Here is a 144,179-nt window from a genome sequence, read left to right as displayed (position 1 = left end):
AATGTTTGTATCTTGTGTCAAGCGCCGTGCATATAATTAGGATTTGAACTACGGACAGGCCCTCCCCACTGCTGCACCGGTGTCTTGAAGATGCAGTCAGCAGGTGGGAGTCCGTGGAATGAGTTTGGCCTATCCATAACCTAACCAAGGTCACTTCAGTGGGTCTGTTGCGTGTGTCAGTGGTGTATAGTCCCAGGTGGGGTTTTATTACATGTATGAGCTTCACCGCACAAAAACAGACCAGGAACAACCAAAAGAGGGACTACAAACAAGCGCTTCGTGTAGGGACCACATGTAGTTTGTTGTCTGTCTGTTCACTCCAGTGTGATTGCCAAGTTTTCAGAAGGTGTTGTCTGATGTGTGCTTTGAGGTCGGTGTTTGGTACAGTTATGTCTACTGTATTAGCGAGTGCGGCAGTAATGGCAATTCTATCCACCACCTCGTTGTCAGCGATCCCAACGTGGCGTAGAACCCATCACAGAAGTTCAGATTTTTGGGCACAATAATCATCACCATTATCACCATCAACAGCCTATCTACGCCCACTGCAGGGCAAAGGTCTCTCCCATCAATCTCCACTTATTCCGGTCCTGTGCTAACTGTGAAAAATTTATCACTGCAAACTTCTTGATCTCATCAGCCCATCTAACTTTCTGTCATCCCCTGCCCCGCTAGCCTTCTCTAGGGAACCACTCTGTTACCCTTAAGGACCAACGATTATCTTGCAATCGCATTACATGCCCTACCCAGGTCCATTTCTTTTTCTTAATTTCTACAAATATGTCCTTAACACACGTTTGTTCCCTAACCCACTCCGCTCTCTTCTTGTCCCTCAATCTTACATCTATCATCTTCCGTCCCATTGATCGCTCAGTCGCCCTCAATTTATGTTGAACCCTCTTAGTGAGCCTCCATGTTTCTGCCCCGTAGGCGCGTACCGGTAAGATGCAGCTGTCATACACTTTCTTCTTCAGGGACAATGATACACTGCCATTCATTATTTGAGAATGCCTGCCCAATGCACTCCAGGCCATTATAATTCTTCTATTTCTGCCTCATGGTAGGGATCGGTGGTCACAACCTCGAATAAGCAGATATATTAGATGCAAACGAATCTCATTCACTCGCCTTGTCCCTGCATCCATCCGGCGTTGTCGGCGTCCACCCCTCCCCTATTCTCCTCGGCGCACCAGCTGCGCTCTCCGCCGCTCACCCCTCTCCTCTCCGATAGCGAACACTCTATCGCGAGGGGCATTGGTTTGGATTCGATTGGATTTGCTTGGCTTGGCTTGGATTGGATTGGTTAGATTGGATTAGCTTGGCTTGGCTTGGTTTGGCTTGGCTTGGCTTGGATTGGATTTGTATTGGATTGAATTAAAGTGGATTGTGTTGGATTGTGTTGTGTCATAGCTGCGGCAGACGCACTGGCGCCGGCGCGTCCCCTCACCGTTATGCGCGCTATAAAACGCGGTGCCTGCACCGCTCCGCTCCATCATTCCAGCGCCGTTCCTCCGCTGTCCAACGCTGCAACGTGAACCCCCTATGCGCCTCATCTACACAGGGGTTCCCGCGAGGGGAGGTGGGAGTTTTTAAAGACGATAGTCTTTCTTGGGCTACTTAAACCCAGAAATTTTGGTCTGTCTGTCTGTCCGTCTGTCTGTCTGTGACTCGATTCAGCCACCCGGCCAAAGCAAAACAATGCCTGCGCAATAGTCTTATATAGTCAGAGCTAAAAATACCCGTCTATGTCCGGTGTAATGCTCATACTTGTCAAAATTGTTGAAGAAGAACAAGACATTACGCAAATATGAGACAACAAATCGATACAGAAGTGATATTTGCAGTGTTCTTTTATAAAAAATCAAACATGCTGGACTTTTGCGAAATTAAATACTTCATCAACTGCAAAAAAAGAATTCACTCCGCCGTCGCCTGCTGTCGCCCGCGCCACTACAGCTTCTGGCGCCATTTTAAGAAATCAACCGGCAACAGTTACGCAAGCTTCCACTAGATTGGTTTCACGTTCTGCTTGCAACGCACGTGGAGTAGGGAAACGCGGTTCTATAAACGTTGAAGTAGGGCGCCTCGATGAACGCTCGTCTTCACCGTACGGCAGCGTTCGCATCGAGACACCCGGTTTGGAGCAGTGGAACGCGGGAAATTTAAAATGATTTAAGCAAACATTTGGCGTATTTACCTTGGGAGGAGCGCGACACAAGAGGAACAACATGAGAGGTGAGCGGGAAAGCGAAGGGAGGCATTTACTTCGCAAAAGCCGATAAAGACTATCGTCTTTTGACGGCATTTGCAACAAAAGGAGCAGATACGCGGCCAATTTTTTCACTTCCCACTTCCACTGCCTCGCCACCCATCTCAGACCGCTGTGATCTCCCGAGGTTATCGATCATTACTTAAGTTTTCTGCATGTTACTTTTGAGGCCCACGTTCCTACTCCGTTTGTCCAGTGCAGTAAGCATGCTTTGTAATTCGTTTCCCCCAAGTAACTTAGCAAAGCAATGTCAACAGTAAATCTGAGCTTTTTGGGGTATTCTCAATTAACCCTTATTCCCACCTTCTCCAAATTCAATGTTCTGAATACTTCTTGTGAACGTGTATTGAAAAACATAGGAGAGATTGTATCTTCTTGTCGGACGTCCTTCCTTATAGGTATTTTACGACTCTCCTTATGGATGACGATGGTAGCTGTGGACCCATTGTAGATATCATATGATTATATAATGTAGATATCGTAGATATCAATTTAGAGAAATGAAAGCATAATGGTATTGACAGAAACATTGACAACATGGCTTTGGGGGCAAGACAGAAGGCAACGCCCTCACAACTCTCTGGGAGTCTTTATAGATTACGGATTGTGGCTTGTAGATTGGAGGATATGATTCGGTCTAGAACTGAGGGACGTATTAGGCCATTCGAGCGCTTTCATACGTGCCTCTCGCGCTGCAAAAGCCTTGTTGGCATACCTAAGAGACACAGGTCTTGATCAGACCTTGTAAATAGCTATAGGCATATGTGTACCTCTTCATCATCGTAATCACCCTCGTCGCCGCATTCATCTGGTGCAAAAATCCAGGCAGCGTAGCTCGTCTGACACCACCAGCATCATTAAAGATCATCCTCTCCGTAAGGCGGGAAGTGAGATGCCACCACGTAACATGCTTCGGCAGGCTTGCTGTCAGACTGTAATAATTGTAGTGTATTCGGAGCTAGTGCTAGCGACGAGGGCTGTGGCATTTTCGCCAGCACTGAGGGTTGATGGGGAGAGAGTAGAGGGGGAGGAGAGAAGTTTGCTTTACGGTTTGACAAGCACCAGAGCATGAGACTGGCGTGAGGGGAAGGGGGCGGCGTCAGTATACAGTAAAACCACGTTATAACGAAACTGGATATATCAAACTAATGGATATAACTATGTAAAAACTTACGCTTGATTTTCTCATAGGGCCCATGCATTTAGGACGCTGTTTTAATGAAGCTAACATTTCCTCACAACGGTTATAATGAACCTTTTTTTAACAACAAGCATTTACAGACCATTTTGGTACCCGTCAGGTAAATGTCTTATAGCGTGCGATGTTCTACGTCGCATCAGGGATGCGATAATTCAAAACTCGCGGAAGCTAGGGCCGCCAATTGCAGTGCGGGAAAATGGCTTCAAGCGCCTGGATACACGAGCGAGGGTGTGCGTCTCCCGGACTCCTGGTAGGATGCCTGGATGTCCCACTAGCACTCTACGGGGATGCGGCAGGCGTACTGCGCCACTTCTTTGGTGCTTACGATGACGGCGAGGACGGACTCGAAATCGCGGCTGCAGATGCAAAATCCATCATTCGCCCGGAGAACTCGGGGAAAAAATCTATCGAAGACAGTTTCTCTGCGTAGAGAGCCGCTAGCTCATGTGGTGTCGAGTGATTATGGATGAACCGTTTCGCGTGAATAAAGTAACAATTCTTTGTTGTTTTTTTTTTGCTTGCTTTCTTGTTTTCGCAGGGTGCTTTGAGCTTCGGGGGTGATTACATCTCTCTTTCATGTCTATTCTCGATAGAAGTAGAGATTGGCGATAACGAAGGAAATGCGATTTTTTTTTTCAAGTTTGTTATGACAAGCTTTTAGTGTAGCGAGTGTCGGGGTAAACGCGGAAATGGGAACGCACAGGATTAATCCGGGAGAGTCTTGTGGCTTGGTGGAATTCAGGGTATATATTGCTTGGAATTCTGGGTGCACATCTGTAATTTTACCATGCATTCAATGTGCGTCCCTTTCAAGGCCACATTCACGCGATGCATTCGGGTGGTGCAGTGAAGCAGTTGCTAAAGAAGACGTAAAAACATTGATTACTCAGCAAGCAGGGCATCGAGGAGAGCTCCCGGTAAAAGCGTAAGGAGAAACAAAGACAAAAAAAATTCTCGCACTCTCGCGGGCCATGCCAAACCCACAGAAATTCAAAGAAACCGACGTCAGCAACTGCTTTTGCCTTGTGTAATCTACAGCGATCCGGCCATTCGCGTGAGGAGAAAGCACAACACCGAGGGTTCAACTACAAGGGCAACGCACTATATAGTACTCCCTTATGGAGACTTTCATCCAATTTTTTCTCACCTTTAGCGCATGCGACTAGGAAGAACAAAATGTTCACAACTATTTTAAGCATACACGCGCAAAATATATATTGGAGGGGCCTGCGAAAACTATAACAAACTTAAAATTATTCATAACGTGATACCCTACTTGCTGCATGAAGGAAACGCTTCGAAATCCCAACTCTAATCGTTTGACACTTCGCCCGACATTTTGTGATTCAAGAAGAGACAAATCACGTGGCTTTCATTTATGATAAGCGTAAAAGCCAGAGGTCACCCCCCCCCCACCCCCCCCTCCCGTTTCAGTGTTTCAATCGCGTACCTATAATGGTAAGACCATGAGGAAAATAGCTTGACGGTTTCCAAGTCGTTGGTTAGCGGCATGAACATACATTCATAGGGTGCGAAGGTCACAAAAGTAGCGTAAAAACTTTTGAAGCCTAAAAATGTCTATATGCCTTTGGCTGCATACATGGGTCGCATTTGCACGTGCACAACGGCCGCCACTGCTGACAATCGCGCTGCTGTTCTTTTAGCATAATTCCAAATGTCGCCATTTTTTTGCGCGAAAAAACTTTTCGTACACAACCTTTATTTTCACGATGCCTCTTCTTTTACTAATTGTTTGGGCTGTTTCAACAGACTCAAGTTTACACCTGGCATAGGACGACCTCGCCGTGGAGCGGCCGACAATGTTAGAGTATGCGTCATATGGTATTTCTGCGGCCATGCTCTTTCTGAGGCCTACTCCGTACGTGACAAGAGTGAGCCTTTAAAAGTGAGGGCCCGCACTCTGAAGAGCAAGGTATGAAGCGAGAAAGACAGAACTCCCGTTGGCTATACAGGGGTCAATGTGCTGTACTCCTTGACTTCAGTGTGTCATTGAGCAGAAAGTGCATACACTCTTAGCTAAAAGAGACTAACGGGGCCCCCATTGGCCCTAGTCCTTTTGGGGACTAAATTTGTTGCGAATAGCATTAGACCTTTTTGGTACTAACGCCAAAGGTACCAACTGTTAGTCCCTCTACACTTAGTTCCTCGGCGGTTCAACTTTTGGTCTATTATAAACACTAACTGGCCGTCCCTTGCAGATCAGCTGTTAGTCTCCCCTGTTAGTCCACTGGAGACCAACCGTTTGTCCTCTGAGTATCAATCGTTAATCTTTCCCACTACTCCCCCTAGACCAGTTGATGCTTTGAAGACTAATGTTCATCTCTGCAAATGCTCCCCTCTGGGTTAACCGTGCATACCAAAAGACAATGTGTTGGCTCCTGCAAATAATGCATCGGGAGTGACTGTCCTTCCATTAGACCGACAATTCAGAAAGCAGGAGTAAGTACAAGGCACTAGAAACATTGTTTCTTGGCCATTTAATACATTCACGACAAGGAAAATGTCACTTTCAAGCTTTTATTGCAACAATCACTGTGTAAGCAACATACACAACACAAGAAAGCCGTACTCTACTCTGAATGTTGGAGTCTATATTGCGAAGGCCTGTTTGGCACTTCTTGCCAAAGTGATGCGCCCAGTGTTGGGCTATTCCGGGTATACATGGCTGCTGTCCTTGGCGCAAGCGTGCTCCACTTGCACGAGGTACTTGTCCGTTGAGAGGAGACAACTATCATCCGTGCCACTGCCGGCAAGGGGCGCATGTCGTCACGTTCCTGTAGGAAATAAATGGGGCAACAAGCTGGCGCCCAACGTTGCGGCTGCGGGGGTATTGGTGAGATCGAAAGAGAAAGCGCCAGTGTCAAAGTTTACAAGTGTTTATCGTGGTGGCCTAACTGAGCGTTTGGGATTTTTATCAGACAAAAGAGAGAGAGATGAGGGAGAAAGAGAGAGTTGTGTTTGTTAAGTAAGATTTGATGAAAGTTTGGGAAAGTGGGTTAAAGAGAATATAGACCGTATGGGATGAACAAGAATTTCAGGAACCGAGAATCAGCTGATGCTGATCTTGAGATTACAAGCCGGTCATGCAGTTTGTCATGGATCGATTTAAGTTGGATATGTAGTGTTTGAGATACTCACCCCTGAGCACATCCGTGGATATGACTAGGTTTCGCAGAAGGGAGTTAATGTAGGCCTGTATTTAGCACAATTTTAAGTTAGTCGGACATTCGCCACGAATCTTCGCTAATATGGATTTGCGGATACATGTGTTGGTTTGTACCCTGAGCACCCTTTGAGAATCCCTGAGCACCCTTCCAAGTCCTTGAGTAGCCTTTGAGTCGAGATCACCTTGTAGCGAGGGCAAGATGGTGTTCCCAGGTGCAGGATGAGATTTTTTTATTTTTTGGGGAAAGGGAGGGTGATAGTCATGGTCAACAGGGAGCACGGTATGCGAGTTCGACTGGGTCTTGGTCGACTGCGTCGCTCGGTTCCAGAACCCCGTGTCGATGTGTTAATGTATTGTGAACCTTTACTTTGTGGATTGGAGAATATTTCTCAAGCGTTTAGGTATTCTGCCTGTAGCCAGGAGGCTAATGGCCTGTTTAGCTTGTGTAGTGATGTTTAAGCACCTATTCTATACTTCCGTTGGGGTATCTGAAGGAGGATTTTATTCCCGTTTGTATGAAGACAATGCTATTACATGGATTTCCACGGCACATGTACGACACCGCGATGTGCTCGCCTCACTAATTAAAGTTGTTTCCGGGACTCGATCGATACCGCTGCGATATCTGATTTAAGTACCTGGAATTCGACAATTCTTGACGCCTCCCTACACCACACCAAGCTTATTGCTCTCTCCAACACACGTCCGGCAGTTGATGCACATCTCTTACGTCATGCGATCATGCGCCGATGAAAGCGGAATAATACGCTCAATCGCTCCCTCAAAGCACGCATCGATGCCCTCACTATGGAGGGTCTAGATTATGCGCGCAGTATTGAAACATCCAACTGGCTGTCTTTCTGCCCATGGCTTTACCGATGCGCAAACAAACGAGGACGAAGAAGGAACTAACTTTCTGGAACTAAGGAAACTAAGTCTTTCTGCGACTATCTGAGCGGAACACTGCATACAACTCGAATTTGGCAACTTATCCGTTCTATGTCTGGACAGGCACGACGATCCACGCACGTCACATCGTTGCGGCTGCAGACTGGTCTTACCTCGGCTGATTAGCTGGCAAACTTCAAGCGCCTTTTATTCCTTTTCCGTATTTGCCTCCTTCTTCACCTCCTGTCACTTGTCCCACTTAATAACCCATTGACGCAGAATTTACGTTTGCTGAACTGCGCGCAGCACTCAGCAATTGCAAACGACACACAACACCAGGACCGGACATGATTACATACTCCCACTTCAGGAACCTTCTAGACTCTGCTCTAGGAATCCTACATTTCACAATGAAGCATGACAAACAGCCTCTACCCCCCCCCCCCCCCCCTGAGTAGAATACTGCTAACATCCGCCCCATTCACAAACCAGGAATATCACTTGCTTTGAACAGTCTACGCCCAATTTCACTTACGTCCTGTGTTGGAAAACTCATGGAACGTATGGTCCTGCATTGTCTCACTTGTCTTCTCGAACATAGCCAATTCAGGGCTCCGCGCTCACAGGTCACCACAAGACACAATGCTGCGAATCCAACAAGAGGTGTACGCATATCCGAGTGCAGCCCAACTTAGAGCAATCGTGAGTCTAGACTTCAAAAGGCGTTTGATGCAGTTTCTCACTCTGCTATTCTTGAGCAAATCCGGATGCTAACGCCTAGCTCCCGACTGTAGAACTACATTCACAATTTTCTGACCACACGACTTCACCCTCTGGTATTAGAGGACTACAGCCAAACCCCCTGGACTCCTACCAGGGGCATTCTTCGGGAGTCTGTCCTTTCCCCTGCCCTTTATAATTTAGCACTTTGCCCCCTGCCTCGTCTGCTTCATTCCATTACTAATCTCCCCTTTGGTCTGTACGCTGACGATATAACCCAATGGTATTCTTCAGGCAGCCCAGCTGAACTATCCAACACACTTCAGGCTGGCATTGATGCTGTCCACTCTTTCGGGTGAAGCGTAGCTCTCACACTACCTCTGCGGAAATCTGAGGGCCTTGTGGTCACTGACAAGCGTTTGCAGGCTAACGCCAGCGACCAACGTTCTCAAATAGAACTCACGATTAATGCCACCCCTCTTCCACGTAAGGCCTGGCTGTGCGTCCTTGGCCTTGACCTGCAGGATAATGGGAAGGCCTCAAAGTGGCTCAATCGATGTAACGATGTAGGGTTCAAATTACCCAACTTACTGACATAATCGGCCGGCTTAACCAACGTCGCCAAAGCCTACGAGAACACGATATTACGCGAATTGTGAACTCTCTAATATACACTCGCATTCTTTACGCCCAGCCATACGTAAAATTAACGTCATCGCAGCGATTCCAGCTTGAGCGGCTCCTCAGGCCTGCCACCCGCCTGGCTCTAGGGGTACCTAGGCACGCCCCCTCGCTAGATTGGAGAATGCTCAGGCATTCGCGTCACTGTCAGATCAAGTTGACCTTCATTTCGGGGCCCAACACAATCGTCTCCAGCTTACTTTGCATGACCGTCTTCTTCTATCCTCACTTCATTACGAGGTATCGTCCTTACCCGACATTACATCGACATACCACCCTTGGTATCCGCTCCCTCGCATAACAGTTCCTAACATTCCAATCTACGTATCCGCAACCTCACATCCAGGACGTCGTAGAGCTCGAATATACACTCTTAGCTACTGAAACGGTGATCTAGCAGCAGTTCTCCACCAGACACACGCGGGGTCACAGCAGTTGATGGTCCTACCAATCCGCCCTTGCAGAAAAGATACTCAGGCGTTCCTTCCGTCCTGTCTCTCGAGGCTGAAGCAATTCCTGACGCCATTTATCCTTAGACACTCGCGGTAATTACGTTTTTCTCAGCGGCAGTCAGGATGCTCTCCGATTGTTCCAGGAGCAGTTGCTTCCCATCAATATCGTGCGTACACTCCGCACTCATTTGGCCAAACACACTGGTACTAGTTACGTGCTGGACTGGGTTCCTGGTCAGGCAGGCGTCCCGGGCAACGAGCTGGCGCATCAGCTCTCCCGTGCTCCGTCCCAACCGGGAGACTCGGAGACGCACTGGCCAACCCCTTTCCACCCCCCCCCCCCCATGCAGGCGCGACAAGCCCGTCTACATTGACGCCAGACTGTGCACGAGTTAGTGAGCAATAGGCAGACTCTATCGTCTCCACCTCACCTGTTACCCCGGGCACATGCTTGTCTTATACGGCAATCGCAAACGGACAGCCTTCCCACCCCACACATACTGCATCGATTAGAAGGCCATCGCAGCCCTGCACGGTGCTGTGAGTGTGCTGGCTTTCCCAATACGCCGCATGTTCTTTGGGAATGTTCTGCTTTGCAACCATCACTATCAGTACCTCTTCCCTCTTCTCTCCAAGACTGGCTCGCACCGCCGGAAGGACTGGACCGAGTGGCCTGGTGGTGAGCTCTGGTGGCTCACGTTCATCAGGTCCTGCCGTCTGTAAAAATAATTCTTTCCCTTTCAGAACCCGGGTCTTTAAGGGGTCTTTTTGTGTGTGTGTGAAAATAAAGTTTATCAACAACCACAACAACAACTGTTGCCTTCGTTTTTTCGAACATGTCAGCGTCGGCGTATACTGCTGTTTTCATGCTTGGGGTATAGTGCCTAGAATTTGGGACCTTTTCTACAAGTAATTTGATCCTGGCTTGTCGCCAGTCTTCTTGTAGTTTTGAATGTTTTTGTAGTAGAGGTAGGGTTTTTTTTGGCAAGTCGCTGTATCGGTGACATATCCATCATGGCATGAGGCCTTTTTTTCTGAAGGTGTTCCTATATTTATTGGATTTCCGGTCCCCATTTTGTTTTTCCGAGGTGCTTGTTTTGGGCTAGTAGAATGACCTCTTTCCCATTTTGTTTTTCCGAGGTGCTTGTTTTGGGCTAGTAGAATGACCTCTTTGATTTCTTCAAAGGCATTTCAAGACACAATCTCCTAGCGGTAATTGTGAACATAGGGAGGATACGTTCTTCCCTATATGCTGCCCTGATGATGGCGTTTACGGGACCTTTTTCAGTGCGGGTAAGTAGTTTGTGATACTGCAGGTTGTGTGGTATCTGGCTGATGATCAGGTCCTGCACAAGTTTAATCATTGTTTTCTGTCATTTGTGCAGTTCCGCTGTGCAGGCGTGTTACAATGTGGGCAAATGTTCAAAGATTTTCTGCATTTAGCGAGGCGATTTTGAGGCGGCTCTGCCGCTTTTCTGTAGCGCCATGCCAAGGATTGGATTCTTACGTGACTTGGGTGATTGGGCACGGCAGCACCGCTAGGAACATGTGGTGCTCAAACCATTTCGTCTTTCTGCTACAGGCCCTTCTTGGATGCCTGGTGCCCAGTTGCGGATCCCCTGAAGGCTCTCATCTTCGCAACGTTGGACTGTGGACAGCATCGATCGTGGAAACCGGGCGATGCTTTGACATCACTGGCAATGCGCCATGGTCTTGCCACCTGCGCAGCTTCAGCGATGTACTGCCCGACCGCGCACCATCCTCTGTGACGTCATGGACATCTCGCCCCTATAAATTGGACGACAACTTCAACAGCAGCATTGTTCACGGCGGCACCGCTAGGAACATGAGGTGCTCAAACCCTTTCGTCTTTCTGCTACAGGTGAGCAAGCGTTCTATTAAATGCTATCGTAGCAACGACCCATTCCTGTTAGTGCTGCCGTGAACAACGCATATTTTGTCTTCGTTGTGTGCTTATGTCGCCCCGTTCAATTATCTTTTGTTGTTGCTGGCAGGCGATGTAGAATCCTGGTCCGAACATGGCCGAATTGTTGGCAGAAATCGGCAAACTCTCTGTTGATATAAAGAGCATTTAGAGCGACAACACATCTACTAAGAAATCTTTGCTTGCCATCCATGGCAAGCAAGATAAATTACCCAACTAGAAGAAAGGATCGTAACTCTCGAGGACTGAATCTCGCACCTTGAAAGCAGCATAAACCACCTCTCACACCAAAATGACAATCTTAAAAACCAAATTCGACGCTTAAAGATAATTATCTGTGGTTTACCGGAACCCGACGACGAAACTGGGGCTAGCCTTTTGAATGAAGCATCGTGTAATGTTGTGCAAAAACACTTGGCGTTACGGTTTCCGGCATTGAAAGAATACATTGTCTAGAGACTAAGAAGAATGAAAAAACACGCCCAGTTGTCCTAAAACTGCTTGACTAGAGATAAAGACAAAATAATGAAAAACTGCCCCAAACAAAGGGTCGAATATATCGGTAAGCGAAGACTTTTCGGCAAGGATTCGCAACTTAAGGAAAAACCTTTGGGACAGTTGCAAGCCTAACCGTGACAGGTAAGAGAAGGTAAAGTTCATTTTTAACAAAATTTAGGGTAATGACCAACTTTTTATTTGGGATGATGAAATTGGAGACAAAGTTCCTCTAAGCAAACCACGCCAAAAAAACGCGATCGAGTAATTCAATGCACGACTTTATCTCACCTGGTGATAGGCAATATTAGTGCAAGCAGTCTTGTTAATAAGATATCTCATCTTGAAGCTTTCATTTTTTAACGTTACCCTCATGTTATCACAGTCACGGAAACATGGCTTTGTTCCGATACTCCTAATTCGACCATTTTTCCACCTGGCTACACAATATTACGCAACGACAGAGGCTCTAGAAGCGGTGGCGTAGCCATTTTGGTGAAAAACCATTTACTCACCCCCCCTCTCCCTGATGTAAGTGGCGCAGAAGCACTCTGGTGCAAAATTAAACTTAGTAATTCCCCACTGTATGTGGGCACTATGTACCGAACACCCAATTCGAGCATTAACTGTCTCAATAAAATGTCAGATTATATAATGCACCATATTCACCCATCGGATAAAATTATGCTTACTGGTGACTTTAATCTGGCTGGAATAACATGGCAGGCCACAAATTGTGAATCGTCAGATATTGCTCTTGGACAGGCTTTCTTAGACACGGCGTTTATTTTCAACTTAAAACAAGTTATTCTTGAACCAACGCGGGTAATGCCCCACTCGCAGAACATTCCCGATTTAACGTTTGTAAGCTATAACTTCACCAACACAGAAATAGGGTGAGAAATTATTGATGGCATATCAGACCACAACGCAGTGAAATGTTCTCTGGTCTCGAATGAGGCATTGCGCACAGAAAAAGAGATAGCACGGGTATACGATTGGGAGAATGCAGACGATGTCAGTATTATAGATGCTTTAGCCTTAGCTCATTCCACTTTCACCAGCTATTCTTGTGAACGTTCCGTATCACCGGATTAGCTTTCGAAATTCTTTCAAAGTACTGCTAAACGTTGCTTATCGACGTATGTCCCCCAAAAAGTAAAACGAGTCAGGAAAAATACTTCCTTGGCTTACACGAGATATCATCCATTTAAAGCGTAAAATCTGTCGAGTGCGCGAGTTGAAAAATAGAAGTGCTTTGCCCTTCCATGTGCCAAAAATAAAGGAACTTTCCATCAAATTAAAAACTGTCACCAGAGAAGCGAAGCACAAATATACTAATGTAACACTAAAAAACTTTAGAACGTCCTGCCCCCAGAAGTTATATCGTTACCTCAATGTTAAGAAAAATATTCAGAATAGGATACCCTCCACTGAAGCCCTAGATAAAGCTAACATGTTTAATAAATTCTTCCAGTCAGTATTTACCGTAGACGATAGAAACCGCCTGCAAATAGGACGGCCAGTTCAAGCTACAAGCCGCCAAATAGATAAAATTACCTAAACAGAGTCCGGAATATTTTCTTTATTACTTAACGCCAATCTTAAGAAATCTTGAGGCCCCGACAATATACTTAACTTCACTTAACTTTATTTCCTTTAAGACCCCACAGGGGGGGTGTTACATAAGGGGTGGGTTGTTCAACATAGATGCAAAAGCCACAGGTTAACATTGCAGATGCATAGACACACTTTGAGTAAAACGTGATGAACTGGTGATTGAAACTACATCGTGGGGAAGGTCATTCCATTCTTTGGCGGTGCGGCAGAGAAACTACATCGTGGGGAAAGTCATTCCATTCTTTGGCGGCGCGGCAGAGAAATGATGCAGAAAATGTTGAGGTGCCAGATCGGGGTCGGAAGACTTGAAGTGGATGGCCAGTTCGGGGGGAAATGCGTGCGGCGGGAGCGATGTAAGGTGGTTGGCGGGGTGAGCTGTGGTACAACTTGTGGTACAGTGACAAAGTAGCAATTCTGCGTCGAAGGGAATGAAGACTTGACAGACCGGAAAAGCATATACGTGATGCTTTTCTCGTAGGGTACGCGAAATGGGTTTCAAACTATTTGCTCTTAATATACAAAAGGTCACTACATTTGGGTATGGTTTCTAAGGATTAAAAAATAGCGAATGTTGCACCGGTACCGAACTCTGGCAAAAGCTCTCATCCATCGAACTACCGACCCATTTCTTTACCTTGTACAGCAGGAAAACTCTTACAGCACATAGTCCTCAAGCACATAATTGCCTACTCGGAAGAACATGGACTAATCAATTCAAATCAACATGGCTTTCGGAAAGGCTTATCCACGGTAACTCAATTCACAGAAACATTACAGGATCTAGCTTTGACTCTTGATAACGGAGGACAAACAGACATAATATTTCTTGACTTATCAAAAGCGTTCGATCTCGTATCTCATCCTAAGTTACTTTATAAATTACACAACTTCTTGGGGGACGGAATTGTTTTTAAATGGCTTGCTTCATACCTCTCAGATCGACAACCGTTTGTTTATTGTGGGAGACAATCATCAGACATCTTAGAAGTAACCTCAGTGGTGCCTCAAGGCTCGGTCCTTGCGCCTATTTTGTTTCTTCTGTATATCGGTGATATTGCCTACGATATTGATGTTACAGTCCGCATGCTCGCGGATGATTGCATTATTTATAAAGCAATTAACAACAAAGATGACTACATTGCACTTAACCAGGTCCTCTCCAAAATAGCATGCTGGTGCCAAGAATGGCAAATATCTTTGAATGCACAAAAACCGTTACCACGACAGTGAGTAGGAAAAAAGAACCACTAATCTTTCCTTATGAAATTCAGCAAACACAATTAGAAAGTGTTCAGGACTATAAATACCTCGGCATAATTATAACCGACGACTTAAACTGAAATAAACAAGTAGAATATGTAACTAACAAAGCCCTTGCTCCGCTATATTCTCTTAAGAGGTCAATTTGTATGGCCTCACCTGATACAAATTAATTGCTTACAAATCGCTTGTACGGCCGATCCTCGAATATAGCATAATCTGCTGGTTTCCTCATACAAAACACCTTATTGCTGAACTAGAAAATGTCCAGCGGAGGGCCATTCGTTTCATCTACAATAAATAGAAACCCTACGACCCCCCCCCCCCACCCCACGTAATTACTCAGACGAGCTTAGCTACCTGCAATAGGTCAATGCGCCAAAATTTTACGCCTAAAATTTTTCTTTCAACTAATCCATGGCGGCCTAAAAATACCTTGTAATAAATTCATTACTTCATCTGTTTCCAGGTCTACAAGAAAAAAACACGGCAAACGTCTATTAAGTACAGGTTCCACAATGAATCTTTGAAATACTCTTATTTTCCATGTGTAATAGGAGAATGGAATTGTCTTCCTTATGAAATTGTTCCAAGTTCATCCCTTGATAATTTGCTTCTAAATTGTCTTAGTTTTTGCTAAACAATCCTTCTTGATATGTGTTTTGTACTCTCTATTGCTGAACCTTTCATGTCTTTCTATATGTAACGCATAACTATTGTCATCCTTTGAATTGCCACTTGTTTATGTGTGTGATCTATTTGGCTGATATTGTAGTTTTCACATTGACCCTTGTTTCTGCTTTTGTGAATTCTTTAAAAAGAGCACACTTATTATTTATGTATCCCCCACTCCTGCAGCAGCGTCCAGAGTTGAGGCTAGCAGTATCAATAAATAAATAAATAAATAAAAATACAAACTTCATCGGGCATCACATGCTGGTCGCTTTATAGATTGTTTTTTTCTGCCGCGTGGCGCCATTCACCGTTTGTCGGACAGTGCTTGCGGCGGCGACACGACCACGAAATGTTTCAAGTTATATTAAAATTCTTGCAATTAGACGCCATATATATATACCCTGTTTTGTTTCACATTGGGACACATTTTATATCGTTCTGGTTACACTGTGGGCTTTATTTGGCTTTTCAAAGCGTGGTGTAGCCACTCTTGCCTCCTTTTTAAGCTAGGTGACACAATGTTGGCAGCGGAGACGCGCTTTGGGGGTGGCGTAAGTTGCAGGTCGCCATGTTTTTAGTACCGCCACCAAACACCAGGTGCTTGTCTGGCACTTCGATCGAATATCGCGTCCCATGCAAGGTATAGGAAGTTTCACTCCCCTGGTACGGCTGACGACCGTGTCTGCTCAGCAACTAACGTCAGTGCGCAGCTGCGCCGCCTGTTCAAATCGCGTCTCTTTTCTTTTGCCTCGGCCGTAGTATCATTGACCCCCTTTCCACAATCTGATTGCGCTGGTCGGCATTCTAGCATCGGGCGAGCACTCGCCACTGGTTGCCTCAGTTGTGTTTTTCTGTTAGAACCGATTACATACAGTCATGGACAATTCAAATACGAACTGCGCAGCGCATGGCGGAAGATACCGGTGCCGTCACCTGGCAGCGGCCGTCGAAAACGCACGGTCATGCGCAGTTGAGATGTCGGGTGCGAGGGTGCTTGCCCCACTGCGATATGTCGCCCTCTCCTCGCTGGCATGCTCGCTTTGTCGCCATGCCGCAAGAGCGCTGCAAGCGCTGCAAGTACTACCGCCGTTGCAGCTGGAGGTGTTGGTCGAGTTGAGAGCAATGCGGCGGGTAATTCCTTCCCGCGCCTTTGACGGAGTCATGGCTGAGGCAGTTCGCGGATTCGGTGCAGCAAACAATAGATATAACACCAGAATTAGTATTCAATGATATAAATTAACTGCAAGCATTGTGTCAGCCGGGCAAATTACTGGCAGAATTTTAATATTCACAGAAACTAGAAGATAGGCAGGTTCAACCATTCTATAAGCCAGTTGCCCTTGCACAACAATTTTTGGCAGCCTGATTTTCCTTTTCTTTTGCCAGGCACCTCAGTGCTTCTAGAAATCTGCGGAGCATGGTTTGGGCGCGACCCAGGTGTTGATCGTTATTTGCTCAAGTTCGTGCCTTCCATGTGCAAAGCTATGTCAGCAATGGGACGCAGGCACACACAGGGAGAAGGCGCTCGTGTGAGCCGAGCACGCAGTGTCCGCAGATACTATCTCGCGCCGCATCGCCAACAATTGTTTTCAGCGCTCTTGCGGCATGGCGACAAGGCAAGCATGCGAGCGAGCAGAGGGCAACATATCGCCGTGGGACACGCAGCCTCGCTCCCGACATCTCAACTGTGCACGTCCGTGCGTCTTCCCTGACCGCTGCCAGGTGACAGCACCGGCATTTCCGGCCGTGCTCTCCGTGGTTTGTATTTGAATTGTTCATGACTGTACTTCCACGGACGCTTGATGAGCATGGCTGATAGCGGACGGCTAGCATGCACGGCAACATCGAAAAAGGAGCGTAATAACACTAGGGCTGTAATAAATAAATAAATAAATAAATAAATAAATAAATAAATAAATAAATAAATAAAAACAATGTATACTGTATAGATGTATATACTCTATACAATGTCTATTCTGAATAATTTCTTTCACGTCGTTACAAAAAATAACTAGTAGTGGGCACTAGTAGATTTTCTTGAGGTAATGAGTAACTGGCGTAAAAAATACAATTGGAGCACAAGAAAAGAGAGTGAAATGACAGTCTATATCCTGACATCATTGAAAGAATGCAGAAGTGGCTCTTACAATCCACGTAGGAGCAATGCCATACATCACAACCCGTAGACGATGCTTCAAAAGCCCCCGATAGGGCCCCGGACCCCAATAATCCAGAATAAAATTTATCGTGCCAAATTTAGCGAAAATGATCTTTCTCCTGAATGCTGTCGAAGCACAGCCCCCAAATGTCCGAAATCATGTGGCCCATAGCCTGCACATTCCCCGACATGTGAAATATTTATATTTAAAAAATATTCCACATATTTACGTAAGAGTTAGTGAAATGAACTATTTGTTTTCCGCTGTCTCCGGCGCAAGGGTTACCTTTCAGGAGCGCAGTCATCTTTTCCTCCCTACAGGACACACCTAACCTTACTCTCGCGTCGTTGTGCCTACAATTTCCCAGAGCGACATCTACCCGCCTCTGTAACAGCTGCTGGGGATTTAGTGGGAATATTTGGTAGTGCCTCTCCTCTCTGGGCTCTCTTTGACAGCCCGAACTTTACCACACAGCTGCCGGAGCTCGCATTGGTTGTGGCGTCAACCGTCAGCAGTGGTGCCACTGATTCTGGAGCACATCCGTCGGCTCACCGAACTTCTCAGGGCGCGGAGAAGGTGTACACGCGGGACACCTCGCTCTGTCCCGCTTTCACCCTACCGCGGGCTCTACTCGTGAGGTTAGAGAATGGTTTAGTAGCCCGCCTCTGAACGTGTATCGCAAGTACTCGGGTACGTGGACTCCCGAACTACTTGCCGGTGGCATGGACGTCCCGCAACGACGGCCTCCACCACCGGCAACAAGTATACTGGGGCACTACTCGTGACCTCCGAAAAAAATGTCCTCTATGAGCATTGTTACCAGGTAGCTCAGGCACAAAACTGGCCTAACTCTGACAACCATTGCGAAAACCAATCATCGCTATGACACAGAAGGCAAGCAAACAAAAAACAGAAAAATACACAACAGTTCCTTGAAAAGTGGGCCGTGCGTCCACCGAAGAATATCGGGAGTACGGCCTGGGCGATGTCCTGTGGGCCCCATGTGTCGAGCTCGGGTTGATTGAAGCCCCGGGCACGTCCCTAGCAAGTGTTCCAATGTCGCCGCAGCAACAGGGACAGGGCAGTAGGGGCCGGTCGAGGAGGGATCTGCAAGACTTGAAGTCCACGTTGCTCGCCCAGCAGGCATCAGTGCGACACCCAGGTTGATCCTTCTAAGCACGACCTCTTCACGGCGGGTTAAGCCGCCAGGAAGGTCAGACCCACGCGGAGGGAGAAGAGCACGCGTGGGCCGTCGAAGAATATCTTTCTTGATGCATAGGGTGTCTTCCAGCCGAGCTCAGAAGCTAAAGCACACAGGCCATCACGACAGGCAACTAGCTCCGCCAACACACAAGGAAGTGGCGCCTCTGTGAAATAAGTGCATGTCTGGTTGATGGATGGCATAGCGGGGAAGACCGGACTTGTGTGGAGAATGCCGTCGGCAACCCCTGCGTCCACATGTGCTTGAAGGCCCTCTAGCGAGTGAAGAGGAAGCGGTTGGTTGGCTGCTTCTCTTGGAGGTGAATGCTTTTTATGCACCCTAGAGGCCGGTTGTCCGTAACTTGAGGTCGCTGCCATAGAGGGGGCTCCACTGAGCCAGGTAGCAGAGGCAAATTTAAATGACGAGCCGATCAACGCTGATGTACGATTTCACCCAGCGTGTTCAGTTGCGCCTCGGCTTGAACTGTCAGTATAGAGGTCATGGGAGGGAGTCCGGTGATAACTCGCATTGCTTCTCTATTTTCGGTTTCTAATACCCCTGTCACAAGGGCACTTTCAATCGCGATTGAAGTGAATCGTGATCGAGTTTTCGAGCGCGCTTGAAGTGCCGGTGCTGCTCCACGGCCAGTTTCAATCGCGATTGGAATAGTGTGGTCTGGTACGCTACATGGCGCCAACAACAAAAATTTGCGGCTAGAGTTGGGCAGCGCTGTGCAGCCGAAGCCGATAGCCGAGTTGACTCCGCAGCCGTTGCAACGAGCGCGTGGTGGTGTTCTGTGGCGTGGTGCAGCGCTTTACTGGTTCTACGGTGCGGCGTTTGTTCAGTGAAGTTTTTTGTATTTGTGGCCATGACTTACGAACAGAAACTGCAAATAGCGTGGATGATGTCGATGTCTATTTCTCTGGAAAATGAGGTAGAGATTGCGAAGGCAGAAGCAGACAACCTGAAGCGGCAGTTGCTGTTCACAAGCAGCCTGTGTGCTGCAACTGCAACTGCGGATTGCCCCGGTACGGTACAGCGGGAGCGATGGTGCTTCGACCGAAATGAAAGGTGGTTTGAGGACACGCTGCCGCACTTGGCTGAACGTTTTTTCCGCCAGTCATGTCGTGTCTCGCCGTCAACCTTCCGCTACATTGTGGAGTCGTGCCGACCCCTCCTCCAGCGCGAGGACACGGTCATGCGCCCAGTGATCTCGGTCGAAAAACGTGTGGCCGTCAGCTTGTACAAGCTATGCTCATCGACCGAGGACAGGTCAATTGCCAACCTTTTTGCCCTGGGCCGCTCAACGGTGAATACGTTGTACCGCGAATTTTGTGACGTGGTGGTGGAGCTGCTTGAAGATAAGTGGGTGACGATGCCTACTGCAGACCACCTGGCCGACCACATCACGGCTTTTAACGCCGTTTGTGACTTTCCTCAGGCGGTGGGGGCACTGGATGGGTGCCATTTTCCCGTGTCGCTGGCTAAGGAGTTTGCCGTCGACTATTATAATTACAAAGGATGGTAAGTTGAAAAGTGTAAGTGAGAAACCCTGTACGTACTGTCTGCCGTATCACCTTTGCACCGCCTAAATCAAGGCCCTACAAAATGCTGAATAGTTCTTTTTTCTTTTTTACAGGCATAGCATGGTACTGCTTGCGTTGGTGGACCATCGATACCGCTTTTTGTACACCAACGTTGGCAGTCCAGGCCGCTGCCACGACGCCTACATTTACCAAGGCTCGAAGCTGGAGGAGTATGCGGGCAGCCCGGCTTTCCAAGTTCCAGTTGCCACAATCAACGGGACTGCTGTCCCTCCCTTAATTCTCTGCGACCAGGCTTTCCCTTTGACAGCCTAACTCATTAAACTGTTCAGCCATAGGGCATGCCTGGATAATGACATGAAGCTGTACAATTACCATTTGTCGAAAGTAAGACGAGTTGTCGAAAACGCTTTCGGGAGGATGAAGGCTAGGTTTCGGTTTTGCATGAAGAGAATGGAATGCAAACTGGACACAGCACAGTGGGTCATACGCGCTTGCTGTGTGCTGAATAACATTTGCGAGGAAAACAGTGAGCACGTAATGCACGAGTGAACCACTGATGCCCACATCACTAATGCTCTCTATCAGCAGCCACAGCGCACTACAGATGAACAAAGCCCAACTGGTGCTGCAGTGCGAGCTGCAATGGTCCATTACTACAAGCAGCGAGCTGGGAACTCAGGTACAAGTTGCACTTCATACTTTATTCATTCTCGAGGGCCGAAAAAGTGGACCATACAATTAACCAACTTTTCTTGCAGCTTCAGGTGCCGTTCCCTAAGCTCCATTTCCCTGCTGTGGGCTGATTCGAAGGCCTCCCGAAGCAATCTCTGCTCCGTCAGCTGCGCCTGCCGGTAGTCGCCGACACCAGACGTCCTCTTCCTCTTCCTGGCAGTACGCTGCTAGTGAGGAGCTGATTGGCACGCAGCTGGCCCATTTTCGGAGCCGCCTCCTCCAGCTTCGGCGCTCCCTTGATGTTCCCACGTCTTCGGTGTCGTCCGAGGATGGTGCTGCAGGACTGTTGGATGTGCTGTCACTCGTACCATGTATCATTTCATCGATGATCTGTGTGTGTAAAAAAATTGCCATCATTAAACTTACAAAGGCCACCTACTTCCTTGCTCTCTCTTCACAAAACATATAGCCACCTCAACATAGAATAGGTACAATTATCCACGGTGAGATAAAAAGGGCTGGACAGGAACAAAATAACTTGGTTATATTAATAAAGTTTGTACAAATCACGTCAAAATTGTACAAGCCAGTACTAGTGCTGGTCTTCACTAACGTCATGCCTATTCGTACTGAAATCCGTCACATTCCCTCCTCAAGACTTATGTGTGGCGGGGCTCCAGGTAAGATACAATCCGAGCCGTCTCCAAACAGCTTTCTTTTTTTGGTGCTGATGGGCACTGCAGGAGGCCATGAAAGATTTCGACAAAAATGACACAACCAGCTTCTAAGGTTTACAACACCAACTTCTATGCTCGAAAGCTAACATTTGGTCAGCGTGGCTCCCAAAATTGGACTTGCCATTATGATGCTTCAGTCTGTGCTGAAAAATTGGTTAGGCGAATTTTTTATGTTAAATTGCAGAGCACATACCTCATCCACAGTGCACTGAAACTCCTGCACCACGGTTGGGTCATTGGAAGGCTGCGTTCCAATGAGCTCGCGGACCCTTTCAAAATGTGGACAATCTGACGGTCCCTTAACACAATCTCTGCAAAAGGTGAAAAGCAACAATAAGCAAAAGTACTGTTTGTAAGCAATCAACACTTTTAAAATTTAATACATAATTTATATAGAATGCATCATTTATATTTTTAAGCTCCCATCATTTGTGATCCATGGCAGCACTGCCACGTGAGTGCCCAAGAAAATACGCGAGCCATCGTTTTGGAGTTATTCGGGAAAACGAGAAAAGAAACTCGCAAAACCAGCGTGTCAGTTTCCAGAGGAAATTCGTACCCGCTGTAGTGACTGCTGGATATAATGCAACCACGTCTTCTCAAACGGTTATCGCATGCTAAGTGCTCAGTGATTAGTGATGTACTAGCGCAAAAAAAATACTGTACTCACCTGTACATCTGCGAGAGGTTTTTGATCTTGTAGCGGACTTCCGCAACCGTCCGCTCAATCCCGAGCTTGCGTAGAGCCTCCGTAATGTCGGCGTAAACACCGGCGTTGCACTTTTGCCCCCTCAGGTCATCCAGGCGGTCTTCACAACAGTCTATGAGGTCGAACGTGGCGTTGGTAGTCCACACGTGGCGCGCTGATGAAAGCTTGCATTTTTTTGTTCGCATTTGAACCATTGCGCCTGAAGCCATAGCTTCTCAACTGCACAGTGCCGGTATGGTGCCGGTTCGGTCAGGTCGCATGCACAAACATAGAGAACGCCATGGACGCCAGGTTCGTTTCCAAGGGCGGTAGGCAGTGGTTTTGAGAGTATCGGAATTTGAGTTTTTGAAATAAGTAAATTTAGCACAAGAAACGTTTTCGCTAGCATATTTACAAACTTAGTTGACAAAAGTAGTGGAGTTACATGAAGTTTCCTCTTTCTAAAAATTGGCTGAGTAAGGACAAGCTTACCGACGCCTGCCCCGATCGCGCTCGAAAGCTTAGATCGCGCTTGGGAAACGAGTATTCAGTTCGAGCGGGATCGAGCTCGATCGCAATTGAAAGTGACCGTGTAGGAGCTCTCGATCCGGATTGAACTCGATCCGGATCGACTCAATCGCGATCGAAAGTGCCCGTGTGACAGGGGTATAAGCGATCCCAGTCGCGCAAGGTAAGGTGTTGAAACTGGACTTGGTAAACGAGTCAATGCTGGAAGATAGCGTGCACTAGCGTACGCATGACTCGCGAGCAGGCACCCTGGGACTTCTGGCCGATTCGGCCGAACAAGTGTAACATGCTGGTGGGCTTTTGTCGGGTAGAGTGAACCTATGAGGCTGCCGACCCAGCTGCACTGATTTCGAGCCCCAGTATACGCATATGATCAGTGGCGGCAATGGGGTCACCATTCAATAACAGGGATATCGGTGTCTGCGACAGCCGTTGTTGACCCTCACGATTTGTGATGGACATGTAAGTTGTTTTTTGCGGAGACAGCTTCAGGCCAATAAGTGAACACCATTCTGAAGTAATGTCCACGGCAGCCTCAAGACATGCTTCTTGACGAGGCAACTTGTCGTGCACCGACCACGCAGTGATGTCGTCCGCATAGACGAGGAAAAACGTGCCCGGTATGCTATCCAGCTCACACGCCAAGGGTAGTAGGACCACGTTGAACAGCACAGGAGACAATACGCAGCCCTGAGGCACGCTTCACTCCGAAACAAAGTGTCCCACGCGTTCCCTGTCTACACGGATAGAGAACGGCCGGTTGTGGAAAAAGGACTTCACAATGTGGCATACCGCTGGCGGAAGGCGGACTCTCTGCAGTATACAGATTATAGCAGAGTGGCTGACGTTATTAAACGTTATTAACAATGGAGTACCAACGTGCCCAGGACGCTACCCTTATTAAGTTATTGTACGCCTTTTCAACGTCCATGGCCAAGATTGTATGGATCTTACGTGACCTGCCACCTAAAAGCACCATAGATGACACATGGCCCAGGCCATCTTCTGTTCCCAGGTGTGGACGAAACCCAATCTGAGCTGGGTGATACCATTCGTATCGTTCGAGCGACCAGGAAAGGCGCGTGGCCAGCATCCGTTCGAGCAGCTTGAAAAGGGTGGATGTCAGTGCGATAGTACGGAGTTTTCTCAACTGGTCTGGGGGGTTCCCACGTTTCGGGATGGGTAACACTTCGGCGTGTTCTAAGGTAACTGGAATGTCGCCGGAATCCGAGACAGTGTTGAGCCAGTGCAGTAACCAATTCAGACCGGGACCGTCCATGTTTCGATAGTTGGCTGTTCTTCCATCGGATCCGGCGCAGCAAGATGTCGAACGGCAGCAGTTTCAGACTCCATGCTGTGGCGTTACAGCATCCCGTCCATGCAGGTCGAGCGTAGCCCTGGGGTTGGCATAGCAACCGCGGCGCGGCTAGCTCTGAGGCCGGAGATGCTGACGGACGCTAGGTCTACTCGGCGACCATGATACAACGCTGGCCCGATGGCCGTATCAGGACCTCGGATGTCTTCAATGAGTGGTCGGGGAGGTTCTAGGAGTCTCTGGAAAGGATCACACAAGCTGGGTAGCAGTTCGAAGGCTTATACTCATGAAATCACCGAAAGCGAAGGAGCGAAGAACGACAACGTGTTGGTTTCATACCCCGGTTCTCTCCATTGTTTTCTAGTTACCTATGCATTGTTTTCTAGTTACCTATGCGTTGTTTTCTAGTTACCTATGTTCTAGTTACCCTGTGGCAAAATGGCGCAATTAAAAAAATCAGCGCTATGTTCTGACAGAACTTCACAAAAACGTCGCCGTAATATAAGGGCGGCCTTAAGTGGCTTCTATCTATTGCAGTTGTATTAGGTAAACGTATGCGTAACTGTGCTTCTAAAACTTAATATTGGGTGTTGTTTTGTTCAATAAAACTCTCAATTACAAACTTCCACTTGGTCAGATCGGTGTGTTACTGTGTTTTCGGCACTCAAATAAACGATAGCAGCAGTCTTGATGAATTCATAGCGCAAAAAGGACGAGGACAGAAAGAGAACACACAACACAATGCTATGGTCTCTCTCTGTGTTCTCTCTCTGTCCTCGTCCTTTTTGCGCTATGAATTCATCAAGATCGCCACACCAACTTCCCCAAGAATCCGTACTAGATAGCAGCAGGTTTACTGGTTAAATAAGTGTAGAGGTTGTAAGCCATGATGCCCCTTTCATTTAGTGCAATCATTAAGCTCCATAGAACCGGCTTGAGAAAACTGAGAACTTCACAATAAAAATGTATGTGCGCTGAACATGAAATAAATGAACTTTCATCATGGTTTCATATTCATGTTATTGCTGTTTGAGGCGAGTTTAAAGGGTGGATGATAAGTTTGGCAGGATGACTATTGACTTCAACAACCCATTCAAGGAGCAAACCACCGTCTTTTGGCGTCAAACGCCAGGCGATGATTTTATTAGTGCTGCGTGACGAACCGTTCGTTGCACAACCAAGGTAAGTTTGTTGTAAAGCTTCTGTGTTTCACGGAAGTAATAAGGACAGTGCTATACCCCTGGGAAATACTTTTATTGGGTTCTCCGCGTGCGCAAGATAGCGAGCTAGCACCGTTTTTTTTTAATAAAACAAATATGTGTGTGGTTTTTTTAAATGAAACAAATTTCCGGCGTGGGTAAGCTGCACTTCGAGCTGGACCGGCATGGAACGAGCGAAGCACAAGCAGGCCTCCCGACGAGGCATGACCACGAGGTTCATCAATGAAGTCAACCAGGTTCTCCAGTCTAATCTGTTCGAACTTTCGGGACTTCCAATCCTGCACGGCCGCCTGCGTGTCAGCAACTTGGAACTTCGAGCCCTGAACAATGAAGTTGAAATACCTGATCGATGGCCTAGCGGTGGACGACTACGACGTGGTCATGCAGTACGACAACGCCGCGAAGAGTACGTTGGCGTTGCTCGAGCACCATATTGATGTACTGCAGACCGCTGCAACGCCTCCGTTTTCGGATCCACCTTCAGCCGCGTCTACTGCGTCTTCCAAGACAGCACCCAGCGGACACCAACTTCCTCCACGTGAGCTCGGAGCGAGGCTTCCGAAATTGGAGCTTATTCGGTTTGGCAGCCCTATAGGGACATATTTCGGCATTCTATGCAATCGATAACGAAATTGTAAAACGGTGATCGCTTCAACTACTTTATCTTCCTTCTGGACGGATCTGCTGTGCAAGCCGCTGCTGGAATTGAGGTGACCGATTGCTGCTTTAATGATGCACTCGATATTCTCAAGCGATGGTTTGGAACGCTAACATTATCGAGCACAAATGCCTGGAGAATTTGCGAATGATCAAACCTGTCAGCTCAGCTAGCAACGTGCCTGCTTTGCCCAAGCTATTCGACACAGTGGAATTGAACAGGAGGGGACTGCATAGCCTGGGAATCACGGTGTCATTGCACGCAGCTATGCTCAACGAGGTGCTGCTCAAAGTGATCCCAGCCGACATCGTAATCGAGTACTACAAAAAAGAAAGCACGAATAATGCGACAGGAACCATACCGACTTCTTCTGATGAACTTGACCAACTATATACTGAAAGTTCTACGAATCAAGGTCGAGTGCCGAGAAAAGACTTCTGATCAACAATTGGACAAATACATCAGACAGCAATGTTCCAGTCTACAACCGATATCCCAAGAAGCAGACTCCCACTCCTGGCGCGTGGGCTCTTCAGAACAGGACGAACTCTTCGCTTCCGTCCTGTTCTTTCTGCTCCGCCACCCAGCACTACACTGAGGACTGCACGAGCGACATGACCTTGGCAGAGAACCCCGAACAGCTAGCATCCGGCCGCCGGTGCTTCAGATGCATGGCAAAAGGTCATCTAGTCCGTCACTGCAGACGAAGAGTCCAATTTCAGGCATGCAAACGACGACACGCTTCATCTATGTGCGACAGTCGTTATATAGACATAGCATCCTGGCCTAATGGTCACCAGCTGAATGTTACGATGCCAACTGCCGCACACAATGCTTCAATTCCTGGACTCATCAATGACGTGCTGCTACAGACGTTTCCAGCATGCATGATGGCGTCAGAGCGTTGTTGCTACGTGCGCAGAGTCATCGGCAATGGAAGCCAGCGAACCTTCGTCAAGGAGAGCGTTGCTTTTAATCTGAAGCTCGCTACTGTCGCCGAGGCGGAACTCTCCATCAGTGCCGTTGAAAGAGCGAGCAGACCGAAACGACGTTACAGAATAGTGAAGTTTACGCTCCGCAGTTAGCACGAGAGCATTACGGCGGATACCGAAGGCGTAGTCGTCCCTTTCATGTGCCAAGAGATGGCTGAACCGCCTAGTGGTATCCTGTTTCTCCAAGCCATGGCTGCCGAAGAAAAACATCTGGTGGCCGAAGTCGTTTATCCTGGCATTAATCACGAGCGAGGCGTCGGTGTTCTCACTGGCTCAGACCAACTCTGGAAGTTGATGCCGAGTATGAGAGAAACTAAGTGGGACGAAGACAAGCCTGCATTGATCGCCACTAGCACTAAGATGGGTTGGACGCTGCAACGCCCTTTACCTGGCGGTGGAAGTACACGTAACAAAGCGAGCAGCCAAATGTGCGTTCTTAGAACAAATTTCAACTTTAATGAAGAGATTTTTCGGTCACTGCAAGGTGTTTGGAACCTCCAAGACCAAAGTCCTCAAACGCATTCCTCCAAAAAGACCAATCCGGGCGACCTGGTCCGCAAAGGCATATCTGCACAGGGCCTGTTTATGAATAACATGCGGCGACATGGGCCTGAATGGCAAGCTGGTGCCGAAGAAGCGTCTCCTCAAAGCAACGGTATTTCCGGAGAGTCGTCGGATGTTGTACGTGACTTTTCCCAGGTGACCCGCACTCATGACCTGCTACCTCTTTGAGAAGTCATGGGATCCTGAGAATCAATACACTTTCAGAGAACGTGGTGGCTTCAAAAGTGGCAGTGTACCCGAACCTGCAACCCCCAATCACCATTGCCGTAACCTCACCCCCAACAGCATGCACCGGACTATGCCCATAGTGATGTCAACGACACTCCTGCGGAACTGCGTAAATATTTTCGGTTATTAGGGGCAGACAATGTGTGGGAAGTGCCATGTCTAAGTACAAAGTGTGTGCCGGTACAGCTGTTGTGCCCGTTCGAGTCGGGGAAGGAAACTGGGAACTTTGTCGGGCGCGGAGGGTGTTGTAAACTGTAGGCAAACGCGGTGCACTTATCGATGGATAATGATCTTAGGGCATGCAAAGTCGTTTACCAGAAGGTAGAGAATTGACAAGGCCAGTAGAGCTGTTGTGCCCGTTGGAGTTGGGCGAGTGATCTTTCTCGGGCGCGGAGGATGTTCTAAATTGTATTTGAACCCCACGCTGAACTGTCACGTGGTCAAAATGAGCCACGAAAGAGGGTGATGACGAAGAAATGTATGTGCAGCATGCAGCGCGTGCAGTGCCTTTGACTTTATTATTCGAAAAGAACACGACCCTCGTTGAAATGAATGCCAGGTCTTGCGTCGCTTTTCTTCAGCGCCACTAAAAGTCGAAGTGCGGTTTTCCCACATTTACAGCATGACTCAAACAGGGGCCCTGTTCTCGAGGCAGTAAATTCACCGTGAACTGTCAATTCGCCAAAAGTCTTTTCTGACTGGCTTTCAATTTGGTCACGTACTTTCTGTTGACAAAACGCTTCGGACGGCCTTCGTCATTTTGATGTTTCAGGATGTTTACTGGCACCAGTTCTAGACTTCTTTTGATTTCCCAAGCTGAAAGCGCATAATTCTTAGCCGGCAATAAACACCACACGAAATGATGCGGTCATAAAAACTTAGGCCACCCTTTGCTATTTGACAAGCATACGTTTCGTTTGGTACGCCCCTCGGCAATTCGCTGAGAAAACGTGACATAATTTAAATAGTTGGCGGCAACGCTTACATCCCACTATGGCAATTTCAGCCTGGTGCGCCAATAAAACGCACATAGTAGTAGTAATTTCAGCCTGGTTAAAAGTTACGAGAGGCTGCGTCACAGGTTCCAAATGGCGGCTGCTGTGGCCGTGAATTAAAGCAAAAAATTTCACGGACCTTCAGTGCCGTGAAATCTTCGTGTATTTGCAGCAGGAGCGGTTTCGCATGACGCGCGGTTTAAGGCTTTTTTACCCCAAGAAATAATACTTTTGAGTGTTCACAAGGCAACGATCACGGAACGCACAAGTAACATGCCGTGTTTGTTTTATGTTTGGCGATAAAATAAAACTCATTTGTTTGGCGTAAAAGCACATAGGAGGGCAGTACAAGGCTGTTCATGTCAAAGAGAACCCAATGCATGAAATTTGTCCACACTCCTCCTAGTAAGCTTCTGGGTTACATGATCGAACCCAACAGAAAATTTACACATAAACTGACTGTTTTATTCATTACTGCGCTGATTTAGTTCGAGCTTGACGATATCTCGAATCGGTGAGATCAGTATGCTCTGCCGTTATGACGCGCAGCGTTTCGCTCTCCCTACTGCGTCGTACAACCGATGGTAACGGCAGTCTTTTTTTTCTGTGGTAACGCCATATGCTTGCAACATTGTAGCAGACGATAGCGGAGCGGCGGTGACGGCTGGGAAGGTGACAACACGGCAAAGCCTGCATTGATGAAGAGAGCTCAACTATGTTACTAAAAGCGATTTAAAGAAATGAATAGATACTGTAAAAAGATTGCGTGATGTCCTTTAGCTCAACACCCGCCTTCGCTCGCTTCTAGATAAAGGTTACTTGATCGCCTTGTGGTGTTGACGCCAATTTTAACCTTAAGAAATGTTTTTTTGCCAGCCTCAGCTGCAGTCCTATTTTTTTACTACATGCCAACCGTGTTATAATCTTTCATGCGCTACATTTTATAGTTTAGTTGTTATTTTTATGCGCTTAGATTAAACTTACACTGCATGTCATCATAGCTATACGTGCATCACGTCACTGATTGACTTCGTTTTGCTTATGCAAAACAACATGGTGAAATTCTCGTGAATTTATGCAGTCGAGAACACGCCCCAGAGCAACGGCAGGATCCGATGATGCCAATTGAAAAAACGTTTCATTTCATTTATTTAATTTTTTCGTTCTTAAGGGCCCAAAAGCATTACGTAAGGTGGCGATCACATCAAGGTTGCAACGTCTTCATAATAAAAGAACAATGATAACAGATTTTAAGAAGAACAACAAAAAAGAAAAATAAGGAAACGAATGAACACTCACTCAAGCGACAGCAGCAAGACCATGAATAAATTTTGCAGCAGTGTAGTAACAAGAAAAACAAACGAAGAACGCAAGCATGATATTTAGGTGGCCTCGTTTTGATTACTGGAATAGGTTAGTTTTTTACAAAATTTTGTGGGGTTGTTGCACTAAGCAATACTATCCAGGATCGCGTCCGAAGTGTGACTGCATGGAGGAGGAAAGAGGTGCTCATCCCTGTCATGCGGCCCTTTATCGCCACCAAGAGGCGAGTGTGAGATATACGGGATGATGTTCGAAACGGACGTTTCGGGGGGGGGCGTGTCCTAACCCGCTGAAGGAACAGGTGTCAAGGAGGCAGAACAAGTTATACGCTTTGAAGCAAGCGATCGAAGAGACATGGTTTGTTTTAAGGTGGTTATGCAATGTCTTGAATACTGTGAAGCAATGAAACAAGCAGCGCGGTTTTATTTATTTATTTATTTATTTATTTATTTATTTATTTATTTATTTATTTATTTATTTATTTATTTAAATACTCTCAAAGCCCGAAGGCGTTACATAGAGGAGTGGTTACATTTCATACAATATTAGTTACAGCCGTTTTGAATGATGCAAGATGCGGAATGCTGGCGGTGGAGGCGGGGAGATGGTTCCAGTCGTCGCAGGTCTTGGGAATGAACGAGTGAAAGTAGGGATTTGCGCGACACTGAGGAACCCCTACCTTGAACCTGTGATCGTTTCGTGCGGAGTTGTAGGATGGAGCAGAAATGAGAGCCTGTTTTAGAATGGGGTTAGAAAAGTAAATCTTATGAAAGAGGCCCAAGCGCGCAATTTTCCTTCCAGCAGCAAGGTCACTGAGTTTAAGAGAAGATTTAATTGACGTGATGCTAGCGGTTCGTGACTAGCTTGTGACAATGAATCGAGCAGCCCGGTTCTGAATGGCTTCCAAGGATGAAGACAACACCACCATATGAGGGTCCCAAATCGATGATGCATACTCTAATTTAGATCTAACAAGGGTTTTATATAGTAAGAGTTTTAAATACACTAGAGCAACTGCAAAATTACGGCGCAACAAGCCAAGCATGCGGCTAGCATTATTGGCAAAATTATTAATATGTTCATGCCATTGCAGATTAGTAGTAATGTGGACGCCAAGGTACTTATAAGAAGAGACAGAAGATAAATGTACGTTGTTAAGTTCGTACGGAAATAGCTCAGAAGGGTTATACTGCTTAACGCCAGAAGGAACTCTCCTTATTTTACATTTGTTAACGTTAAGTTGCATCAGCCAATTTTTGCACCAAGAAGATACGGTATTAATGTCACGTTGGATAGAGACGGAATCTTCCGGGTTAGTTATTTCACGATAAATCACGCAATCATCAGCAAAAGGTCTAATTGTAGAAGAAATAATGTTAGGAAGGTCATTTTTATAAATTAGGAAGAGTAAGGAACCTAACACAAAACCTTGCGGCACCCCAGATGTTACGTGTTGCAACGGTGAGTTACAATTGTGAGTTACACTTAAATATTGTGTTCGGTTAGACAAAAAACATTCTATCCACTTGAGAAAGCTGCTTTCTATGTTAAGAGCACTAAGTTTTAACAAAAGAAGTTGATGGGATACTGAATCGAACGCTTTTTGAAAATCTAGAAAAATGCAATCGACAATGGCACCCCGGTCTGTTATAAGAAATAAATCATTAGTGAAAACTAAAAGTTGCGTTTCACACGAAAAATACATTCTAAAACCATGCTGGCGGTTATCAAAAAATTGTTGTCCTCGAGGAAAGTTATCAAATTGGAATGGATTACGTGCTCAAGCAGTTTGCAGGGGATACTTGCGGGTGTAATGGGCCTATAGTTGAAAGGGTTGGAGGCATCACCTTGCTTCGGAACTGGTACCACCCTTCCCGCCTTCCAGTCGCTCGGCAGCACAGAAAACTGCAAAGATTGCGAAAACAGCTTTGACAATATTAGTGACGAGTATGTTTTGGTTAGCTTCAAAAACTGTGCAGTGATACCATCAGCACCGGGGGAGGATACCTTTAGGTTCTGAATGAATTTACTAATGCCAACCCAATCAACAACAAGTGGGTCCATAGGCGGGAAATGCACATTATCAACTATGGGTAACACAGTAGAAACACGATTACAAAAAGAAAGAACAAAGGCATTTTGCAAGGCAACGCAACACTCATCCGGTGGTATCATACTACCGTCATGATCACACAATTGGATCGTGTCCTTTTTAGAACCATTCACTCTTGACCAAAATTTACGAGGGTTAGTATGCAGCAAAGAGGGCAAGGTTTTAGTAAAAAAGTCACGCTTTGCTGTAAGAAGCGCATGTTTATATTCAAGGTTTACATTTAGATAGGCTGACCACCTTTCGCTACTATCACATAATACTGCGCTACGGTACAACCGTTTCTTTTTGTTGCGCAACCGGTTAAGAGGGGAGGTGAACCACGGAGAGTGGAAAGATGATCCGATTGTGCGCAGGGAAATAAAATTAATAATGAGTGATTCAACAGCAGTCTTAAATACTCTCCAGTTTTCTTCCACAGTGCGCAAAAAAAAAGCTACGCAGATAGGACTCGGTAAAACTTTCCCTTTCCGCATTGATTGCGGCCACGTCTGTGCATTTAAAATTTCGTATGGTTTTAGCGGAAGCTGCTTGTTTTGGAGCAGAGACATCGTAAGTAAAATGAAGATTGCTGTGATCGCTTAACCCAGGAAGATAATGAACAGAAGAAATTTTATCAGGGGTTGTGGTAAGTATCAGGTCCAGCAAACTCGAGGAAGTAAGAGTGACACGTGTAGGTTCCTTCACTACTTGGGTGAAGTGGAAGTCCTTACAAAGATTAAAAAACAAATTTCCTTCACGTGTGCAAGAGGTAGTGTGGTTACCACTACCGATCCAAGAGATATCAGGAAAATTAAAATCCCCTAATAAAAAAAGGGGCAGCAGGGTAGCGAATAACTATATTGTTTAAAGCATCATACAACGTATCACAAAAATCAGAAGACGAGTTCGGTGGACGGTAACATGCACACAAAATAACGTCATTATGACCAAAACGTACGCACGCGCAAACAAATTCTAAAGAGGACCTTATGGGAACAAGGTTCAAGTGTAAATCAACAGAAACACCAATCAGAACACCTCCTCCACTTCTTGTATTACGGTCAGACCTGTAAAGCTTGTATTCGCCGCAAGTGTGGCTTCTAAGTCGTCGGTGAGATAACCTTGGGATTGGAGCCAAATAGTTGATGAGTACTAACGTTTTGGTTCAAAGTACGTTAAATAAGCAAGTTTTTTTTATTTCCTAAGATGCGGATTTTAACTTGAGTCGCAAGCACCCAAGTGTGCGTGAAGCTTCACACGGATCGTTTGAATATGTTGGTGGACCACGAAACAACCCGAACGCGTTTTGCCTGTCTCAAAGTCCCACTCTCCAAATAAACTGGCTATTTCCCCTCGTGTTCAAAACCCCTCCTCTCATATGCACAGGTTAGCAATTGTCTCCTCTCGTGTCCTCTCGGCGTCCTTCCTCTCCTCAGCGAAAACGAAGGTTGGGTCGGGTTTTGTTGCCGCCAAGACGAACAAAGGGGCAGTGGCTGCCCTGGGGCGCAGCGTGTACAATGAGTGCGCGGAGACGTACAATGAGTGCTCCCCTGCTGCAACTGGTGAGGTATCGCTGATAAGACGTCCCTGCGTTTCGCTCCATCTTAAGCCGCGGAAACGCCGGAAACAAAGGCGTCAGAGTGTCCTACACATGAAGCACAGAAGTGACGAAATAATTACCAACAATAGTGTCGATAGAACAGTGGAGTAACAACAAGCGGATCATACCACGCCATTCCAACATTAAGAATCTAATGCCGTAATATGGGGCACTCACAGGAATGACTTGAACGAAAAAGTACTCGCCTAAAAGTGTCACCTGCGCCATGAACACTACTTATTGATTGAATTTTTTATTGGAGCAAGGAAGGCGTGTGCCGTACATTGGGGAGAGTGGATGCAAGCAAGAGGATTGAAGGATATTAAAAAAGTCATCTAAACAAGCTCTGCTCATCAGAGAAACATAAAACGAGTGGAGGAAAAAGAAATTGCCACCAAAAATTTTGTTAAATAAAGAAACTTGCTGTGCAGACAAACTTCGCCTTTATTTATCTATGTTGATATTTATGTTGCTCTTATCTACCTACAGTTATTTATCAATGATGAGCGGACTCAAAATTTACCCTAAAATATTTGCAAGTTAACAGGGGAAACAACAGTCTAAAAATCAACGAAGTACACAATAAGCATATCGAAATTTTTTACTGAAGTGAGCACGCAGACGAACTACGCACAGAAAGTGTTTACAAATTGTTGTGAAGGAGCTTGTCCATAAATTCCGGCGCACCCGCGTTGGGAAATTTTTTGTCATGCTGGGTGGGCGTTTCTTCTATTTCCGGCACTGCTGTGTTGCTTGCTTCCGTGTTCTCCTCAGTTAATCCAAAGAAATGCAGTTGCTTATAACTCTCACGATAGTTTTTTCTAGGCATGTTGGAGAGTAACACGCCTGCCAGGCGACAACATGTGTCTCAGGACCTAGCAATAAGCCCGCATTAAAGGAGCCATGAAGAGAAAACACAAGTTTGGTTCATTCGAAAGATTGCCTCGTTCGAACCATAACGACACCACTTATAACGCAAACTTCGCTCAAATAAGCTACATAATTCGGAAAAAAGGAAATGACCATGCGACCCACCAGCTCATTTTCCGCAACAGAACCTATGATGTCACTCGAGAATGCTCTGCGATTGGCGGAGGCCGGCAAAAGCAAACGCATGTTAGGCAGGGCTTACAGGTTGCATGGCGAGCTAAATGCCCGTGAAACATACTGCACATTCTTTTTATGACAAAGAACGGTGGAGTAAACGGTTGAAGTTCCGAACGAACACGCAAGCGTGTGCGCCAATGCGTACGAAACTACCGCCAGCCGAGCTCGACATCTCGCCGTCGCGCAGACGAATTTTCGGGTTCGAGGCTCTTAGGGGCCAGCGAACCGTCCCAGCACGCACAGCCGCGACCTTGTTTGGTATCGTAATCCCTTCACAGGAGGTTGGCCGTGATATCGCCAACCAGCAAAGGTAAAAATAGAAATGAGGGGAGTAAGGAACAGCAAGCAGCGACGAGATAGTGACAGTCGTCGCAGTTTCGGAATGGTGTTGGCTTGCTGCTATTGTTAGGAGCTCGTTTCCAGTTTACAACCACTGAAAACTTCAGTTTGTTCGAGTACTTTACAATGAAATTTCGTTGCTACGTTTTGAAATGATCATGCAGTACGGGCAAATCGTCGAGAGAGTGCGACATCCCCGGTGAGGAGATCTCCATTCATGTGCTGCCCAACGACGAACCTCGGCGAAGCAAGTGGCTACGTTTTGTGAACTTTGCAAACGGAGGAGAAAGAGACCGAAAGGAAGTACGAGTGTGTTCGCTTCATTTCCGAGGAAGTGATTACGGCAGGGACCCTTACGTTAGCTCACTCCTGGGACATGCTGGCGCTCGTCGCCGACTTCGTCAAATCGCCGTAAAAGCGCTCTGACCTTGGGGGGGAAAAATGCCGTAAACACCGCGCATTGACGCTGGTATCTTTCTGGTCGAAGCAGAGAGCTCGCGCGAACGGCTTTCCATACACGACACCGGCCAACTGGCATAAGCGATACTGCTACTGAAATTGAACTATTATTAACCTTAATAAAAATACGGCACATAGGTACCAGTCTGTATTCGTCCGTCGCGACGGGGCTGACGAGGCAGCGGTGCCGACGGCAGGGCGTTCGTCTGTTGTGGCTATCGCGGAATGGTCGCTTTCCCGTCCACCGCGTATCCCACAACTCTTGCCGCTCGTGCACTTAGAAGCATTGAGCGTTCAAGTTGTGTGAGGTTGTTAAATGCAAGCCCGAGCTCCACGGCGAGAGTTTTGTTCTCCGGATCAGGCGATTCCATTACTGGGGCTGCGGGTGCACTAGGTTTTACTAGTATTTTTAAAATGGCCGCCGTCTCGGTCGACTCCCGCGTGTGGGTGCTATATGGAGTCGACATACTAAGTATCTGTTTCATGGACCGGCTCGTATGACGCCATGGTTCACGTCACGGAATGTGCAATTTTAGCGGGAGATTTAAAATTCTGGCTTAAATTGCCTTATTTCTCAGTGAATAAAGCATCATTTGCTTCCGGGAAAGCGCTTGGGGTACTATGAAACACCTAATCTTTCGAATAAAACAAACTTTTGTTTTCTCTTCATGGCTCCTTTAATGCCGAGTCGTCAACCTGTAGGTTCCGTGCGTTTGCAGTAAACCTAACTATCTTTTGTCTTTACCGGGGCTAACACTGACGTCCGGGCCGCCGGACCGAAGCATTTAAAGTTCGCCAGAAAGGACAGACACTTTATTACTCTGCCGCAGTTCCTTTCTCTTTATTTGCAGGCAGGGAGGCACGACCGACTTTGCCCTCCAGGCGGACCGAGGTCGCAAAATGCCAGGCGGGTCTCCCCTACTCGTTCTCACTAGCGTCACTAAATAAAGGCTTTTAGAATATCCGCACTCTTTTCTCTCATTGTTATGTGCCGCCAGGATTTTCATTGGTCGGTCGGCACCACGTGATATTTGTTTACTTATGGGCGCAGCCATTTTGTTTCACGACGCCTCTCCTATCTTCCTCTCTCTGCTGCGCGGCCGGTCACACTCTGCCCGTCACAACCGGCGGCAGTTTCGTTGGGTGAGATTGCAACACTGCAATCCAAAAACAAAATATCCCCCAGACGGTTCCGGGTGCACGAAGTGGCGGTACTCTAAAGCGTAGGTTTTTAGTGACGCTAGTTCCCACTAAAAGGGTCGCTCCCCTCTCCAGCTGTAGGAGAGGGCTTTCGCGGCAGGGGGAGGTGCAGCACGTGTGAATAAAGACAGGGATATCGGAGAGTACGATTTTGAGACAAGGGAAAAGCGGGGAGGGAAAAGCGGGGAGGGAAAACTGGAATGGGGGAAATGCGACAAGGGCAGCCGTCCTACGCCCGAATATGTGTCGCCATGACACATATGCGCCCGACGTGAAAGCGTATTTATAGCACGTAGCGCCAACGGTCAAACACATTTACACACCCCTCGAACACAGAACAGACGCCCAATAACACTCTTTACCAGTGTCACGATAGCGGGGGTAGCTGCTCACGTTGAGTCGGCGAGTGGGGAAAGAGGAGATCTCTGCGACCGGTGTCAGCCCGCACATACATGCCTCTACATGCAGTACAGCTGGCTTTGTATTTTGCAACTGCCGTGGTGTGAGTCACCGCAACACGCACCACTGTGGTGGTAACGCTCCCGCGTGTCATTGCTTGTTTGACAAGTGCGGCTTGACCACTAAGCGCATGAAGCATTCGCGCATTCTCCGAAACTTGAAGCTGGCGCGCACAGGGAAGAGGCGCGCTGAATCGTAAAAATATCTACGCCGATCAGCGTGCACATACAGCTTTAGTATAATGCTTGTAATCCTTAACCATTCTTTTCTGCACAACCGCGCAGTTTCATTGTGTAACCATCTACATTTTACAAAGAAGCATAAATGGCAAAATTACCACATTTAATGGATATGAGAGCGCACACATATATAATTCAAGCATAAATGGCATAAGGGCGACATTTAATAGATATGATAGCGTAAACGAATATCCTTCGTAGAAGCAGTTTTTGAAAAACTAAAAAATACAAAATACGAAAATATATATATATATAAATGAACTAACCGAATCAAAACCATGCAACTTATACACCACCAGGGTGTCGAACCGGAACCGGAACCGAACCGAAAACCGGAACCGAACCCGAATTTTTGCCCGGAACCGGAACTGAACCGGAACCGTATTTTTTCCGCCATTTTGGAATTGAACCCGAACCGGAACGAATCGAAGGAACCGTTCTGAACCGGTTCCGGGGCCTCAAAAATGTGATTTCTAGTTTTCCATTTCGGTACCCTACCTTGCGACTGAAGATATTTTGCCACTCGCCAGACAAAACCATGAAATATTTTGCGTAGTCTGCAGTTCCCAAGGCCCGTCATGTTCACTTCTAATTATTGCCCTCAATTTAATGTAAAGTTCTCCGTATATACTATCAGTTTGCGTCAGGTACTGCCCATCTCTCCCAATTATCTTTCACATTTAGCATAACTTAAGTTATAACGCATATTACGAGGCAACATATCATGGAATATTCTTCATGGTTTCTATCTACATGGTGTTTAAAATCGTGTAAAGTTTTCAATGTGTTGTTAATTCGCATGCATACCTGTCCACTTGTGAAGGCCTTCAGGGACACCATCAACAATAAATCCTAATCTTCCACTTATTCTAGTTTGAATAGGCAGTTATATGCAAACATCACTGAGACACAAACACTCGTGGTTCTCCAAATAACGTCCCTTTTTCTTGTATACAGTGCCGTTGTGTCCTATGGTTACTGCTCTTAAAGAACATAGATATAAAAAATGGGGAATCCTAATTTCCACTTTTAAAGTATATTTGATAGCATTTTCATGTTATCTTGAATCTGCTCAAAAGGCGGATGGATTGAAGTCGATTAGTGCGGGTTAGCGGGTAGACTGGGGTGAATTAGTTAAGTGAGTGAATGAGCTAATGTGAATTAGTGGGACTGGTGTGTTGATTAATTTCGATTAAAGGAATTAGCGGGTCAGTTAAGGCGGATTCGACGGTCGGACCAAACATGATATCTTTGGGGTCCTTGACATTTGGAAATTTTGCAGCGTTCTCCTTCTCAACCAATCAGGAAATTTTGTCACGCGCAAAGTAGTCGCAAAATTATGTGCCGACAGCCTGAATGCTATAAAAGGTCCTTCCTTATGCTCGTATTGCGCTATTATGCTGTTGCTATATTAACATTGACATCTCAGACTAAAGTTAATAAACAATTGCCGAATGCATATTTTATATTCATCAAAGGGTTTTCAAAACGTGTGTATAAATGAGGGGAGACAATTGGAAAGAAACTAAAGTGCAAGAAAAAAAGGGAGGGACGATCAACTGGTTTGATGCAAGAGCCGCCCGATAGCATTCTTCAGTGCCTTCTCTTTGTGTTACCGTTCTGCAGCCTCCCACAGGTGTAGCATCTCAACCGCCGAACACAGCCCCCTCTAAGCTGAGGAAGCGGCGATAGCACGTGCGCTTAGCCAAAGCGGCGCCAAAACTCGCATAACAGACTCTTAGCAGGCATGGCCAAACTTTGCAAATGGTCGATTGCATGTTACAACACTTTCGATGATCAATCAGAGACCACCAGCGTGACCAGTCACGATTGTATGGGCACCAGCTCACACTGGCATCCCCGGCAAACAAGATCGTCCACCTCGTGGGTCGAGATTTGACTCGCTTAGCCAGCGTTGACGAAGCCCGGCCCGAGTGCATGCATCCTGCAGTCACATACCAGGATACCAGGAAGTTAATAAGCACTATGGCCTCTTCTATAGAACGTATTCCTCCCCGCAAAAATCGCTACCGATTAACCATGAAATATTACTCCGCACCCTGTAGGCATACACCTTCCCACACAACACCAGACTTCACCTCTTTGAATGGACACAACTCTCTCCATTTCCTTGCTTCTGTGGACAGCCTGGGGACATCATACACATAGTAGGCGGCTGCGACAAGCGTGCCGTAGATCCACCCAACCTCCACGTTTCCATAGAGAATTGGGAGACAGCCATGGCCAGCTCCGGCCTGGGAGCTCAGTTGCTCTTGATGGAAACGGCTGTCGATTCAGCCCCCTCGAATGACGTCGCCTCTCTGAAACTTTGCCTCGATTGAATTAAACTTCATTTTCTCTCCCTCTCTCTCTCTCACTCTCTCTCTACAAGTGATCATTACTGCTGCTTGTGACTTCACTTGGCTATCATCTTTCCTAGAGCCCAATAGTTGTCACCGGTCGCTGAAGGGCCATTAGCAAGTTCCTATCTCCGGTGGTTCCCTATCCCATGCCGTCCTATACACGCCGTCCAATGAGTCTTTGTATCCATTCTTTCTTTCTAACAGCTCTGTTAGCAGATAAAAGATGAGCAGAAGGAAATTTCTCTAAATGCCACCTGCCACGCTTGGCAGTCGGCGCCACATACTCGTCACACTACCATAGAAAACATTTTGCAGGTACAGTTAAAGGAGATCTTCAACACTTTAGATAAACTCGCCGCGGTGGCTCAGTGGCTAAGGCGTTGCGCTGCTGAGCACACAGACGCGATTTAGATTCCCGGCCACGGCGGCCACTTTTCTGATGGAAACGAAAAGCGAAAACGTTCGTGTGTCCGAAATTTCGGCGCACGTAAAGATCCCCAGGTGGTCAAAATTATTCCGGAGCCCTTCACTACGGCGCACCTCGTCGTCGGCGTTGCATGGGTGCGTTAAACCTAACAATAAATAAATAAATAAATAAATAAATAAATAAATAAATAAATAAATAAATAAATAAATAAATAAATAAATAAATAAATAAATAAATAAATAAATAAATAAATAATAAAAATAAATAAATACATAAATAAAAAGCAGGAAATAAATAAAAAAACACTTTCGATAAACGCTTTCACTCTTCTTCGCATCTGGAAGCACTGCGAAAGCTATAGCTATTGCCAGCCCAGAGCAACAGTGCGTGATTTGCTCGTCGCTGCGGATACACCTTCCGTTTCTGCTTCGCTTTTGTGGCTTTTTTTTTAAGTGGCTATCAAATGCGTTCTATTCTGCAACTTAAGGAAAGCCGGCAAACAGCCGCTACACCGCTGTGACGACGTCATTCAGCGGTCGAAGAACGGGAAGACAGGGAAGGAGAAAAATATTTTGAGCAAGTTTTTATGTTATCTGACGAGGAGAGAGCAGTAATTTTTGGCTGAGGCACATTGCCACCCCATAATCTAATGTGTTGGTTGACTGTATACTTTCTGCAAGCACTCAAGATTTAGTAAAGAGTTGAAAAAAGTGTTGCAGGGTCGCATTAGTTTGGCGAAGACAAAATATTTGGACAAAGAAACCTTCATTATGACTGTTTTTATGCCTACTTGATAAGGAAACGAAAAACGAGCACAAAAAATTAACAGAAAAAAACACGCTTGCTTTTTTTTCTTCGAACCCGTTTGAACCCGTTTGAACCGGTTCGAACTGGTTCGAACCGGAACGGAATGGTGCTCTGGAACTGAACCCAAACCGAACCCGAAAGGCTTGAACCCGAACCCGAACCGAACCCGAAAGGCTTGAACCCGAACCCGAACCGAACCCGAAAAAATTCCGGTTCGACACCCTGTACACCACTCCCTCAAAAACGTATACTTAAGGAAGGCAGCTCCTGAAAACAACAACGCAAACAGCCATGAGAATCTCAAAAACGCAACGGTAGTCTAAGGCTTGTCATTCGCCCAAAAATGCACAAATGGGTGGTGTTAACACACCTACTCGTTGTATTAGCGTTATTTGGATAAGCGCTTTAGGGTAATTTTAACGGCGGAGCTGTTTAAGATTGAGTTCATCCATCCGGGCCTCGCGTCACTCAGAACTCGGCGCACCAAAGTGGAGGGGAGGAAAATACTGGGTCAAGAAGTGCGAGCGAAGGTGGCCAGGAGGCAAGGAGCCGATGAGCAGGCGGGGGGAGTGTGCGCCTCAAGAAAAATACGCTTCCCGTTGGCGGAATTTAAACTGGGTTCATCGCGTTATGAAATTGGTGTCTATCCGATTGCGCTATCATCGTATTTCATTCGGGCTCATAGCGCGCGAGTTGGCTTTGAATTTTGCCTCTGGCGAAGTGTATTTTGGCTTCGAAAACTGCCAGTTTGTATTTTTGGTGTACTTCTGGAGGGTAGATTCTGGACTTTGATATGACTGAGTTTGCATGAAGCACGCTTCGCTATCTAACCATCATCTTCCTCTTAAGAAAGAGGCACACTTCAGAAAAGGCAAGTTGAAGCTAGTAAACACTCCCAGCTCCGGTGTTTCCTCTGTCTTCCCATCTCACTTCTTAATATGGCCGATTTTTTTTAGAATCAAGATGCGCAAAAGAGGAGGAAGTTTAAAAAGATACAAATGAATTGACAAAGTCATGAACATGTATCCTGCACATAGCCTTGGAAAAACCGATGACAAAAGTAATATTGCCCCAAAGAAACAACCGAAACATACAAAACTGTCAAAAAGGACCATCGATATATTACGCCTTGCAGTGGCCCAAAAAACGCATAATTGAAGAAATTATCACATCTAAACGTTGTTAGCCTAAATAGCGAAAAAAATGAAAGAAAAATTTCAAACCCCAAGTTGCACAAAATGAAACAAGAATATTAAGAATAAACTGGCGACGTCTAAAACATCCATATTCTACCCGCCCCTCGCACAGAACGGCATGATAATTCCCGGAAAGACATCCAGAACACAAATGAATAAATCGTGAAAAAGGAACAACGTTGTACTACACATTGCACACTAAAAAAATACATTTTGGTGACGTTGCAACCCGTAATTGGTATATTATGTAAATGTAGAATATTTGGTAAACAAAACAATACAAATGAACTGAACAACCATATAACGTAACGCATACGGCTACACACACAAATGTAGTTATAAAAACTCACAATGAAGGCAAGCCGCGTAAGAATGCCTACTCACTAGCAGACAATTCTCCAAATTTCTGCGCATTAGCTTGATTAAAGATATAAAGTTTCGAGAAAGTAATGAACGTTTACCCCGGTAACGGGTTCAGAAAATCGACATGGAGATGATGCTACTGTTTCAGTAAACATTTGATCTTAAGTTTGATTGCGAACGCATTTTGGCAAATCGTACAGTTCACTGATTGCTGGAGGTACAGCCGCCACAGTGAAAATTGGAGGTACTGCCTGATGCACAAAAAAGGCGGATTCACTAGAGTTTAATATAACAAAGTCTAACGCAAAGCCCGCGAACTTTACAACTTCTTAGAAGCTTCGCCCTTTTTATGCTCGACTCATGCCAGGAACAAAAGACTATAGTAGAAGTGGTTTGAAAAACGCATACCCAAAAATATGATTGCCGTATACGTCTGCAGGATGTTTCAACAAATTGCGGATAGATCTTAGCTCGCTAAGAGGTTTCTAAGGAAGTTTTAGGCCTTATGGTTTGTAGTTTAGTCTGCTTGAAAAAAGTAGTTAACACCAAACATCATGGGAAAGACCCTGTCCTTTAAGAAAGAAATTCTAAAAGTTTTTTTACGCAGTATGTTTATAATTTACAATTAAAAAAAACATCCGAAGTATTGCAATCGCCTCTCGCATAATTGCTGAGCTGTGCCACTCCACATAATTTTTTCAAAACCAAATTTGTACTAAGCGATATTTTTTGCTGCATTGGAGTCTATAAAATGTTGAACGCTATACTTTAACACAAATTAACAACCGTTCCCGCAAGCCAAAATATTTCGTACTTTAGTTCATTCAAACATTACTACTTTATTCCATAAAATTTCATACTCTCGTCATTTCAGCAATAGCAAGAATATATTATATCCGGCCATTAGCTGCACTCTCTGCTGCCTATAAAACGCAAGTACAAATAAAGTAAACCAGTATATAGAACATAGCTAATAAAACCTTTCGAAAAGCCTTTTGCATTGACATGTTATGCAATTTATAATTCACGCCGCATAGACAAACGCATTGCTTGTTCTCAGCATGCAAAAGGATACCGTAAAGTTCAAGCGAGGTTAGCAAAAAGCAAAAAAAAAAACGCCTTCCGCATAGACAAACGCATTGCTTGTTCTCAGCGTACAAAAGGCTACCGTAAATTTCAAGCGAGGTTATCAAAAAGCAATAAGAAACGCCTTAAAAGCCAGGGTCTCCCATTGACATGGGATTATTTTTTTCACCTACTAGTACAACCTAGCATTATTATCCATCAAATTGGTCGAAAGCTATTTTATCACAGGTGTAAGAAGCTTTTCAGAACAACCTGCCTAAAGACGGGCTGTTGGCCTTTGTAACGTTTCCGATATCTGTGGCCGGTCGCTTTTGGGTTCAATGAAGCGACAATTGCTATTTAGGTAGTCATATACATGGGATCCAAATCGCAGCCTCAAGTAAGGTTGTAGTGCAAGCTGAAAAAAACAGGGCTTTTTAACATTTTTCTAGGTTCCGTGTATAGATGGCCGACCACTGTCGGGGTCTGTCGGGCGGCAACCGCTATTTCTGCTGTTTTTAACTGCATATTGGGTTCATTCTCGCTAGAGGTGTTCATAAGAAAGCAGCGAAAAGGCGGCTTTTTGACCTTTTTATAAGCTTTATGTGTAGTTGGTCGACCGCTGTCAGGTTCAGTGAAGTGGCGACTGTTATTTATGAATCTCTAATATACCTTTATATAAATATATATATGGTCTTGTATGTAGCTCGTGCTGGTGTACTGCTAAGAGTATCACAGAAATGACTTTCAGTGGCACTTTTCCATCCCCTAAAACGACCTTGTTGAATCTTTCTCTTCTGTCCTTTGCATTGGCTTCTTTTGAGCGCCAAGGTAAAGCATACTCCCATTGTTGCCTGATTACACTGGTGTGAAATATTTCCTGCGCAACGTTGTTGCACTAACTATAAATTCTTGTAAGCAGTATGATCCAAACAAGTACATGAACTCTGTTTTTATGGTTCGGCTAAGCAAACGTCACCACGAAAAGGAAACTGCTACGTATATTTTCGATTAGTAAGTTACGTAGGTCTGTAAAAGATACCATACTAAGTGTGGAAATGTTCTTATATTTCTCCACTTGCCTAAGACATCCCATTAGGTACTTCTACAAACTTTTCTCAAAATCGTTGGTTAAAAACAGATCCTACGTGTTAGTAAATGATAAGAAACTGTTCTAATGATGTATACTGAATATCTATACGCCTTATATTACACGTGCTTGCTAGTGCTTGTCTTTTTAAAAGTGAATAACGGCTACGGACATCCGCTGCTTTCAAATTACCCATGGTCACTTTTCATGCTTCAATCTTTTATTGCTCTCAACTTAGTTGGAATGAGAAAGTGTACTTCTGATCCCGTGCATTTATTTTTACAAGCAATTGAATACTACGTCTCATTGTTAATGTACGTTGATGTTCTAGAAAATTATTCATTTCTAACGTACATGGCGATGTTATACTTACTAATCTATGCCATGTGGACTACATACCCTAAATTTATGGGGAATATAATTTTTAGAACCAATCTACAAAGGAAAAAACTTTATTCGTACTGGGGCGTAAGAGCACAAGAAGTATCAACATATAAATAGCTTCAAACTCCTGTGAGCCTGTAACCGATATTCTATATATTGTTGGTTGGTGCAATTTTTTGCAAGCTTAAATGGTGATGCACAAAATGTCGAAAAGCTGATGGGACCCAATTGTGGGGCCTTTTAAAACTGCCTGTGAATTTTCAGAGACCGGAATTGTCTATCCGAGAATGATCAGTTCAAGATCGGATACTGGAGAAAAAGTGCTAAAAATAAGAGAAGACCTGACCCTAAAGTTAATAAGAAGCACCGTATTTTCCGAGCAATTTCTTGTACACACAACCGTCGATGGAACGCCAGCTCGTTACGTTGTAAGTTGCTTAAGCTGCAAGTTACCATCTTTTACTTCAGTTACTACGAGCGCGTGTGCGACGCTATTTGCTGTGCTGCCTCCCCATAACAGAAATAAAGCTATGCGAACTGAAATTTTTTTTTTAAATGTTAAGTTATTTTCAACCAGTAACAGGGCAGAAACGCCCGCTGGAGTCTACCTCAACAATTCATCTAACTCCTATCGTGAATTCCTGTAACCATACCGTGTTCACTTGAATAAGACATTTTGAGACTGCGAGTTTCAACCCTTATTGAGCTCGCAAATATTGCAAACATGTATTGTTCTAAATACAAACTAAATTTTGTTCCTTTTTTGTACTAATTTGTAGAACACAATATACAGTGTTTTTATATATCGGTTTACGGGCAACCATTCGCGCATTTTATAAAAGTTTTTGCGCTATCAATTGATGCTTTTTGCACATAATTCATTGTTGAAGAAAATAAACTATTGCTTAGAGGCTTTCCGTCGCAAAGGATTGTACAGCCCGACAAATAGCAAACCCTTTATATGCTTCAGTTTACCCATTGCTTGACCAAGCGAAATCGAATTTTTAGCATGCATGGTGAGTTTTAGTTTCATTTAAGACGATTTTCACGAATTCAGCAGTCATTGATTGTTCACTGCAGTAGGAAAGATGCCCAGTTGCAGCTCTGATCCCCTATTTTCCCTTCAACAAGGAGATACCACTTTTTTGCTATTCACAGCTATACGGTGTTCTTTTTTTTCTGCTTTCAGCGTATTCCATTGACAAATTAACATTTTAATTGCACGCGCGGACCTTCACGGTAGAATTTTTTGGCGAATCGGGTGCGGTCGCAAAACACACTGCGTCAGACGCTGAATGCCCTTATCGCAGTGTATTTGGCCCTCACAAATGATATGATCGTTGAAAAAAGGCTTAGAACGCTAATCTAGGGATAATAAGATTGAGGCACAATACTGAGAATACCCAGATACATGGGTGGCTGTAAAGCAAAATTTGTTGAAGTAGTGGTAACTGAGGGAGCACTTTCAGCCGTATTGAAAATTCCCCATATATCTTTCGGAGCTGACGACGCTCAATTTTTACGGATTAACGTTCGATACTGTAGCGGACTTCTTCACGCTGAACGTCCGCAAATAAGTCGTTTTTTTTAAATATCCCAAAACATTTATTTATACCTAAAACATTTCTTTAGCATTCAGTTCAGTCAGACAATAACACCATTTTCAGACGAAGGCTAACGGAAAAATAGAGACCAGTTTTGCATGCCAAAATGACAAGACTGCCAAGAACAAGACAAACTGCGAAGTGAATGCGATGAAGCTTGACAGCTTCCAAAATATCACAAAGGGTGGCGACACTCTTCCAACAATACCGCTACTTACACAAACATTTGTTTTCCGGATGGTATTCGAACATAACCAAGGTAGTGACTTTTTTTGTTGTTTTGTGTTACATATTAGGCAGCTTTAGAATACCGAAAGCCGGCGTTGGGGATCCCCAAGAAGTTAGGGCAACCCAAACGCAACGGGCACGAGCGCGGTGAGTTTTAGAAGACCGGCGCCCCCCCACAGCCCACAACAGGCTTGCATTTTTCGGGTAGGCTCGGGTCAGCTCGGGTGAAAGAAAGCGGTGGAAAAATGCCCGCCAGGTGGGATCCGAACCCACGACCTCCAGAAAACCGGCCTGGCGCAATAACCACTGCGCTACCGACGGGGCTATTTCCCCACCACTTTCCCGGGTATTTATGTTAAGGTTATTATGTTTATGTTATTTTTTCACCACTTTCTTTCTGACTGAAAAAAGTCTACATCTCCTTTTATGACATACCGCATTCCCCCTTTTTGCTTTCCGAAGTTTTCTTGACTGCCAACCCTTATTCTGTCTTAATTTACCGAGCCCCTAATTTCCCATTTCTGATTCGCTACATGCATAGCGAGGGCCTCTGTTCTGGTAGTCTTGGTGCCAATGGTAGCTTAAGAGGATTTAAAGCTCGTCGACTACTCTCGACGTGTCGTAGACCCTCGAGTCACGGCCCGGGGGTTAAAAAGAAGGTCCCGTTCACCCTGAGTATTCCGAGTGGTGCTCGCTACCACCCCCATGTGCAGGAAACAAAAAATACCTTCACATAAATACCCAAGAAAGTGGTGGGGAAACAGCCCCGCTGGTAGCGTAGTGGTTATCGCACCAGACCGGTATTCAGGAGGTCGTGGGTTCGGATCCCACCCGGCGGACATTTTCTCACCACTTTCTTTCTGACTCGAAAAATTCTTCATCTCTTTCTATGACCTACCGCATTTCCCCCTTTTGCTTTACGAGGTTTTCTTGACTGCCAAGCCTTATTCTGTCTTAATTCACCGAGCCCCTCATTTCCCATTTCTGATTCGAAATGGAACGAAAGAAAGAAAAAAAATTAGCGGCAATCCACCCTGTGAATGGGATTGGAAAGCAAAGCTGTAAACGGCACCCACAACGATTACCCATGCGACGTCACTTCAATTCACTCACGTACGTGGCTCTACAAACAGTGAAACCAGAGAGAAGTGAAATGCACTTAACCACACCCTCTATTACTTGAAAGAGATATTCTTGGTAAGGTTAAATTAATGCATGATGCATGAACGGTGGTTGGTTGAGTTGTATTAGTGAAGCACATTAGTGGAAATTGTTTTTTTATAAAATTAAATCTAAAACCTGGTGTTAGTCGATCTCACTTCTCCGTCTCTGCCACGCCGACGCAGGCGACGAGATCGGCGGCAGAGACGAAGGAGGAGCAGGAGGAGGAAATACTTCTATACAGATTTCTGAATGGCCCAGAGTTCGGCCGAGGGGAGTGGTTCCTTCTTCACTGTAGCCCATATTGAGTCCACGCCGCCTGTGTTCTGTCCATCAGCTGAAGCTGGTTAGACAGATCTTGTTCTGTAGTTGACGGAGAGAGAGGAGGGTGCTCAGGGTTAAAGTCGCACACCCCTATTATATGGCGGAGTTCCTACTTCTGAACAAAATTTACACTCAGCGTCGTAGCGATTCGGGTGCATTAAGTGAAGACGCGTCGGGTGTGGGAAGGAACCGGATTGTATGAGCCGTAGGGTAGTTTGTTGTTCTATGGAAAGGTCAGGGTAAGGAGCAGGTAGGGTCTGTCTCAGAAGGAAATAATGCTGGCAATAATGCTGGGTGACTGTCCTCGTGCAGCTCCATAGCACGGGGCGGGGGGTGGGGTAAAAGTGCCGGCTTGGAGAGCGTATTCGTTGCCCTCCATGGAAGCGTGAGCGGGCGTCCAGGTGAGCTAAATGGAACCATTTTGGGAGTGCTTGGTGGGAGTGCTTGGCGCAGTGCAGGTCGGGACACGAAACCCGACTGGTGATTCCGGCAGGCTTGTTGGGAATCGGGGACTACCTTACGAACCCCTAGTTGAGTGAGAGCCAATGCGATGGCTGCCTCTTCGGCTGCCGTCATGTCTTGGGTCTTTAGTGACGCACAAGCAAGGAGGCTGGTTCTGGTGGAGGTAGCCACGATGATGGCATACTGCTGCCCGCGATATTGGGAGGCGTCTGTGTAGATAACTGCATCATCCCCACCGAGGGTGGTGTTGAGCACGAGAGCCCGTGCTTGTAGGCGACCCTCGTCCTGTGAGGAGTCCATATTTCTATAAGCACGAGCATCTTTAGTTCTTGTCGCCAAAAGTCCAGGAGTACATCAAGCGGAGTGACGTTCTGTGCTGCCCAGCCAATCTTGGGAAGGATGGGGTGACCCGCCGCAGTTCTGCTCATTTGGAGGTCCTCGATAGAAATATCGCCCTCTATCAGCTCTTCGAGCATGTATAAAAGCCCGTGCTAAGAAGCGTCTCTGTGGACGCACTCAGGAAAAGACCAATGGCCTGCTCAACCACCTTTATAATCATTATATAAAGCATCTTTATGTCCTCCTTGCCGAGAAGACAGGGGGTTGACGCAAGCGATTCGCGAGAGAACAAAAGCTTGAATTAATCGAAAGGTATCGGATCCCTTGAGGCCTGGCGTCTTGGTGGCAACTCGCCCGATCATGTGTATGATTTGATTCATGCTGTGTTTGAGGCGCTGCAACGATACGTCAGTCTTGGTGTTAGCCTGGAGATGTAGACCCAGGATCTTGATGCTGGGGCTTGGAGGGATGGCCTGGCCATCAAGGAGTATTTGAATGTGTTCCTTGAGGTGTCGTTTGGCGTGAGGTCGGGCGACAAGGGGCTGAGATTTCTTACGTGAACACTGGAAGCCACAAGATTTAGCACATTGTCGTACTAGAAGTGAGATGCTATGGTTTGGTGCGAGCTTCCTTTAATCGCTATTACGTGGCCTTCAGCGAGAATGCAGGGTTAAACCCGTAGATGTGCTTGGTGAGTGCCCCACTTGTCTTCCCTACCTCATCGTGGGCTCGTAACTAAATCGGTAAGACAACGGGTTGTGGCTTTGCTACTCTGTTAGTTCCAGGTTCGATTCCTGGTGGTGCCAGTAAATTCTTTTATTTGTTCGCGGGAGTTTTCTGGTGACACCAACGGTCGCGAAAGAACCCTTGGGGGGTAGAGGTAAAAAGCTTTGCTTTAAAACACGCGCCCAGATTTTCTTTCGTTCTCACGTAATTAACAACAAAAAAAAATAATGTAACGACACTAACGGTAAAAAATAGTCTAACCATTCCCCTATGCCTTCTTTGGTGTTGTAGACTGCCGGCATTTCTTTGTGTATTTCCTAACGAGCCCCTCATTTCCATACTGTAAAATCATGTAACTTTACTCTGATGAAGGCAAGTCCCGTTGCCGCTACGTAAGTAAACATTGTTTCTTATTGAAATTCGAAACACCCCTTTTTCTTGTGCTAAATCAACTATACGTGGCCCTAGATTAAACATGTTAAGGTAAAGGAAAAAATTCGTTGAAGCCATAGTTCTGACACCATTCTGAAGTGTGTGTTGTAAGAGCGAAAACAGCTCGAAATATCGTTGTACAATGTAACACGTTTTATTCTGCTATACACACCATTTCCGCCCGGCGTTCCCTTATTGGAATTTCTTCTTCAGTTGTAGCCCGTTCGTGAGATTGCCGCACAGTGTTCACCTAGGTGAAAGATTGAACCTCCGAAGCACTAACAAACACGCGGCCATACCTATGCTTTCCCAGATTATACTGTGATTTTGTTACTGCTGCACCGTGAATTTTGGCACTGCGAAAGCCTGCTGACAATCCCTGAGCTCCTGCAGAACTCTACGACCGGCAGCAATTGGGACATCCGGATACTTTTGTGCTGCAGTGCCAAGGCTGCCCGCTCATCCGGAGGATTCCTGGAGTAGGAACCACTCCCACTTCACCGGGTCAATCAAACATTTTTTGCTCCTGCAACCTCTACGTTTTCGCTGTTCCCTTATTATGTTATAATATTGCAAAGAGACAGGAACTCCAATATTTTTCCGATCCATCCAAAATTTCGTAATGGTTGTGTCATTTCTGTCAGGTTAAATTGCACAAAGGCCTAGGCTGCCGTTATCGTCTCGTGGTGAGCCCAAGCGAAAGGCGGAGTGTGCTTACGTTACATGTATTCAAATCTGAAAATGATCATCAAGAAACCAGTTACAATTGCACGTGATGTCTGTGTTCACAGGTCAACGGGGAAGATGCAGAAGCAAATCTATACCATGACGCCGAGACAATGTCTTCACTGCACGTCTCTGAAGAAGACGGCCTTGAAATTGTATGGACACTTTGTTGTAATTACTAATTTAAAATATTTCAGCAGCTAAAACTAAGTTAGCCAAGTATGAAAGCATTCCAGCCATCGCATGGTTCCTTGAGGAACCGTGACGTTATGAAAAAGACAACTCGCAGGGAACTCTGTGCAACAAAAAAGAACTTGCTTATGGAAGAAGCTGATTGACTGATTCATTGTAGGGTTTAACGCGCCGACGCAACGCCGGCGATGAGGCGCGCCGTAGTCGAGGGCTCAGGATTAATTGTTACCACCCGGGGATCTTTAACGTTCGCCGAAATCTCGTACACACGGGCGTTTTTGCTTTTCGCCTCGATCACAAAAGCGGCCGCCGCGGCCGGGAAACGAACTCGACACCTCGGCCTCAGCAGCGCAACGCCTTATCCACTGAGCCACCGCGGCGGGTTTAGGGAAGAAGCTGGGTTGGGTTGTAGAGCAAAGTGCTAGAAAAGACAAAATATTAAAATAGATGCTGCCCCAAATAATGCTAGCAATTTTATTACCTGTCAAGTTGCTTGTGCCCACAAGTGTGCACATCAGAATTCTTTGATACTCCATTTCAGTTTGTAGCCGTTCAGTTCACTTGTGGCTAGAATAGTTCTGGAGTTTTTTCGACCAGTACCAAAATAGAAGGTTTCTACAGAAACCTTGCAATTTTGTTAGGGTGGCCCTATTCGTTTACAGGGCCTAAAGAACAGATATTACTGCACCATTAATACTTTTTTGACGTCAGTAACACCTATTTCTTTAACTGGGTTCGTCTCTGTGGCAAAAAGACAACTACGACAAAATTTAGGGGAAAATATGTACGCGGAAATAATTGCCCATAAGCATTCATAACCAGTGCACTTCGCAGACATGCTTAGTTCCGGACAAAATTTGCCAGCTTTTCTTGTCGTGCTGCCTAAAGGGACACTGAAGTGATGTGTAAACCTTCTGGGATTACGTGAGCAAATTCACGTCTGGAGTCCCTAGACCATGTTTCGAACTCCCCAAATTTATTAAGTAAGAAAATCAATCAAGAAATCAGACAATCAATTACACAGTCAATCCGTGGCATCTTGTCGTTTCAGCTGGGCGTCTTAGGCCATACTCTACGAATAAAGCCAGCACCAGAGATCGCTCGTTCACTAGATGGCCACATCGCTCACGTGCTGTTCCATGCGGACGAACCTGACCTGCCGGTGGAAGAGGAACGCAACGACTATGGTCAGTGTATTCGCCTGTTCATGTACCGGGTCTATTGCACGTGTAAGTGATGCCGTTTTATTTATGTTTCAAGACGCAGATGGTGGATAAATATTTTATTCAATAAGTGTTGCAGAAAACAAAACGGCTATTCAGATATTAGTTGCTGCATGCCTTACCTTCTAATAATTTATGGTTGGAAGCGTCGTTCATGCTTTGTTCAAATTGTCGCCGAGAGGAGCTTGATCCCAATTTTGACTCTTATGTGTCACGCTCAAATGTGTCAAAGGAACCAACTGACGCTGTTTACGCGTTTACCTAAAAGTTGATAGCCGAGTGTATCAAAAGCAATTGCTACCCCAAAGGTTTTTATACAAAATACCGAGTTATGAAAAACATTTTCGCGCAATATTTTCGGTCGGAAATCAAGGCGCTACATTTAGCGACCCCGCACGGGAGTAGGCTCTTCGAGCTAGCATATAGGACTGCACTTGAAGGACAAGGGTGAAAAAATAAACAGTTTCTGCATCACTAGAATTTTAAGACAATGCGAGATCATCAGGTGGTCTTTGTTTTCATGGGTTTATGCTTAAGGCGGGAGGGATAATATTGCTATTTTTGTGCAGAAAGTTTTCAAGGGAAACAATAAGTACACCTCTCCGTCTAACGATGATGATGGTTCAACGCGAAGATTTCTCGTCAAAAATTTTGTGGTTGTTGTTTGAGTTTTACAAACCACAATGAGTATGTGTATTCCACCAAATGCAAAAACGTTTTTCTACAAGCTCCATTCTTCCACACTTCAAGTTAAAACATGGCCGCGCGAAAAGGAATGTCTATTTCTCGGTCGTACACTTGTCGGCTATGCAATCAACCACAGACAATTGATCATTGTTTTGTGTTGTGCCGGGACGCTGTGTTCTTCTGGGATGTTTTGCAGCGGACACTAAAAAGGACTTGACATCAGGTCGTACACCATTGGCTTCTTGCCATTTGAAGATGGTAATCGGATGTTATTTGACGTTTTTGTTCTCCTCGGATTGTTTAGCTTGTGGAAGTGCCGCATGACTGATCGGCATGTGGAACCCCCTAAGCCGACCATGTGCATTTTTCGGGAACAGGCGGCATCGGTGCGGAGCGTTTATGCTGCGCAGAGTGATCCACCAGAGTGGCTGCCTCTTTTGTATGCGTGCGTTTGCTTGCCTGAGTTTTGAACTGGGGCCGATCTTTGTTAGACTCATGTCCTTATCTTTTGCGGCCTGTTAGTGTTTATAATGTGTGTTAATTATCTTGACTGAGTTTTGCTAAAGCTTTGCTAAAATTTCCATGCATTAAAGACAAAAATATCGAAATTTAGTAATGTAATGGACGCCTGCTTCATACCGTAACGGACCCCGGTTCAATTCCGGCCACCGCCAGCGTTTTTTTTCTTTCACTTCACTCACGATCATTCATCATCATTGTCAAAGGAAGTTGGCTTTCCTTCAAGTTATTTTTGTGTTACAGACACATCAGTGAGAGCACTAAAGCTTCGCCTTGAAGTAAATTTTGTATCTTTTCAAATTATCAGTTTTTGTTCGGAGTTCTCGTAGTCCACTTTCTTCTTGGGGTCATACTTACCAGACAAAATGGCAACAGTAATCTTCGCCATAATACTGATGAAATCGAAAATATAACCAAGTCTTTCTCCGCAGGTGTTCCAGATTTCGAAAAATATGGAGAAAAAGCGTCGACGTTTGCGGACGAGTCATCTTACGCAGCATCATCGGACGTTCCAAATGGTACGCTGCGTGCGGCAAAAGATTATGGGGGCATTCTACAAAGTGAACCCATTTTTCGCGTGAAAGCACTTCCTCTCTGACTTCCCCTGTCGTTATTTAGCTAAACGTTCGCTTATTGTTTATGCAACGACGTAATACATTTACGGTCATTTATCTCAGTTTAGGCCCACTTCAAGACTTCATAATTTGGTGTATTATTCCGCCATAACCACTCACCACAGACCCTATACTTGATTCTGTGCAAACCTTTCGCTTTTATGGCTGAGCTTAACACACCCGAACCAGAAATTCAAGCTTAAAAGATAGACACTCTCGCGTAACATTTGCAAGTCGCTTCGCTAAAGCCAACAGAAGTGGCAGAGCTCGGAACTGGGGAGTTCCACTTGCTAAGGCATGGTAGCAGGTGACGCACTTCGAATGTACTTATCTGCGAGGTCGCACACCGACTATCTTGGGTGTTGAAAGCAATGCGTTTTGTTTGCCCTGCCCGTTTGTCGTTCTGTCCCCGTTTTATCACGGTCTACAAATGAACTGAAACAACCAAATAAGTTTAATGTAAAGACCAGACAGCAAGCGGTTACAGGCATTCCAGTAGTTTTGTATAAATTACCTGGGTCTACCATGCCTGACGGAAATTTCTGAAACGGGTGCGAAAGGACGGAAGTTAGAAAAGAGAGAGACAGTCAACATTAATGCGGTTCTACGAAACGTCAAAGCTGTCAAGTGCGGAGCAGTGATTCGCTAAAAGGGAGGGCTGTGGCGCCCTCTCTTTGCTGCTTTCAGTACCACCCTGGTGTTGATACAGCAATCAGTGATGAGGGGGCGCCGTAGCTCCTGAACAAGCATGTAAAGGGACTGAATTTTGTTTTTATTATTTTTTAGTAATAATGCGCTAATTCATGATACACTTCATTTTTTATTTTTGTGTACTTATTTGCGGCCTAGCAACGGCAGCTGTCGTGGCAACGGCGCAGCACAATGATCACCCCCCAACACTTTGCATACAAAAAATGTGTGCCTGGGTTCCTCAATGCCATTGAGATCGGCTTCGTAACGCGAGCGACCCAGGTTCGATCGCAACCAGGGGAACCGCAAACCTTGCATTGACCCCTAGCCTCTCTTTTCTTCCCGGCCTACCAGACAATACCACCATTTTAAATTTACCACATTGTTCGCCCGCACAAACGCTCATAAATATTCATTTTCTACGCGAACAAAATATCTGACTGGAACAGTGTGCTTGTCCCTGTGTTCAGTTCGCCAAATCTGCATGCATCAATTGATCAGCCTTTTCACACGTAGACATTTTTTCTCGTTGCCATTCTTTTGTTAGCCTTAGAGATTGTATAACTACATTTGCCTGATATGCTATGTTTTTATCTTTCCACTCCAGCTTGAGCCGAATTCTGGCCTGCAGTTTTGCCTAATAATAGAAAAGCGATCTTTTCGAAGCCTCTGTTCGGGTGCGTGTCACCGCGGTACGCGTTAGTGTGGTGGCTGCAACGATCATCCGGGCTTCAAAAGTGCCTCGCACTGAAAAATCAACACTTGCACACATAAAAACACCATATATGAGCAACGTGCAGGGTATTCCTCCCCTCCCTGCCCACACAGTCACTTCCCACATTATTCGGTGTGGCCACAACAGGAAAACACATGTCTTGCTTTCTGCACAGTTAGTCATTGCGTCTTGTAATTTGAGCTGCCTCAGCTTGTCAGCCACGGCCCGCGAAGTGTCCCCACCGTCCTTTGAAATATATCCGCAACGCCTCATAGGTTTTACGCTGCCTGACACCATCAGTTAGGAAGACACCTAAATTCACCAAAAGTTCCCACTGGCGCCCTTTCCCTTCAGGAACTTAATTGAGAGGCTCCACACTACGACAAAAAAACGTTGCCTAGTAACGCTATTTCTTGAGTTTCGTCCATGGTTGTCACATTTGGAGAATTTTCATCGTACAGCCGATTTTGGAAGCTCGTGGCTACCCAAATTTACGTGTGAAGATTGGTTTCTTTCCTGCTTTTTTGAGCAATGGTGATTTCATATTTTTTCACAGACCTTCCGGCACGTTACTTCACAGGAAAAAGACCCGATACGGGCTTTTTGTGCATCTCAGCCCGGAAGGCGAAGGACAGAGCCAATTAACAAGCATTTGGGAAGATAGTGGTAATCTGGCAAGGTAGATAAATGGACCTGGCGACCATCAATACATACCAACAACCACCGCTAGGTACCGGCATAACGGGAAACGTATAGCGCTGGTTTCTTAATATCGAGGACCTGATACCAAAGACCTGATACCGGCAGAACCTTCAAGCGACGCCGCCGATCTATAGTGCGATGTTCAGGCGCCCAACGCGTTCTTGAAGTTCTATGCAGAGTGGTAGGAAGTGTTCACGACGATGCACAACGGGCGCATGAATGTAAGCATGCAGAGAAAGTAGCGAATAACAGTGTGCGGCAAACGCACGTTCTGTAACTATTCACATTCTTTAAATGCGTAGGATAAACTTACATATTTAAGCTTTCTTCGTAGTCAACTGTATACAATTGCTCCTTTTTCGCGCCATAGCAAATCAACAAAATTTGTGATTCAGGGGGTTACCACTCCGAATATATGCCTTTTTTTGCACGAGGGCAAGCGAACAGGAGTTGCTAGCGTCGCCCTTCTGAAAATCGCCATTTTCCTGGCTCATTTTCAAATCTTCAATTCACGGTGGCGGCTCTTTTCGTCACTCTCAGCAGTTTTCTGGCGGCATTTTTTCCCGAGGACCTGGCCACCCTAGCTGCGACATACAGCTACCACCCATGCATGCCGGCGGCTGCAAACACTAGCATATTTATTTTTCGGTAGCTTGTGCCCTTAAAATTTTTGATTGATTGATTGATTGATTGATTGATTGATTGATTGATTGATTGATTGATTGATTGATTGATTGATTGATTGATTGATTGATTGATTGATTGATTGATTGATTGATTGATTGATTGATTGAAATCTCTGACTAAAATGGTACGTTCATTAACCGTTTTATAAAGCGCTCTACATTTTTGCGGGTATCTGCTGCCCACTTGAAACGCAACCCTATGCTACGCTTGAAACATCGGCATATTCGTTTTCCGATGTTCCGCTCCCTTTATTCACACGCTTCACACCTAGTTTCGCGACGGCAATCTTGAAAATGGGTGCATCCCAAATTAGCAGCATGTCTGCTTGCTTCGCGGCAAATGACAACTGATGATGGTCTTTTGCCGCCCCTGCCGCGTAACTATTCCCCTCTAACCTCCATCTCAACAATCTCTGCCTTACCCATCTCGCTCCTCTTATAACAAATGCAGTGCTGGTTTGATCCGCACAATTCAATTTTCATGTGTTCGCCCATTTCGTGCGACGTTTGTTGGAACCTATTGTCGTTGCATTTTCTTGGAGGATTCTCATTAGAGGTAATCTGGCCTCAAGAATCTGGCCCCAAGGACCTCGAGAATTACAGACCCATCAGCCTACACTCAGTTGTTTACAATCTGTTTACCAACATTATGGTTAGCTGCATAGGTGACAGCCTAGGTTCCCACAAACCCAGAGAATAGGCTGGGTTTAATGATGGGTACTCAACCATGGATCACATCTACGTCGTCAATCAAGGAATAGAAAAATTCGCAGAGCACACCAAGCCCGTTTACATGGCATTCTTAGATTACGATGAAGCTTTTAAATCCGCACTAGCCGCATTCGGACCAGAAGCGCGAAAAGACCAGAAAATAGGGGGAACCTACACAAGATTTCTGGAAGATATATACAGGGTGATCAAAATTAAATCGACAGGTTTTTCAAAGTTAGGAGCTTAGCTTTACGCGAAGACTACCTCTACAGTGAGGATATGCGCCAAGGGGAACACAGAATGTGGTGGTAACTACTGATGTCGGTGCCTTAATTGCTTAAATTTGAATAAATAACTTTTTAGTGGCTGCATAAGCAGGCATGTTTGTATTTAAAAGTTAGACGCCATCGTGTTTCTACGCAGTTTCACTTGGCAGAAATCTTCTAGCGTATTCGTACTCCGAGATATCTAACTCCGAAATTTAATTGCCGTTCGCATGATTACGCATCCTAGACACCGAAATCCGGCGCAAAGCTCCTCCTTTTTGTTTTGTGTTTCGATAGCGGTTCTGCCCACTGCAGATACCGATAACGCCAGCCAAGACTGAAAGGGTGCCAGTTATCACTTTTGTCTATGCCTCCACACCGTTGCCACGCCACGAAATGGAGCAGCTTTGCGCCTGCCTCCACTGTCTAGCAAGCGTAATCAGGCCAACGGCAATTAAACCTCGCAGTTCGATATCCCGGAGTACGGATGCCCTGGACGAATTCGGCCAAATTAGACTGCGTAGAAACAGTATTGCGTCTAAATCTTCAATACAACACGCCTGCTTACTGCAGCCGCTAAAAAGTCATTTATTGAATTTTAATTAAGGAAGCCTCCGAAATCAATAGTTACCACCTCATTGTGAATCCCCTTTGGCGCATTACTTCACTGTAGCGGCGGTCTTCGCGTATATCTAAGCGCTTAATTTTTTTTTAATCGGTCGACTTACTTTGATCACCCCGTATAAGGAATGCACCGGCAGGATAACCCTCCCCAAGCAAACGATAAATTTATGATCCGAAAGGGCGTAAGACAGCGAGATACCATCTCTCCAAAACTATTCAGAGTATGTCAGGATGGGCTATTTTAAAAGCTTGACTGGGAAAATATAGGATGAAAGATAAACGGGAAATGCTTGAGCCGTTTGAGGTTTTCGGTCGACATAGTCTTGCTGAGTGGAACTCCGGAACACTTCAAACAATGCTTAAGGAAGTATGACCAGAAAGCACGGCCGCAGAGCTACAAAAATATGAATAAATCGAAATTAATGATGAATAATCATGCCAAGAACGCCTTCTCCAGCTTAGCAAACGAAATGCTGCAAGTAAAAGAATATACCTACTTTGGACAGATGGCTAGTGCTGACTCCAGGAGAGTGAAATCTGGCGGAGAATAGGTATTCGTTGCGGAGCGCACAGCAAGCAATCAATAACAACGAAACGCAATCTACCTCTATTACTAAAAAGAAAAATCCGCAACCAGTGCATACGGCCGGTTGTGACATGCGGAGCTGAAACTTGGCGCCTTACTAAACAACCAGAAATCACGTTTAGGTAGGTTCAATGGGCCATGGAACGAATAATGTTAGGAGTAACAGGAGTAACACTCAGAGACAGGAAACGAGCTACCTGGATCAGCAAACAAACTAGAGTTGACGATATCATAGTTCAAATAAAGTAAAAGAAATGAATTTGGGCTGGTCATGTGGTGAGACGAACCGACAACCGGTGGAGAATTAGGGTAACAGAGTGAATACCAAGAGATTGCTCTAGAAGGGAAAGGCCAATAACAATATTAAGGGGTGATGATGGTTATGATGATAATGGTGATGATTATGATGATGATGCATAAACTTTGAGTCGAGGTGCTAATGTAAGGGCACCCGCCCGGCGGGAGGCTTCCTTAGTCCGGGATGCCTTGGACTGTGATGGCCATCCGTGCTCTCTCCACCAATCGTCGCTCGTGTGAGAGGTTGGAGCTGGTCAGCAGCTCAACCCACTGCTCATAGGTAGGGTTGGGGTTAGAGGTGGGGGTAGGGGATTGATGGCACTTCTATGGGTGGCTGGTTGGGGGCACGATTTGCATGTGGCAGGGTATAGGGTGGGATACATGGAATGTCGAAGGGTGTTATGACAGTAGGAGTTTGTCTTTAGTCACCGGAATGTAGTAGCTTCATCGCGAGAGATGTTGTGTCGGATGTGTTTTTCTATGATGAACAATGTTGCTATGTCGGAGGCATATACCACCAGTCTTACTCGTTCGCAGAGCTATTGCCTGTATATACATTTTAGGGATGCAGAAAACTAAAGTAATGATCAATAACCTCGGTACAGCACAGCGGTTTGAGGTAGGGGGCGAGGCCGTGAAAGAAGTAAGCGAATATATCTACTTAGGCCAAGTTGTGACCCCGTATCGCAATTATGAGGCAGAGGTAATTCGAATGATAAGAATAGGGTGGAGTGCATTCGGCAGGCATTCTCAGGTAATGGAGGGCAGCCTACCATTGTCCCTTAAGAAGACAGTGTATGACAGCTGCATATTACCGGTACTCACCTACGGTGCAGAAACGTGGAGGCTCACCAAGAGGTTTCAACTTAAATTGAGGACGACTCACCGCGCAACGGAACGGAAGATGATAGATGTAACATTAAGGGACAAGAAGAGAGTGGTGTGGGTCAGGGAACAAACGCGTGTTAAGGACATATTAGTAGAAATTAAGAAGAAGAAGAAATGGACGTGGGCAGGGCATGTAATTCGAAGGCAAGATAACCGTTGGTCATTAAGGGGAACAGAGTGGATCCCTGGAGAAGGCAAGCGTTGCAGGGAGCGGCAGAAAGTTAGATGGGCAGATGAGATCAAGAAGTTCGCGGGGATAAATTGGTCGCAGTTAGCACAGAACCGGGGTAATTGGAGAATAATGGGAGAGGCCTTTGCCTTGCAGTGGGCGTAGATAGGCTGGTGATGATGATGATAATGATGACATTTTAGGGATTATTTTAACTTTCGTCCGGGAGCTTGAGTGAAGAAGCGTACCGAGTGTCACACCTAATTTCCGGGTTTGGGCGGGCTAAGAAAGATTATCGTGTGGCGTTACATACTCAAACGAACCGCGCTTTCAACGTACAGGAAACAACCACAGGACGGGGTAAACATGCAGGACGAGTGCCTGCGGCGATTATTGCAGCAAAATGAAGGTAATTTTATAACGCAATGCATAGCAATACAAGATATTTGCCGTACATCAATCCCTTGTCTCTGTGTGGTGCCTGGGTTTCTTTTAAAGACGATAATCAGTCTTGGTAAACGAAACACGAAAGTATCGCTCTGTGTGTCCATCTGCCGCTCGATTTGCCCTCCTGTCCAAAAATGTTTAAAGCACGCTTGAACCCGAACTAATTTTCACGAAAAGGCAATGAAGAGGACCGTGAAGCGTAGCGGTGTAGTCCCAGCCACCAACGACGAAGAAGCTCTTTGTGCGCGCCACCATCGCGAGATCTGTCCTGCCCTACCTGGAAATACTGTAACTACATCTCTCGCCCATCTCATGGTTCCGGTTCTACGCCCTGCCGCCACGTTAGAATATATAGGTCAGACCGTTAAAAACTGTTCACCTGCAGTCATTGTTCATGCGCGCCTCCATTCATCCCCATCATCATCGTCGTCGTCGTCGTCGTCATTATCATCACTAACAAAACCAACAGCCTACTCAGGTCCACTCCAGGGCGAAGACTTCTGTCATTCCCAACCGCTCTTGTCCTACGCTTCTCGAGTCCATTCTTTGCCGTCAAATTTTCTTAGTCCATCCCTTTATCAGGTTAATGACCTTCCCCCTCTGCTAGATCTGTCTTTCGGTATCCACACTGTTACCTGGTGGTCCACCGGTGTCCGGTGCCTCTCACAACTTGAGCAGCCCAGGTCAATTTATTTATCTTCATTTTACGCATGGTATTTTGGTGAAGTATTTTAAGTATGATATTTAGAAAATATTTTCATTGTATTTGGCGTCATCGAGCGTCAGCCGGCATCAAACATATCGCAGCAATTCGACTTAACTACTTTCATGCACGAGCCCATCTTGCCATCGTCAAATATGACTGCCTCGGTAATTTCAACGCTCCCGGTATCCTGTGGCTATCGTTATCGCTTACCGATTATGATGTAGAGACAAGCAAAATTTTCTTGATTTTTGATTATCTTTAGGTTTAAAACAAATCGTAGAAGCAAATACAAGAGGTGCCGCAGTTGTAGATTTAGTTTTTGTTAGTCCCATTTATTAGATAACGGCTTTGAATGAGTCCCATTTATTAGATAACGGCTTCGAATGCGAGGTTACTGATAGTATTTCAGATCACAGGGCTGTTCTTGTTTCCACGCCCGTTCCTGATCGCAATAGTTGTTTTGTTTACTCTTTATTTCCTGATTTTTTCCGCGCCGACGAGTCATCCATTATCGAATATGTAACCGATTCTTTTGATGATTTCGAACAACTCAGTGTATTCAATGATGTGAATTCCTTGGTGGCTTCTTTAGAAAGTATTGTTGCAACCTGTGTCCAGCCCTTCGCCCCGCTGGAAACAAAAAGAAAAATCCCTGCCTCCCTGGCATCTCACGTGACATACGTCACCTATCGCGCCATGTCGCCAGTTTAGGGCGTGTAAAAAGAAGCGGTGATCCAATCAAAATTGCCGAATTTAACGATGCCAAGGAAGAGCTCCGCTTAAAAATTAACCCATCTAAAGACTTCTACTTTAGGGTTACGTCACAAGGTTTGCTGAGAAGTAACCCTAGAAAATTTTGGAGTTAAACTTTACCGTCTTGGCCTCTACTATCACCGTTCGAATAAACAATGTCCCCTCAAGCGACTCATTAGCTATCGCCACTGCATTCAATGAGTACTTTCAGTCACTATTGATTTCATTACACTTCATTTATAGTCCCGCAGGCATTACGCAGGGGGGGGGGGGGTCATGAAACATTGTTTACAGAAATACAAATGAACCAAGATATTGTTGAAAACACAAAAAACACGCAAAAACACAAAAGCATTAAAGCACCAGAGTTCGCAACGTTCGCTAAAGTAGGAGCATCGCAAAATAAGTGTTACATAATCTTACAGAGTTGACAATAGGTCGAAGCAGCACACAGTACTTAAGTTGAACAATACATCTTGCACAAAATATGTGTTGCAGCAGTGTAACTTGAAGGTTAATCTTGAGTGATAATATTTTTTAGTTTATCTCTAAAACGTTTATTTACAGTGCATGCGGCGATGTCGTCGGGCAGCGAGTTCCATAGTGTTACAGCGATAGGAAAAAAGGATGAGCTAAATTCTGACGTACTGCCGGTAATTAGGGCTAATGGACGACTGCGATTTTAACGGGATGAAATTATGTAAGGTGGCCGCACTCGATACTGTTCCGAAAGATTTCAAAGGACCGTTTTTCTTTGCAGAACGCCAAAACTTTGTCTTCCGAGTCTTTCCACGTTCCGAGTCTATCCACGTTTCCTTGTCACGATCGTCGATTCCAAGGAATAGTAAACTGTTTCTGTGCAGTCGGTTGCTCACATCAACACTTGCAGCCTTGAGAGCTGTAATGTCTTGGTTTAGATTGCCTGACTCGACAGTGATGGGTGCGGTGTCAGGATTTTCGTAAAGGGCCTCTATCTTAGACACCATGCTGGACAGCGTTGATATTATACCTTCCTGCGTTTCATGGGCTTCCGTCAGTTTTGGAATTCTTCGCGGGTGGTAGTCTGTTGCTCCTGAAGTTCTTTAATCGCGTTTAGAATAGCTGTGATTTCCTTAGTGGGGCCGGGGTTTAGCTCTACGTCTCCACTAAGTAGCAACAGTAGCTGGCTCATTAAGCTTTGCGCGAGCATGCGATAACAGGCACAATCGATACAGTGGAAGTACAGGGCGATGGGGAACGACACCGCAATAACACAGCGATTACTAGAGCGATATTTTTTAGTACGGCTGCGGTAACTAACCTGGAACGTTATAAGGCTGAACATGGTGCGACTGACGATGTCGTGCCCCAGTTAGAACTCGGGCAACAACATCGTCAGTTATGTCGGACAGATTATATACGCCGCGCTCGGCCCTCATGACTTCTGACGTAGATGACGACGTCTGTTGCCAGGCGAAGGTAACGGACAACTTCAACATTCCCGATGTTCCACAAGAGTCACGTTACTCAATTAGCGATATTACCGTTTCTCAGGAGGGGGTCTTGAATCTAATTTTGCACTTGTACAATAGGAAATCATTTGGTCCTGATGGAATTTACAAGGCTTTTCTGGTTAGATATTGTGTTTGAACCTGCCCGTATATGACCGTAATTTTTGGAAAATCGTTATCTACCTCAACAGTTCCGTTAGTCTGGAAATCGGCAAAAAAATTTTCCTTGTGTACATCCGGCAACAAGCAGTCACGTTTGAATTATCGTCCGATTTCATTAACATCTCAATCAAGTAAACTTCTTGACCTTATAATCTTTAGTCATATAATGGAGGTTCTTGAGAGTAATAACATTTTGTGTTATGTGCAGCATGGTTTCCGTGGCGCAGTTAGCACAATCACTCAGCTTGTCGAATTTTCTCAAGACATTGCCTACGCTCTTGATAAGGGAAACCACATCGATGCAATTTTTATAGACTTATCCAAGGCGTTCCACACCGTTACCCACTAAAAGTTTCTTTATAAACTTCGCTTCATACTTAATAACTGTGCCTTAGTTGATTGGAGTGCTAGTTTTTTAAGCTAGTGCTCCCAGTATGTTTTATTTAACTCCTCTAACTCGTCTGTAGGGAATTTGTCGTCTGGTGTTCCCCAGGGTTCGATCCTTGGGCCACTTTTGTTTTATTGTATATAAATGATCTGCCAAATTAGGGTTCCTCAAAAAATCCGCCTTTATGCCCACGACTGTGTTATGTACAACGCAATTACAACCAATGATGAGCATACTTCACTTAATAATTCATTCACACAGTTTTGCAAGTGGTGAAAAAATGGCAAATGAATATAAACTTTACAAAAACAGTAACTTTATCCTTCAGTACGCATAGTTTTATTAAATCATTCGTTCAATGGTTGTTTCCTACAGCGGGTGTATAAATATAAGTACCTAGGTGTCGTCTTCACACCCACCTTGTCGTGGTCTAACCAGGCAGAATATACATGCAGCAAAGCACTAAAAAAATTACCCTAACTAAATCGTACATTGCGCTAAGGTTCACTTGACACAAAATTGCCAACATACAAAGCGCTCATTCGACTCATTCTAGAGTACGCCTGCACTATCTGGAACCCTTATAAAATATCTGAAATTAATATGCTTGAATCAGTTCAAAAGAAATCCATTCGCTTCAGTTGCCGCCGTTTTGATTGGAACTTTGCCCCGTCATTCAACCTTGACACACTAGAATTACACCCCCTGTCCGAACGCCGGGATCGCGAATGTCTTCAACTTTTGCATTTTCGCATGAACGCTGTATGCTATTTGTTAGAGAACAAATATTTATCCCCTGATAAACTGAAATGTACTGGAAATAGCCACAAGCTTAAATTTGTACCTTTTTAACCACATACTGATCTGTTTAAGTACAGCTTCTTCCCCTAACAATTGAAAAATGGAATTTACTACCCAGTGAAATTAGACCATTGCCTTTAGAAAACTTTTTGGGTGATTTAAATTGATTGTGTTACGTGAATTTTGCGAAATTCAGCCCTTCCTGTATTTGTTGTTGCCTGCTGTTTCTCAACTTCGGGGAAGCATGCAGGAGTTTTATTGGGTTGTCATATATGCCTAACATAATCTGTGAGTAGTGTTATTGCACTCGATGTACATACCCACTTCTGCGATCGCCGAGTTAGGCTACAGTGTTTTAAAAAAAATATCGTAAACTATAGTTTTTTCTCCGATCAAGGTAGCTTGTTTCCTGTTACTCCTACAATTCCTCGTTCCATGGCCCGTTAGGTCAACCTAAGTTCGCTGTTCAGTTGTGTTGTGGGGCGCCAAGTTTACGCTCCAAATCTCATACCCGGCAGGACGCATTGGTAGCATATTCTTCTTTTGAGTGATATAGGCAGCTTACAGTTCTCATTATTTGGGAGTATTTACATGGTGCACGAAACCACATACAATTTCTAGGTCAGTTTCGTTGCTGGTGGTTTTGACCCGCAGTAACACCTCCAAAGTAGTTATATTGTTGTACTTGTTCTAGCGTTGCGTTTCCTGAGCTGAAGAGAGCAATTTCGGCATGTTTATTTATCATTTCTTGAAATTTATTCGTGTGTGTTTGCAGCCCCATGGCCAAGCTTTCTGATTGTGGTTCCTCAAGCATTTTTGCAGATGCTATGCCGACTCGCTTAGCAACATTATATCGCCTGCAAACCTCCATTGGCTCAAGTATTTTCGTTTATCCTTACTTTTGCGCTGCCCCAGTCGAGCTTTCTAAATATGCCATGAACACACGATGTAAACAGGTTTGGCGAATGTATCTCTCTGCAGTACTGGATTTCTGTTCGTGAGTTTTCGGTTTTCTTGTGAAGGATTACCCTACCCGTGCATAACCTATCGTCACGCAGCAAAGGACGACGCAGGCTTCTTGAATGAACAACATTTATTGGAGCGATATTGTGCTCCGGAAAATCTCAAAGAACATACAAGCGGCATAGCAGCAGTCAACGAAGTGACGCGCGCAGACTGGCATCGGTAAATCGAATGCCCTGGTGTTTCCCTTGCCAGCATTTATCCTTCGACGTTAACCCCTCGAGAACTATCGAAGCAGGTCTAGAACGTTGGCGATCAAAGGCGAACATTCCATTCTTCTGACGACAGGCAATACACTCTACCTATCAAATCAGATAGCCTGCGTGGTGTACAAAATAAAGACTGAAACGCGCGCTTTACAAATAAAGTCAGATAAGACAGCTGGGCGCGGCCAGACCTGGAAACAAAACACAATAATAAAACAACCGAAGGGCACATTTCTGAGCAATATGCCATCTGGGTTTCTTATGTTGTTCTCCTCTATTCCCTTGTCTTTCAAGGCTTCATCGCGGTGTTTACTAAATCAAACGCCTTTTCGTAGACTCTAAACGGGGTCACTATAGGGGGTCACTAAACTCTCTTTTTTTCAAATATTTCATTGACAACATGGATGTGGCCCATTGTTCAGTATCTTTTTCTAAATCCAGCCAGATTTTCGAAAGGCCATATTTGGACTCAAATATATGAACTTAGCCAAGAGTTACAGCGGTGTAGTTTTTAGAAGTACGCGCTGGGGTTTCTTATTATAACTTATAAACATACCACGTTAAGACCGTGTCGAAAAAGGCAGGACGAAAAGAAACTGTAGGCAGCTAGCACTAACGCGTAGTAATAGAAGGGAACGAAGCTGTACGCAACCTCAGCACGATCACGACGGTTTCAGTCCACGATTGTAGCCCATTTGCTCCTTTTTCTCTGCCGCAACGACTTTACTACATCATTGTTGCTATAAGTGTGAGACCCGTTCCTTTTCTTGGAAGTGATAATAATTGGACATTACTTTGGAGTGGTGTACGCTATGACATGTCTTTCTCATTACGCACAAGTGGTGCTACGATTACGGCGAAATCTGGAGTCCGCCTCGTTCTGCGCAAGCGTTGCCATGATTACAGCGAACGCTGGAGTTTTTTATTTTCTTTGCCAGTCTTGGCAAATTTCCCTGAATTGGTACGATTTGCTTGACAAACGAACGCCGGGGATGCTAGCGTCGCCACGAGGCATCCGGGCACGAGCCCTGAGCATTTTCTTGGGTTGTTTAACTGCCGCGCGATCGCCGCGAGGCACGAGCTGATGTGCTCTAGGCATTTTCTTGGTATTTTTAACTGCGGACATGAACCTCCAAAAATTTCCTTCACAGCTTCGCTCTTAAGACAACCCTTTAAACAAAAGATTTCCTGAGCTTAATAACATAATAGAAAAGGTCCTTAATAGGTGGCGAATGAGCAGCGTGAACGCCAGGAAATTGAACTAAATTGAGCAAGAATTTCTTTCAATCCTCATGGGAGGAGAGATAGAGGAGGAAAAGGGATAAAGAGTTGAGCGAGGAGGGAGGGGAAAGATGCGCGTAGGAGGTTGCAGAAGGCAACCATCTTTGGATAGCATTTGCAGCAAACTAAGTAGATACGCGTTCGTTTTTAGGCAGTTGCATGGGCGATGCACGTACAATTCGGAGTAGATACGGACACCTTACAACTAAACTGACTTTTATTTTCCAGACGCTTCACCCTTAATCGAATCAAGGTCAAGCTCAAGACGTAAGTGCTCACTCACTCTTCTTCCAAACAACTATGGGATCTATTCATTTTGCCTAGCATATTTTTACGATCTAACAACTCAGAAAGAAGAAGGAGGTTCGAATGTACACACCAAATAGGGAAGCCCCTTTTATGTGCAGGTATAGCACAATTAAAGGGGCCCTGAACAGGAAATCTGCTTCTCTTAGCCTAACTTTACATGGATGAACGTGCTTCTCAGAGCAAAAATCGGAAATGTCTTAGCGATTCGTGGCTTCTAGGTTTTGCTACACATGTTTAAAATGATCGATTTGGTGTGAATTTCAAGAGAAGATTTGACACTATCGGCCGGCAGCGCAACTAGTACTGACGTCGTGCTAAGAACGTTCGAGAATAAAACGCCGTCTGCCTATAGTACTTTTAAAAGCTGCAATCCACATGTTTTAAAGTAACGCATTATATATTGATTGTGCTAAGCAGTTTTCCATCCGCTGGACCGTCTGCGCGACCACTTCGGTGTTTTGGCAACCGCTGTGGCAGAACTCTGTCCAACCATGGCCGTCTGCACACAGTTCTCCTGCTTGAGCTTGAGTTCTTTGCTGACCACATCTCACTAGCGAAAAATGGTGAGGACGAAGAAGAAACACACAGGACGCTCGCTAGACGTAAACTGAAAACGCTACTTCGAGTGCGGGTAATATAGAGAGATAACATAAAACAACACCCTTTCTGGTCACACCTACTCCCCTCCGCACACACGCTACATTGCGTATCACGCATGCGCCCTCGTAAAAAGAATATCCCTTTTTCTTTGAGAGCAATCTAGGACGTTCTCATACAATTGTCGGCTTGCCTGTAGATATCATAGGCCGGATAATTTCCCGACTGGTTTGGTCACTCGGGTTGCTTGGAGACGGGGAAGGGTTCGGACGTGCCTCACGCGGCTCCACTCTTTCTCCTGCTTTCGCGAAGTTTTACACAAGCTGCCTGAGTTGCGAATTCAGCCACTACCCTGCTGCGAGCGCGGCGGCCCTTCTGGGGGCTCCTGTCACTGGGTTCGACCCAGCACAGAGCCACCAGTCGGTATCGGACATCGGTGCTCAAGCAGCTGCACCTGCTGACGCAGCCTCCAGCTACTCGTCCAGTCCTGTGACCACATTATCACGAAACAGGAACGTGCAGCGGGCTTTTTGCGGGCCCATCACTGTGGAGGATTCCTACTGGTGGCTGGCTTCCAGACACCCGCTACCTGCCACGCACTTGCCTCGCCGCCCCAGTATACGCCAGCCTTTCAGCATGCCCCAGAGGTTACGACTGCGTCCCTGAACGCCTCAGCTACGAACACGTCCATTTCGAGCCCTCGCCATACCCAGAGAGAGCTTTCCGAGGAAGAAATGAATTTGAGGTAGCTACGTCAGCCCACGCGGCATAGCTGCGGTAAGGCTGAGGATGACACATGAGCTACGGGTGATGACGTCAGCGATGTGGACATTTCTATCTGGCCAGCACCACTTCCTTACCTTACCCTCCGCGCATCAAACCACGTCCCAAGCGCACGCGCAAGGTACAGCCTGTTGAAGCCGTTGCGGGCACGAGCTAGCGTGGACAGCTTACGAAGAGCGTGTCTCACCCCGCTAGCACTGCCAACCGTGGCGCGACTTAGCAGTGCACCACTTCGAGTCGTCTGCTACGGCGCAACCCCAGGCCCCTGCTTCATGAGGCTCCGCAGGCGGAAGCGTTCAAGTCTCGTCGTCGGCTAGCGTCGTTACCACTGCCACTGCTGCGTTGCCCCGCACTTCGGCCGCTATGGAAGTATCTAAAACGTCTGGATCAGTGAATAACGACAGAGAAAAACAGAACTACCCACGCGCCCGGGTTCCAACTTTTCAGAGGGCTCACAACAAAGTTGGGACTGCACTCTTTCGACCAACAGACAGAAGTACGAGCTTGCCACCCTTCTCAAGAGCGGCCATCGCTCGGGGACTATCAAGCACACCTGGTGTAGTAGAAGTCCACGTTAACACCCGTCGAAACATTGTTGCGGACGACGCTGCCACTGCCGTTTGTTTGGCCAGACGTTTAGCTACCGCACATATCTGTGGCATACCGGTGACATCCCGGTCACCTACAGACCCAAACGCGAGCCGAGGGTTCGTGTACGGCGTTGTTCCGGAACTACAAGTGTGCCAGATCTTAGGACTGGAGTCCTACCCTACCTGTGGCTGCAGTAGAAAAGAGGGCAGAGCGCTCCATACTGCTGCAATTCCAGGGCACGATTCCGCATCCTACTATGTACGTATTCAGGCTTCGGCTAGAAGTGAGACCATGCCGGCCCCACCCCGTGCAACGCAGTCGTTGTGGGCGTCTGGACCACGTAACTTCGTGCTGCCGAGGCCCGTCGAGGTGCTCTTGGTGCGGTGGTGGCGGTCAGGAGCGCGCGTCTTGTTCAGCTGCTGCCCCCCACGGAACTAACCGTGGTCGCAAACACGCTGTGGACAACCTGGGAAACACGCTGTGGGAAACACGCTGTGGACAACCCGCGGTGCCCTCGCTGGCCGCAGGAGCATCAAGTGGCAACGGCGCTACTGCAGTCAACAGAAGAGGAGTCTAGGCTGGTAGTGCGTGCAAAGATTCGGGCTGAGGAAGCTGAAAAGCATCCCATGAATGCAGAAGCAAGCAAGAGGCAAAGAAGAAGCTATGCTGATGCCACCAAGCAACGCAGGATCCTTAAACAGCTGTCTACAAATGCCGAAAAGCAGGGCGGCGCCCATCCGGCAATGGGCACCGCTAATGCAGGCCAAGGCATGGCTTCTACTGATCTGTATGGAACCACTGAAGTGTGGGATAGGCGCGACGCAGCGCTACAGGCTCTTCTGACTGCTATGCAGTCCATTTCGTCCACCCTACAGCCAGACGCTCCGGCTTATCATATTGCTATGGCTGCCTTGGCAGCACAGCAAACTCTTTTCAACATTCCAGCTCCTGCTGCTCCACCAGTGGTGCTCCAAGGTCCTTCACAGTCAATACATCAAGGCCAGAGACCGCAATAGACGATAGCGTCCGCGAATTCCCCAGTAGAATGTACGTTTCTTAAACCCCCACTACGCCGACCTTGTATACCGCCTCATTCGGGAATAATTCGATGTGGTTGCATTGCAGGAGCCGTACACTTGCCCGGGGACCTATCGTCTTCCTCGGTATGTGGCCTACCACAGTGTCACCACGTGCATGATAGTGTATGTGTCAGGCAAAACTAATAACCCAACTCACCCGGCTGAAAACACGCGACGCTCAAAAATCATAATATCATTAAATATATTGTGAAAATTGCCCGATTTCTTTCTGTAAAACAAATAAATAAATCTGCTGCACATTTTCGCAGCAGTTATAAATACTGCATCAGTTACAAGCCGTACCGCGCTTGAAACGAAGCACTAGAATGAATCCCGGAGCAGAGGACATCTGCGGACGCTGCTTCTCGCCACGAGTGCTTCCCTCTTGCCTCTCGCGGGCTTCTAAGATTTGCGCGCGGTTTTCATGTTGCACAGGCAGGACGGGGAAGTTAGGGCAGTCTAAATATGAACCAATGGCATAGAGGATAAGAACCATCATTCACTGGAACTCGTCATACCTGGATTCTCAACAACGTTTTTTTTATTGTAGGTTTCGCGTTCTAAAAAGAAATCGAAGTCCCTTCGTCTAACGACAACGATGATTGAAACGCGAAGATTTCTTCCGCCGCGAAGCGACTCCAATGAAAGTCCAGTCGCGTGAGCTAAACACGGAGGTAAAATAATTGTTCAGGGCGGTTGCACATTGATTGCTGCGTACGGGTTCTCCATCAGCACTTGTTAGTCCAAGTTGTTCGCACATAGACTTGGATGATACAATGCGCCAACGTTTGTTGGGATTAGATTAAGTATTGATAGTAGATCAGAAGAAAAATTTATTTTTTGCTTCGCTAAGTGTTGTAATGTACTGTTTGGCGCACGTGTAGTATTTTTCCCGTGTGGCCGTGTTGTTTATTGGATTCGCGAGTCTGTAGAGACGTTTTTTTGTTTAAAGTGTATTTCAGTTGCCTACTAAACCACTGATTGTTCGAGTCGCAGGTTACGCTTAGCGTTGGTATGAATTTCTTCTGTAATTCAAGAAGTTTGTTTTTATACAACTCCCAATTAGAGTTCACGGAGTGGGCTAAATATGAGTCACGAAAGAACAAATGAATATAATGGAAGAACAAATGAATCTAATGCACCAACAGATAGACGGATTCAGTGCTAAGGCAGGAAAATAAAATAGAATTGTGCGGACCTCAGTGGGATTCATTAGGGCTGAGAGGGGGGAAAAGGGTGTTTAAAGGCAAAGGGGGGTAAAAGGACGGAGGGGGGGGGGGGGGTAATGGGATTTACGCGGCAGGAGTGGCAAAAAGATATTGTCTCTGGATAGAATCTGAAGCGGAGCAACCAGATACAGGGCATTTTTTTTTTTTCTCGTGGGGACTGGGCAATGTGATCACTACTTGACAAATTTGACGTCTCAGCATTTAAACCTTGATATATAAGGGAGCACCGAAGTATAGCGAGGGTATTTTTATGTAATAAAGACATTGGAAGTTACGAATTGTGCTATCTCGATCCTGTTGCGTGCCATCCCTTGGTTCGCGTTTGTATGACCACATTGTGTTGTCGAAAATTATTGCATGGGCTGTTATTTCACAGCCTTTGCAGGCGTGCTTTCTCATCAACAATTCTTTTTTTACCATAAAGCAAACACTCATGCTTTAAAGAATGACCTTTCGAAATGCGCAATCCGCATGCAGGTCACAGGTTACCGAAACATATCTACCCGGAAGTGCACATTGTTGCCGATTATTTATATTGCAAAGCATACGACTTTGACACGCGGAGCATCCTCAGAAGCCTGGCAATCTTGACTAATGCCGTAAGTGCGTCAACGTTTTTTTATCGCTGTAGGTATCACAATGCAATCTTGGCGGTATGATGTATCCACTGAGAGATTTGCTGTTCGTTAATTTACCTCAAATTTAGTCCGATGAATTTCACAATTTTATGGCACCCTGAGAGCATGTTACAGAGGCAGTGTATACGTAAAGTTGTTCGTTTCCGGGTTTATATATTTTTCTTAAGGGGGGGGGGGGGGGATAAAAATCGGGTGCTGTTTTTCGGACCGATAATCGAGGAAAAATCTCGTTATTTTGCAAACCCATTCTGAAATTACGGTTCCTTCATGCCAAATCTATAGATATATAATACACTCAGTTTGTTTTACCAGAATTTATCACCAGCTTCTTAACTCTAACGCGTTGGAATTTGTGTTTCTATCACGGTTTTCTAGCAAATACTCTCGGAAATTTCGTGCTTCCTTGGACATGAATTAGTAATGATGATCATTGGTTTTCTGCACATCCTTGTTTACATACATTGTCCTCTGAATTCGCAACATGTCGGTCTCTACTCGAGACCTCCGCGACCATTGAACGCATATCTTAGCCGGGGAAACGTTCTCTCGAAATCACATCTTCCATTAGCTAGACACAACAATGTCTGTGCAGAGTTTTCCAGCCTGGGGTCGTGAGTGGCCAAGTTAGGCCAAGACTCAATGAGTTCGCAAGCTTTGTTTCTGGGGCTTGCTTTCAGCAGGTACTGGTTGGAAACGGCGTAACGTGCGCGCACGATTGTACAGATCACTACCTTGAAAAGGTCCATTGCGAGATAAATTGAGTGTGACCCGATTCACCTGAGTCATGTTCGGGGTGTAAAAAACGGGTAAAATCTGATTTTACCCAAAAACGAACAACCCTGCGTGTACGTCATTTGTGTAAAGTTTACATTTTATCTTGAAGTTTCACTTTTGCCTGCTAGAAAAAAGAAATACGCAGTATTCAACACGCGTGGGAAAAACATTTATTTAATTTCTCTGCTTGTGAGTGCTATAGAAAGTTTCAGGCATTGATACCCAGAACATGTGTTCCAAAATAAAAACATAGGCACATAAGAACATGTTTCTTTTCCTATTTCGCCATTTTTGCACATTGTTTTGTAGACTGCCCCAACTATGGGCATACCTCGACATGTATTCGCTTCCTTGAGCAATTTTAATGACTGCCCTTGTTATCGCCAGCTCGGTGCTTACTGGTTTGAACTCACACATGGGCTAAGTGTGTGTTCTATGTCTAAAACCACCTTCATTCCTATTTTATTCAAGGCAAACTTGAGATATCTAAGCCTGAGGCAACCAAAAGTTACGTTGAGGATTGTTGGAGTTTCTATAACAAAAAGCGTAAGTATCTTGAATAATACTTTCAACCAAAACACGTGTTTTCTGCCTAAGCAACTAGGACATTCTCTATTATTGTGCCATTTTTTAGGAAGCAGAAGAACCATACATGGTTAAAGTGAAAGGCTATGAGAAGACTCGAAACATCCTTTACGAGCATACCCTGTGGAACTTCACAGTATATTCCCGAAAACAGGATTACTTTAAGACGGCTGATATCGCCTTTTTGCTAACTGTGTAAGTGCACTTACCGGACCTCTTCCTACAGTATGCCCACGTTGCACATCGTTGTTAGAGGCAGTGCTTTGCAAGCAGAAACGACTCGCGCAGTACTTGCGCTTTTGGCGATCAACACTTTAAAACTCAAGCAGTCATTTAACCAAATGATACAGCACTCAGTGAAAAAGAACACGGACGGATAAAAGGCCAATTGTTACGTTTTGAAAAAGCTGTAGTCTGCTATAGAGCAGTGAAATTTTTAGAATAAAAAAGCGCTAATAAAAATTACAAGCGCATGCTTCGTCATAAATGTACATGAAATAAAACATTACGGAAGACACCGCAGAAGAACCTTCCAAAAAATGTAGGTATTACATACGCTTGCGTAACTTTCTAACAAACATTTTGTGGTTGTTGTTGTTCGTGGAGCTTATATCTATGAGGAGATGTTCCTGGAGGACCGAGCGTCCTACCAGCTAATTGAACAACGCTCAGCCAAAGCAGCCGGACCTAAAGACTAGAAACTTCGGGAGTATATTTTCAAGATGGCATATGGCCCTAAGACTCTGTTTTTGAAAAAAAAGCACCCCCAAGGAGGTCAAAAAAGGGAAATGCTTTTTTTTTCTAAAAATATCTGATTATTTCACCCATGCATTAGGATTTTCAACTATGTTTTGCTAAAACATGGAGCCTGCACAAATACCGAATAGCTTGTTTTAGGGATTCCCACTGAGCAGGCACTATGGGGGAATTTTCTTCTAGGAGTTAAATTTTAACTCATTTCTCGGTGTACGTCCTGCCCGTTGGTTGGTTTTTGCTGACAAATGTTGCCCACACGAATGCACAACAAGTAATTTGAGGATTCGTCAGATACATTCTCTAAATAAAACGACAAGACTTTTTGGCGAAAATTCCAAGGGCTGACATCAACGCCAGCCAGGCTACTGCCCCTAAGTGCTAAAAAAGAGATTCTTTCTAGCGTAGAGCTCAGTATGGCTGGCTTCCTCCGCATTACACGCATAAGCTGTCAAAATGGGCTAAAAGAGTTGTTTTCAAAATTCCTATTGTCACCGAGGCACTTTTAAGTGACAAAAATAGATTTTGCTGATTAGGTAACCAATAGGAATTGCGGGAGAATGTCGCACGCTTTTTTTTCTAACCATCGAGTAATTGGGCGAATCTGGCGAAAGTGAGGTGGTTTTACGGATACCGAAATTCATCTTCAGCCCATTGATATATCCTTTCAGATTTATTCCACAAAAGTTACCCATACAAATGCGAAAAAAAACAATTTTGTGGTGTTGAACTAACAAAGCTTTAAAAGGTCGAGGGGTCGAAGGCGGTTTCTAAATTACGTTCGTATTTTCAAAGCATCTGTCGCAGATTTGCCGCAGGATTTCCAGGAGAGAGCATTGTGATTGTATTTACGGATGATAGATACGATTGAGCCATTAATTGGTGTAATAAATGTTTATACGTTCCTTTTTAAAAATTTTGATTATCTCGCACGACCGATCAGGTATCCACTGGTTTTTGCTCGCAATTCTAACGCTTAACACTGTCAACAAATTATTTCGAGGGCTTGTCCTAAACAATACCGATAGTACGAATGAATTTGCGTCCAGGCTACGTGATTTTGCGAATTTCTCATTACCTGTTAAAGCCCTTGGTAAATTGTCCCAACCGTACATCACCAGCGCTACTGCCGCTAGTACACATGTATTTGCACAATTCTATTGTTGAGTATCTAGTGAACTGAAAAAAAATATGTCACACGAAGTTCTCAAATTTGAGCGCCGCTGCAGGTTATAAATTGAATGTGGGGTTGGTTGAATTTGTTTAGCCTTGAAGGAAGTGTGTGACTCATTAGTCGCTGGCAGTAGTGCGCGACACTGGATTTGCTATAATGGCTGGTATCTGCAAGGGTGTTCAGACGTAGCACCACGTAAATTTGCTATCATTAAAAGCAAAATTGAATTTCCTTCCATGGCACCTGTGTAGCTTTATACTATCCTTTCCGCACATGGGTTAGTAGCCTTTAAAAATAAATTTTCAGTAAGCAACTCCTGCGTATTTTAAGTAAGAAAATTATGTTCGATTGGCCTAACTGCTTTGTTTTGTAATAGCGTTAGTTTTTTGTGGATTCGGGCTGTGGTGGATACCTATATCAGCGAACAATTATTAGGTTTTGAAGTAAACAGAAAATGATAAACTAGTTTTTTATAGCCACGGGCAATATATTACGGCGCCTATTAGGAGCTCTGACATTTTTTGCAATTTAGGGATTTAACAATTATTTAGCTGATTTTGTTAGATGCGCTAAAAAACAACACCTTTTCAAACACAGCTACTGATTTTAAATATGAATTTTGTATAAGCCCAAAATTATACTACAGTGTAAACCAGGAAGGGCCATTGGTGCTCGAAAAATAAAAGCAATTTTTTTTATATTAAGAACGTGGTTTAGGTGCCACAATTTTACCCAACTAGCCAACAGTAAAACAAAGCTATTTGTTACTAGACAGTAGGACAGTACAATCATCTTTGTATATAGCAAACTTGCATGGGCGTTTTATTTTTGGGATGTCAATTACGCAAAATAAACAATATATGTGCTAAAATACAGCATTCTGCACACCAATATTCAGTTAATATAATAGGGACCCAATGTCGTTAGTTCGAACAAACGGAAACCCCTGCCTTACGTAGGAACATATGAGAATAAACTCGAGTACTCTCGAGCAATCTATTTCAAATTTTGAGAATAGTAATATTTCGTTAACTCTATCGAAAGCCGTGCAGAAATCCAGAGGAAGATGCAGCGCAAACAGCTTTCTTTAGGTTCTGCAGAAGTGTTTTTTTTTTTGTGACAAGGCAATTTCAATTCGATGGTTTTTCCTGAAACCGCGTTCGCCTTCGGTTAGGTGGTTATTTTTGCGGATAAAGCTGCCAGTTATGGTGCTGATTACCTCTTTCTGGCCTGCAAAAAAACATTGGAAGGACGAATTAAACTCGGTCAATAATTGACCACACGATTTGTGTCACCTTCTTTAATTGCGATTGTTTCAAAAGCTACATTAAAGAGACCAGGGCGAGTTGGCAACCAGTCCCAGGACGTATTGTACGACTGTTTGCCAAACTGCAATGCCTGGAAATGTGTTCTCTGATTTTCACACGCGCAGGTAACAGAATAACTGTGTTATGTCAATTTCTCTACTTCATTCTCCAATCTTCCGTTAATCCGGTGGTAATTACACTTCGTGTTGAGTAAACAAAGCGTTTTCTTGTTTCGAGATATTGTACGTGCCCGCGGAGCCCACCAATGGTGCGCGGTTATTTGGAGAAAGTCATTGTTTTTCGAGAATTATATTTTTGACTATGGCTCACAATGCTTTTCACGTGGGCACAGCATTGACATCTTCGGCATCAAGCTGTGAAATGCTCAAAATTGGTTTTAGGCTCGAAAGAGCTGCCGTGAGGACACAGCAGGGAAAAATTGGAAGGCAATAAAAAGCAAACTGGTGCACTCTCATTCGCGTTGTCCGCCTCGAGAAAGTCGGTCCATCTGGTGACTTTCACAGCCGTGGCGCCGCCTGGTTGACAGGGGGTCAAGCCGTTCGTGCTGGTCAAAGGGTGATGATCGTGAAAGTCCGAAATCGGCTGCAGCGTAGAGGGCCTTCTTTGGGGTGAAGGTGATCCTATGTGGCTTTACTCGCCAAAAAAAAAACATAACACAGCATTTTCAAGGAAATGGATGGTTGTTAATAGTGATGATAAATCTTCTACTGGAACAGGGTGGCGAAGGCTTGCTAACAGCATCGTTTCAAAATACGTTCTTATATTGGTCACCGCGTCTTTCATTTCCTTAATTATTATGCAGATGACGCATCCATATGCTCGTAATTTTATTCTTACAACCACGACAGCAGTAGTACGCAAAATATAAAATACTTTTCTTGGGGAATCGCTATATTTGCCTTGTCACACGTGAATAACTTTCACTGTAGCTTACGCCTCCTTCAGGCGTTGGTGTGCAAAACTTTGAGACTACGAGTACGTCTTTATTGCAGCTCGAATTGAACTGGATAGCGGTGTGGTAAAAATATTTGTTACACGTGGACTAATTTCTTCACGGTGCCAGGAATACATGACGCTTTATTATAAAAAAATCACTTTTCTCATACATTGGTAGCTTTTTCAGTATAAACGTTATTCACGCATGTTAAGCACCCTGTCTTTGGCACACTCTGTGCCACATTAGCACTAGGCTACTTTTAAAGCCGATTAAAGTTCATCAATAGGATTTTAAGCCATGGGTAAGCCATAGAAAATAATAACAAATATGGGCCTCGTAGCTGGAGAGAAAATAAACCTTAGAAATATTTCCCGCAAGTGGAAAGTACAGGGCAGCAAGAAACTCGTTATTTCTAGTTTGCAGATAGCGCGTTTTGCTCAAAACTTGTCATCAATGTCGTCCTTTCACTACTAACATTTCAACTCAGCATTCTACCGTTGTTCCACTTGATGGAAATGAAAGTGACAAGAAAATAAAATTTATGCTGTTATTCTTGTTTGTTTTCAGACGAAACTTGTCCGAGTGGAGAAATCGCGAGCTTATCACCTGGGTCGGAGGTAATACTCATTAAACGCTTTCCAGTTCAACCTAATTTACCCAGTCTTATTTGCACTCGCTGATATGAAAACCAAGCAGCACAGAGTCTCAAATTTCTCATCTGTAGTTTTCTTCCAATTTTGCGCTAATGCGAGCGAGCAAAGTTGGGGAAAACTCAAATATCCCATGCTTACTACTGATATACGGATTCAATACACCGTCTGTAATTGTTGAGATTATTGTTAATGTTCACACAGTCCGCTATTCAAAAATCGGCCGATTTTAGATATTTTAGAACCAGCTGTTTTTGTTAACACAAATTTGTTTGAGTGATTAATGGCACCAATGACAAACATTACCTTCGCGTGTCCGTCACTGTCCGTGGTTTTACGGTATGCTTTCGCACCCATGCCCACCAGAGCGTGAATGGTTTGCCACTGACGTACGACATGTCTAGCACTCTTGGCAGAGGTCTATGTCAGCTCTCGGTATCTCGTTAACTAAACTGGGATGTCTTCCTCAGAGCCCATTAATGAGAGAAGGTATTCTTGGGCTTAGCTACTTTAATCTTTCACTACTGTCAACTAATGTTAATTGTGTTATTGGGAATAAGGTTTCATGGAGTATGGTTTTTTATTTCTTTTTGGCGATTGTCATGCGCTGTTTACAACGCACGTATTGCAATATTCTTCGAGTAAGATTATAGTCGACAGTTGACAATTGTATCGTTTGTATACGACCGGTAGTTGTGACTTTTTGCAGTGTTTAAATGAACATGAATGAGCAACCAGCTTGCCCAGCTATCCACAGTGTTGAACTCTGTGATTCGGTCGTTAAAATAATAGGCTATAAAGCACGTTAAAGATAAGTGATGCGAAAACTCTGAATGAAGGGACATAATTACGACGGTTCTTTTTAAAGCGGTCCATGCCGTCAACTCAGTATCTTTACTTCACTACTGACAGTACTATCGATAGCTTTACGATAGCCTGTGCTAACTGTTTTACCAAGACACAAAGAGAAGCCACGACAAGACACAAGAAGCCCAGGCAAAACAGGAAAAGACAAGAAGTCAAGACAAGAAGAGTGCTGCCAGTACCTTTTCTTTTTATTAAATGCAGAGCATTTCTTTAACTCACGATGTCACCCGGCGTTGTCGTGCCTCGGCGTCCGCAACAGCCGTTCCAGGTGCGCCCTCTCCCCCACTCTTCCTCTCCCGCATCACGCTACCCTCCTCGCTCTCAACAACAGGTCCGCACCCCTCCCCCTACACTATATAAAAAAGTAATACTCACCGGCGCCTGGTTTTGATCCCACGACCCTGCGGGCGGAACGCAAGGTACATGGTGCTCTACCCACTGCGCCACAAAGCCGACACAGAAGGAAGGCTACGAACGCGCCTTATATCCTTGACTCATTCAAACTACGTCAAGAAGCTGCTGATACAACGCATTCACTACCTGTGGGCGGAACGCGAGGTACATGGTGCTCTTCCCACTGCGCCTCAAAACCGACGCAGAATGAAAGGCTACGAATGCGCCTTATATCCTTGACTCATTAAAACTACGCCAAGAAGCTGCTGATACAACGCATTCACTACCTGTGGGCGGAACGCGAGGTACATGGTGCTCTTCCCACTGCGCCTCAAAACCGACGCAGAATGAAAGGCTACGAATGCGCCTTATATCCTTGACTCATTCAAACTACGTCAAGAAGCTGCTGATACAACGCATTCACTACCTGTGGGCGGAACGCGAGGTACATGGTGCTCTTCCCACTGCGCCTCAAAACCGACGCAGAATGAAAGGCTACGAACGCGCCTTATATCCTTGACTCATTCAAACTACGCCAAGAAGCTGCTGATACAACGCATTCACTACCTGTGGGCGGAACGCGAGGTACATGGTGCTCTTCCCACTGCGCCTCAAAACCGACGCAGAATGAAAGGCTACGAATGCGCCTTATATCCTTGACTCATTCAAACTACGTCAAGAAGCTGCTGATACAACGCATTCACTACCTGTGGGCGGAACGCGAGGTACATGGTGCTCTTCCCACTGCGCCTCAAAACCGACGCAGAATGAAAGGCTACGAACGCGCCTTATATCCTTGACTCATTCAAACTACGCCAAGAAGCTGCTGATACAACGCATTCACTACCTGTGGGCGGAACGCGAGGTACATGGTGCTCTTCCCACTGCGCCTCAAAACCGACGCAGAATGAAAGGCTACGAATGCGCCTTATATCCTTGACTCATTCAAACTACGTCAAGAAGCTGCTGATACAACGCATTCACTACCTGTGGGCGGAACGCGAGGTACATGGTGCTCTTCCCACTGCGCCTCAAAACCGACGCAGAATGAAAGGCTACGAATGCGCCTTATATCCTTGACTCATTAAAACTACGTCAAGAAGCTGCTGATACAACGCATTCACTACCTGTGGGCGGAACGCGAGGTACATGGTGCTCTTCCCACTGCGCCTCAAAACCGACGCAGAATGAAAGGCTACGAATGCGCCTTATATCCTTGACTCATTCAAACTACGTCAAGAAGCTGCTGATACAACGCATTCACTACCTGTGGGCGGAACGCGAGGTACATGGTGCTCTTCCCACTGCGCCTCAAAACCGACGCAGAATGAAAGGCTACGAATGCGCCTTATATCCTTGACTCATTCAAACTACGTCAAGAAGCTGCTGATACAACGCATTCACTACCTGTGGGCGGAACGCGAGGTACATGGTGCTCTTCCCACTGCGCCTCAAAACCGACGCAGAATGAAAGGCTACGAACGCGCCTTATATCCTTGACTCATTCAAACTACGTCAAGAAGCTGCTGATACAACGCATTCACTACCTGTGGGCGGAACGCGAGGTACATGGTGCTCTTCCCACTGCGCCTCAAAACCGACGCAGAATGAAAGGCTACGAATGCGCCTTATATCCTTGACTCATTAAAACTACGTCAAGAAGCTGCTGATACAACGCATTCACTACCTGTGGGCGGAACGCGAGGTACATGGTGCTCTTCCCACTGCGCCTCAAAACCGACGCAGAATGAAAGGCTACGAACGCGCCTTATATCCTTGACTCATTAAAACTACGCCAAGAAGCTGCTGATACAACGCATTCACTACCTGTGGGCGGAACGCGAGGTACATGGTGCTCTTCCCACTGCGCCTCAAAACCGACGCAGAATGAAAGGCTACGAATGCGCCTTATATCCTTGACTCATTCAAACTACGTCAAGAAGCTGCTGATACAACGCATTCACTACCTGTGGGCGGAACGCGAGGTACATGGTGCTCTTCCCACTGCGCCTCAAAACCGACGCAGAATGAAAGGCTACGAATGCGCCTTATATCCTTGACTCATTCAAACTACGTCAAGAAGCTGCTGATACAACGCATTCACTACCTGTGGGCGGAACGCGAGGTACATGGTGCTCTTCCCACTGCGCCTCAAAACCGACGCAGAATGAAAGGCTACGAATGCGCCTTATATCCTTGACTCATTAAAACTACGTCAAGAAGCTGCTGATACAACGCATTCACTACCTGTGGGCGGAACGCGAGGTACATGGTGCTCTTCCCACTGCGCCTCAAAACCGACGCAGAATGAAAGGCTACGAACGCGCCTTATATCCTTGACTCATTAAAACTACGCCAAGAAGCTGCTGATACAACGCATTCACTACCTGTGGGCGGAACGCGAGGTACATGGTGCTCTTCCCACTGCGCCTCAAAACCGACGCAGAATGAAAGGCTACGAATGCGCCTTATATCCTTGACTCATTCAAACTACGTCAAGAAGCTGCTGATACAACGCATTCACTACCTGTGGGCGGAACGCGAGGTACATGGTGCTCTTCCCACTGCGCCTCAAAACCGACGCAGAATGAAAGGCTACGAATGCGCCTTATATCCTTGACTCATTCAAACTACGTCAAGAAGCTGCTGATACAACGCATTCACTACCTGTGGGCGGAACGCGAGGTACATGGTGCTCTTCCCACTGCGCCTCAAAACCGACGCAGAATGAAAGGCTACGAATGCGCCTTATATCCTTGACTCATTAAAACTACGTCAAGAAGCTGCTGATACAACGCATTCACTACCTGTGGGCGGAACGCGAGGTACATGGTGCTCTTCCCACTGCGCCTCAAAACCGACGCAGAATGAAAGGCTACGAATGCGCCTTATATCCTTGACTCATTCAAACTACGTCAAGAAGCTGCTGATACAACGCATTCACTACCTGTGGGCGGAACGCGAGGTACATGGTGCTCTTCCCACTGCGCCTCAAAACCGACGCAGAATGAAAGGCTACGAATGCGCCTTATATCCTTGACTCATTCAAACTACGTCAAGAAGCTGCTGATACAACGCATTCACTACCTGTGGGCGGAACGCGAGGTACATGGTGCTCTTCCCACTGCGCCTCAAAACCGACGCAGAATGAAAGGCTACGAACGCGCCTTATATCCTTGACTCATTAAAACTACGCCAAGAAGCTGCTGATACAACGCATTCACTACCTGTGGGCGGAACGCGAGGTACATGGTGCTCTTCCCACTGCGCCTCAAAACCGACGCAGAATGAAAGGCTACGAATGCGCCTTATATCCTTGACTCATTCAAACTACGTCAAGAAGCTGCTGATACAACGCATTCACTACCTGTGGGCGGAACGCGAGGTACATGGTGCTCTTCCCACTGCGCCTCAAAACCGACGCAGAATGAAAGGCTACGAACGCGCCTTATATCCTTGACTCATTCAAACTACGCCAAGAAGCTGCTGATACAACGCATTCACTACCTGTGGGCGGAACGCGAGGTACATGGTGCTCTTCCCACTGCGCCTCAAAACCGACGCAGAATGAAAGGCTACGAATGCGCCTTATATCCTTGACTCATTCAAACTACGTCAAGAAGCTGCTGATACAACGCATTCACTACCTGTGGGCGGAACGCGAGGTACATGGTGCTCTTCCCACTGCGCCTCAAAACCGACGCAGAATGAAAGGCTACGAATGCGCCTTATATCCTTGACTCATTAAAACTACGTCAAGAAGCTGCTGATACAACGCATTCACTACCACCAACTCCCCAAACACTAAACGTTAACGCAATACACCCACCCCCCATGCGACGCATTTACTCGAGTCCCCCTCGCGGGGAGATGGGCCCTTTTTTCGCTGTGTGCCCAGCCCCTTTTTCGCGGTTTCCTGGCTTTATAGTCACGTGCATTTGATTATAATCACTTTTCATATGCCTAGAAAAAAAAACTCTCTTGCTCTAGAAATTACGTATTATTCTGCGTATGAACAATGGAATGAAATCGACCGGTTACAAGCCGTAATTTGTCTTTGATAGCGTTCGATTTCTATAAACCAGGACTCCAGCCCTTTCATTGCAAGAAAAGCGGTTAGCATCGATAGTGTTACAAGCAAATGGCACAGAGGTCAATTAGTGGCACAACATTAATGAATGGCGATGTTGTAACCTTTCCTTAATAGAAAGGCATTGAAAAAAGAAATATCATACACTAATTAATTTTATTTTTTTTTCAACAGGTTACGCGTACATTGGCGCCGTTTGTACTCCCTGGAAGGTAGCCATGTCAGAGGAGCGGCCCCACAGTTTCTACGGTGTCTACGTGTACGCCCACGAGGTGGCGCACGTGTAAGATATTCTTTGAGACGCCTTAGTAATTCCTCTCTAATTAGTACAACCTTTTAAAAGGCGCTACTGCCCTTGAGTCAATCCGGAGAGCTTCCGATGACTTCCTTTACTTATCCTTGCAGTGCAGTAAAGCGGCTCAATTTCTCTGTCATCAACGAAAGACTCGGGAACACTTCTTAAATGTGTTCAATTTGTTTCACTTTGTAACTGTAGCCTCGGATGTGCGCATGACGGGGACAAACCAAGAGGATGGCCGGCAGGACTGATCGGATCAGAAGACTGCCCATTTAAAGACGGCTACATGATGAGCTACAAGTTTGTCGAACCCTACATGTACCGGTTCTCGCGTTGCTGCGAGCGCGAGATAATGAACATATACAAGTGAGTAACGGCTTATGTAAAGCGTGTTCAACGTACCCGTAATGTTTTGTGCGTGGTATTGTGAACCGGAAACGAGCTAATGAAAGTCTATCGACTCGCTAATTGTGAGCACAATGAGGAGCATTTATTATCATTGTAAAACCCATGGTACGATGATCTGCCGTTCACGTGGAACATATTATTCACCTAACTTTAGGGAGGACGTTAGGCAATCGGAAGTTTACAGAACGGGAGGAAATTTTGTTTCTTCGGACGCCTGATAGAAATGTAACGTTAACGGTAAAAACTAAAGCCTCGAATAGAATAAAACCATACTATGAGGGTACAACTAAACGAGAGACACCCTTTGTAATAAATTTAAAAAAACAACGCTTCAGGGAAAGTTGTTCACTGCAATTTGTTTAGATAGCCTTGTCATTCTACCGCTTCAGGCTTTGTTCAAATTTCTTGTGTGTCTGCATGTTTGCTTTTGGCGAAACCGATACAACTGCCTCAACAAAGGCTCTCACGTCCGGGCGGTATAATAAAGATCGGGTAGCTGAGGCATTTGGGCGTCCTGGGTAAGTCCGTGCTGGTTAATTACTTTCCGCAAATCCAGCCGTTACCTTCGCCTACATCCCATTGTTGCAAAATGAACTTCTTTTTTCTGCTATATTTGGCCACCAAGGGAGTTGAACGTCATGAGTAAATATGTTCTCGCGTTTATTATCCAGCCCACCTCTCTCAGCTTACGGACCCGTGATATACATCCCAAATGGAGTCATCGTGTCTTGTCAAGAACGACTTTGTGCTGATCGCTGATTACATTTCAAAGCATGTTTCCGATGTAGCCAAATACGACAAACGTGAACTATAACAGGGTGAAAGTCTAGCTAGGAATGGCAAGAACATATTTGCAGGAATTGCTGACCATAGACGGTAAAAAAAAAAACACATGCATCTAACGTCACCGCGTGGTCTTTGGGTGCTTCGAAGAACATGTCAAGAACAGCTATAATGTTAAGGCTAATATACCTTCCATCCAGGTCATGTACAGCAGTGCAAAACGTACTGTCATATTAACCCGCGTCTGATACGGAGCGGACGGCAGCAATTTGTTTCGTTGCAAGAAAAAAGGTGTCGCTCGCTGGTTTTATCACGATGCTCGTTCTTTTATTTGAAAATAGGGAATAATTTCTGACGCTTTTGCTTTACAGTTAGTTTCAACATAGCGCGTGATGTTTCGGTGATATTTATCTGTTATACCTGCTCCTATTCAATACGGCAAATGGAAGGGCCGCATAGAAACAGGTTTTCTTTGAGTTCATCTGTATAGCTTCCTTAAGGCAGCTGAAATTTTTTGCCGGTGTCACAAAACAGTGCTGCTGCCTGCCTTCATTGTGAGGCTTGTCCTTTTAGGTAATAATAGAACATATATTGTGATTTATCGCATTCTGTCTCATTTTCACGTTACGCAAGACGCGTAAAAGCTACTTACTTTCTTTACTTGAGACATCTACTACGGCAAAGATGGTGAACCGAGGCAGTGGTTTGCGACGGTACTACAAAAGAAGTGGTACTGGCTAAGGAAAGCTGAAGTTAGGGTACCCCATTCTACAGTCCTCGATGTGCCCTATCGGCTACTGTGGCGACGCACGGTCACACTTTAATACTCGTCATGACACCCACAAGGTCAATACAAATAGTCCCAACAACCGGAATAACCACTCGCCGTCGCCCAAACGTTGCCAGTCCCGCTCGTAAACTCAACCTCCCCTCCATTTCCGATGCCCAACCTTGCTCAATCCCCTTCGAAAAACTCGGTAATGCAGTTTCCGCATGTGACGGGTCATTTCCGACCCGGTTAAAAAACCTGGAGCTTACTCTTTCACCAAGACGATTTTAGCTGGGCGTTCAAATCGATGGTGTACCGGTTACTGCATTAGTTGACTTAGGAATGCATACATCAAAATGAGTTCCAAACTTCAACGCTGTGTTACGAATCGGCTCTCCGCCATGCTTTCCTGCAACACTCCTCGGCTGTGCGGCGAAGCCTCCACTACGTGCGCCATTCAAGCAGCCCCCCCCCCCCCCCCCCCTGTCGGTGACCCACGCTTGCACGGCTCCACATGTCTGGATCTTGCGCCTATCTGTCGGCACGATCAAAATTCGATGGCGTGTCAACGCAACACGTACAGGCTTGCCCCAAGGGCACAGAAGCCCCGCGTCCGCTGCAGAGACCTCCTCTCTCCCCTCTCTCAGACTCAGCGTGCGCCGCTACTACCGACTGCTCACGAACTCTGGAAAGAGCGTTGTGTGGGTCTGTGCCGTTCGTGTCGGGTACACAATCGAGAGGGAACGCTTGTTTCGACTGTTAGCGCTTTGGGTATAAATACGACCCCTCCAAGCGCTGTATTTCATTCCTGTTTGAGCAGTGAATGAATGCTGTCACTCTGCTCGAGTTTTGTACTGTAACCTCGCCCGTCGGGGCATTGTTCTTTGGCTTCGGCTCATCTCTCGCTATGAAGTAAAAAAGTTACGTTTTGCCTCCGGCTTCTGGACTTCTTCACGGCTGCAACATTGGCTGGCCACTCGCTTGACTCCACGCTACCACACGTATATCGGAGGCGACGGAGCTCGGCTAGGGTCGGCCTTCACGTACGCAAGCACCCACACCATTACATCCTGTGCGTGTAACCTATTGACGGACGCCGGCACTTCCTGGAATGTGCACTGCTCGTGTGGCAACTACGGAACACTCCACACCCGTGGTACAGGTGCTGTCAGAAGGAACTGGAGCGCGGGAGCTGTGGCTGAACCGCACAGGGGCGCCGTGTAGCTGCACCGGCGGTAAACAAAAGGAGTAGAACACGCATGCGCGCCTGCCGATGGTGATAGCCCCTACATGCTTCCCAACCGACTTTTTTAAACGCGGCTTGGAGCATTATTCGCAACTTACTAATCTCGGTGATGGCGCTGATAGCACACGCACCTAAAAATATTACCAAAGAAAAATTCATACTTCAAATCCCCGCGATTGAGACGCTTCTCCGGCAGCTCGCGTGCGCTGTAAGTGCCTGAGCGACGCTGCCAGATACCGCCTCAGCTATCAGCGCCATCGCTGAGACCAGTATGCTGCGAATAATGCTCGAAGCCGCGTTTAAAAACATGGGTTGAGAAGTATGGAGGGGCTATCGCCGACGGCAGGTGCGCATGCGTGCTGTGCTCCTTTCGTTTACCGCCGGTGCAGCTACACGGCGCTCCTGTGCGGTTCGGCCACAGCTCTCGTGCTCCAATTACTTCTGACGGCACCTGTACCCGTGCTGTTCACTGTCCTAGACACGTGCCTCCTTTCAACGACTGAACACGCAGTTCGCATTGACAGTGAGACAGGAGTCCTGGACCTCCATCTCCCACTCGCTTCAGCTCATACCGATGTGTCCCCGCCACGATACAGCTCGACCGAGCATGTCCACTTGCCCCGAAGTCTGCGACCTACATCGGAATTTTGGCATGCCCATCTGTCCCGGATTGCGACTATGTCGAATCACCAATCACCGATGTGCTCTTCGTGCAAAGTGTCATGCTTTCTCTCACAGTTGTTAAGTAAATAAAAACAACGGCCATCACCCGCTCCAAATTTCCAAGTTCTTTCCCGAAGCTGTTCTTCAACGGATCTCCTTGGCGTTCCTATTTCCTTTGTGACGGTTCATAGTTTCCGCCCTAAATGTGAGGAGGCCTCAAATTAAGTTACCTCCTTGCGGGAATCCCACAATTTTACTCTAATGAATGGCCCCAAATCTGTCTCCTTCCCACGCTCAAAAGCGGTCACGTTGTTTTTCGTGTGTTGCAAAAGCAGATTACAAATGCGCTCACGGGTTGTTTTGATTGTACAGAAACATATTTGTTTCGACCACCAACCTGTGGACGAGACTGCAACCTGGAGACACCACCGAAGACATAGACCGCAAGAGAAAGTAAACAATGCCGTTTTGCTCCCTCCTCTCCACCCCCGAACGAAGACGAAACGTCATGTCCTCATTGATCATTCCCGGCCAGAGAGGCATCCGTAGAAGCCTCGATTTTATCGTGGAACACCGTATTCACAATGGTGATGCCAGCACGGCTGACAGGTAAACATACCGCGGCCTTCTTTTGAGCGCGGCGTTGTAGAACAGCAAGTGATGGATATTCTGAAAAAATCGGAAACATCTCTGAGCCAGTGGGTGTCCCAGGTCCTGACAGTCAAAAAACAATTAGCTATACTATCCACGCTGTAAAGGTGGTTGAAAAGTAAACATTTAAACAACACACACAACAATTGCCCATGCAACGTCACTTGAATACACCCAAGTGGGCCTACAAAGAGTGAAACCAGAGATTCTGCCAGCGGTTACCTGGAATTCGCGGGGGCGGTGTACTGAACGCGGCAGAGTTGGCCACGGTCGCGCTAGAGCGGTGGACGCAACCGCTGTAGCCGGCCATGCGTCGGCAGAAAGAAAACGTAAAGGAGCGTCTTTTCAAGGGTGAGACAGCGGAACCCTTATGTGCTAGCTCGGGGCTGCAATTCCTCGCTACACCATTGCGGACACCCAAACGATTCGGCATGTGAGCTTAGTGATTTCCATTCATGCCGATTTAAACTAGTAGGTTTAGTAAGTTTGAGAATTGCGAAAAAGCTGAGAAAACTTTTATAATAGCTATTCATAAGAACCACTTGCTGCTTTCGCCTTGTGTAATACTTCTTAAAACACAACCGAATCGGTATTCACCTATTTAGAACACGGAATCCCATTCGTGGCAAGCAGTGCGCAAAAGGTAGCGTTTCTCTAGCGGCCAGATGTCTGTATGTGCTCTCTATTTTGTTTTCCCGCTCTGAAAACCAATTTTTTGCCGCACGACCACTTAATTCTTTCGGGTCCTAATTACGCAGTAGGTTCTGTCGAGCAAGTTGATCAAGCCGTTCGAAGTAAGCGCAGAATGGACACGAAGCTGCACCTAAACAGGCCCAAGAAAACCATCGCTAACGCACGCGACAAAGCCGTCCCGCCGACGTGCCCGCCGGTGTGATCATGTACCTGCGCGCGGGGTACGCTGGTTAACCATTCGTGGCGCCATCTACACTGTGCTCCATGTGTGAAAACCGCCCTTCCCCTGTCCAGCCGCAATGGGAGTTTTTTGTCGAGAACCTCACGAAGGAACCTTTGGCTGGTAGAGGTGGAAAGCTTTGCTTTAAAATGTATCAAAGAGGTTAGGAATTACAGGCCAGTCAGCCTACTCTCGGTTCTACGCAAGCTATTGAAAAAATATTGTCTAAGGGCGGAAGAAATACACACCCATTAGCGTAGTCTCAGTTATACAAGCCATTTTCAGATGTAGTGACAAACCGGATAAGCCACCTTTTAGATTTACGACAACTTTTATAATATGCTGTATTTAGGAAAGGCTGCTAAACAATGAGTCACATACATGTCATCAATCAGGTAATAACAACTTGGGTGAAATTTAAAAAACCCTACATACTGCAGGTATACATTTCACAAACGGTTCATTCTGTCGGCACCGCTGCAGTACTGACAGCATTCAAAGACCAGAGAACAAAGCAGACGTCGATATACAAAAAATAAATAACGAATGTTTGGGCGTCGTATTCTTTAACAGCAGGGTAAAGGTCCGGATTAAAGAGAGAATAAGACAAAGCAACACCATCTCTCCTAAGATATTTATTGCATTTCTGAGGAGTAACTCATTAATCTTCAAGAGGAGGAGCCACGGATACGAAAAAATATCCAATAATTTACCCTTTGAGATTTTCAGTCGGAGTAATCTTGCCTAGTGACTCGTGAAAACAATCGCACGAAATGCGGAACGTTTTTTAGCCCCGACGCTGTAGTCGACCTCACCACACAAAAGTTCTCTAGCGCGTGAAGGATAAAACCAAAATTGAGAGCGTTCTGAGGAATAAGTATTCAAGAATGCCTATTGGACTAGACATCACCATCGTTGTGTTCTAGGGTAGCTGGACGCGACAAAAAAAATTGGCTCCATTGAAGACAAAGCTGGGTACGTGGTGGTGAAGCCTCTGAAGTCCAAGTTAAATGGCATGCTTGCAAATCTACAAATACGTGAAATACATGTTCTCTAAGCTTCCTTTCTTGTGGGCTTCTGAGATCATGAAATTTTAAGAGCGTGCGAAAAGTTTGCAGTCCGAAGTGAATATGGTTGCCATATGTCCTAATTAGATGCAACATTGATAAAGCCGGTAACATGCGCACACCCAATTCTTTTTCATTTTGAAGATTATGGCACCCAACCATTTTGGGAAACCGGCATACAAAGTAGTTCGTTTGAAATCATAACCATGGAGATATGAACTGTTAAGAAAAATCCCACAGAAGTGGCTCAGATCCGAGTGAAGTAGAATAGGAAGTAGCCTGAAGTTAAAGAGACACCAACGAAAGCCTCCCATTTGGCGTAGTGAATGAAATAGTTGAATATGTGGATGGCTGTAACTACATTGTGTACTAAGCACGGAGTAGAGTGCATATGGGAGAGAGGCATTCGGCAAGCACACTGAAATAGGGAGCAGTAGGGTATGTTTTCATTTAAAAAAGTTGCACAAACAACGCGTAGTGGGGACACGCTTTAAAAAAATTCGTAGAAGGAATGCATAGAGCATCTCAAGGTAAAAACTACTGAAGGAACATGGGAGACAGCTTTCGTCCTGCCGTGTGCACAAACAGGCTGATGATAAGATAATGATGGCAGGACGCCCGCTTTTGTTAACATCGGAGCTGTTGTTACCTGGCCGTGAGTTCGGGGCTCGTGCGCGCCGAAAACTTCCCGTGAAAAGGCTGAGCGCGCGTGCTTGCATACCTCGAGTGCACGTCCGTCAAGCTAAGCATACCCAGGTATGGTGATTGGCCAATATTGGCCAAAAAACTCCAGCCTTGGCCGCCTGCCTCCAGCCCACGTTCATCATGCCACACCCACTTTGGGAGATTTGCCAACATTGACCACAAAAACACTCCAGCGTTTGCCGTATCGTGGCAAAACTTGCTCAGAACGAGAAAGACGCGTCATAGCGTAGGCCTACCATTCGTTTGTCCTCTTGTCGTCTTCCGCATGCGCTCTGTACCGTAGAAAAGCCGCGACTTGAATGTCGAAGCTGCGGTAGGGGATCATTCACTCCACATGGCCCTGACGCAGATAGTTCGGCCGGCCGAGGAAGAGGCCATGCTTTGAGAGGCTCGACGTGCAAAGCATCCGCTAGAGACGATAAGTCGTGCTCGCAGAGTTGCGTACGAACACGCCTACCGAAAGGACGAGCTCACTCCGGCCTTGCTCAACATTAGGTCACTGAAGTGACATGCCGGCGACGTCAACCACGACACCGCAACGATACTACAACTCCACTTTGTGTCCGTCAGGGATCACCTGCAACAGCTTCGCCATTCAAGTCTTGCGCGTGAGTGCAAGCTTTTCTGAATTTTTTAAGTGCGAATGCACTTTATAAGCGACCCCAAACCATCCACCGCCGGCGGCGGCGGCGGCGGCGTGGGCGTCCGCAGTGCTCCTCTATATTTAAAAAAGAAACAGCATCCGGCGCCAGGTTTTGATCCGAGGACTTTGCGGCCGCAGCGCGACGCTCTACCGACCAAGCCACGGACGCGACGCTGATATCAGTGTTAGTGACGCGCCTTATATCTTTAACACATTCAAACTACGTCGTCAGCGGCGTGCGTTGGTGACTCAGCGGCGTTATAGCGGCTTGATAACTGCGTGGTGTACACGTGATACTACAAACCCGATGGAAGAGATGGAAGAGAAGGCGGCGAGGCGGTGGGCTGCGGGGGCCGAGCGCAAGCGCCGCAAGCGGGCCGACAACCGTGCATTCGCACTTTCACATTCTCCCCCTCGGGGAAATGCGGGGGAATTTTTTCTAACGTTAGCACTTCGGGCACTAGAGCACTGAACTTCCTGACCACCTTTATTGATTCAGGCTCCCGGATGGCTTATAGAAAGACGGTAGATGCTATTTGGCAGCTTCATTTTTTCGGCGCACACAAATATGTTTTTTTTCCCGTTGCACATGCACCGGTAGCACAAATTGTAACATAAATGAAAAACTAATTCGCCTGATTTACTTCTAATGTTTCATTTAACGGAAGAACATTTCGTAACTAATCGGCGCCATATATAGTGTAATCAAGTCCGCTTGCAGCTTTTGGTGACGCTCGTAACTTGCAGATGCCCACTTTCAATAAGGTAGTCGTATTCGCCTCTTCTCCATGACCAACTATGACTGAGATAGAAGGCTCTTTGTCACCATGCGCAACTCAGACCAATGACATAGACAACTTCAAATATTTCTTTGAAAACAATAGAAAAAGGGTGACCGTGTATACTTTCCGTTTTTTTATTGGGGAGCTTTCACGCACCCTACAAGCGGGCCTTCAGAATGATTGCAACTCTAAAAGTTTTGTAAGCTGCCACCACGCAAAAGGCGCACTCGTACCTATTCAGACTACCGAATACTTTCAGCCGTATGCTCACTTTCGCATTCTCTTTATTCTATTCTCACCAACATATGTGAACAAAAATAAACGATCTCCAAGTTATATTTAATCCTCGCCTCCTAACTGCTCGACCACACATTATAAAATGTTAATACCTTCTTTGCAGCCCGACTTGCAAAATGAATCCAGATGTAGTTAAAGCATCGCTACCTTTGTCTACTTAAATATATTTTATCTTCCGAAGATTACGTCGGCCCTCGAGGTGTCAGCTGCTCTCCGCAAAAATCGGAGCTTTTACTATATCGACCAACCAGTCGAGGGCGGCGCACAGATAAGACCCCTCCGGAAGTCCATCTCTTCGCTGGTGGTGGAACCCATCGCATCCCTATAGTCACAAGCATACGGGTTCTTGGCCTTCACATACAGGCGAACGGACACAATTCCTAAACCATCCTCGCTCTCAAAAAGAAGGTCTCGCAAATCACCCGACTCATATCCCGTATTGCAAACCGCCATCACGGCATGAAGGAACTCAATCTACTAAGATTAGTTGAAACTTTTGTTGTAAGCAGGATAACGTATGTCACTCCGTTCTTAGACCTTAAAAAGGACGAAGAACACAAAATCGACGCTCTCATTAGGCGAGCTTACAAGCAAGCTATCGGGATACCGCTTACCGCATCGACCGAACGCTTCGAGCACTTGGGCTACACAATATGCTAAGCGAACTCATCGAAGCTCAACGCTTAGCGCAACGAGAACGACTTACGTACAGCGCGACTGGACGGCACATCCTCGACTCTATTGGCATCACTTACCCGAATACTGCCCCAACCAAGGTCCCACTTCAACCAGCCATAAGAGAAGGCATATCCATACCACCCATTCCAAAAAACATGAATCCCGTGCACAATCTGGAACGAAGACACGTGCGAGCCAAAGCCTTAGACAAACAGTACGAAAAAAACTCAGCCGCATTTTCCCGAAGGGGAGCATGGGGAAGTGCGAATGCACGGGTGATGCTATGAGGGGGAGTTATGTTGAACTATGTTGGCATTCGCCCGTTAGTTGCATTTAACACCCCCGCGTGATCAAGTGGGGATTCACACACCCCGTTAGTCGTTCTCTGGAAATCTTGGTGAATTAAAGTGTATGTTCGATGAGATCAGACACACACGCAAGTAAAGTGAAACGACAGTATTCTTTATTCAGCACTTGTTGGTGTTGTCGTTGTAGTTGTTGGTCATTATGACCGCCTTGTGGTCACTGAAATGTACGGTCAAGAGTTGTTGCAAGACCGCGCGTATCAGACAGTTCCTCGCAAAGGCCAGGTCGATGTAGCTGCCGTTGATGGTGGTGGGAGCCTCTAGCGGTAGGCACGTCATGTAGTGGTTGGCGAGCATGTATTCCATCAACCACTCGCCGCCCTTTCGCACGTCCACGTTAAAGTCCCCAACAACCACGACCGGGTCCGAGGGCTTTACGCGCCTGGCCACACTCTCCATCGCCGCGTCCACGTATTCGACGACGTCGTCGCGCGAGATGTTTGGCGCGAGGTAGAGGGTGACGACCACGATTCCGTCGCCCGAGTACGCGTCGGTGTAGACGGCACTGTACGGCGACTCGTCCCTGACCGGCGAGGTGGACACGGCGTGCGACACGAGGTTCGCGTAGACGTGACCGACGAGGTAGACGCCGCAGTACTCGCCCCGACTTCCGCTCCTGGCGAAGCAGCAGTCGTCGATGGCGTCGGTGGCCTGGGGGCAGGCTCGGGGCGGGGCGGCGGGCGCGGTGGCGCGCTGGAGGACTAGGCCAATCGCCCTAAGTGGGTATGTGTTAAAGAAATTAGGAACTCTTCTTGGCCAATCGCCCTAAGTGGGTATGTGGTGCGGATGGACGGACGGCGGTGGACGCGTGATTCAGGGTCGCTTAAGAAGTGCATTCGCACTTAAAATCAGAGAACGTGGCATACGTGGACGCAGCGGATTACGAAGGCCGCGACGCCATGGCATTCGTGGTAGTCGATCGGCAGCGAAATTTCATAGCTTCCGGCTCGATTCGCACGAAGGAACCGGAAGTGGGAGAAGAGGCGGCCATAGCACTGGCAACGACGGCCTCCGCAAATATCAAATATGTCATCAGTGATTCTAAATCTGCTAATATAAATTTTTCGAGACGGCGAATCTCCCCAGAACCGTCTGCAATTCTCACATCTGGCTTCCGTCGCGACGCGCGGACCGGCAAAATCTACCTGATATGGGCACCTGCCCACTCCGGCCTAGCCGGGAACGAGTGCGCGCACGATGCTGCTCTAGGATTCACCGACCGAGCTGACATCAACCCTAACACCCCATTCGCCCATTCGCTCCGATGGTCGGGTAGGGATCGGCTCGTGTCCTACAGGGACATAAAAAACCACTATCGTCTGGAACGGGCCCATTTCCCCACCGCTCACCCGTCACTCAACAAGAGGCAAACCGTCGTATGGCGGCTACTTCAAACGAACTCATATCCAAACCCGGTTATGTATAGCTACTGCTATCCAGGGCAACATTCGCATAAATGCCATAAATGTAAAGAAAGGGCAGATCTAGCACATATGCTATGGGCCTGCCCGCAGGCGGCTATACCCGCGCGCAGAATGACTTGGGCGGAGCAATGGGAGACCGTGTTGCTTAGCCACGACCCAGCGGATCAAGTCTGGGCCGTCCAGCTGGCCGAAGACGCTGCTAGAGCCCAAGGGCTCTTGGCCGACGCCTAGGATCACCAGCCTCTCCCAATAAAGTTATTTCTCTCTCTCTCTCTTCTCTGTATGGTTTAATATGAAAGCAAAGCAGTTTCATTCCAATTTTCCCCTGAGTTCTGGCACGAAAGTTTCAAGATACTTCATGCGATCCTCCCCGGCCCATAACTTTTCCGTAACTAATATCTTACATTACCTTTCAGCCGCCCGAACTACACCTGCCTGCAATACACACAAAGCAAGTACTATTACTCGACGAAGTGGCCAGCCTACAACATGAACTGGGATAGATATTGCCAGAAGGTGTATTACAGTTACCGTGACGTAACAGCGGACAAAGTGAGCCTCTTTTTGTTATACCTAAGATGGTTACTTTCAAGGCGCTAGCGCTTTGCGCCTCATCAGAACAAAAGACCGGAGTTGTGAGCAGTGGAAGGTGCAAAAAACCTGCCGGGGGATATCGCACTAGAAACGCAGAAGGAACGGCAATCGAACCTAGAGGCGTGAGGTGAAAGGCAAATGCTTGAGCCACTTCACCACTCAAAAGGGCGAACCAGGCAAACCACAAGCTTGGGTCATTCAAAGGATTGCCCCGTAAGAATCACACTGTCACTACTTTTAACGTAAACTTCACTGAATTAAGCTGTAAATTTTGGATAAAAGGAAAAGGCCATGGGACTCACCAGCTCATTTCTTCCCTTAGAACATATGACGTAATATGCACAGCCTGGAAACGAATGACGTCATATGTAGAAATTGGCTGAGGCTGGCGAATGTAAAAGCATGTTAAGCAGATCTTATAAGCTTGTAGAACAACATATTCTCATTAATCGTAATGCGCGTTTATTATTTCTATAGCAGTAAGAATAGTGGTATAGGCAATAGAAGTTACGAAAGTATGTATAAACGTAGAATTGCCACTCCGTACTGCTGTCGGTACTGTGCACCCTACGCTTGTTATACCTTCACTGCAGTGCAGCCCTCACACGACCCAGGCCCATTGGCATATGCGGCATTGTCTTACGTGACTTTGTTTTCGAGTATACCCCGTGTTTCACAAAACTGTTACTATTTACAGTAACAAAAACAACAAAGGTGCAAACACCGTCAAAAATAAAACAGATACGAACAGCGGTGCGGCGCAGTACGGTGGCGCCATCTAGGAGGGCTGACGGTAAGCAAGGCTTTGCAGTCCGCTGCAGACTGCACAGTGCACTTGAAGTTCGCTGGAACACCCGTTCTTGTGACGTCATGGCAGACGTCGCGATACATACGATTTTGGTGGGATAATTTAAATTTTAACTTAACCTAATAAATTTCTCAGTGAATAAAGCACCGTTTGCTGCTGGATAAGCGCTGGGGGCACTAGAATTCCCCAAGTCTTTCAAATAAAACAAACTTGTATTTTGTCTGCATGGCCCCTTTAACGCCCCTAGAAACGAGATTATCGGGGCACATAAACAAAACGTGTCGGAATGAGAGAAGAGTACAAAACAAATTGACTGCAACCCTATCGTGGCTCATAAGTGCACCTACGTCCTTCGAATTCGAAAGCATCACGGCTCTTCCCTGGCTATGCTTCACTGCTCAATCTCGTGGGCCTCGTCATTTTCACGAAGCCCTAATACTACACATATGTTGTTCTTTAGTGAAGAGACCCGCATGAACTGGTAAATAATGAATATATTAACTCTTCAGTAAGGAATATGCTGTGACGCGACGTCCCCATCGGGTGTGCCACTGCGCGACGTTAGGCCAAAGCTACACTTTGAGGTCTGACGTCCTCTAGCTTACCGACCCCTCGACTTGCGTTCAGTTTGGTGGCGTTTGGCACGTAGTTTCGTTCAGTGTTAGATATTAATGCAGACCTAACGTTCTCACAAGGCTACTCAAGAAGATATGCCGATAACAAAGACCGTGGTCGTCAGAAGCTCATGGCCGAGTCGGAAATTCCCATTTGGCCGTGACGTCAACATTGTCAGCCGTAATTTTTAAAAAGCTACTGTTGCTTATTGCCCAGTGTAAGGCATTTGCCGAGGCTGACTCATCGCGGATTCAAAAATCCTATGTTTTGCGACTCAACAGACGTACCCTCGGGTGTGCTCGTGCTTTCGCATTCAAGTCGTCGTAAGCAAACCTAAGTGCCTCGCTTAGGTATATTCATGTTAAATGGAAGATCGTTTCCCGTAACAAGAATATTATTATGCCTTCCGGTGAATGCAAAGTCCTTATTATAGTTATCCTGCGTGCCGTCTCGGCCCGCTATGCGAGACAGAGGCTTCAGCATATTTTTAGCAGCAGAGCTACAAAGGCAAGAGAAACGTTAACGGCGCTCAAGAATATCGAGGACATAAAAAAACCAAAACAGCCCGTAAGTGAAATTTATATACAGGGTGACCAAAATTAAGTCGACAGGGTTTTTTTTAATCAGGTGCTTAGATTTACATGAAAACCACCTCTAAGGTGAGGTTTTTTGCCCCTAGAGACACAGGACGAGGTGGAAACTATTGATATCGGCGGCCTAATTATATAATATTGAATAATATCTTTTTAGGGGCGGCATTACGCAGGCATGTTTGTATTGAAAAGTTAGACGCAATCGTGTTTCCACGAAGTTTCATTTGCAGAATTCTTTTAGCACATCTGCTCTCCGAGATATTGAACTGCGAATTTTAATTTCAGTTCGCATGATTACGCACGCTAGACAGTAAAAACCGGAAAAAAAGCCCCTCCCTTTTGTTGTGTGCTTCGATAGCGGCTCCGATTACTGCGAATGCGATAACGTCATTGAAGACTGAAAGAGTGCCAGTTATTGTTTTTGCCTATGCCTGCACCCCGTTGTCAAACTTAACACCGTGCAGACCAGGCACGTCAAAAAAGGGACGAGCTTTGCGTCAATCTGTACTCTCTTGCATGCGTATTTATGCGACGCCAATTGTACTTCACAGTTTGATATGTTGGACTAAAAGGGTTCTGTCAAATGAAAATGCGTAGAAACAGGATTGCCTCTATCCTATCAATACAAACATGCCTGCTAACAGCAGCGACTAAAAAGTTAATTATTCAATTTTAGTTAATTAGGCCACCCAGATCAATAATTACCTCCTCATTCTGTGGCTCCCTAGGCGCATATCCTCATTGCAGAGGTGGGCTTAAAGGAGCCATGAAGAGAAAATACAACTTCGTTTAATTTAAAAGAACTAGGATTCAGTATCCAACTCAGCTCCATTACAGCCACAAAAGATGTTTTTTAACGAAAAAAAGCGAGAAGTATTAAAACTGTTCAAATTTTGCGCCACAGTAACGTGTTATGAGCAAGAATGACGTCATACGGGCCAACAATAAAACATAATTTTCAGTGCGTTAACTGCAGGTTAGCATTCAAGTGATGCGGTCAAATGGAACTAGAGGCCCCATTACAGACGTCCAGTCATGTGTCGCCGCGACAAGTCAGTTAGGTGGCCGCCAATCGCACAAACAAGGTTCCGTGACGTCATAGGAAAGTTGCGGGAAATTGGCTAGGGGGTCGCGACTGCTTCACACGTTTCCTTTAATATCTGCGTTATTTGTTCGAAGATAGCGATGATATTGGTATCATTGTTATCTGGACGAAGCAGTCTTTCTAATAAACCCAACTTGTATTTTGTATTCATGGCTCCTTTAACGTACATCTATGCGCCCAATTTAAAAATTCCCCCGCATTTCCCCGAGGGGGAGAATGTGAAAGTGCGAATGCACGGTTGTCGGCCCGCTTGCGGCGCTTGCGCTCGGCCCCCGCAGCCCACCGCCTCGCCGCCTTCTCTTCCATCTCTTCCATCGGATTTGTAGTATCACGTGTACACCACGCAGTTATCAAGCCGCTATAACGCCGCTGAGTCGCCAACGCACGGCGCTGACGACGTAGTTTGAATGCGTTAAAGATATAAGGCGCGTTACTAACACTGATATCAGCGTCGCGTCCGTGGCTTAGTCGGTAGAGCGTCGCGCTGCGGCCGCAAAGTCCTCGGATCGAAACCTGGCGCCGGATGCTGTTTTTTTTTATATAGAGAGGAGGACTGCGGACGCCGCCGCCGCCGCCGGCGGTGGAAGGTTTGGGGTCGCTTATAAAGTGCATTCGCACTTAAAAAACACTTGTCGACTTAACTTTGATCACCCTAAATTTATAGTTTGGGCTTACAGCCAACAGATCATCAGGTCACTCCACAGCCGACAACTTGATTCGCTTACAATTGGTTGGGCGGAAGATATTGGTTTACCAGCCGATTGACAGTCAAACACTATCCAGGAGCCCCATGCTGATGACGATGCACATCTTCACCGGTACGGCTGGAGTGGTCAACTTCCTTGAGGGGGGGCTCGTCAGCTCTGTTGGGAGTCCCACCAGTACATACGTAGCCAGCATTGATAAGAGTTTTTGATAAGAATAATGCTAAGTAAAGTCAGAGGCGCACGAGGAAAACATTAAAGAAATAAAAGTTTACTGATGTCTCAGGAAGAGGACTTCCTGAAACTCTCATACCAGTTGGCGAGCCCCAGTAGATGGTTATAGTTGCGTGCTAGCACCGCGTTCTTTAGCGCACTAGCTTCACTAAATCAACGCTGACCAGCAAGTCCGCACATCATGTTCTCGATAGAAGAAGATTGTTAGCCTTGATACTCTAACCTTGTAATCTACTTGAGTGCGCGAGCGCGTGTGATTGCTTTCCTCTCCCCGTCCTTTTTTTGTGTATTCCCGATTTCTAATATGCATTGATGACCTCCTCGGGGTTCCCGATGCCGCCATGTGACGTCCAGATGTGTACGTCCAGGTTCGCGTCATGGGCGTGTTATCTTTCGTTTTGTGACTTGCTTAACCGTGTCTTTTTTTTTCTCCTTTTTTCTGCTTTTTGCTGCCCTTTGTATGGGAATGCATGCTCACTTCCTGTCAAAACTCCCTGTCTCACTGCTTTTCTGCGCGCTACCCTTTCCTCACACACCAGAAGTCAACTATAGTACTCTCTCTTGTTTCAATCACGCGACTCTGATTTTTAGAACGGATGTGTATGGCCAGATGTGGGCCATATTCCTGCATGGGTATACCTTCTTTTGACCCCTCTCTTTTCCCCCTCTTGCCAAGGGACACTAAAATGAAAATAGCAATTTCCTTGTAAATTTGTTTTCATTCTTCTTTCTCATGCTCAAAAAACATGATTGTGGTTTTTTGTGTTTTTTTTCTCCCATATTTTTTTCGCTTCCCTCCAACTATGACCCGATTATACGAACTCTCCCTTCCCGTGCCCTGCCCTCTGTCTTGCTACATTCTCTCTATATATAACACTGAACCCAGCTAACCCTGTTCTTTGAAGAAAGAAAGTCCTCTTCCTGAAACGTCAGTAAAGTTCTATTTCTTTAATATTTTTCTGATGTGTCTCTGTCTTTACTTACAGTATTTGCCCGCTCTCTTTGTGAGTTCCTTTATTGCAAATATATATATATATATGTGTGTGTGTGTGTGTGTATATATATAGCAATAAAGTTTGGCAGTCAAGAAAACCTCGGAAAGCAAAGGGGAGGATTTGGTAGGTCATTGCAACAGATAAAGAATTTGGGAAGAAAGAAAGAAAGTGGAGAAAAACAATCCCCCCAGGTGGGATCCGAACCCACGACCTCCAGAATACCGGTCTGGTGCGATAACCACTGCGCTACCCGCGGGGCTATCTTTCCCCTCCACTTTCTGGGGTATTTATGTCAATGTAATTTTTTTCTATGCTTGGGGGTGGTAGCCAGCGCCACTCCGACTTTTTTACTCCACTTTCGACTTTTTTCTCCACTCCGACTTTTTTTCTCCGACATTTTTTCTCCACTTTCTTTCTTTCTTTACAAATTCTTTATCTGTTTCAATGACCTACTATATCCTCCCCTTTGCTTTCCGAGGTTTTCTTGACTGCCAAACTTTATTTCTGTCTTATTTTCGACTAGCCCCTCATTTCCTATTCTGATTCGCTACAGGCATAGCGAGGGCCTCAGTTGTGGCAGTCTTGGTGCCATAGGAAGCTTAAGAGGGCTCAACGCTGGTAGACCACTCTCAACATGTCGTAGACACTCGAGTCACCGTCCCGGTGATTAAAAAGAAGGTCCCCTTCACCCAGTGAAGTCGGAGTGGCGCTGGCTACCACCCCCAAGCACAGGAAAAAATTACATTGACATAAATACCCCAGAAAGTGGAGGGGAAAAATAGCCCCGCCGGTAGCGTAGTGGTTATCACACAAGACCGGTATTCTGGAGGTCGTGGGTTCGGATCCCACCTGGCGGGCATTTTTTCTCCATTTTCTTTCTTTCTTTCCAAATTCTTTATTTGTTTCAATGACGTACAATATCCTCCACTTTGCTTTCCGAGGTTTTCTTGACTGCCAAACTTTATTTCTGCCTTATTTTCAACGAGCCCCTGATTTCCTATTCTGATTCGCTATACATATATATAAACAAACGTTTTGTAAGGATACATGAAACATCATCATATTGTCCTGTTCGCTGGTCCGCGCATTCCAAAAGATCGTTCTTACAAAGGACATCAGTACATTCTAAAATATATCTTTAGACTAATGAGCAGTCACCAAAGGCCTTCTTCAAGCGGGTAAGTTATGTGAGATTGCTATGCAGCTTTATAAATGACCATGAAACTTAAAACCTTGGTAATGGTAACTGCAATGCAGCCACTGGTAGTGCTTAGTTGTGGCCGCATTATATTGCGAGGGCTATGACTACGAATAATGTACAACTCGAAGTACAGTTTATAAGATCTCTTTGGCTTGGTGTCGAAAATACGATGTGTAAAACGCTTTTCTTACGTTAACAATACTCGCCCTGCTTGCTTGAAAAATGTTTCCTGTATAACATGATAACAGCAACCTTGTTTCTTTAGAGGAAAGGAAACACCGACAATTGTCTTTTAACATGTTTCACCAGTAAGAGGAAATCACACTCAGAGAGCAAGCTTGCATACGTCGTTGATGGAACAAAATGCCGAGGAAATGGGGTTAGTATGCCGATTACGCAAATAACGACTCCATCCTGTTATCTCCGCCGTTTTCACTGTGCCCACTTTTAAACACCAGTACTCAAACCGAACGTAAAGGGAGTATTGTGAACCCCGCGATGCCATTTACTTTGGATATATAAATGTTTCGTTTAATTTTGCTTTTCGGTAAGCATGCGTCCTATTACTCGCATATATTTTGCTGCGTGGTGAATTTCCAGGAGTGGTGCTGAAGAGGAAACAATGCAACATCTAATTGCACGGCTCAATAAGGCAGACTGCCTTTAAAAAATCTTAAATGCAGCCCCACTTCAAATATGGACGTTTCTTACCCCTTTAAAAAGGTGCCTTAAAACATCCGCAGCCTAATACTACAACACAAATTATACCAGTTATAGTGCTCCCAGTCAGTGGCCGGCAATAGTATATTACAGGCTATACCTTTTACTTGTCAGCGGTGTTGCATGGTTCATTTGCATAATCATCGTTGCATTGCATCGAACAAGCAACAACTTTATCTGTTTTATTTGGCGTTAACCCTTCTTGTCGGTGCCTCTTTGTCTTTATAGTTCCTGGGCTGATTCTGCAAGTCTTGGCGACATCCTTTCGACTTTGCCCCAACCACAACTAATGGCATGATGAAGCCACGCACAATCTCTCTAAAATTAAGCTGCGCAGGTTCTGTTTTTCCTATGGCCAAAGGAAGCCTCAGGCAGTGAGAGCCACCATGTGCGATGGCGCAGATGGGCTTGTTTCTTCAGCTGTAGGATATCCGCATGGGGACCTTAGATGTACGGGACTAATTGATGCGGGCGTTGACAATACAAGGGAAGGACCTCATTTCACGTACGCATCGCTGTGGTTCATACGAGGGAGGCGGTTTTGTTTGGCGGAATTCCAAAAGTGCACAGCATCACTGCAAGTGCATATGAAGAGGGGGAGAAGTAGACACGTTGTATCAATAGTAAACGCTGCTTAACTTGCCATCTCATTACTACATCCGCACAGTCCTGCGATGTCGCTGAAGGAAAAGTACATGAGGCGCTTTCTTGGAAAGCAGCTTTACGTTGACAGTTCAATAAAAGGGCTCAGAGGAGGTTGAGGGATGGTATTCTTACATTGAAACTTCACACTTCACAATTCTGGTCGCAATACTTGTCTTTTTCAACCCATGGCTAAAATGTCCGTGGGAAATTAACGGAATCGATATATACGAGATGCAGGCATAGGAAGGATGACTTAGGGCACGTTATCCAAACACCGCTTTATGTCTGTGTTGCCTTCTTTCCAAATTCTACCTCGTAGCCCCGTATTGGCAGTTTCCCGAATCTGAGGAACCCGAACGGCGAAATTTTCTTCTGCTTCCATTCGCGTTATTGCAGGTTGTTAGGTTACCACTCTAATGGAATAACCAAACAGCGCAAATTTTGCACTCGACGGGAACACTTGAAAAGACAGGACAGGCGCTGTGTTCTTGTGCTCCCGTGTTTTGTGTAGTCTTGTGTGGAATTTGCGCTATGATCTATTCCGTTATTATCTGCATGCAACTATCGCAGCTTTCGCTCATTTTTTAACCTGAAATTGAAGGTCTTCTGGTTGGGTATCACTCAACCGAAGAAGAAAAATTAGGTTGAAGGAAGACGTGAGTTACAGCAGATGATAAAAACAGGGCGTTAGTTTTAATGGTCCGCTTTGAACCTTCTTGTATGGCCTTTTAGAGAAATTAAAATGTCAGTCCTATAATATCCTAACAGCAGCCTAGTAGGGCTTATTATCAAACCCTTAAAATATTTCTGTCACTCTTCTCGCCCAATTCATCAAGATACCCATGGCTATTTCGGTAATATATTATCCTTGCTTACCTTTCTGTCCGCATAGGCGCTGCTATAAAACAACCTGCTATTCCATTTTGAGAGAATAAAATTGGCACCCGTATTGCCCGTGTCATACTCCCCAAACGGAAACTGACATAGCCGTAGTATTTTCACCTTTTGGAGCTTTTTGTTGGGAAATATGGCATCATAGGACTATGGTAGCAAAGCCGTCAAAATTACCCAACCATGAGGAGGACCTAGAAAGTCAGCTTGAATTACACCAACAAATTCTGGCATCGAGCACTTGCTTGTACAAAAAGCTTGCTCATTATTTTAATTATTCACAGGCCTCATTTGCCGAAGGTTTCTGTTTCTCACAAATTTGGCACAGTGCTTTGGCCTACAGGCTGCTTTATATTTTGTTACATTCTTCATAGTGCATTTTATGTTTTTGACATGTTTCAGCATTGTGACTGATGGCTTTTCTTTATATTAGGTTTGCATGCTCGGCAACTGTTCAACAACTACCAAGATAACAAATTACCGGGAGTAAGCCATAATCGTCAGCTGAAGGCTATTCTTATTTAAGTGACATCGCCTCTTGAATTATTTAAATAAAATACGATTACTGTCCATTTCTTCGCCTCATTATTTATTCACATCTTCAACAGACGAAGATGGCTGCATTTTAATGTCGCAAGGCCAAATAGGGCAAACAGCGCTAGTACACACGCACACGCGCACGCGCACGCGCACGCACACGCACACGCACGCACGCACGCACACGCACGCACACGCACACACACGCACGCACGCACACAAGCACGCACACACACACAAAAAGACACGCACACTCACCCGCACACACACACACACACACACACAGTGAATCAAAATAGGAAATGAGCGGCTCGTTGAATTAAGACATAAATTTTCTCCACTTCCGTTCGGTCTTTAAAAAATTCTTCCTTGGTTTCAACAACAATAAATGACCTACCGCATTCTCCCCTTTGCTTTACTTGGCCTTCTTCCCTGCCAACACTTATTTATGTCTGATTCAACGGGCCCCTCATTTCCTATTTTTGGTTCGCTACATGCATAGCGAGGGTCTCTGTTCGGGAAGTCTTGGTGCCATAGGTAACTAAAGAGGGTTCAACGCTGGTAGACCACTCTCGACATGTCGTAGACGCTCGAATCCCGGCTCGGGGATTAAAAAGGTCTCCTTCACTCCAAGTAGCCCGAGTGGTGCTGGCTATCACACCCAAGAGCAGGAAACCAAATACCTCAAGATAAATACCAGAGGAAGTGGAGAGGAGAACAGCCCCGTCGGTAGCGTACTGGTCATTCCACCAGAATCGTATTCTGGAGGTCGTGGGTTCGGATCCTACCTTGCGAGTATTTTTTCTCCACTGTCATTCTGTCTTTCAAAAATTCATCGGTTTCAACAATAATAAATGACCTACTGCATTCCCGCTTTGGTTTCCTTGGCATTCCTTACTGTCAAAACTTATTTCTATATATATATAAATATATATTATATATATATATATATATATATATATATATATATATATATATATATATATATATATATATATATATATATATATATATATATATATATATATATATATATATATATATATATATATATATATATATATATATATATATATATATATATACATAAAGAGAGGGAGATAGAGAAAGGGGGGATTTTTCGCGAATGCCAGGAGCAAGCATAGTACGTAATTGAAGGAATGTCCCTCATTGTACTATCTAATGCACCACTACTTTCAGATACACCTGTGCCTCGTACTATCTGATACACAAATGCCCAGTTAAGGGTCACTAAAAGAGAACTAAGCCACACACATAAGACCACAAATCCAAAGTAGAGCATTGCAATGCACCCCCCGTATTTATTTATTTATTTATTTATTTATTTATTTATTTATTTATTTATTTATTTAGTCTATACTACAGCCTGTAGAGTAAGCAGGTGGGCGTGTAATATGCATAAGTACGAGTACATCAAAAACAAAACATTGTGAAACTATGTGAAGTTAAACATATTGAAAAAAGGGCAATGAAGTCTGACGAAGGTTGGAAAAAGGAAGAAAAAACTTGCAAGGAAAGAAAGGGATGGTACGCAAGTAGCAGTAGCGCAGCTGCCGTGCTTACACGTCGCAATAAAAAGAAGCCTTTCAAAATCGATATGATATCACGCGCCGAAAACACATCCGCTGGCAACTTATTCCGCGTTCGATTGGGCAGGGGAAAAAGAATGCTTAAAAATATTGGTGCGAGCAAAAGCTGGAGTTAAAATGTGCTCGTGGGAGCATCTAGTAGGGGGAGATGTGCTAGCCTGTACATAGGAGGCTGGATTTAGGGATGTGAATGCTGATCTGGATTAAGTGAAAACAGAAACTTGAGTGGTGCAAGCTGCCTCCCTTTTTCCAAAATCATTATATTGTTGTTAGATATGAGAAGGGACGGCCAAGCGCGGCTGTGTTAACTGTTATAATTAAATCGGACAGCTTTTAATTGCCCGATTTCTAGTTTACGAACATCTTTTTAACAAATGGGTCGCATTCTGCGTCCGATTCCTCTTTTTGTTTATTCTTGACGAACCAGATTTTTCTGAAGGCTGAGATGAACATATTTATTAATGTGGCTGGTCCAAGCCAGTTGACTAGCGATAGTAACCTCTAAATATCAATGTTCATCTATGTGTTTCAACGTGTGGGCATTAAGCCTGTAAGCAAACGGGAATAAATGTTTTGATTACTTAAAGCAATACAGATTTATAAATACTTCAATTCCGTATACAATTTCCCAACCCTTCAGCGACGTTTTCAAGGTTACTTTAAACGTTACCTTGGTCACAAGTGGATGAAATATGTTTGACGAGTACACAGGCATCAGCAGACAACTTTAAACCCATCGATGGTGCATCATTACAATCATTATTATCATTAACGTTTAAAACAGCGCCGGTCCTAGTACGCTGTCCTGAAAAATACCGCAAGTCAGGAGGATAGCGCGGAAAAAGGAATTATTTACTTTAACAAAGTGTTTACGATTAGAGAGATAGGACTGGATCCATTTTACGAGAGTTATTGGCAGACCAATTTTTTGAGGCTTTAGGTTAAGTTTACTGTGCGGAAAACGGTCAAAGCTATTGCTGAACGCTAGAAAAATGACGCTGATTTGTTCAGCCTTATCAAGTTAATACACCAGTTCATGAATAGTGGTAACGAGATGGGTGAGTTTACATGAGCTTTTTAAAAGTTCGCGCTGAAAAAGTATTACCATATTGTTAGCATCTAAGAGCAAAAATATAAAAGTTGATACTCTGTGTTCGAAAACCTACATACTCTAGAATTCAGAGAGATTGGGCGATAGTTGTCTGCAAAGAGTTGATCTCCCGTTTTAAATACTGGCTCAAAATAGGCCGTGCGACATCCATCCCTTATTTCGCAACACTGAAAGGATACCATAGCCAACAATCAAAAGCCTGCACAGACATTAGCTCGTTGTATAACTTCTAAGACAGTAGTAGTGCACTAAATGGTGCACTCTTTCAGACGATGACGCAGACGAAACGCAACTGGTCGATGTGTTAAGTTCGGAGCATTCACACAGTATTTCCTGCAAATTACTCGCAGGGTGTTCTCAAGGAAGAAACATTAGGGTGACACTGCCGATTTTGCCTTTCTTTGTGGTTTTAAACTTACGGTAAAACACGTTTTTTTTTTCGAATTGCTGTTTAAAGATAATAGTAGATTACGGTTGCTTCTTCGAACGGCCGTGTATTTGAGGGTAGGTTTAGGCGACAAGCAACGGAATTAGAAAACGAACAGACAGGGCAGCAGCCTCCGTTTATCATTTTCTTCCGCCGCCTTCCTCGTTCCCCTTTCCTTTACCTAGTGCCTCGTCCTTAGGCTAACCCTGCGTTTTACAAACAAGCTCAAACGACACTTAAATCCGTGAATTTGAGCCAATTCCGGACGGACGCTCTCGATGGAAAGGAGTAATTCCTAGTCATGACCACTTTCAGCTCCGTGGATGTTTTAATTGGCGCAAGCCATAAACTGAAACAAATGCCGCATTCCATGGAGTATTCATGCTCGTTCTTCATGAGAAAATTGCAACTTCGGAGCGAGCAGGACCAAACTAAAAAGGAGGCGGGCACGGGGACAGGCCAGTGAGACACGGCGCTGCTCACGTGGCAAGAACATGAAAGCTACTATCGATCGCTTCGGCCCTTGCCACGCTGTGGTTTGTACTGTTAGACCGGGCGTGGAAGAGGTGGCAGCAGCTCGTGTGTGGGGTGGGCTGACGAAACACCCGTTCTGAACGCGCCACTCCCTTCAAGTTGTCGGGCAGCAACGCATCGTTGTTGGTGAAACATCATAAAATGAGGACGCGGCGTTATCTGCAGAGCCGAGGTGGAAGCTGGAGGGACCGCCCAGCATTTACACAGAACTCAAGTTGTCGGTGCAAATGCTTAGGTTGTTACAGGTAGGACACTCAAACCCATTGTTGTATCTTGGAGTCTTCATGGGCTGTGGCCATTACCACTTGCTCGGATGGCGATCGAGGGAGCCTTGATTTTTACTGCTACGGCTACCGCTTCGTGGGATACATTTTCTCCCCTACTGACCGTCCCGTTCTGTGCGTCACCGTGCGTCCGTCACTGATAAGCGATGCATGCTCTGCAAACGGAATATCCTGAAAACAAACATCAGCTCTGCCTCTGCAGCAGCGCTTGGCCTCGGATCCATGTTGTACCTGGTGGTTTTCCATTCAACGTTAGTGGAACGCTTTAAGGCCTCGAGCGCTGAAGTGAAATACTCTTGGTGCTACTGGAGGCAGGAACACAGGAAGAGGGGGCGAAACAACCATCTTTATTGCAAGTAGAATACTTGCCATTGCATCCCAAGACCCATGCCGCCCCGCGGACATGCCCCACACCACATGTCCACATCTGTGATTTACCAAAAGTGATGATGCCCGCACATTTGTAGAACATCTGGGGAGCCACTTTGAGGCGTCTCCATTTCAGGAATGTTCATTTTGTGCCCTCTTTAAGGCGTGATGTGATTGAACTTCAAAACAAACTCACTGGCTCATTTTCTGGCCCTACATGAGGGTCGTCGGCCCTCAGCCAATCAGAGCTCGCTCGACCTGGGTAGTTTCCAGCGGACATGAAATATACAAAACTTATTTCCGTGGCTTGAGCGTATGTTGAGCGGGGACAGTTGCCCACCGATGGACCCATGATACCTGCCCTCGCGAGGTTTCTTTCTAGCTTTAAATCCCCGGCAACGGACTTTCAGCATGAAATATTGTCTATGGGCAACCATTGCACTCGAGTAGCGGTGGCTCAACAGCTCACACTGTTGGCCGTATCATTTTTGTATTGTCAACTGTGAATTTTTGTATTGATTCTAACAAAAAGTAATTTAAACAAAATAGACATCTCAATTGTTAGTTTGTTTCTCGCGACAGAATATACGGTGGCTATTTTCTGGCGCGTGTATGTCTTCTTAAAGTAAGCAATAATGGGCATCGAAAGGCATCTCATTATTTTAGCTTTCTTCCCCAAGCATCTTACTTTTTGTAAATACATCTGTTTGTTTATTGTTTTCGCGAAGCTATTCTTTGCACGTGACCTAAACATTCCATATACCTAGAATGCTGAGGTAGCCAAGAACATTTCAAAATTGTTCCTCTACGTTTTGGGGCAAAGCGGGAGCTCACATTTCTGTGATTTTACAATATCTATGGTTTACAGGGGGTAAAACAATGTTTCAAATCCAAAGTACGGGTGTTCTAGCAGGAAAATATTCTCCCTACCGAAACCTATTTCTAGGCACGTATTATATTTTACTATTCACCAATAGCTATTGCCTCGGATTTATCTCTTGCCTTCTGTGTAGTTTTTCAGGTAGTGTAGTTTTATCGGTAATTTTACCGTGTTTAACCCCTGTTGGGAACATGCGCTGATCAGAAGCTTCCATAGTGTGATGCCGTAGTTAGGGATTCCTTATAAGGACGCCTAGTGCTATTTTCACCCCCTGTTATAAAAAAGCATTTCCGTAGAATACTTTTACTCTTCAGGATTGGGTCCCAAACAAGGCCAAATTTTACGCCGATACCCCAGTCACGTAGCTCAAGCAGATTTTCTCCGCATTACGGTTGGTGGATCTAGATTTTTTTGTCTTGAAAAGATGGAGACATATTTCTGAAGTTCCTTTAAAACACTGTCCTGCGGCTTTATTGTACCGTCCGTTGCTTACTGTGCTTTATTATTACATGATATGGAACCACCCATGAATGCCATTTTTCTACGTCGTTCGTAGTAGACTTTTTTTATCTTTTAGAAAAAATACCTAGGCGATATATGCGTGAAAATTGCCAACTGTTGTAACATGGTTTGCAGCTGAAGGCTCTAAAGTAATCGCTGCGCATCTGTGCCAAATATGAATGCTTAATATGTTTTAGAAAGACAAATTTCTGCTTAAAATAGTGAAGCGCGTAATATTTTGCAGGGTATCAATTTTATTAACACCGTTAAGCGGGCTAGTTGGTACTCAGAATTCATGCTGAATTTTTGCGCAGCGTAAGACTAGGACAGATAGAACAAGGGACACGAAGACCAGCGCAGGGAATATATTTCTTAAACAACACATATATATATACTCACTATCTAACAACCCTTGATCACCACGCATGAGCAGGTTAGTACAATCTCCATCAAAATGCAAAGCATGATAACCGTACATTCAAACTGACTTGATAAGGCGAACTGCCGCCTCGCAACAATATTATACTATCTTGTATTGGTCAGCAACTGTATTTCTTTTTCTGACAAAGCTACTGACGGGTGGGTCACGCATGCTCCTTTGATCGCAGCCATGTGCCAAGCTTCTACAATTTCCCTGGTAGTCTGATTAGGGGACAGCATTATGTCGGTCAGACAGGCAGATGTGTAAATATTAGGCTTAGGGAACACTTGTCTAGCTTGAAAGGAAGGCCATATACGCATTTGGCAAAGCACGGTGAGCAATGTACTGTAGACAAGTGCGAACCTTTGTTGAACCAAACTACTATTGTGTTCTGTCACCCTAATCAGACTACCAGGGAAATTGTAGAAGCTTGGCACATGGCTGCGATCAAGGGAGCATGCGTGAGCCACCCGTCAGTAGCTTTGTCAGAAAAAGAAATACAGTTGCTGACCAATACAAGATAGTATAATATTGTTGCGAGGCGGCAGTTCGCCTTATCAAGTCAGTTTGAATGTACGGTTATCATGCTTTGCATTTTGATGGAGAGTGTACTAACCTGCTCATGCGTGGTGATCAAGGGTTGTTAGATAGTGAGTATATATATATGTGTTGTTTAAGAAATATATTTTACTGCGCTGGTCTTCGTGTCCCTTGTTCTATCTGTCCTAGTCTTGCGCTGCGCAAAAATTCAGCATGAAAAGTATCAATTTTAACACAGTATATTATATAATTCTTTGCACACAAGATGCATGACATTTTTTTAGGTTGAAGGTTGCACAAAATATGCCATATTACAGTCGGAATTACTAGAGAAACATTTGCGGATGATATTCCCCGCATACAGCCCTACCTATCTATCGACATTGGTACAGCAACATTTAGTCCCTAAATAGATGTATAGGCAGTTGAGAAAACATGACCCGCCGAAACCTAGTACAAGAAAGTAAAGCATGTACAAAATGCAAAGTGTGAGGAAGGCACTGCTAAAGCGCCACTTTCATCTGAGAGCTGGAGTCACACAGATCAAAAAAGTACTGGCACAATATTTCAAAGTTCAGATATCAATGTAAAAGGCTTTATTTCTGTATTGAAATATCTCCCAGCACTTTTAAACAGTAACGGTTCATTATACCATATTTTAAATACATCTTAATCTTTCCACGCATGAGAAATCTCAGAAGAGATACCCTTTCGCAATCGGCATCAGCATGACGTAATCTGCTCCTCCTGGACCCAAACTGTCGACGTCGGGGACCCCGTGACGTAGCCAACGCGTTGGTTGCGGTCGGCGCACGCTGCACCGGCGTGTGTATCACGTCACGGGTTTCGGACCTAACGTCATGTTGCTCGGGTGCGTAGAGCAACAGGACCCAGACCACAGCCTGTCTGGGCGCGCACGCGCGTTCACACTTGTAGTTGTGCGATGAGAACGGTGACTTCATAAGCGCCCTTTTGTCATGGCGGCCGCCCCGGTGTTCGTTTTGTTGAAACCGAAACTGACACGAATATAGGGGTCTGTAAATAAGTGTTTACGCTGCGAGCGACATTATAATTTGCCATTATATGATTAGTGGGCTTGTAGACACTCGTAACAGTGAAATAAACGTAACACAAAAATTTCGTGACCGTGCTTTTTTAATAAAGCAGAAGTAGATAGCACTGAGGAATTGGCATTAACGCTAGTTATAATTCTGTCTTTATAGCATCTACGAACGAAGTTGCATCTTGGCCACTCATACTGCTTCTTTGCATTCAAGGTTCAGGCACAATTTCAGGACTCGAGCTTTCAGGTTAAATTTTTTTGTGTGACTACAAAAAAGAAACAAAGAAAGAGGGAGAGGAATAACCATCTTTATTGCAGGTCGGATGTTTGCTCATGCCGCGCCAGACCAATCCCGCTACACACAAGCCACACACCCGCATCATGGGAGGTGTGGGGCATGTGTGGGGCTACTACCTTGTGCCCACTAGGCTACAACTAGGCTACAAGTACCTAGTTGTAGCCTGGCGTACGGCATCGCTCTGTCTAGGATTCTGTGTCTTGACTAGACAGGGTATAGTAAATACAACAGTGCTAAATACCATCCAAGGACCTGCAGTTCTATCACGACTTTTTTCGGTACTTCTTAACTGAACATTGGCTTTGAATTTCTTGCCATTGCAAAATATTACCTTAAGCACACAAGAAATAAACGTCGGGGGCACACCATGTCGTTGTCATCATCACAACAACAACAGCCTACTTAGGTCTGCTCCAGGACGAACGCCTCTCCAAGTCACCTCACCCGCTACTTCCCTGCGCTGCGCCAGTTCATTTGTGGCCTCCGAATTTTTCTATTTGTCCCCTCCATCGAGTTAATAGCCGTCACCTTTTTATAGTCCCGTCTCTCGATATCCAATCCGTTGCTATCGTGGTCCACCTGCAGTCAGATCGTCTAACTACATGGCCAGCCCAAGTCCACGTCTTAATTGGAACTATGATATCTTTTACTTGAGTTTACTCCATAATCCAGGATGTTCGATTCATGTCCCTGACTGTTAATCCTATCATTAGAGAGTTTTAGCTGACCGTTTCTGACGGTCCGCTCCGCTCCGATAGCACGCGGGAGCGCCGTTGCGCATGCGTGGCGCGCTAGCGCGCTACCGTAGTTACCGGAGCGGCGCCCCGCTCCGCTGACAGGGGCCTCTTAGCGGACCGTCGCGACAGCTTACGCTGCCGTACGGAATTTTAACATGGCTACCCCCGCGATGCGAGCGCGCTACGGCGAACTTCGTTTCTTCAGTTGAAACACGAGCGACGAAGCCGCGACAGCGCTTCCGAGTAGGTAATGGTGCCACACACCTCAATGATCTTTAGAACGGAAGCGAAAAACGTCGACCGAAGCGCGGGGTTGCTTCTATGCAGCGCTGAGAAAGGCAGCCTTGGCTTGGCTGTTCCGAAGTTAATCGGCTTCTTTATTGTTATTTAGAAAAATTACACCACGTGAGCGACTACATTATACAAAAAAGGTTAAATGAGGCCAAGAAACACGGTATTTTGCTTTGTTTGGGCGACCAAATACAAATTCTTGTTTCCTTTAGGATGAAGTTTCGGTTTTCACGCGCACCCGAAACGACCAGTCACGCGAATCATTCACCGTCGAGTGAGATGCGGTTATCGCTTAGCTAAAATCCTTTCGGCTGCTGACGCTCCGGTTGTGCTGAGCGGAACGTCGGGAGCATAGCGGAGCGTCAAAAACGGTCAGCTAAAACTCTCTATTATTAGCTCCATGGCTCGTTCCACCGACCTAAGTTTTATTTGCAATTGCTGAGTAAAGCGCCGAGTTTCTGCTCCATATGTCATGATCGGTAGAACGCATTGGTTAACTTTTTTTTTTTCAGGGATAGAGGTACCTTTTTTTGTTATTTCTAAGTGCTTGCTTTCTGTGCTTGAACCCATTCCTGTTCTGCGCCGGATTTCTTTCTCGTGGTTGGGATCAGCGGTGACAACCTGTCCAAGGTTATAATGTTACGGAACAGGTGGAAAATGCCCGGTGTCCCACCTTCGACGACGAGGAGGGAGTGGCTGGCGTGCAGCCGGTGCGAGCTCAGTGATAGCCGCCTTGTAAGTATTGTAAAATACATTGTCCGCATCTCTTGGTTGATGCCCTGCGCCACGTAACAATATTTTTCTACTTGTTCCAGTGTTTCGCTACCTATGCTGAAGTGGGCGCTTTCGGCATGTCTTGGTTTATTAATATTATTATAATATGATAATACTATTACTTTTGATTTACTCCTATTTATTTTTATCCCCTTCGCGAATCTTTGCGATTGTGGATCTAAAATCATTTTTTCAGTTGTTTTGCCGATTCACTGAGTAATACTATGCATCTCCCAACTGTATAGACGAGAGAAAGAGCGGCTGTCGGAACACGTAGGTCCAATGGCGAAAAAAATGATACAGATCGTTCGCTCGCGCTGCATGAGCAGGTCTTTCTTCTTCGTCGTCTTCTTGACGCTTGATGGGAATATTTTACACAAACCTCAGACGACTGAAGTATTACCCATTTGTTCGTATACCTGCATTTTTCCAGTCAAGCTTCCTGAATACCCCCTGCATACTTGCTGTGAACAATTTTTAGTCTCCCTGTGGCCCTCCGTGTGGGATCGGGAACTTCTCGCTTTGCTAGACCTCTTGCCAGGCTTGATATAATTCAGTGGGGTATCGTATAAGTGGATAGAGGGTCGGTCAACGTGCTACTTCTCATTAAAGGCCGTTTTACCGCATCCCAAACAACTATGAATAAAACAACAATCAGACAACTACAATAAAAATGAAACTATGCCGAAAGACAAATATTACTCGGATTTAACTAAACTGCAACCAACATGAGCTGGGCATTGTAGATACGGACAGCCCAGAAGCCAATAAAAATTCAAATGTCAGTCAGACCAGGTAACTCAAACGGAAAAGAGAACCCTAAGAAATATGTAAACAGCCTTGCTGTGCACTGCCCGCCACTGTCGTAACACATCAGAAGGCACCCTGCCAACAGGCACCTCTCCAGACGAAAAACAAAAAAATGTGGAAACAAGTATCGCTCCACAGACAACGAGGGACGAGAATTATCGGCCCCATTGCGAAATTCAGAATATCTCCTCTAGTATCGAGCACGTTGTGAACGTGTGCGAGTAAGGACAAAACACTCGGTAAGGGTTCTTCAGTACATTATGGGAGCTTATCAAACTACCTTAAAGGGACCCTGCAACATTTCTTTCAACTTTTTTTTTAAATCCTAAATGCTTCTAGAACGTAGCTACCCAAACAACCCAGTATTTAGATTAGGGGGTCGCGAAGTACCTCACCCAAAAATTACTGCTCTATTCCCATCAGATAACCTGTAAACTCGCTCAAAATATTTCTTTCCATTTTCCGGTCTTGACTTTCTTCGACGTCTCGAATTGCGTCACTAAGGCGATGTAGCGGTTGTTGGCCGATTTTCCTTCAATTGGAGCACTGAACGCTTTTCGGTAACAACTTAAAAAAAGCCGCAAAAACAAAGCATAAATGGTAGGCGTATCTGGTGCGACTAGCAAATCATGCAGTGCCGCTCCGTGTTGGCGATAATTATGGCTTTAGAGGTGATTCCAGACGCGGAGGAAAGAGTGAAATCGCTTATCGAAAGTGCTGCAGGGTCCCTTTAAGAGGCCGCCAAGAGGGGATGCGATTCCCCCATCCAAAACAATGCAAAACATTTAAACACAGCCTTAAATCACGCCTGTTTATTAAGCCCTTATTTCCTTGTCACTTCTTTCTCAGATTGTATTCAGCCCTTAAAATGTTTTCTCTACTTGGAAGCTGCAGTTCCAACATATTCTTCTATCAGACAAAGCAAAGCTCCTCGCCTGTGGCACTAAATGGTCAGGCTGCAGACACGACACATGGTAATCATCACAACCTACCTTTTCAACTTACTACAGTATTCGTCTGGCCCTACTCGATAGCAGCCTCTCAGCGCCACGATACAGCCGAGAGATTTTTGAAGGCTTCTTGAGGCAAAAGACTTACATGTCGGTTTCAAGCACGCGCGTATGGAGGTTGAAGAACAGGTGAAACAAAAAAGTTGAAAGCTCTGTTCTGGGCAAGCGCGCACCCGGTATTGTGCACCAGTAAAAGAAAATAAAAGTGAGGGAAGAGGGTCAGGGAGGGACCCCAGAAAGGGCGACGCAGCGCGCTCCGGGAAAGAAAAATAGCAGTGCTAAAGTGGGCAAACCTCTGCCGCACGTGCAATAGCAGCGGCCTCGAGAGGTGATTTTACCTACGAGGCCGAACAAGAGTTTTGTGGCGGTGGCTAGACATCACAGAGAGCTTCGGAGGATGCTGTCTAACGACCAGTCAAGCCATAATGATCGCCGCGGCGAAGTTCTGAAGAACCTTCTACAGCAGATCAACAGGAAGTCCAAATAGGCTCTCTCCTCCACAGTCGTAAAAAGATTCGCCATCAATTCTTTACGTAGTATGGTTTTACCTTCTTGCGTATTGCCAATATCAAGCTGACCTCCTGCTTCATAATGCATTTATACTATTTCTAAGCTTCTACACCCACGAACGGTAATCAGTTATTCAACATTAGCACATTCTGTAATGCCGCCTATCAATAGCGTTAAACGTTTATATTCTAATGAGTGTTTCTCATGCCCAGAAACCATATGCTCTATGCACTTCAACTTGAAAGGGAATTTAAAATTAATTAAAAATGCACTTCGCACATCCCAAGGTTTTCCCAGAGCAACGGGACCTCAAATAAATAAACTTTCACCGAATTGATTTTAAGATACACTTTAAGAGATACAACCTTCAATATGTACCATAAAAACAACTAAGAAAACAGAGTGACTCCGCCACAGAAATATTGCGTAAGAACTGGACGATGGAAACCCTCGGCAATCTAATCGAGAATGTATTGCTTCAGCCGTGTGACGTAACCAGTGACGCAGTTTTAATCAGCAACCTTGCTCTTGACTTTTGTTTTTGACAAACTCGACACTGAACACGCCTTTTCACGTAGCTCTTTATCAGTTTGTTGCGTCTAGCGTTTGGAAATCCGGCATTTGGTTTGGCTCTTGTGGGCCGTTTCGTAAAGGGGTGAATGGCTGTTCCTCCGCTCGCCTACGGCACGGCAGCTAACCGCATGGAGTCTAACTTTTAAAAATCGTGAACACAATGCATAACTTTAAACAATTTATCCTTTTCCCCTCATATTTCTGCCAGTATTGAGCTATCCGTATGTTCAAGATTCCGCATGTAAGTGTGAACACACTTGACAAAAATGTTTTGCCATATCACTGGCCTCGTCTTCTTCTGTGCATTTCTTAAAAGCTTTATTCCTGGCCTAATTACATCGGAACCTGTTTTATGTTTATTGAACTTAAGCTAGTTTCTTGCGTTTCGTATCACTTAGGCACCAGACAAAAAGACACAACGCTACCGCTAACTGCGTATACGTATAATTTATGGCACCCACGTGCAGAGCTGTACGCGAGTTCGCTGTAAAAGGTTAAGTTTCGAAGGCTTGAAAAACAAAGAAAAAAGGCAACTGGCATGTATCACCTCGTCACAAAGGCTAATAGCAATACTACGGGAATCGGAAATATAAGAAAATTGAAGTATTGCTGACGCACTCTGGGAAGTTTCAAGCAGACTGTCATTAACATGTCGAACACTTTCTTCGGGACTATGCGTCTGCAAAAACAAAAAAAATACTTCGAGCGCAAGTGCTGTGATATTTTTTTCAAAGACAACTTTGGCATCGAAGCACTACACCTCAAATATAGCTAAAGTGTCCGACTGTTGCGTTATTCTCATCATTAATCCGCTCTTTGCGCTTTTTGTTACATTGTTTGCCGTTGAATGTTTCTAAACTCCTGATCTGATATTTCTGATGCCTGAACGCTATAGTTGTAGCGTACGCCAATTTTGGACCACGTTCTAACCGTCATATCGTTTTGCACGCAATTTTTATGGGCATTTATACCTACTCAGTTGCCATTTCCATCGCGGTACGTTTTCATTTTTAATGTTATCACCTATGCATGAAAAGAAATATTAAGTGGCCTTTTCAAACATAACCTTTTCAGACATTTTTGTATAATGTTTTTAGGCCATTTGGGAATCGTTCCTGCAATAGCGCCGCAAAAAAAAACATGCGCGAGTATAAAAGCTGGCTCGCACTGTAAACACGGGTCGCGGAAGCTGGTAATAGTGGGAGAAAAAGAAATTTATTTTGTTGAGTGCTCTAATCCCACATTCTGCGCATTGCATTAACGCGCTGGGTTAGGTCTTCCCTCCATACTTCAGACGCCCTGGCAGTGGGACGAGCCAGCTCTGCGAGGAAGGGGTAGTAATGGATTACTTTAAAGGGTGGTATTTAGAGTGGCATGCGCTGAGGCATTTCCAGTGAGCATGCTTAGTTGTAGAATTTTCTCCACAGACGTGGCATCTGGGTCTCCATGGCAGCTGGTTTCCATGGTGCTTGTATAGATCAGATAAAACTGGTTGTGTATGGGCCTGTCTGATTATTGTGGCTGCGTTTCCTGGGACCATGTATGATGGTGAAGGAATGCTTCGGTTATTTGATCTTATTTGTCGAAAGCGTATTTCGCTTTCTTTGGGGTGCACTGCGCTTGTGAGGCGAAGTGAGTTTAGGAAGAAAAGCTTACAAACCAAGTTTGGCGTCACAGGAGGTGCGACAGATGACAATGAACAAAGCTTTCAGGCGTACAAGAGCGTTTTATGGGTCAAAAATATAAATAAGGCGTACGTGAATGCCTGCAGGGAAGCTACACAAATTTTTTGACACAGAACGGCTAGTCTGTTTGTGGTACAATGTGTTTACATCTTATAATTATACTTTATTTCTTGGCAAGAGAAGAAGACACACATTCCCGGGGCCATTCGGCATGGCACCAATTCCGCGTAACCTGCACCCGACCTATAATAAGGCACGATGAGCAGCAAGGGCACCCGCAATCCATGTACAGTATGATCACCTCCCCTTTACTTGCTACGCAGACGTCTCTCCATACACCCACAAATCTTCCCACGCTGCAAGTGTCACCGACGCCAACGGTAAAGAAATAACGACACTCACGACCATTACAAAATCGATGAAAACAGCCCAAGAAGTTGCTATCGCCCTAGCCGCCACCAATTGCGAAGACAACACAGTTATACTAAAAAACTCCCGAGCTGCACGCCGCGCTTTCCTGATCGGACGAACATCCGTACCAGCATTGGCTATACTAAAACAACAACTTGCAGCACTACAGACTGTCTGGTAACCTGGTCACGAATCCCTCATAGGAAATAAATGAGTCGGCACACTCCGCTGCCCGCGCTCATACACACCGGGCCGTTTCCCAAGAGGGTGATAACCTGCAAGCTGGCGACATAATAAAGTCTGCACCCCTGCGAAAATACGCCTACGTACTCGCCCACTACCGGCATAGGCGCCAAAAGTACCCATCACACCACCCACACCTTTCCAGAACCGAAGCTACAATATTCCGACGACTACAAACAAGCTCTTACCCCGCTACCCCCAATACCCCACTCCATGCAAGCGTGGCGAAAACTGCTGTTTGCTGACTTTTAAAGTATGGATGGTTTTCGGTCACCTAGCGCTTCCCGCTGCCTGCATTATCCCAGACATGCATAGCTTTTACGTGATATGGCGTAAAATTCACAATCAGCTACTGAGAGAGGCTGGAATACTTTTCTAATTCTGTCGAACATGTAGTGTACGTATTAAATATATGCTTTGTATTCAAGATCACGCTATAAACTCCTTACCAAACCGCAGCGAGTTGAACGCCATCGAGTACCTAGTTAAAGCCATCGAGTAGCGCTAGTTAAAAAAAAAACTTGATATTTCTTGCAAGTTCACTTCGTTCCCTTGGTATTCAAGATAAAGCCTTGCTGTGATCAAAAATAATACCTTTTTTAATGTGTTCTAGTAGGTTCCTGAGAATATCACCTCAAGTGCGGAAAAGCTACCAATGTATTCAACATGCAGCGTAGCGAATAGTGATTTAAAAGAACTGTAATTACTAGTTCGATTTACCTTAGACGGAAATATAGCTTGGGACTTGGCTGTGTTTTCTAGTGCAGGACAATATTGTTAGTTCTGTAATGGAGATTGCTTGAATTGCTACCCGCCGCGGTGGCTCAGTGGCTAAGGCGTTGCGCTGCTGAGCACGAGGTCGCGGGTTCGATTCCCGGCCGCGGCGGCCGCTTTTCTGATGGAGGCGAAAAGCAAAAACGCCCGTGTGTACGAGATTTCGACGCACGATAAAGATCCCCAGGTGGTCAAAATTAATCCGGAGCCCTCCACTACGGCGCGCCTCATCGCCGGCGTTGCGTCGGCGCGTTAAACCCCACAATCAATCAATCAATCAATCATGCTTGAATTGCTCTCGCCGTCCAATTCCTCTTCACCGACCGGTCAATCCCCGAATGAGCATGTAGCACGGATCAACGGCTGTCATCATCGGTGCGTCATCGCGCGGCTCGAGTCGAATCCTCTGGCTGGTTCATCTAGGACGGTTTTGCCTCTTGATCCCTCTCTAGCGGACTCTGTCTTCCTTCCAATAAACCCCTCTGCAGTTCATTTTTTCACCTACTTGTTGCGCTGTAACTGCAATTTTTTTTTGCATTTCCACGGAAAGAAGCCGAAGCAATATTGTCGAGGGCTCAACAACTTAGGCAGCATTATTTTAATTCATAAGGCCCCTGCACAGATTGACCGAACACATGGAATTGTTCAGCGGTTAATCATTGCTTGGGCACAGATGTAACACTGAGCAGCAAACACTCGTTGCATCCCTGCAAAAAAATGCTACGAGGGCATTTTATTATCTCCATATAAGAAAACATTTGTATTACAAAGAACTGTTGGAACCAGCTTCCAACTAAATTACGAAAAACACATTTAAAGTACATAAGAATGAGTTAATCAATGCGGTTGAAAGGATCGTTTTTATAATTAAGAACGCTTGCTTAGAACGTCTCTTTTCTGTATTGTGGCTCAGTGTCACTTTCGTGACCGCAAAGTGATACCGGTTAGTGAAATAGCACACTTCTAACATCTTTTATGCGTCTTTATTCCTGCGCTTGTTTCATTCTGAGTTGTTCTAAAACGTTCGTAAGGAGACCTGTATAAAAAGAAAACATCACGCTCAAACAAAAGCCATTGTCACAGTGAACCAACTAAAAAAAGTACAGGTATATAACGTCAAGGCACGCCCGCTAAAGCTTCAAATGAATAGTTAGTGAAATCATTTTCGGATAACATGAAAAAACTTGCAGCACAAAAGCCCAAATATTGTAAAGTGTTTGCTTCGAAGATCTGTTATTGCTTGACGCGGGGGAAAAGGTGATGAAGGCTAGGGTATGCAGCAGAATTCGGACCTTTTGTCTTGAACCTCCCTGGAACTTCTGTTCCAATTAGAATTTAACTCAACCGTAAAGGTCGGCTGGCAGAGAGGTATAAACTTTCAAAGTCATTCACTCATCACGTTGAAGCTTCTGAACTCCCTTCAACCTCACCTCAGAGTATAAATTCGAGGTTCTTTCGAAATTGAATTCGTACCTTCATTGGTTCAACCCTAACGAGAGTTGATCACACCTGGTAGTATTTAATAATCCAACTGATGGTGTAGTCCGACACTGGGATAAGCATTCAATTATCAATTTGAAACTGAAGTCACGAAATAAATTTGTGTTGTAGCATAACCCGCATATGAAATGAGGTCCCACTTGTTTTTCTAATAGCGCGTTCAGATATAAAGTAGCTATTTCCGCCTTTTCAAACACAGTCGCTGAATTGCCTGTTTATTGGGTTGGATAAAACTGACTGTGAATAACAGCCAGACCAGACATTAATAATCAGCGCAAGCGGCGACGGGAGAGTGTTCCCGCGTATAATTGCACAACCAATTCGTTAAGTTTGCACAATTAACACAGGCTATGCGAATGTCGTCTCTAAGATTGTTCTCACCAAGCGGGTTGTATCCTTGCAATATTGTTACAATTATTTGCCACATACTGCTATTAGGCGGGTCTCACGAAAAACCTACCCTGGCTTGGTAAAGTTTGCGGCAAGCTGCAACCTTGCAAAGCCCAGACCGATCAAACCTACGATGGCTGACCGAAGGCCCTATGTTTGCCGCAAGTGAGCAGTTATATACGCTCTCCTTACCGGAATTATTTGAAAAACAGGGGTTACGTGGCGTCCCGCCGTACTGCCTTGCAAAAGCCGATGATAGCATGCAGCTTAGGCGCGTGTGGCTGCCTTCACTCACATCAGCACTTCGCCCCCGATAAGGCCTAGACGCATTGTGGCGTCGGCTGTGGCGCGATATTAGTAAATAATGACTCGATTGGCCGTGTCTGAAAAGCTCTCATACTATCTCACCGTCTGCTTCAGACGGCACGGTCATGCCCCTACGAAGTGCTCATGAGGCGTCGCATCCGCCATATATCACCACCGCTGCGCACATAGGCAGAACTAGATGAATAAAGAAAGGCCGGCGATCACCGCGTACTTTTTATCGTTCTCCGGCCTGTGGAGGGGCCCTCTCGAGCACGAGGGCTGAAGACAAGGTCGAGTCGCCTTCCCAGCAAGTAGCCGCTCAAACTGTTGCGTTAAGCCCAGCTGCTGCCCCTGGAATGTTAGACTTGCCGAACTGGAAGGCTTTGTTACTTAGACATCCGGAGCCCCTTCGATGTACTCTGCAACAACACGGACATCTTTTTTCCTGCGTCACCAAACCACGCTTGCGGCTGCAAGTCCAACTTATGATTTTGTTGTTGGTAGTGCGTTATCTTCAATATCAGTCCATCTTCCCAGCAAAAATGTGGAATCTCGTCACTCTGCTATTCGTTCGCGTCAAAGAAGAAAGTACTATATGTGTTTTCGTGCACCGCTGGGTGTTCAAAACACCCCAAATGTGTGCCTAAAAGCACTAGGAGACACAGAAGTGCTTGTCCCGGAAAGCGCTGGAAATGCCAGTCGTTCTTTTCTGTTCTTATCATAACACCACAATTAAACCGCTGCTAGGGCAAACTAATTTTGCTTTTTCTTTGCATTAGTTTGTACGACTACAGTCGTACCATTTCGCTTCCAGTATTTTACGGTGACAGCTATTAACAGGATATTATGCGAACAACTTTTAAGGCGAGCGCCTTCATTGCCCCTTGGAAAAAGCATCGTTGTTGTCGTCCAGTAAAGAAAATGGCTGCCATGATAAAAAGTAAATATATACAAGAGTTATACAATGGGAGTTGAGCCAGGGGCTTCAAAGTAGCAGCATGATGCCCCACGTACTGTGCTATCGCCACACATTACGCGCGCTGGAACAAAGGCGGTTGTTGTTGTTCCTCTTAGAACATGGCCACTTGGGAAATTAGCCAGGAATCGGGAGGTTTCAGGGGCGATGTGCTCGCTTCAAAAAATTCGCAGAACTATGAATTCGAAACGTAAAAGTTATACCGCAGTGCGTACCGCTTGACACCTGAACGTTACGGCCCGTGAGTAGAACAGGTGCCCAGCAGTCGTGAAGAAGTCAGATTCCATGTATGCCGTGGCGCGTGCGAGCGTGCTCACAGACAGAGAGAGAGAGAGAGAGAGAGAGAGAGAGAGAGAGAGAGAGAGAGAGAGAGAGAGAGAGAGAGACGTTTATTTGAGCTTTCTGAAATGGGAGTGGTTCCCTAGTCCGAGAATCCATGAGGTCAGCAGAAAGCCTTCACTCTGGATGCCAGAAGTTGCTGTACAACCAGATGGCCTCTGGTCACCAGGTTCTCCCACAGCTCAGGGGTGGGAAGAGGCGATCGGAGACGGGGAAGTTTGGATTGCGCCCACACTATTATAATATGAGGTAGAGTTCCGGGTGGTGAACAAAATTGGCATTCAGCTGAGTGTTGATTTGAAAATATACTACGCAGGCGAACTGGGTGAGGAAAGGTATTAGTTTGTAGTCTGCGGAGCAGCGACTCTTCTTTCTTGGAGAGTGCAGGGTGAGGGTGAGGAAAGTGTTGTTTGTCGGACCGGTAATATTGCTCAAAGACGTAATTAGCGCCGCAAACCTAAGAAAAGAAAGCGAAGACACACATGCAAATACCCTGTTGCAAAGAAGAAGCCGGTCGAAGTCATTTGTGACGACTAACTTAGAAAGGATAACAAACAAAAAGAAGCTAATAACACGCGCAGCAAAGAAGTAGTTAATAGTGGTATTTGACCCGGCTTTCACCTTCCAAGTACGTAAGCAGACTTAAGTGCACCGAAGAATTTTTTTTCCGAGTTTCTCTCTATGACTGTTCCGGCCACAGGTGCATCTCGCTGTGTGTCACCTTGCGTACATCCCCGGTATCCTACCGCATGCACGGCCATGCACAGATGTGAAGAAATCTGCAGAAATTCAGGGAATTCTCTACTATACTCGGCGACAACTTAAGAATGGCACCGGAAGTTGCCGCTGTGCCTTATCACCGTAGCCGGATGTTTCTCTGCGCGACGCAAGTAGGGCGTTACTGGGAATATTTTATTATTACGTATGTTTTACCTCACATGTACCTATAGTTTTCCTTGCGCTAAACAACGGGGAAATGTAGGACAAGCGCGAGCGGTTCACGAGTTTCGAACGCTTATGACTATATAAACTGCTGGGCTTTCTAAGCCTCTGGGGTACGCCGCGAACGACAGCGTTACCACGGGGCGCCCTGTTGCTCTACTTGGGTCCAGCGAGCGAGCTACGACAACAAGGCTAGCGCGTAAAGTGCTCTGCACTTAAAAGGTGGCTCTGCTGCATGACTTGTACGTTGAATTTCTCCCCGTAGCAGATGTCTTAACGTTGGCTTTTTGCGCAACACGCAGGCTATGCAAGGAAAAGGCAGCATACAGGTGTTTGGGTGACTTTTAACTGCAGGACCAAATTATTAGACAATTTCACCCGCAAAAGTAGAACGTGAGAAACAAAGGGGATCCTTGAATTAGTTCGCGCACGATTTTAATTGCAAGTGCAAATTGTTTGACAATATTAGGTGGATCAACATAGCTCCTCATATGGCCTGCCATCGCTTTTGCGAGCCCGCAAGGGGTGCTCGGCACACTCATGGGCGAGAACCACTGCCCTCGCAAATTCGTAACGGTCACCATGGGTTCGGCAAAATTCATGTCAGAATACTGTAGAACAACACAACTTCCTGCAAATAATTCCCTCTTATACATTACACCATTTAAAGAAGCCTACTCACGGGCACGATACCTCAACGCAGCAGTCTAGGAAGCAAGGCAACGCAATGGCCGAAGCAGTAGCTCCTCCTATAGTATCGGGGCGGTTTTGTTAACTTTTCAAGCCCTGTGCGGGACAACTGTCACCAGGTTTCAGTTAATTTTTGGAGGCAGCAGTTTTATGTGTATAATTTTGTTTCTGATGTAACCAATGCTCGTTCCAACAAATAAGACATTTCACACCAATGCAGTCTATCGTGCGCATGCTAATACCTTCCAACCGTCATTTTTCATCGGCACATCTCGATACTGGAATTACCTACCTGCTGCAGTTACTACAATCAGTGGCCATAGCGTTTCAAGCATGCCATTGAAGAAGTACCACCATGATTAGTGTACCCCTTCTGTTGTTGTCACTATGTTGCTGTAACCCTACCCTCTAGAACCGTGTCATGGCCACCCCTCATATAGAAGTGCCTCCATAATTACTGCACATCGTCTGTTTCCGTGATCATGTTGCTGTTACTCTACTCTCAAGTGCCATTTCATGCCCATCCCTCATGTAATGCCCCAATGGGACTCTTGAGCAGTCAATGAGTCAACTGTACCGATTACAGTTCTGATGACTGAAAGCGCTTTTGTGGCAATTAGCGTATGGGCGCGGAGTAAATAGCGTTGCATCTCTTTAAGTCCTTTCGGTTGAAACAAGTGACTGTCTCGTCAAACAAAAAAAAACTCTACTAGAAATTATCGTGCTTTTCTTCGTTCATACGTTTCTATACGAAATGTCTTTTCTTAATCCTGAGCGGGCGCCTTTTTTCCCAATACAGTTACCTTTAGAGCCCAGAGAGGTGCTAAGTTAAGATGAATAACCTTCGTAAAATGCAAACTTTTTAATACTTTCTTTTTGCTGAAGTGGGCGATAGCGCCTAAAGTCCGCAAGATAAAGTATCGATGCATGCGTGAATGATTAAGCTTAGTTTGTCTGAAGTGTTCGTCTTTATAATTGCGAAACAATCGAAAAGTAAAAAGTACTCGTTATTTACACACCAGGAGACAATATAAGGCAACAAGCCTCGTGGCAGAAACAATTAGGCGTCTTGCATTCAGGTTGACATGGGAGGAAGAAACTGCAACAACATTATTCAAATGTGGTTACACCCTGGAAAGCAATCACCATTTATGCGGCAAACCACTGAGCGCGTAAACGTGTGCCCAATCAAACAAACTGCTGCACTTCTCATTCGCACGGCTCAACTTCCTCGTGACTTCCTAGCGCTAAGCTCAACATTACCGCCCATTACGCTCCCCTCCTGCAAAAAACGTCCAAGAACATTTTTGTGGCACTGCGCCAGTATCACGGGCGCTGCGTGCGCACGCACAAAATGCACGCGCATAATCACGAGTGCGTGTATTCCCCGTGAAGTGAGTGCCAAGACAGAGGGCACAGATCAGCGGGGCGGCGTCGAGAGTTGACATTCACAGGAACAAGATCTGGGCAGAATAAAAAGAGAAAGAGTGTCTTATCCGGACTGCGTGCAATCAGTGCCGCCACGTGGATAGTGAGACGGCGGCAGTCGGCAGAAAAGAGCGTGCCTTAGTCACCAGACGCGTCAAACAACCGCCTTTCCCACTCCCTATCTACCCTATCGTGATACCTCTATCAAAAAAAGCCGTGCTCGAGAAACCACCACCGAGAGCAATGACGCTGTCTCCTCCTAAGAGTGCTTAACAAATCTCAGATCCGGTATCACGAAAACAATCGTTCCGCCCAGCAGGTTTTCTTCGCGTCACTGTTTGCTGCTTAGGGTGCTTCATCCGCGAGGCTTGAGGTGTCGTCACCGAGGGAGACCTGCCATGTGACCAGTGTTGACGTCCCCTCGTTCTCTTTTAACAATGTCGTCAGCAAGTCCCAGCAGCCATCGCAGCTCCTCGAGAGCCAGGTTAAAACTGCTAGCTGGGCATTCAGTCTCACACAACGACGGCTTACTTGCCAGAGAAAGAACACCTAGAAAACAGGGAAAGCCGAAGAACCAACGTACCCCTCGCAATTTGTAAGTGCTGTCATAAGCGTTGCTTTTTTGTACAGAAGGGTATACGTACCGCTACAGAATTTATAACCGTAACGTTAGCCGCCATCCTCGGGCAACGGACCTCCGATTATAACACGTATTGTCTCCATGTTATCAAGAGCTGTGGCAGCAGATTAGAATATGTATGTTGAAGTAATCTAAGACAAAAATGTGGTAAACAAAGCTTCCGTAGGTGACTGATTCAACATGCTGCCAGTCTTCTGCGGTCTTCCACGTGGGCTGCGACATAAAATATTGCACTTTCTGGGATCCAGACCACATTTCAGTTACAAAACCTCTGTTCCGAAAACACGCCTGTCTCCTTAAGAGCAAAGTGTCTCCAAACAAATTCGCACGTGCATATTAGCTTGTTGGGCACGTAGAACCGACAAGAGATCGTTAGCGGAGCTCCTCAATGAGCACCGGCTCAAGATCGTTGTTATGCCTGTCTATGTTTTTTAAAGTCTATGAGGAGACTTGACGCCCGTGGCTGACGCCCGTGGTTCCGCTTCTGCTTGACATCTGTGTGAAGATTTCTTCCTTGCTGTAGAGTTACACATGATTGGCTCCGCTAAAAATCTTCAGCGTTCTTGAATTCACACAAAGTGTGCTTCGTTGGTGTACAAAAAATTACTTTGATCTTCAGAAACATATCTGACTTGTGTTATGGCAATCTTAATTCATGTAGCTTGAAGCGAGAAAAGTTCGACGTTTCTGTGCATCCCGCCCGCATTGTTCGCAAAATAAGCCCGTTTTATTGGTTTAGCAAGTGGGCTGTAGCACTTCGGCATTGTTAGATTTAAAATAAACACGCCGCACTCTCTAGTGAGCATTTCCCCTAAGCTTTCAAATGTATTGCTGCCAATCCTTACAATTTCACAAATGGCAACTACAATATATTCTTTACACCAGCCAACTGATATGAAGGAAGACGGCGAAAATTGACAGATATAATGTAGCATTTGATACTCTCAGACGCGGCGTAAGCCAGTTTAAAAGCAGGGATGTAGCCGTTTGCAGGTGGCAAAACCTGTATGAATTAAGCAGATTAAGGTTCTTTTTCATGTAATAAGCTTAGATAGCCCGAACATAAAACGTTGCAGTGTTTAAAAACGTATGCGTCTTTCCAGAATGCTTCTGTGCTTGCTATGCGCATCTAGGCCACTTTTATTCAAGCGCTTTTGAAAGCTCTGCACATGGTCCCTGTGCCTAGATATGCACATTTAGTAAAGATGACGTTGCTTGATGATTCTTTTTTCGGTGTATAGCGATATACCAGGTATAACAATAAATAGGTAAGTGCTGCCGTGGCGCGTACATAAGCTTCCTCGACGGCGGAGAAGCGATTTATGTAAACCAACAGACTGTGATTAAGGGTGTTATCAATGACTTCTCTCTTTCCTTCGCTCCAAGAAGCATTGATAAGCTGGGCTGCCCCTGGCCCAGCTTTGGAGTTACATGTAGTCACAGTAGCGTGGTATTCACGATGTAACAAAAGATATCGCTTGTGATTCGTTGTTTTGTCAACAAAAAAGAGCTTCGTACTAATATTTGTCGCTCCTTTGCAAATCAGCAGATTCTGTTTACTTGCTTAGTGACGTGATGTACCGAAAGAAATTAGATATTTATTTATCAATTGTTCCACAGCCAGCCATTGATAAAGAGTGAACACAAAAATGCGAGCCTGAGCAAACAAATATAACTATCGCTATCTTGTATATCCTAAACATGTACTCAACCCTATCTTTTGACTTGACTTCACTTGAATGGCCAGAAATAAAACCATATCTCGCGTAAAATTACCATTTAAAAGTACACACGGTCCTTACCCTTGTGATATAGAGGTGTGTATGGCCTATAAAGAGGAAAAGAAAAAAATTTGAATTGAGGTCATGTTGTTTCGGAAGTCACATTCTTTACTCCTTGTACAGCGAGCGTCAGGTACAGAACAAAAAGATTTGCATGTTGTTCAATGTTGGGTTTTTTTAGAGCAGTGGTTGAAAATATTCTACACGAATATAGCAGAAGGGTAGTTCCCTAAAATGCAGTGTCACATACCATCTGCAACAAATGAACCGCACAGATAAAAATAAACAAGAAATGGCCACTTTCGAATGATTATCATGAACTGGTTAGTTGCATTTAAGCACCATAATGTACCCGTGCCAAACTCGCCCGTATATGGCCTGTATTGATGAAAGGCTTTAAATTTATGTTTTGTTTTGACGTCTCTCTTCAAGTATATCCACACACTTTGTTCGTCTAGCGTAACCATCGCAAGAATAACATGTATCTAATTGTGGCATCACTTGCTTTCGCATCCGCTAACAAGTGTTCATTCACTTGTAGTCATCTGTTTTTCCTTCTATTTGTTGCACTCAGGTAAATCCGCAATCCCAGTGCAGCGAAGATGAGAGTCGTTCCGATCCTCGACCCATCGGAGCTCTACAGGCCAGAGTCCAAGGAAATGAAAGACTTCAGGATATACAATAATAACTCGGTAAGACGTATTTTAGGCAAGCACCCCTGCTATGCCTGACTATTCTTATTTTATACGCCATAGAATTCTTTTGTTTAGACCAAAAGTAAATATGTTGCATCCCCCCCCCCTTTTGAATGCTTGCCCCACGTGTCGCAGAGCAGGTCTGTCTTTCAACACTTTCATATACCATAATGACACACTGCCTTAAGGAGACAACAATGCCGATCTGGCCTTACAAATCTACAAGATAAACTTCTACTGCGAACGAACCCTGTGACAGAAGTTTCATTTTTTTCTTACTTTGCTCTTATAACAAACTTCAGCGGGCACATGACATGTACATATAACTATTTTCTCTTAATATAGTGTTAACATTCTGTTTACCCTTTTTAGTAATTTGAGTATTTCAATTCGACTTTTTTGCTAGTTTTCCAGTGGCAAAGTTCTCGGTATGCCCAATATAATTGCATTACCTTACTCTTCGCACGCTTCAGAGGCCTTGTTCATTTTGCAGGAAGAAATATCGTAATAATGACACCACATTAACTGTGGGAACTTCCGATTTTGCTTCGAGAAAAGGGCACTTGAATGGCCCATGTGTTAGTTGCTTAAACACTAGCGGTTTCTCCACTACGAATAAAAATCCTTCGAATAAAGCCTTGGCTGGTAAAAAATGGAGTGGATTGGGAAGAAATCGTTTATATGAAATCGTGTTCTAGACTGCTATAAAATAAATTTCGGTGCTACATAAGTAAGAAGCCCGCCGTTGCGATAAACCATGCGATCAAACACAAAAATAACTGTGGTTTCATTATCCTACCTCGTAAATAACGAACGCTGTCGCTTAGCAAACAAACGAAAGCTGACACTGTTCAGATCCGAAATGATTTTTGATTAATTGTATGATCAATTGAAAAAAAATAATGCCCAGTGTCCGGAACACTATCATAAATATCAAAGCATAACTGACTTGTTCGGCATCGCACCGTATCAGTTCAAGTCCATCTAACTGTACTCTGTTTAACAACACGCCAACGGTGCCAACAAAGGCGCTAAGCTTTTTATCTAGGAGCGCTGCAGTACGAAGAAGACCAAAGAACTTAGTGGAAAGTTCAACCACCTTGAGAAATATGATGTCCCGACGACATTATCAAAATATTAGTTCTCGCTACCCGCACCCACTCTCACTTTATCGCATTACGCCTGTCGTGCGCGACTGCATGGTATCTCACGAAGGCAGTCCTCTACCGGATGAAAGCGGCGCGGGATTGGCCCGGTTTCTTTATAGACGATATCGTGTGCCAACAACATGTGTATGACCTCAGATTGCCGACGAGTGTGCGGCGCGCTTGCAAGCCGAAACTCTCGTTTCGCTGAGTTTCTTAAATTTTGCTTCTCGCTGTAGCATCAAAGATGTCGCCGAGAAATTAGGACAGTAACGAGACCAAAAAACTCACTACAGTCAAAAACAAAATCACTGTGGAGAAATCTGGATGCCAGCATTAGGTCATCAACCGAAATTTAATGTATTGTGTCCCGGGCCTGTTGCAAAGAGCCACCTGATAAAAAGTTAACACGCAGTCGGGTAAAAGATCTTGTTAGCAACAGTCGGGCACCAGGTATGAACATTAAAGGAAGAGCACGTGTTGCCGCAGTTGCCTCAGCTCCTAATGGTCCCTGGAAATGTTTTGACAGTATATACGTGAGCGCCCGCAGTACATGAGGTTTCTTGCTTGCGCTCTTGACGTTGCAAAACTTGAGATATATATCATATTCATATCTCTACAGCGTTTCAGATTAATATTTTTTTTATAAATTGAACTTAGAGGCAGTAAATGCATACAAGTGAAACAAATCGGTTTACGTGTTCAGTGAACCCTTGTACCCTTCCGCCCCTCCTAAAAATGCATCGACTCAAGTGGCACCCTGCCCTTTATACAAGCTGACGTTTGCCACAAAGTAGCGCACCAGCCTTAATTTTGTCAAAAAACCACCATCACGCGCGTGGAACATAGTTTCGTGATCCCAACTTCACAGAAGAGGAAAACTCTGCGTGAGGCGCGAAGCCAGCGTTGGCTCTTTTTTGGCCAACATGTGAATAGTGTAAATAGATTGCTCATTACCCTTCACCATCGTCTGTTTCATTTCTCTGCCGCTACGTAATATGCCTACTGCAACCGTTTCTTTATTACAGTTATCCAGAATTTCTACCCATCGTTCTTTTTGTAAACAAAATTGCGCAACAACAAATCTGATGCTTTTAATATAGTTGATGGCAACCATACCTTATGCGAGGCTTTTTGTCTTAAAATATCTTCAGATCTGCCATGCAAGGTCTCATACATTCACGAGATATATTCGTCCCATTCTTTTGGTGTTTCAGCACACTGCTCCTAATACAATCCTGAAAAAATAATGAGCTTTCTTGATCGCGTTTGATTTGTGTTTTGATCTGACCTCCTCAAACTCTACCTTCTGAGAAAAACTATGCCTCAGAAAAGTTGATAAGATAACCTACTTCCATAGAAAAAGTAGACGCATTCAGATCGATAAACTGTTGACGGGTAACGTGAGAGAGCGCAACCGGACGACCCCTCCTTGGTTTCGTAAACTCCTACGGCACAAAAACACGATATTTTAGAATTTAACCTTAAACCAACTTGCTGAGCACTCAAAACATTTTTAGTATGATCTGCTACCAACTAAAGAATGAACTCCTTATTGATATTCTTTGCACCTAATGCTACACGCAGCAGCCACAGACTAACGGTAACCGGAAAGGCTTAGTGTCTCAAAACTGCTTGCTGGAGGTCAAGTCGCCGAAGTGCTTTGGCACGTGGAGATGGAACTTACCGGCCCGCAAAACAAGTGCGAGATATGAGGCTAAAAGGATAATGCCTATATCTCCAAGTAAATAAGGCTCTCGAGATCAAGTGCCAAGTAAATGTGTCTCGATCAGTCTCGTCGTGGCGCAGGTACCTTGTGTGCTTGTTTGTGAGAGGTAGTAGATCGAACCTCATCAAAAAACTGTAAAGGGATAGCGTGTATGCATAAGAGGGCAGTCAAAGCACACAATAATCACAGTTATTCACTTTCCAAGCTCTTGTTAGGATCACGGGTCCTTTTCTTAACATTTTCAATACGAGAAAAGAATATACGTTGGGCTCATAATCTCGTAGAAAATACCATATTGCTTATTTATGAATAGCTTTCAGATTGAACATATTTTTTACCATTATAGCCCCTTATGTACCTATTTTGCTCGTATGTCCCTATTCCCGCGTACTGCATTGCTTTGAGTTAACGTTTATAGTTATTTGCAGTAATAGATATGCAACCGTTATCTGCTGCATGGGAGTATAACATGCATTTGAAACTTCAATAATGGAGAGTTTCAACTGTGCGTTTTCAACCTCTTCCACCACTCAGCGGGCGCGTGGGCACACTGCTAGAGTGGAAGCACTGAATAAAAGAAGAGTGCAAAAATTAGAGTACACACAGAGGGCGCGAGCACGGGAGCGAATGGCTCAACATCAGCAAAAGACTGATTCCCTTTCTTAAAGGAAAGATGCAGCAGACGGTCGGCTCTCGCTGAGTAGGCAATGGCACCGCAGTGGACCTTAAAAAAAAAATACAGCTTGCTAATACTTGAACAATCACTACTCCAGAAACAATCGACGAGGTGGTTAGAATAGCGTTCTGAGAACAAATAAAAACCGTAGAAGAATTGTGTTAGTTTTGGTATACCATTATTAGTGTGGAAAACTGGCAATAAATATTTAAGCAAAAGAAGAGCCTCGAACCACACAAGCAGAAGGCACGGCTCAACAAATAAATTTCATTTTTGGCCGTGTGATAGCGTTGTTATAGAGCTTAGCCCACGTTTCCTGCCAAGAAAATTATTTATTGTTCTGTTTTTTTTTTACATGCAGGACGACCCTTTGCAAATGAGGGTAGCCAAAACGTACAAGGATATGCACACCTTTCAGACTGTGGACTTTGTCAGAAGTCGGGTAAGTAACGCCAAGCTGTAATGTGTCATTGAGACATGTTTTCAGTAGAAGAGGATAGTAGGAGTGGATTTTGAGCAACACTCAAGCCTTGCTGTGGTTTTCATCTCTCCTTCATTTTTATGAGACCAGCCCAGCGATGAGAATAAAAAGACACGAGATAAAGCGGTCGCGTAACGTTCTACAGCCCGCAGCACTGTCGCTGCGTAATTACGTGCCGGCAAATAGCACTTGAAGGTAGTAGAGGGCCCAAACGATGCAACGAGGTATATTTACGTTTGCAAAAGGCCTCAGGGCAGCCGATAACAGACATCCACTTCAAGTGAGTGCCTCCGCGTTATCTTAGACCCCATTTTTCTCGGAGAACAATCACGAAACCTTTCTGCGAATTGCAGGAATGATAAATTGAATTTCACGCGATTATGTTGATTGATTTAATGCTCTTACAGAAGTCTCACTACAGAGGTCTTTAAAACTTTCTGCTGCTACGAAAACATGGAACTTGTTCTCTTCTTAGATAGTGTTCAAAAAAGCTCCGGGGTTCCTACCTCTCTTAAACTACGTGTTAACAACAAGTCCAATAATGGCAGCTTATGGTTGCAGTTATGCCCACAAAAACACACACTCGTCAGAAATGAGTGCCACTGCATTGACCTGTTCTGAGCTTTTGTGATGCTTCCTCGTACGCACATCTAACCACACCTTTGAGATAATGCACCAGAAATTGGTCTTGTGCACGTTTTAGCTTTCAGTGACATGTTTTACCAAATGTGTCGACACTCTTGCTATGAAACAGCGGACTTGTGTACCGATATTGTGTGTTGGGGCTGAATAGGCACGTTCCGGCTCCTGCACTTGAGCCGCTCACCACGTGATGGAGCGCTGACAATTGCCGCAACGTTTCTTATCGTGTCCTTCTTAGCAAGACGTATATTGTGTTCTGGTACTTGCGTACTGGAGGCATGTGACACGACCTTCGAGTGCTACGCAAGTGTTGCTGCGTACGAAATGCCCACAAAATAGCCCGCCGCCTTCGCTATACCCGTTGAGCTGCATGATGTTGACGTACGGATCTACAAGCACTGCGCATGCGGGATTTCTTGGCAGCTTCGGAAATACGGCTACTTCTTGGTTAAATGCCGGCTCAGAAAAGTGACTGTTTATTTGTTTAGTTGTACCTTCTATAACCACTGCGCAGCCAAGCTGGATGAGGATTTCGGGCTTTAGCATGCATCATGCGATGGTGGTCAAGTACACCACATAGTAGTCAGCTTCAGTCTTGTACAACCTACTTGGCTGGTAATGGCTCCGGAAAAATTTTTGTGGTTGGTTGGGGACACCCTTACGTAGCCCCAACCAACCAACCACAATTTCTCCGGAGCCATTAGCAGCCCTTAGTCACACACACGCACACGCACGCGCACACACACACACACACACACACACACACGCACACGCACACGCACACGCACACGCACACGCACCCACACACACGCACGCACGCACGCACGCGCACACACGCGCGCACGCGCACACACGCACACGCACACGCACACGCACCCACACACACGCACGCACGCACGCACGCGCACACACGCGCACACACGCACAATCGCACACGCACACGCACACGCACACACCTGCATTACCGTTTGCCGATCGACATATAACCTGGGACATTTACCGAACACGCTTTTTTGAATACTTCACTGGATCGGCTGCTATGCGTTTTCTTTATATTTACGCAAACTTTGACATTAGTTCTGGCACAGGCTTTTGAACAGTTCGCTGTAAAATTCCTAGCGTTATTGCCATCTTTTTTCAATCATGTACAATGGCATAGGAACCTGTATATGTCTTCAGCTAATGTCTGTCCTTGTTGCTGAAAGTCTTCTTTTGTGTTCACGCTCGCCGGCATAGATGGCGGAATGGAGCAAGTTCGACAAGGCGTGTATGCCTATCATGGAAGCGCTGGAGAAGCTCAACGACCTTGTGGACGAGAGTGATCCTGACGTTGACATACCCAACATTGTGCACGCCTTCCAGACTGCCGAGAAGATCCGTGCAGCACACCCCGAAGAGGACTGGTTTCACCTTACTGGGCTCATACACGACTTGGGGAAGGTACGTCTATTAGAAGGCTGGTATTTATGTCAGCCCGTGAAATCACAGCTCGAGAACCCTACCATGGGTAGGACACGTCTCCTGCGGCCTGTGCCGTTTCTGTTCCATGATTTGAAAGGTGTGCTGCCGGCATGTTGAAGCCCATACACTGTTCAAGCCCAAACTGTACTGTTTGAACAGAGGGATAAATAGAATAGTTTCTATTTAACTTATTTCGATTAATTGGTCATACACAGCCTGGCCATGCCACCGGTCATCCTGAAGTTTATTGCCGCTTGAATTATGTAGTAAGTAATCCTCATGTCATGAAGCGCTGCGTGGGGAATCTCACTGACACTATTTTTTGTCTCGGACAAAGTCACTGAACTTGTACCCTTTTTATTTTGATAAGTGGCTGCGTACTAACATGCCACGAGGTAACATTCGCTGTGTGCAGCGAACTTTACACGGTGCTATGAAGGGCAAAGCGGTGTCGTTGGTCGTGTGCAGCGTTGACCTGCTCTCGGTTTTAGATTTTTCAGTTTTCAGTTTTTTATTGAAAAATATTTGCATACAAGAAAGAACAATGGCATATATTATTACAGGAGGAGGTCCCAGAGTTTACACTGGTGAGGGGACGTCCTGTACTGAGAATCTCAAGAAAGAAAAAGGGCCCGATCGATAGTGTTAACCTCCTAATACCTAAATTTTGCGTTAGCGCTTCGTCAATCCTGGCGCCTTTAGGGAGATGCGTTAAAACGCAAAAAGTTGGCTTCTCACTGAACATTAAAGCGATCAGAATGAAACATGTTCAATTTGAGAAGAAAAGAGCATAATTTGGGGAAATGCGGTCGCTGTATCCTTTGGTGAGGAAGTAAATATCGAGGAACAATAACAGCAGTCATACGTTGTGAAGCAACTAGAAATTTGAACTTTGCAATTTTGCAATTGGCTTACAAGAACAGGGTCTATTATTAGGAGTTACAGCTTTAAAGCCAACTGAAGCGTGGCCGTGGAGCTAAAATAAAAAGAAGTATGAATAAATCTTAAGTAATGATAAATTAACATTGTGAAAGTGCCCTGTTCAGAGTCTCCTAAAGTCCTAAAGATAAAAGGACAGTCTCCTTTATCCTAAAGAGCCTCCTCCCTGGTTCGATTGAACAATTGAAGTAACCAAAGTGTGTTTAGCAATGGCAGCGCGGAGAAGAAACGAGAAAACAATTAAAGTAAAGTTGATCATTTGTTCAGACACAAATAATAATTTCGCGCTACTGGACAGAAAGTTGAGTATTTGTTTTTTTATGAAAATATACGAAGGTTCACCTTAAATCTGTAGAAGCTCCTTGACTAAGTTTTATTTTTGTCCGTTATATAAAACCCCTTTATTTCTAGTGCGACAGAATACGCGAGGTTTTTCCCCAATGTTCGTCCAAGTAACATTGCAACGATGACTTAGAGACTCCCGAACGCGAAATTTCCGAGGCACAAGGCTCCATCCTGGCAGACCGCCAGATCTAAAGCGCTGGATATGGGGGCCCCAGCACCGGTCTCTTCTTGAATATTTGCGCGTTAGGGGTGCAGCGTTTTATATATGAACATATTTCCGTACGCCGCAGGGCAATCTTTCACAAGAAAAAAAAAGGTTGTAACGGGGTTTCCGAGGAGGAGAAAGTCTAAAACTTCCTCCGTAGCATTAGATAACAACTTGCGGTTTTAGTTGCCTTGCCTTTGAAGGGCGCCTTTTACATGATTTGGCGACGACGAACATAAATGCGCTTTTAAGTGCGACTAACCTGTTAACAATCATATGGGACTTCATGGCCCGCAGACTTCAAAACCATCGTGCACCACTACGAAAACCTTTACAAATGCATATCACTGTTCACAAGGGCCTAGTTTGCTTATTTTAGAGACGTCTCACTTTTGTACAGAAATAAAAAAACTAACACTCTTGCTTGCTAGACAGCTACCCCATCTTGCCGGAACTGAATAAACCAAAATACGTCTCTTGTTTCTTTTTATCTCAGTAAAGAATTAATATATTTCTAAAAGAAGCAAACTAGGCCGTTTGGAGCATTTTCATGTATTTGCAAAACCTTGCTTATCCGTGCCCGATGCGTTTTAAGCGAGTGGGTCATGAACTAGCCAGTCACATGCAATGTGATGAGGTGAGTGCTCCTTAACAGTAATTATTTTTTTCCGCATGTCGACTCACTAGTAGGTATTTAAAGTGTTGAATCCAGATTCTTCTTAGGTTGCTCTTATTCACCTAAAATTGTTTCGGCATGCCTCTTTTTTTTTAAAGAGAAGGGTCAATATACGGGGTGTGACTTCCTCTTTCGAACAGGTGATGGCCTTTTATGGCGAACCCCAGTGGGCGGTTGTAGGCGACACGTTTCCTGTAGGATGTGCTTACCAGGACTCCATCGTGTACAGAGAGACCAGCTTCGAGGAGAACCCTGACCTGAAAGACAACAGATACAACAGCCGCCACGGAATCTATTCTCCCAACTGCGGGCTTGAACAGGTGCGGTTGTCCATCTGAGGTTTTCAGTCTAAATATTGCCCTGTGCTGCACAAGAGGCAAAAAACAGTGGACGCAGAAAGCATTGAGCTTAACCCAACCTAACAGTATAGTTAACTGGTTTTAATGAATAATCAAGCGCGGAAGCATTAATCATTTTTGTTTAAACAGTGTTGCGTCGCAAAAAAAAGGAACTTCAGGTGCGCACGACATGACGTTTAGCTGACTGCTAATGGCCACGGTACATTTCTGGCTGCAAAAACCTTAGGGGCTGCCTTGTTAACTACCCGCTATGTTGCTTAATGAACGAAGTGTATCGCCAGAAGCTCAACACTTGAACATGTGAAATAAGGGCGGCTCACGCCACACCGAGTTTCCTTTTCTTCAACTTTCCCCATGGGTGTTTTCCCGTGGGCGTTAAAACTGCTCAATACGCTCCTATTGCTGTTGCGGAATGTTTTACCGTCAGAACAACATCGTTCAAGATCTGACCACCTGTGGCTTTGACATATAGCGCCCCTTGAACTTCAGTGAAAATTGTTCTAAACATCATAAATGCCCCTCTCGTAAACCTATGAGTACTGAAGCGTCGTTTCAACGTCAGGTCCCTTTTTGTGGGCATGCATTAGGTACATTTCATTTTTGAGCTAGTTTGTAGCCCCTGCAAAATTTTAGATAAATTCTCTAGCTTGAGCAAGTAGCCTCACTTGCGTAACCTTAGCAAAAACTTTGCTGTAAACGCGTTGTGAAGGAACATGTAATCCAGCTTTCAGTAGTGTATGAATCTCATTAAGCTTGACAAAAGGTTGCCCTAAGGTGGTACGCAAAAGCTGCAAACACAGAATAGTTACTTGCAACAGATCATGTGCCCCGTTCTGAAGTCCTGCCAGAAGATCACAACTAAACCAGTAATCACCGTAAGGTAACGAAGTGATATGAGGGTGATAATTGCGGCATTTTCTTCGAAATGGACCAGATCCAGAAACCGAAAGTGAACCGGACAAACTTGCAGTGACAAGTGACAAGAACAACTCGGCAACTTTCCCCTAAAAATAGGGTGGCTAGAAAATAGTTGAGGTAACACCCAGAAAACGTGTACGCAGATGGTAGTTTGTATCGAAAATGAGCCACATTCTGCTGTTTCACGGATCAAAAAGAGCCGAGTGCATTTGCCCAATGGGAGTTTGCTTTTGGCTTGAGTGTTCAGAGTGTTTCCTTGTGTTTTCGAAGTTTTTTGTGCGTTTCGGGGCTGACCTAATATGAATTCAGACGGCAATTAGAAGATCGGTGAACGATCTGTCCTCGCGCGTCAACGATGTAGTGAACGCAAGAAGTGAACGAAATGGAAAAGATGTGAAACAGTGATTTCATTTCGTATCTCTCGTTTCTAGGAAATAACTCTGGTTATATTAATTTTTGTATTCCTACATTTACAATATCAATACTTAACTAAGCGGCCGCCGCTTACAAGCCCTGGCAAATCCCCTCCCTCTTCCCCGCTCTGAGAGTACGAATCACGTCATCAAGGTGAAGAATAAGATATGAGCAGCCTGCTTGTGAAGAATTTTAGAAATTCATGGCAAAGCAATAAAGAGCTTGCTTACTTCGTTAATGCCTTGAGGCCTGCCGGATATAATTATCCTAAGGAAGAATTCGAAAAGAGCAGCTAATGTTTCCAAGAGGGCTCACCTGTTCTCCATGTATCCTTCTACTGTTCTTGAGGTCCTGTTGCATGTTTTTAATGCCCTTTTTACCAAAACTCAACCGCACAATGCTGAAACCAATTTAAATAAAGTTTTAATAAGAATTCAGCATCAAATTGGGTGTTTAAATTCAATATGAGCCACATTCAATCTCAAAATCCCAATATCGCTCAAATTCACGGCATAGGTTTTAATTACTTGTGGCCAGGAACTTCCCCTAGCTGACATATCAAATATATCAAATAATAGTTTTGACGGCGTTGCATTTGGGTCCGGTAACAAACTTCCGCTTGTTTCTCAAAGTCGCGTTAGGTGGATACGGCTAATTCCGAAAAAAAACGCCTCAACTGTCCACAAGAGAAGGAATTGTAAGCAGTAGCGCAGCGTAAAGAAAAGAAGCGCTCAGTAGAAATTCTTGTCAATGGTTTCTCGTTATCCTTGCCTTTGGCATTATTCTTTACTGTCGGCAGGTTTCTGCACTTGCAAATTCTGCTCAGTGCTGCATACTACAGTGATAGCATAGCTTTTAGCAGCCGGTGTTCTGAAATGCACAGTACAATTCCGATGCGCGTGCAATAATTGCATTGCTCACAAACATCTCGTGTAGGGGTGAGGACAATACCCACTTCGGACTTCAAGAACACTGGAAAACACTTGGTTTTCATATTGCGCTCCAGATTTTTCCATAAATCATAGCTAAGATGCTCGCCCTAACTTCACAATTGCAGTTGCATGGTCCAGCTTCTTCTTTTCTCCAAGGCCTAATTGTCCGTCTGTTGGTAAAAGCTGACAGTATAGAAAGTTTTTCGTTGTCGTATTCTGTCTTCCATGTCTACAAGGTAATGTGACGTAATTGGCGCAGTCCCGCAACCGTCTTCTTTCGCTCAAATGGCCTACCTCAAACACGTCAGAAGAAAGGAGAGTAGCAACGAATTTGAAGCACTATGTTGAAGTTTTTGTGTAAAAGGTTTGTCCTTCGGCTCAGGCAGCAAATAGGCACTAAACCTAGGTAGAAAATGGCCAATCATAGAAGTACCACGTAATTATTCTATCGGTAAAAGCACTTCAAGATACTGAGTGGAAGTACATTGGTTTACTTTTCTTCTTTCTTCTAGCACGAATGAAGCCCAACAGCTCACGCATCCAGTACTTGTAAGCGTCCTCACCCCAACTAATTTATACTGTACCCATAAGTAGACCAGCAGGACTAGTTGATCCTTACTCGAAATAAAGAATTAGCGCGAGCAAGACGCCACAAAGACAAAAAACAAACGCGACAAGTAATTCGCTATAACGCAAGAGGGCAGCGCATCCATGTTGCGTCTTGCTTGCATACTGTTTTTTTGCTCTATTTTTCAATCCCAACAATTGTAATATGCCTTTTGAAGAGAAGGGCGCTAGTAGTTATTAGAAATATGCGCACCATAGGCAGTCGCACCAGCAAAAGTCGTGTACGTTAAGGATACCGACCGTGTCAGTAACCGCCGAGCTTCGCGGGCTTCTTATGCCGCATGTCGGTGTTCATTTGAGCGCCGATGTTGGGGGCAGCAGCAACCATGCGTTGAGCTTCTTGGCATGCTCTTGAACGCAGGTCCTCATGTCCTGGGGCCACGACGAGTACATGTACCAAGTGCTCAAGAACCACGGCGCCACTCTTCCGGATGAAGCCATGTACATGATCCGCTTCCACTCTTTCTACCCGTGGCACACAGGTGGAGACTACATGCACCTGTGTGATGAAAAAGACCTCCGCATGCTACCCTGGGTCAGAGAGTTCAAGTAGGTGGCTTCTTCTCGTAGTGCTCTGGAGCATTTGGACTTGTGGCTGTGTGCGAGCGTTAAACGCAGCCGCGTCTCTTACTTCCTCGAGAGGGGCTATGGGCAACAGAGCGTCAAGAGGATAAGGTTTATCTCGCCCTTCGGAGGCGAGCCTAACGGTCACCCTCCCCGTTCGCGTCTGATTTCGGA

At 45.4% G+C, this 144,179-nt stretch overlaps 3 protein-coding genes and 1 pseudogene across 3 annotated transcripts in view; 3 read left to right on the top strand and 1 right to left on the bottom strand.

Annotated features, from left to right (window-relative positions):
• The first annotated feature begins 19,621 nt into the window (after positions 1-19,621).
• On the top strand, positions 19,622-20,281 carry LOC144153324 (uncharacterized). The gene has a single exon (XM_077684974.1). It carries the CDS (start codon positions 19,622-19,624, stop codon positions 20,279-20,281), a length of 660 nt encoding a protein of 219 aa, XP_077541100.1.
• Positions 20,282-20,986: 705 nt separating this feature from the next.
• LOC144153323 (uncharacterized) lies at positions 20,987-22,612 on the bottom strand (annotated as a pseudogene).
• Positions 22,613-44,665: 22,053 nt separating this feature from the next.
• Positions 44,666-106,383, top strand: LOC144153322 (venom metalloproteinase BumaMPs1-like). The gene is made up of 15 exons (XM_077684973.1): positions 44,666-44,767; positions 45,675-45,838; positions 51,478-51,567; positions 52,656-52,791; positions 54,465-54,593; positions 68,467-68,505; positions 73,304-73,425; positions 74,710-74,784; positions 74,873-75,018; positions 79,583-79,632; positions 85,190-85,298; positions 85,512-85,679; positions 97,124-97,259; positions 103,822-103,935; positions 106,246-106,383. The coding sequence occupies exons 1-15, from the start codon at positions 44,677-44,679 to the stop codon at positions 106,300-106,302; spliced, it is 1,626 nt and encodes a 541-aa protein (XP_077541099.1). The 5' UTR covers positions 44,666-44,676; the 3' UTR covers positions 106,303-106,383.
• A 22,696-nt stretch (positions 106,384-129,079) lies between these two features.
• Miox (Myo-inositol oxygenase) overlaps positions 129,080-144,179 on the top strand; it is a 16,981-nt gene continuing 1,881 nt past the window's right edge. Inside the window, exons 1-6 of the mRNA XM_077684458.1 lie at positions 129,080-129,371; positions 131,772-131,889; positions 135,804-135,884; positions 137,802-138,005; positions 140,332-140,511; positions 143,803-143,990. Of these exons, the coding sequence (XP_077540584.1) occupies positions 131,800-131,889; positions 135,804-135,884; positions 137,802-138,005; positions 140,332-140,511; positions 143,803-143,990 (743 nt within the window). The 5' untranslated portion in view covers positions 129,080-129,371; positions 131,772-131,799. The remainder of the gene's footprint in view (positions 129,372-131,771; positions 131,890-135,803; positions 135,885-137,801; positions 138,006-140,331; positions 140,512-143,802; positions 143,991-144,179) is intronic.

Source organism: Haemaphysalis longicornis, unplaced genomic scaffold (genome assembly GCF_048455015.1).
Source record: "Haemaphysalis longicornis isolate Haplotype H1 unplaced genomic scaffold, Haemaphysalis longicornis Haplotype H1 scaffold_9, whole genome shotgun sequence".
NCBI lineage: Eukaryota > Metazoa > Arthropoda > Arachnida > Ixodida > Ixodidae > Haemaphysalis > Haemaphysalis longicornis.
Note: the sequence above shows the minus strand (reverse complement) of the source record. Positions and strands in the feature narration are given on the sequence as shown.

What these genes read in the sequence shown, in the direction of transcription:
- LOC144153324 (XM_077684974.1), top strand. Translation starts at nt 19,622, where the DNA reads ATGACTTACGAACAGAAACTGCAAATAGCGTGGATGATGTCGATGTCT.
- LOC144153322 (XM_077684973.1), top strand. Translation starts at nt 44,677, where the DNA reads ATGACTTTCAGTGGCACTTTTCCATCCCCTAAAACGACCTTGTTGAAT. An exon ending in GGCTTCTTTTGAGCGCCAAG is followed by an intron (nt 44,768 to 45,674) that starts GTAAAGCATACT and finishes GTGAATTTTCAG; the next exon opens with AGACCGGAATTGTCTATCCG. An exon ending in TTATGGGGGCATTCTACAAA is followed by an intron (nt 54,594 to 68,466) that starts GTGAACCCATTT and finishes TTTATTTTCCAG; the next exon opens with ACGCTTCACCCTTAATCGAA.